We start from the raw sequence: 129,909 nt of genomic DNA, 5'->3' as shown, positions 1-129,909 counted from the left end.
TGCAATATATATGTTTTAAATCGCATCCAAAGGAAAGGCATTATAGCCCAAGAATTCAACGAATTTTAACAGGTGTTTTAGACCATTAGAAATTTTGGGCAAAGTATTTACATGCTATTGAAATAAGAAATGGAAGGTTGGTTGGTCGTATCGTCCTACAGTGCATTGTGCACATGCTACAAAAAAGAACGTAGTCAAAAAAATATTTTAGTTCCTATGAGATGCAAATAATCTGAAATCAGATATCTTAATAAACATTAAAGTCCACAACGTTTTAAGTAGTCTAAAAATATGGCCATAAAACCCCAAAATAGTATTTAAAAAAAGTCTCAAATATTTTAGAAGGCTAAATTTTTAATAGTGTATCGAATATATTCAAGAAATATTACATTTAATATGAATTATCAAAATTAATAATTTATATTAAATTTAAACAATGTATGGAATTTTTGTAAGAATATTAACAAAGAGCTTGACAAAAATAATGGTTTTAAATAATCGCCAGACTTGAAGAAAGATTGCGCAAGAAAAATGTTACGAGTGCGCGCCGTAAGTGTTACGGCAGTTGCCGTGGCTACAGCGCACTCGGTTATGATTGGTTGTTAGGGCGATCACGTAACTTGACAAACAAGCTTCAAATGCTAGTTGTAGTAACAAGTCAAAAATATTTATTTTAATAAAAAATTTTACTTTATTATTCGCCATAGACTTATAATAATTGTATATCAGAGCTTTTAGTACTTGAATTCTGTTTAAATATTAAAATTTTAGAAATTATTAGAGATATTCGAAAACTTCAAAGGTGTAACGAATATATAATTTAATTTTAAAAGTTTTTTTAATATCGAGTATCAAGAAAAATCGTATTTTTGGAACTTGCTTGAGTCATAAGTCATTGCAAAATTCTTTAAAAAATTCAAGCTTGACGATAGATACTATTTAGATTTCTATAAAAATAGAATAATCTATCTATAGTTATATAAAGCTCAATGTGTGTGTGTGTTGGCGCTCTACAGGAAAGACCGTTTGACCTACAGCTACCAAATTTGGTACATGCATACCTTGGAGGTCGGGAATGTGCACCTGGGGTCCCTTTTTTTTTGAATTTTTAATTAGAATTTTAATTATTAATTAAAAACTAACTTTCCGACCAAAAAAATCTTTTCATTTTTTTCCACAGCCAAATGAGTAAGGCTTCAGTTTTTTCCCCATGCTAATGAGGCTAGGCTTAACATTTTTCGGTCGATTATTTCAAACGATTTGTTAATTTTCTTAGTGTTTGATGCATTTAAAATTAAACATTGTTAATTAATCAATCTTTCAGATTCATTCTGAAGTACTTTTGAATAAAAATAAAAGCAGAATAAAAGAAATTAAAAATTTCTAATCCGCATAGCGTTACCCCAACTGGCGTAAAAAAAAATTCACGCATTTGCGTTACCGTAACTGGTGTTGAAAATTCACGCATGCACATTGCGTACTGATTGTTGACAACTATTATCAACGGATGTGGTCTTGATTTAAATTATTTTTTATGTTAGTTGTATGCTTTAATTAAATTGTATTTATGTTAGTCATATTTTTTGTATAGGCTTACAGTTTTAAGTACATCGTTTTTTAAGTAGTTTTTTTTAAACCTGTTTTCAATCGATTATTTTAAACGATTCGTTTTATTTTCTTAGTGTTTGATGGATTTAAAATTAAACATTGTTAGTTAATCGATCTGCTCATGATGAATGTAGGAAAATTTTGTTGACAAATTCTTGAGATATTACATAAATTAAGAAAGATATTCTTTAGTGCCAATAAAGTTTAAACGCTCAGCGATTCTGTTTTCAGTAATCATATAAAAAATGCTTTTATTCAGTAAAAAATATTATATTTATTGCAGATTAATCCTTTCCATTTTAATTTAAAGCATGAATTCTACGGGAGCCAACAGAAAATTAGAGATACATATTACGTTATGACTGAAGGCCTTTATAATATTAGGAGTAAATTATATGACAATCAAAATTTGAAGTTTAAAAATATTTTGATGAAGAAGCTATTAAAGTAGGAATTGCATGAAATATTCAATTATTAAAATTTTAACGAACATTCAGATTGGCGAACCGGCTGGTCGCCAAAGGCGGCTAGTACTTATATAAAGCTCAATGTGTGTGTGTGTGTTGGCGCTCTACAGGCCAGATAGATCGACCACCTACAGTTACCAAATTTGGTACATGCATACCTTGGAGGTCTAGAATGTGCATCTAGGGTCCTTTTTTTTTAAATTTTATATTAGAATTTTATATTAGAATTTTTTTTGAATTTTTAATTAGAATTTTAATCATTAATTAAAAACTAACTTTCCCGCTAAAAAAATCTTTTCATTTTTCCCAACGCCAAATGAGTAAGGCTTCAGTTTTTTTTTTCTCCCAACAGTAATGAGGCTAGGGTTAATATTTTTCGGCGGATTATTACAAACGATTCTGTTTATTTTCTTAATGTTTGATGCATTTAAAATTAAACATTGTTAATTAATCGATCCTTCAGATTCATTCTGAAGTACTTTTGAATTAAAATAAAACAGAATAAAGGAAATTAAAAATTTCTAATCTGTGTAGCGTTACCATAACTGGCGTTGAAAATTCACGCATGCGCATTGTGTTCTTATTGCTGACATCTGTATTTTCAACGGATACGGGCTATCTACTCTATTTTCACGACCGATTATTTCAAACGATTATGTTTATTTTCTTAGTGCATTTAAAACCAAACATTGCCAATTAATTGATCTATTCATGATGAATCTGAGAAAATTTTATAGAAAACTTCGAGATATTACATAAATTAAGAAAGATATTCTAAGATATATAATAAGGTTTAAATACTCTGCGACTCTGTTTTCAGTACTCGTATTTAAAAAAAAAATGCTTCGTTTCAGTTAAAAAAATGTTTTTATATTAATTGCAATTTAACCATTCCCTCTTTAATTTAAAGCATAAATCCTACGGGAGCTAACAGAAAATTAGAGAGATACATATTACGCTATGGCTGAAAGCCTTTATAATATTATGAATAAATTATATGACTATCAAAATTTGAAGTTTTAAACTATTTTGATGAAGAAGCTATTACAATAGGAGTTGCGTAAAATATTTAATTATTAAAATTTTAACGAGCATTAAGATTGGCGAACCGGCTGGTCTCCAAAGGCGGCAAGTAAAAAATATAGCAAGGCGGCATGAAATATTATTAGTTATTAAGATTAAAAGATCTCTTTTTTTAAACAAAGCTATTTTTTTATTTAACAACATTTCTTTACATTTATGTATAAAATGTATGTATTATGTATAAAATTTATGTATAAAAAATTTCAATTAAAAATATTTTTTTAATCGTCATCTTTATTATTACTAGTTCATTCGTCGTTGTCTCTTGTATCCTCTTCGCTGGTAAAGGTGCTATAATCTTTCTGTTCAAATGTTCTGTTCCCCGAAATAGAAAAAAAAATTAACATGATTGTATGTCAATAACGCTCACTATAATGCTACATGTATTTTCTTCGTATCGTTTCTAAAGTTCCAAATCTTCTACCGTTTCCGAAACATATTGTGGAATGCAACCCCTATCAAACCAGCGACCATTTCGAGTTTCATCCATTTCTACCTGGTATTTAGTCACTTGGAAACTTAAGATTTGCATTCCTCAATATACATGTAATGTGTTGAGATCTTAAAAGCATTTAGTAGGATCCATTCTGCATTCACATTGTGCTAATTATAAAACCATAAGTTTCGTAAATATACTTTCAAGTACCGCAAACGTTTCGCATCTTACGCCTGTGACATGGACAATTCCAAAATTAGTTAATCTTCTTGATAATCCAATTTTAATATTTCAAAATCATCGCCATTTTGGAAAAAAAAGATATTTTAGTCGTATTCGCGTTGGCATGGTAAACTGATAAACTTGGGAAAAAATGGATCATCGGCCTTATTCCGTTTGTAGTTGGTTAACATATTAATCTTTTATTTTTGAGAAAAACTGGAAAATATTAGTATTGTGGCGTGGCTTTCCAAATGATACATATTACCGAGAATAATAATTAAAACATCTGAATAACTTTATTTAATCTGTAAATTTGAAGTAGATTCATTTTTTTTTTAATTTGCTACAAATGATGAACTATGCTTGGGAGTATTTATTTGAGAGTAATTCCTATTCTAAAGTGAGAGTTCTGATCATTTTTTTTTAAATGTAATGAAATTTAATAGTTGCATTATAGTTCCTATTAAGTTTAATAAACTTACGTGACATGCGTATATAATCGCAGAAAACTACAGCGAAAATCTCATTCAAAAATAGATCAGACGCATGAGCAAACGATGCGAGTCAATACATTTGCCTTTTAATATCTCTGCAAATTTCACAGATAGAAGCATGAAAATTCGCTTTCTTGTCGATGTATGGAGGAAAAATATTTTACTCATTGACACTTTTCCGCCGTGAGGAATCGGTAAAAAATTTAATTTTTTGTAAACACTTTTTTTTTCTGCAGAAGAAATATTTAAAGCCATTTGAGAAACTTATTTCACGAAACTGAAAGTATACATATTTAATGGCATTATTTAAGTAAATACTTGCTTTTTTTTTACTTTTTTGAAATGCACTGTATACGGTAAAAATAGAAAAAAGTTATTTTAAAGTAAAAGTTGGGCCTTTTTCAGTTGTAATAAGTTATTATCCAATGAAAAAATTAATCACTAAAGAAATACAAATTTCTATATTAGAGTTTACAAAATATGTAATTCTTTTTCAATTAAACACCAAATTCCAATTTCTTTTGTTTCCCACATTTCTTCACTACCTAATTCTTGTATGTTCATATGTCCATTTGAAAATTAGGAAAAAGTGTTTAAATTCCTACTCATATAAAGTGAAATCGAAATGTTATTTTCATTTTTTTACTTGCAGTGTCGATAAATTAGATTAATTTTAACTGCCCATGGAAATTCTAATGACTAATTGTACTTGCAATAAATATGTACATTTATATCAACATAATTCCCTTAGATAATAACTTTTAGCCCCCAACGAAATTCCTGTGCCTGAGTATTGATATTTATTTGATAGTTAAGAATGGTAACAATTATCATATTTCAATTGTTATCAAACAAAAAAATACTTCAACAGTCACTTCTGTTGATGTTGTCAACAGCACTGTAACTGTTTCAATTGAATTAGCACCTACTGAAATTCAGAAAGCTGATGATCCAATAGTGAAATCATATATGGTTTATAAAATCTGCTGTAGTTTGAACTTGCCGGCCCGATTTGCTCCCATCGGTGTCCCAGTTGTGGAGTCTCATGAAATCTATCCGTTTTGCTTGGCTCTGGATTTGCCGGTGGAATACCGACAGCGGTAAGAAGCAGTTTAACATCGAAACTGTCGACATCCCTCCGAATACTGTTTATGACTGATCCAAAGATTGTCTACTGCCAAATGTTCAAAGGCTGCTCCTGATGCTGGTTCAAAAACTGTCAGGTGCTTCTGGAATCTGCTTAATATTATTTTTCAACATCAAAAACTGTCGTCGCTGTCATATAAAGTTATGAAACAAGCCTGTTGTCAACATCTCAATGCTGTTATTAAAAATAAAAACTGTGTGGCTGCAGCGATGAAGGGAGGGTTGGCGGGTGGGGAACGAGAGTAGCCCACCTCCACGTGGTGTTCCCCGGGCAACGTTGCTGTTCACTGGAACTGCAACGGCTATGAGGCTACTCAAACGTGAAATGCAAATAAAGATCTTTTATTTCGTCTATTAAAAAACTGCATAGATATCTTTTTAAAATTTTTTCATTATCTTGAATTTATTTTTGATAGGAAACCAATAATTAATACTTGAACATTAGTTTAGCATTTAGCATTTTTAGCATGTTAATGTTTATGTATACGTTCTACATATTATTCGATCGATATGTATTATTAAACATTATTCAAAACTTCACTATAGGACGAATATTTCAGCTCAGTTTAGCAAATTCAGAAGAAGTCGCTTCTGGGGCTGTGGGCTTACATATACCAGATTACTCGAAATACCACACAACATAAAAAGCAGAGGCAGTGATCTCCGTAAAACTTACTCACGCGTTCTCTAATAAAGCTGATATTTCTCTAACCCTGCATAACTATGTGCACTTTGGGTAGGACCACAAATAACTTGCATGTCATTGGCGAATTTTAATAAGGAAATACATAGCTTCAAATCCATCACTTCGGAAACTCACTTTTCACCTTCACTCACATTTTCTCTAATAAAGCTGTTATCACTCTCACTCTGCACAATAAGGTGAACCTTGAGTAAGATCACAATTGACTTGCATGGCATTAGCGTATATTAATAATGAAATAAAGATCTTAAGCGTGAATCTAACCGTTTTGCTCATTCTATAATGGGAAATGTATTTTAGACGCCATTTTTTTTGACCGGTAGCAACCAAAATTTGATATAGAATTACAATTGTATTCAATAGATCTCATACAGAATATCCTTTAATTTATTGCATTTATGAATTATTGTTTTTACATGCATGCACAATCGCAGAGATAGACAATCAACCCTTTGACAGATTTGGTTCCAGATCCGATTAAATTTTACATGCTAAATCTGTTATGTAAATTTCTACATAGAGTTCTTTATGTTTTAAAGTTATCGAACTCGTTTGTGCTCGAGACAGCTGGAATGGCAAATTTCCTCTGAATAAATTACATTCAAAATTTTATATGAAAAAAAAAAGACTGCAAATATAAAGTCAAGTCATTATACTAAATTCCATTAATATATGGAAAGATTTGTCAACATACTACTTAAGGCATTTGTTATTGTGTTCTGAGGCAGACAGACATAACGACAGGCAAACATAATACCAACAATGTGTTTTTCGGTGGAGATATGTCAAAGTCGAGTTCGAATTTCTTGACGATTACAATATTTTCTCTTTGTACATATAAAAGAAAGCACAAATGCTTTTATCTTATTCAATCTATGCTCTGGTGAATCAAGAATTTTATATTTTTATACAGATCCTTGATCTTACGATTCCTAATTAGTAAAATGATTTCGAGACTAAGATTTTTAGATAAAAAGAAAGGCCCATTCTATTGCAACTAAAAATGAGGGAGTTATGAAAATTTGAATATTACTATCTTATAATATTGCGAGATCTTTGACTAACCTTGAGCGTCTTAAAGATGTTACGATAATGAACACCCGGAACTTTTTAATCGGATGAGCTATAATTTAACAAAACTAATATCGGTTTCGGAATATCGATTATTGAATTGGAATCAATCATTGGAATTTGTTTTACTAAAAAGACCTTTTGAAGCATTTCTGATATTGGATAAAGAGAAAATGTTTCAGACATACTATCGCATTATAAAGTATAATTCAGGTTAAAATTTCAGGTTCCAAGGCTTAAAAAGGCTATTGCGGGATAAATCTTGTTTTGATGGAAAGAAAATATCTGGATATTTTGAGAGGGCTGTGGTAGCTCAATCGCACTTAAAATCCCCAATGCTGGGGCGGGAGAGTTTAAGGCTTAAATTTAGTCTTAATATCCATCGATATCTATATACAGTGCGTATTCAGTAGAATCGGTTCGCGAACATGCAATCAGAATCCGAATAAGAAAGTCTGCCTTCAGACTATCATAGCCCCAGTGATACTGTGGGGATTTAATATTAAATCAAACTAATATACAGTAAAATTTATTAAATGGAAAATCCTAAAAACCAAAAAATGCAGGATGCAACTTTCAATGATTTATTTGAATTACAATGATTTCTAATCATAAAGCATAAACAAATCGCAATAAATCAATCATTCACGAATTCTATGGTATAATATCAGACAAGAAATGAGCAATACATGAGTTAGATATACGGCCTTGAATTAAACAGTATTCCAAATTTAATTTAGAAAATTGAGAAGGTAATACTAGCCTGGAGGTAAGGTCTTGACTTCGGGGCAGGAAAATTTCATTGGAGACCCGATTCCACCGATGAACTGGTGTGTAAGGGGGTCTAGTACGCTAATTCGTCAGGGCCGGATTTTCACCTGCAGATGTGGAAGTTTGAAGCGGAGAAAGTCAGTTCAGGGGTCATCTGACAGCAGTTCAGAATAACTACGCCCCTGCAAAAGAGGACGCTAAACTAAAATAAAATTAAACTAGAAAAATTTCAATTCCACTCTTTTTCTTTGTATGATAAACACGGCTGGAATGTGACAAAGTGTAAATAATTAAAACAGACAAAACAAATCGTAGTCATTATGTTTGAATGCTGCTGTATACAAGTACAAAATGAAATGCAAACTAGATGACTAGCAAATAATGAACACAAAATACTAAAAATAAAACAGAACTTTGAATTTTATTTTTCTGTCAGTGATTCAATTCTGTATCAAACAATAGTTTCTATGCCTAAACGTTTAGTTTTTTTGTTATTTCGGAAGGAATTTGTTGCCATTCTTTTACAATTTGTTTCGATTCTTTATTAAAAATGGTTCTTTGGTTCATTTTAGATGTACCTTAAATTTTCAGCGGGGTTTAGATCTGGTGACTGTGGAGGATGGTCAAGAGTCTTCACAACACGATTGTGTAACCATTCTTTCACAATCGTTGATGTGCGTTTGGGATTTTTTTATCTTGTTGGAAGATCCAGTTTCGTGACAATCCCAAATTCGTATCACCAAGGGCAACATTATCTTAAAATATTTAGATAGTCCATTTTGTTATTAGGGAATTCGACAAATACTAAATTACTCCTGAAGCCTCCATATACCCTCAGATCATAACAGTAGCCCCCCCCCCATGTTTGTCTTAAATGAATACTTATTACTGGAATCTTCATTCTTTGGACTGCGCATTTTTGTGAGCCAAACAACTCAATTTTTTCATCACTAAATAAAATATTATTCCAAAAGTCTAGATCCTTATTAAGGAACTTTTTTGCAAATAGCAGACGCTTTTTCTGGTTCGATTTCGTGGTGAATGGTTTCTTATATGGAATCCTGCCATGTAACTCATTCCCACGGGGAGTCTTCTTTACAGTACTGTCTTAGCTAATCCTTGCAAGATGCTTTAATATATTTTAAAATCATTTGCAGCTGTATTAGCTTTGATGTCTCGTAATGCTTCTCTCACTTCTGTATCAGTAAGTCGTCAAGATCAGAAAATCTTTAATCTATATCTATACTTGGAATATTTGCGAGAAATTATTATTGTGCAGTGGTTTCTTTCAACAATTTTCTATCAAGTTAGCAAAATTTTTTTTTTTCGTTTCTATTGCTGTTTTTCCACCTTAAGACCTATCAGAATTTTAGAAATTTACATAAATTCAGGCAGAATACAAGACTAATTTATATCAAGATCTTCTAAAGAAAAATTGCGATATGTATAATATTAAAACATTTGTAGGAGAAAGATTTGCGAGTGTTTACTCTTTTTTGACGCATGAAATTGGATGATTAATCAACTAAGTTCAAGTTGATTATTTCTTCGTATTTTATTTTAAATAAATATTTATAAAACTTTTGATTCTGCCAAGATAATTTAATAATTACATGTATATACTTTATATTATAAGTCAATAATATATTTTAAATAACACATTCTAAATCAATCATAAGTATTTACTTTCTTTTGATTCTCACTGTACGTAAACACCTCAACTTAGCTATGATAAATGAATTTTATATCAAGATCTTGATAATTTTTTAATTTAATGAGAGCGATAACATCACAATCAAGGAAATTGAACCCTATGATGAAGTTCCCGAAAACTCAGAGGCCCCGAAGTCTATGATAATTGCAGTTTTACTGCGACAACTTGACTGAAATATTTTCGGTAAAATTTTGTCCAATAAAAACTTATTCTTTTTTTTCTTCTCTCTTAAGTAATATCTTATTTTTCTTTTTAAATGCTTTAGATCAGAACCACTTGCTCAGTTTCATTGCCATGTCACTACCTCATTTATTTGCTATGTTCGGAGGTTAAGAATTTCGTTTTCTCATACTCGTGACTCATTTCTCCAATTGGAAAATACATGCTCATTACGTTCAAAATCGCATCCGGTCCGGCCAGATATTCTTTATATCCATTAAAACGGAGAAATAAAAATAGATCAGATGTTGGCGAAATTTAAAAAAAAAAAAAAAAAAAAAAAAAAAAAAATCAAAGCAAACGCAATAGATGACAACAGCATGAATTTACTTGTGCGGTTCTAAAAAAAATTTTGTAAAACAAATTTAATAGAAAGTTGCAGTTTAAAGAATTGGTTAATTCTTTGAATTCAAAAAATTTCGACTTTAAATACTTGATTGATAAGACGTTGTTCCAATGTTCCCATTTCTCGCCTCAGACACAGAAGAGTTGCATCAAAATTATCGTTTCAGATGGAAGGCAGCGTGTCATCCTAGGCGATTTAGAAAGCATAGTATAGACTTTAAAGTTTATCTAAATATCTTTTTATTAAAGATTCAATAAGAATAAAAATAAAATTTATTTTTACGTAAACAATTTACCTTCTAGACTTAAACTCTCTCGAAATAATTTTAAATAATTTTAAGTGTAATAGCAGTTGACAATTTATAATAGCTTTCATCTGAACAACAATTGAATAAGTTATCCACGTACTTCTTTTCCGATTTATTACAAAAGAAACTGATAATCCAATAAACTAAATATTTCTATCCAGAGAGGAATAATCGAAACCAGCATTCTGATAGCCAATGAAAGGGGGAAACGACAGAGTAAAGGCGATTTTTGGATGAAAGAAAAAAGAAAAAAAATAGCCTCTCTCCAAGCCGAGTCTGGTCCGATTGCATTTCTGGCATTTCCGAAAGGGATGCTTTCGTCTCTAAACTATCCGTTATGTGCTCAGTAAGCTCTCATGAATTACTCGCATACCAGCTCCGACCTGCGTTTGTCTTGGCCAATGATCCACTTCCTGCTTTATTTTTCCATGTTTTTATCGCAGTTTTTCCTATTTCCTTAATCTTTGTGCTCTCAGTGAAAAATTAAACAAAAAACGCGAACTCAGTGAAAAAACAAATAATTAAAATACAGTTAAAAAAATTTTCTAGCAATGCAGCAGGTCTCATGGACAAGAGCCGCCTTTGCACCGGATATTTACCACAGATTCAAGTTCTCTTCATTTTTTAAAAAAAATGAAAATCCATATGCATGTCACCATAGGCGACTTGACGCCCCCCCCCCCACGAGGCAAAAATCATACCAAGCCGTATTGTAGTTTCTACATTAACCCGAATTACAAGAATAAGGTAAAAACTGAATCACAGTCGTTACTTTACAACGACTCAACGAACGAAATACAGTATACTTCCTAGTATCTGGTTCCCTATTATCCGGCTTCCGTACTATCCGGCCTAGTTTTCTTTGATCGTAATTAAATGAGAGAGGCAAGTCGTCTATTATCTATTAATAATTATGCATTGATTACTTTTCCTAGTGCAAAGGGTTAAATGGGGCTGATTTTCATTACACAATAATTTCAAAATAACTTTCATTTTAGTGCAGATTGAGTATTGATTTGATTAAGATTCTTGGAACACTGGGCTACCAATATTTGGGACAAAGATGCATCGTACTTTTTTTTACGCATTAAGCTCCAAAGAAATTTGGTGCTCGAAAGATGCAATTCAAATCTTGATCGTCTCCCAGAAAAAGAAAAGCATTTGCGCATTTTTTTTGTTGAAGAAAATAACTCCAGAGAGAAGAAATGAAAATAAAATAGGATCAAGGAAGAATAACACTATAATCTACCAACATTATCTTCGCCGTGCATAAATGGCACATCTTCCTCAAGGACAACCAGTGAATACGTCCAAAATCTTCTAGATGATATTCAAGGATGTCATAACTCGCCTATTCATAGTCGCAGCAAGTTTGTCACAGTTACATAAGTTGAAATTAAATGCATCAAATCATTTGATAAAATTTTGGCAAAAGAAAGATTAAAAATAAATCGAAACTGGGCGATTAAGATTTTCCCGAACTGAGTTAATCCTTTAATACGGCATAATTTCGGGACATTGACAATTAAAAATTTTTAGGGTTTTATCACGATAAACTGATAATGTAAATACTAGAACATCAAAAGTTGGTTGATTTGCCCTCTAATTTATGAAATAAGGAGTGGTAAATACGCTTACCAGAGATCGTTCAGGGGAACTGAAAATGGTAAGCATATTTACCACTGAGCGTTAAGGGTAAAAAATATCTCCGAACGTTCAATGGTAAATATACTTGCCATTCTATTGTAGGCAATTTAAAACAACGTTATACAGTTTGTTTTTTTTAAAGTTAGAAATCGTGGAATTCAAATTCAGTTATTCATATTGCATTAAAGTTTGAAGCTCATTTTGCATTTGTTAGGCTAGCTGGGCGGATTGCAATATTGCATAAAAATAAAACTGTTCCAATCTGATGCGATTTTATTAATAACATCTTAGCCACGTTTTGTGTTAAGAAATAAACTAAAATGTCATAAATTATAGTATTCAAATAAATGTATCAAAAATGAAGGCAAAATATGCATAAAATCAGTAACAGGAAGATTCCGAATGTTAAGAACAGTTTTTGCATTTTTTAAAAATGAACATTGAATTTAATTAAATAAATTCAATTACAAATAATGATTAAATATTAGAAAATCTTAGATATAAGGAACACAACACAGTAGTGATGCATTTTTGAAGACTTTTACAATAGTAAAAATTTAATGACAAATGTTGTAACTTAATGTCTCTACGAAAACCCTTACATTGTGAATGGGCAGTGGTAAGCATATTTACCACTTTTGAATACGAATGATATTTAACTATAGAATTAATGTATTCTGAGCTATTAAGGTAGCTCAAACGAATTTTCAGCATCTGATTATCCTATTTGTTATTTTATAGGACTTTGAGCACTCAAAAACTTTTGCAGGTGGGTAAGAATATATACCAGAGAACTATAAAAGGTTAACTCACTTTAAAATTAATGGTCTTACAAATTTCTTTTTGATCCTCAGATGCAAGCTTCTTTTATCAGAAGAGTGGTGACTATATCAAAGGGAATTCGAAAAGAAAAATTAAATCACGGTACAGCATTACTTTATGGGCGTTCATTTTATTTTCCTTCGACTTCGGCACCCCCGAGTTCTGTCGCTACAGAGCTAGATTCAACAAGCAAGGTGCTTAATTGCGGTAGATGAAGTTGAATTAAAATTGTGTAGAGACTAAAAGTGCAGTTGAACTATACCAAGTTCATCCACCTTCATGGCATCGGTCAAAACCACGACTTGAAAAATCCACAATACAGAATAGTACAAGCCTTTCTCAAAGACAGCATAGGTTGAAGATTCATTCTCAATGATATAAAGGAAGCATTTCAAATAGTACTTTCTACCAATCAGTGAACTAAAGCAATTTTTAAATCAATTTCCTTATGGATAATTCCAAACACGAACGGCACGAAATAATGAAGTAGAGAAAAAAGAGAAACCAATGACAGAAAATTTTGCACGCTCTTTTATACTTGATGACTGCTTAGATCATTGGTGGGCAGATTTCTCCAGGGTACCGGCAACTTTCAATTTTTTCGAAGGTATTGCAGTCCACCCAGTGGGATAGATGTAGTGAATTAGAAGAAGTCCTACTATCTTTATTACAGTTTAATAATAAATACGGAATATGTACTTAGCTGTAATGTAGCTAATTAGCTGTTGGCCGGAATATGCAATAGCCACAAATATAATATCGAATGATGTATTTAATATTGAATAATTCAAAATGCATTAAAAAATCATTTTCATTGAAAGTTACTTTTCGTAATTATAGTTAGTCGAAGACTTCATCAACATACTGTCCGCCAATCTTGAATAAATTCGGTATGTGACTACCAACTGCTAATCTTGCACTGGATTCTAAGTGGTCGTCTGTGAGAAGAGAAACGATATGTTATATTAATTATATTCCCGTTGAAAATGTAGATTCGGACAGATAGGTAGAGACAAAGACCAATGTTAAATGATATGCAATTTTTTTTTTTAAATTAAGATACTTTATTTCATCATTTTATTCATAAAATTATTCTTGGATTCTAAAAAACGTTATTAAAATTATGTCATTTTTAAGGAAAAAACTTTATTTTCTCCTCAAGAGATAAAGAAAATATGTAATTTATATTTCCAGTTATTTCTTCCACGTCAAAAGTGCCAAATGGGCAACACATTAAATTAACAATTGAACTCATTTAGTATGCGCGTCTTTGATCTTAATAAAGACGGTCACTCCAAAATGTCTTGGTGATCCACCATGCAATCGTGATCGACTTAATATCCAACCCTGACCTAGACAATCAAATTATATATAAGAAATGTATAATATATATTAGAAGAAAGCAAGTCATTTTGTGAAGATACAAATGAAATAAAGGTGAAAATTGAGAACGGAAATAGCTGTTCTGACGATTAAAATCAACTGTTTGAAACTTTCAAAGCAATTAAGTATTCAGAATTTAACGTTTTAAATTCGATGTAAAAAGGTTACCTAAAGGAGAAAACTTAGATACTCTATTACGCTTATCTCTATTATTTTATGCTTTTTGAGAATATAGCGGCACATCTTGAGTGAACCACATAAAATTTTATTTCGCCATAACTCTCCGATTAAGTAAAGATGGTTATGAAATAGATGAGAACACGAGTATCTCTAACGGTATAGAATTGAACTAATGAACCAGGGTAAGAATGGATATCCTGTGTATTTATAAATATATGTTGAATAACAATTCAATATCAGTGTCTTTCCTCTTGCTTTTATCAATTTATTTTACAGTTAATTTTTTTTTTATTTGTGCATTTTTGTATAATTGGATAAGTTTTTGCTTATAATAACTCGAGAAGGGAAAGAACCTTTTATAATTAAAGAAATGGATGATTTTTAATTTCTTCCTTAGTCGATACCTACTAACTGCTAATCTTTGCTGTAAAAGCTATGCTCTTACTCTTGAATACCGGCAAAATAGTCATTACCAGATATCCTGATTTAAGGGGTACTTTTAAGTACTATCGAGATATAAAATGTTAACCCTCCAGCTCGCATCCCGCGATTTTGCATTTAGTCTATTTTCGGTTGTATCACGTTTTTCGCAGTTTAGAATGTTTAGAATTTTTATTATATTATTATCGTGTAACATAGTATCAGTTCACTTTCTTTGAAAAATATTTGAACTTATTTGTAAACTTCGCATCTAAATAGTGATTTTAAAGAATTATTCAGCCAGAGGGTTAAGGCTAGACTGTTAGAAGGAAAAAAAACATGACAATTATTTTCTTGAACTGCAACAGCCGAAATCCAAGTTAACAAAACATTTACTTAAAGGTTTATAAAATGTAATGACGGATAATAGAAATGTTAAAAAAGCATAGCCAACTGCGATTTAAAAAAAAAAAAAAAACGCACTTTCCGATATTTCTATACAATTTGTTTCCATTTAGAACTTATCTTCTATTTCGCAGTACGAAATCGTTCTTTTGATTTTCAAACGTAAAATTAATGAACATCAATTAAGTTCTTCAAAAAATTACCCCAGATTCGTAACGAGTTACTCCAGATGCCAGCATATGATCCGGTTGTACCCAGCTTTAGGAAAAGGCATAGGGCTGCAATTACAACTTCTACATAAATTTCCTGTCAGTAAAAAGACTGAATTCACTAACTCTGTTACCAATCTGGTGGATTAAAATCTCAAAATTATTCCTGTTTCGGCCTTAGCTCCAAGGAACTACACGCTAACTGGATTTTTTCAAAAATAACCAAACTAATTCAGTCCCCATAGTAAAAGGCAAATGATTCCATTCAAGTTCTATTTCCCCCCTAAATATTCTAAATACTTTAAAACTTATGATATAATTATTAATATAATCTAAACAATTAAGCCAAATTTCAAAACAATGAGCATTATGCGCTCGTCTAAGTTAGTTCAATTAATTTTAATCTTTCCCTAAACTTACAAATTATAATTGTAATTCCAAATTATGATGCGGAGGTATTCGTGACCAATTTGTCACTCCTCGGAACTCCGAAACATCACGACGTTGCCATTGCCGACTTTTGAAAATGTACTCCCCCCTCTTTTTTTCACATTCCTAGTAGCACATGCATTGTGTAATATTCATAATACTGTATAATATATCGCACAATTTTGTGAAGCAGGCTGTGCTACCTAGGGTATATAAAATTCTCTTTAAAAAAATATTAACAAGGAAGTATTCGAACCTTTGCTGGAACTTGGATAAGAATCGCTGCATTTGGTTACATTGTTTAAATTCAGGAGAAGAGAATATATGATAAATTTAAACTTAAATATCAGTTCAAGTCCTGAAAATCTTAAGATGGAATATTTTCCCGGAATATACAAAAAAAATTGTTCTACCCCTTCACATATAACGACTAGTTTCATTGGCATATCGAATTACTGAACTTGATTTTAAATCTGCAAGCTGAAGTATCAAGTAATTTAAAGTGCAAAAATTGCTTAAAACGCATCATTTGAAATACCCTTACAGGAATTAAAATAATTGCCCCAAATAGGATTTGCCGTCTAATTCGCATGATAAGTAATTTTATAAAGTTATCAATTTTTAAAACGTCTCCGATGCAGAGCTCACATTTTATATTTGTGAGCTTTTTATTTCGGACAGTTTCAAGAAGCACAGAGGTTTTCGGAAACATTACAGAGACATCAGAGGAAGTACGAATTTCATATATCCGTAACAACTGATAAAGCAGCCTTTCAATATAAAAAGTTAAGTATTTGCAAGCAAACAGATTTGTGGTTTAATGCAAGAATGATTTGCGTTGATTGAATTTTGCTGAATAGTGCACTTCTCAGAAACTGAGAAGCAAGAGAATCAGTTTCTATATCAAGTATCGCATGTTCAAAGTTCTGTAAAGCAACAGTTGGCCTCGTGTGAACGCTGCTAAAAGGAAAAAGCCACATTCGTATAGTACATTCTTCTGCAGCGATTTTATTTATTGACACTTCTAAAATACCTGCCTCAGACACAAATTTTCATCATTCTTCCATCAAATAGACCAAAAAAGTCATCACAGGCAACAAATAGTCGGGAACATGTTTTCGAAAGAAAGTATCTGATAGTGAGAAATCCAAGTCAAAAACGTAGAACTTTATTTTTCGCTTACGAATTAAATTGAAATATTAGAGTGCAGATAATTAGATAATTGCATTCCTTTTTATTTTTGTAGATTTAATCTTTTGCCAAGCATGCAATGATCTTATGTTGCATATTTAGACAAAAATTTTAGTTTGCCTTCTTTCAATTCGGTGCCCTAGCAGCAATCCTATTAGCAATTTAGTACGCGGTATTCGAGTTACATGAATGCATTGAAGGGGGGGGGGGGAAATGCCAACTACAAATACTTTACAGTTTAAATATTGGGAACATGAAAAAATAAGTTTCCACATAAATCTTTTTATCTCGTCTTTATTGAAAAAAGTGGAGTGAAACTTTTTCCTTGAGACAGAACAATGGTATACATTCGGCGATTTACTATACATTCACTCAAAAAGGTATGGGGACACTTGGAATGAATAAATACAAGGCTATTTATAAATAACTATTTATCGCATTAAAATAAAACAAGATGAATCAAGAAATATTTTAACATTTGGTGTACAGTTGTAAGGAAAATTTTAATTGGAATTTAAAATTAATTAAATCTAACTTTTCAAAGGTGAATGGGAGTAAAAAAAGTATTGGACACTTTTGAAATGAGAAATTCAAATATTATAGCACATCAATAGAATTTATTGCCACTTTTTAGACTAATTTTAAACATAAAAGTTTCGACAGACAAGATTACCTATAGAAAAAGTGCCGAGAAACAAAGATGTATCCGTTGATGCGAGAAATCTTGCAAGAAGTCATTTAAAAAAGAAGGGAAGATCAGTTCTATGTATAGGATATATTTTAAAATTGAATAAGCGTGCGGTTTTTAACCTTATTCACAGATTCAAGAAAGCAAATAGTGTTTAAAACGAGCAAAGATCAGGGTGTATAAGGACATTTAATGAATGTGAAAAGAGATGGATTGCGAAACAAGTTCATTTTAATCTAAAAACTATTGCAGTAAAATTGACTGCAATGTAAAAATTCTGAAAATCGCAAATCCCGACACTGTCAGCAATGTTTTAAGAAGACAAAAATTTTGTCAGTATCTCAAATAAAACCCTACATCAGCAATGCAAATCGAAAAGTTAGACTAGAATTTGCTAAAATGTATGTAAAGCAGCTAAAATAATCGAGAGAGTAATTTTTGTTGATGAAAGCAAATGCAACACTCTCTGATCCGTTGGCAAGCAAAACGCTTGGCTGAAGCCAAATACAGCATTGCATATCAAAATTTTATGGCCTGTTGTCAAATATGGAGGTGGCAATCAAATAATCTTGTATGGCAAGCTTACAATTTATTGAGGGTACAAAGAATAAATGTTTATCTTGAGGGTCTTGCACGAAATTTAAAGCAAAGTGCGAACAAGCAGGGAATTGCAAGACATCTTAAATTGTACCAAGATAATAACCCGAAACAAACTGCTATATTTGCAAGTTATGGGTCCTCTATCACTGTCCCTAGTGCTATTAAGATTCCTGCATAAAGTCCATTATTAAATCCCATTAAGACCATTGCAAAATCCCTTATCAAATTAATTCGATTGAACATGCGTGGGGTTATTCGCAGCAAAAGGTGTATGACAAAGTTCTAACAAATAGGATTTAAGAAAACATTTTGTTGAAGAGGGAACCAAAATCGATCATTTGCAAAAAATTCATCCAATCCATGCCAAATAGACTGAGAGGTCATAAAAAGCACGGGGAACCCAACAGGATATTAGCTTTTAAGTTTGCATTGTTTTTCCTAACTTATCGAGACACTTCCCAATACCTTTTTTGAGCACGCTTCTTTACTTTATTTCTTTGTTTTCAATTATAAAAATAAATTGCATAAATGACAATTGTTTGAATTGATTTCATTTGTATATGTAAATAAAATATGATCAAAATCTGAGCTTGTAGTGTGTCCCAATACTTTTTGGACAGACAATATATCCTCAGCTACTACCAGAAGGACATAATTAAATTTTCCTTAAAAGTTTTTATAATGCGCTTTAACAAGTTGAGTGCCACGACACCAATACTCAGATGATAGCAATAGTTCTCATTCAGTATAGAATTTGATCGAAGTAGGATATGCCTATATATAATTTATCTTCCTTGTTTTTTCCCCGTTGATCATCGTGTGAATCACCCGTTACTCGCACTTCATTTCTAATCAGATATTCTCTACCATAACTAAGAGATTGTAAAGCAAAGCATCTTATTAGATAGTTCGAATCACAGGCACGATTCGTGGCACTGAACGTGTTAAACAATAAAATCAGTCAACTGATACATACCTTTCGATGCAGATGATACAAGCAATACCCCTATTTAGATTGAGGGGGAAACTTGATGGGGTCGCCGGAGCACGAAGGAACAAATCACATTTGACAACACTGTATACTTGCAAATAAAGAACCCTCTAAAGAAACTTACATTGGTACAGGAAAGAATTAGAAAAGACATTACATTTTACATTACACATTAAATTGTAAAACTTTAAAAATCCATAAAAGGCATTAAATGTACGTTAACTTTTTACATTAGGAATGAACTAAAGATACGAGTTTTGACAAAATGTCCCCAATGGAAGATTTAACGACTGGGATTTTTTTTCTCGACATCAAGAACATCAAATTTCGAGGCCAACCGAGTCTGCATTCTCGTTAAAGTGTATAGACTTTGATCACGTGATTTATGCATCCTTCTTCGGTGCCACACTGACGAGTCGAACTTTGGTCAAAGAAACGACCCTGACGCACAGAAAATACACCATGGCCAGTGTATACCTGGTTAATATACAAATCACCCTCAGTTCGGTTAACAGAAACGTTTTTAAAATGTTGATAGGTTTTTCTCTCCTTTATGGAATTATTCCATCTCTCCTGCCGATCCGTCGTTATTAGTTTATTTAGGTGACGACAGATGTAATTTTCGCGACTGTTATTATCGACGTGCTCATTTCTTTTTGTGGTAATAAGAGTCGTCACTCGGTTGCGTGTACAGTAGTCTATAATAAATTTGAAGTTTTCATGACCAAATATTGGAAATGGATTTTTGAAAAATATGCGATTTAGGAAGTTAATTTCAAAAGCATTGTTAATATATCACAAATGAAGATTGCACGATTACATCAATTCAAAGATAAAAATCGATATATTCTATAGTCGTGATAAATTAATTGGGCTGACTAGCAAACTGAACGATTAATGTAAATTATATAAGAAGATTATGTACACACACGCACACATATACTCGAAATTCAGTAATCTTTAAAATTAGAAAAGCCACTTTTGTTCAAACCATAGCAGCAGACAAATATTGTATGACATTGACCAATATTTGCAATATTGTTTAGTATCATAACATCTCACAATATTGCATAATATTGCGTAACAGGCTATGCTAAAAAGGCAATGATTAACTGGTAGATATCACGGTGTCTCAAAAACTGCATTAATTCTATTAAAGTTACAGGATTTAATTCACCAAGTTCAATCAGTTTATGAAAACAATGCGTATACAATATTCCCTTAAATGTTGGGTTCTCTCCCAGCAGAGTTTGGGGTTTTTTCATGGGATGAAAGTTGCAGATTACACGACTCGTATACAAAAAGCAAATGTCAACATGGAAATATACAAAACGATTAAAATACCATTAAGCTTTTAGAAAAGAAATCCTTTAATTCTGTTAAACAAATAAATCAAAACACTTACTTTTGCTAGTGCGTTCTGCACTCAACAACTTTCATAAACCAGAAGAGCCCCCCTTTAAATCTATTTACAGCCTTTTTAAATTTATTGACAGTTACAGTGACACGTAAAGAAATTTGAAGAAAAATTACCTTGCACTCTTAGCATAGACAATCACGATTTCGAATCCGTTCACAGACTACGATGTAAAAGTATATGTATAACATTTTCATAAGACGATTCGCAAGTAGCAAATACCGCTAATCTAAAATGGATATTACTTCCATTATAAACCTTTCGCTACGGTAAAGTAATAGAATACGATATATCATTATTGTATGCATCCTAATCCAAATGATTATTTCTCCGACCTTCCTTCGTAAATTTGATATCTTCACTAGTCTTTCGTGAGTCATACGCAAACAGGGAAAAGATATTTATCACAATGATATTGGAAACATGCGAATCGCAGACTGAATCCTTAAAAAAGAGTTAAAGACATGATATCTAAATAATAACATATTATGAAATTTCATCATAAATGTAACTATAAATAAGTCTAAACTTCAAATCTTTCTTCAAATGCTGAATTCTTTGACATCTATTGAAAGTAATTTTCTGGATTTAGGCGATGGCATTCATTGTTGTTAACAATCCTATGAAAACAAGAAGCTTCAATAAATAAATGTCAAAGATGCGTAGTCATTTTTTTGGAAAATAAAATTTATAAATAATATATTCACATAAAAAAAATATGGTAAACAGATCTTTAAATTTACGTGACAATTATATGACTGTTAATGACAACCAGAAATCATTCGCTCAATAATTCTGGCTGTCTGTTTTCTCTATTCAATCCATCCTTCGCCATCGAATATAATCTGACAGGGCTCACACTTTAATCAGAAATAATTGACTAATTATGTTGAAGAAACACGAGAGCTATTTTGAATGAAAAATAATGTGAAAATCGTGATCAAATGTGTGTCCTCCAACTACAGTTGCTTCCCATTTCTAATCATTTCCATTCTACACCAAAATTTGATTCTCAGTGGCATTATTTAACATGCATTTTGAACAAATGTCGGATTATTATTGTGGGACAAGATCTAGAACCTAACCTTCCTGTTTCAAAGCCTATACCTTACCACTAGGCCACACGTCTATTAGGAAATAAATTCTTTGTATTGTATAAATGGCATTGGCGAAAATCTTGGAATCAATCAAAACCTCACGACAGAGTATTTTTTTAGCAAAAGGTTTAAATTTATCTCCTGTTCAGTGTCTTAAATTACATTATAGATGACATTCCATAAAATATTAACTACCTATGGCGTTTAGTTGGTTCGCTGGAAATCATTGTTTCTAAAAAATTCAATTATACACTCTTTTTAATATGGTCTTAATTGTTTTCTCAGTAAAAATATTTTAAACTTCATATTTTGATAATTATATAACTCATATTATTTTAGAAGAAGATTTTCACTACTGCGTTCATTATGTTAAGCACTTCCTTAATTATCTGTCTATGTCTTTATATATCCAATTAGATTACAGGAAATAGCATCCATGTTTGAAAATGGGGGCACTTTAAAAAATGTCCACCCTTTCTTGATTTTGAAACTAAATATTTATTCCAAGTACAACAGAATTTCAGATTTCATTAAAGCTGCGTTTTATATTAAAACTTACTCAATTTTTTAAAAAAATTCTTATATTGATCACCAATAACCAAAAGTAGAATGAAATCATTATAGAAGCAATGAAACGATTTGAAATTCAATTTAATAATGGAGCATATTGTTGTAAAATAATTTTTAATGTGATAATTTTTTTCTAAACTATTTACACATTCGATTTTTCCTTTTTTCTGTCCCCTTTTTGCACCTAGTATATGTTGCCTTGTATCTTTTTTTTTTTTTTTTTTTTTTTTTTTTGCCGACAAAATATTAACTTTTATGTAAGGTAAATATTAATGTGCTCCTTGCCAGTGTAACGCCGTTTTTGTCACACAACTTACATTCATCATTCTTACACATGCCATTTTAACCGGTAAGCCAATCTTCTGAATAACAAAAATATTGATAAAGAAAAAGGAAAGCCATGCTTTAAACACCAGAAATCAATGATGGATGTAAATGATTTTACGCAAAATGTATTCCTTCATGTAATCATTACATGATTCATGTAGAATTCATGTAGATTACATGATTCATGTAGAACATGAATCATGATCATGATTACATGATTCATGTTCATGTAATCATTTGAAAACAAACTCATCCTTCACAATGGTGGAGAAGCAATAATATAAATTCTGTTTAATATGTCATTGTAGATTTTGATAAAATTTGAAGGAAAATATCCCGTGGAATTACTTTTCTATATATGTGTAATGATCACTGAGCTAAAGAAAAGAAATGAATCAAATTTTCTAAAAATTCTAAATACAAATTTAGTACCATATTTACTATTTTATTAAATAAATTGCAACATAATAATCTCGATGCCTTCATTTAAATTTAAAATACAATTTTCAACTACTTTTTTACTACTACTTTATTATTATTATTATTAGAGACAAAATGTTTCCATCAGAAAGCTTGATTTCGATTTTTTTTTCTTCTTAGCAAATGTTTGTATTGTGAGTTTAATAAATGATTCCTATGGATTTAATGGGAATAATTCAATAAATAAACTGAAAATTAAGTACTAAATCCATAGAGTATATTTCGTTTGACAAACAAAGTACTAAAAAAGAAACTGAAAATATAATCACATTTTTAAAACCACATTTTTGAATAAAAAAGAATTCAAAACCAAAAAATAATTTAAATCCTATATAAGAAATAACTAATTAAAATTTGATAAAAAATTAATTTGATTTGTATTTTTTTAATTTAATATGTAGATAAAATTAAAGTTAATTTTCGAATCTGTTAAAAAAATTATTCAACTATTTGTTTCCGACAAATATGTATTTAAATATTCAGACGATTGCATTAAACAAATTTTTTCTATATAAAAATTTTTTCTCAAAAAGTGCCGTGATATTAGATTATTATTTTAAGAATGGATCTTTAAAATTAATTATAAATTATACATTAAATCATTGTTTAGTAATTGAATTATGTATGTTAAACTTAATCAATGATAAAACAATGTGTTTTTTATTTAATAATATGAATGATTTCATTATTTGACATTGAATATAATATTACGTTTCGGTCATACCTGATCCATAAAAAAATTTAGAAAATAAAAATAATTAATTTACACCGCAAGAGTCAAATTATGTATATTAAGAATACATTATTTTTTTAGAGAAATGATTAAAGTTCGTAATGTTATATTTATAAACCTTAGATTCCTTTACTTATATTTTCATTTTTTATCATAATAATTATAGCCATTTAATTAACCATTAATAAAGGGTTATTTTTTAACGCTTCCCTTTCAATTATATCAGCCAAACAACGGACTTTCATCGCATTTCAGTATTTAAAATCAAATTAATCATCATTTTTACTTTAATAACTCATTGAATGTAATATTTATTTACTCAACAATTATAATCAAAGTTTTGCTAGGAAAAGACCTTTCTTTAATTGAATAATATGCTATTGGGTAATAATATAAATATTTATATATGTGAATTACAGAAATAAATTTCATAAACTGACTTTAAAGTATCTTAATTACCAATCAAGATTAATTAATGTAATCAATAGATATTTAAAATAAAAGAATAGAACAATTTAAAAACATTATTTTTAGTAAAAACATTATAAATCAAAATATGTAAAATTAACCCTAAAATGCATTACTTATTATTTTTTTTTTACAAAAAAAAAAAAAAAAGTACGTTTTGAATAATTGCATATAATTTAAGAAATATATTTACAAAGTTTTAAAATTATTTTTTTAATAAAATTTTTTAAAAAATTAAAATTTGTCAAAAGGCTACATTATGAAATAATATCTTATTGACACAAATCACATTATATCAATTCTGCAATGAAAATAAAAGTCCCTTTTTACCAGTATTTTTTTTTGCAATGCAAAGAAAAAATATTTAAATAGTATTTTTAATGATAGAACTATTCATGAAACTGCCATTTTGGTAGTTTCTCAAACTTCTAAATTAAATATTATTCTATTATCGCGATTGCCATATATCGATCTTTTCTACAAATATTTATCAAAAAGAATTTAAAAAAGGATTTCCAAACACTCATTTTTGCCCTTTGAAACAGCCATTTTATAAATGGAAATAGAAACTTGAAGCCAAATGGCTGCTCGGTGCATTTTAGGGTTAATTTAAAATGTTATAACTGAGAAATCGGAATTTAGAACTTGATGTGCCCAATTCTTACAGAGGAGCCCTAAGAATTTCAGAGTAAAGGGCCCCCAAGATGCTCAATTTACTATTATAATACTATATTTATTAATACAAATAGTAGTATTATAGTAGTAAATTAAAATTATATTAATAATTTATTACTATAAATAATAGTATTTATAATTATTTTTATTAATACTATTTATTTAACTGGTTATGTTATATTCCACTAACCAAGTCCAGTAAAATATAAATTTTTAATTAATAAATATTAACTTATTATCCCTTTATAATCTATTAAAATATTTAACTATTTTTATTACAAAGAGAAGAAATTATTAACTAATATTAATACTTAATTCTTTAAATTTTATTACTTTAATTCCTGTTTCCCAAGATGTGCATACTAAAAAATAAAATTGCATAAATCACTAACACTGATTTTGAAATATGGAACTAAATCTAAGAGGACACTACCTAGGGATACAAAACGCCAACTCACGAATGGCTCTAAAAGTCAATGAAATTTTTGTAAAATCTAGAGTCACTTGCATTGCCTATTTATTAGTTCGAAACGTAAATATTGGCAATACAATAACATCTAAGGTATAAAGAGAAGAAATCTCAACTTCTGGGAATAAGCAATAACTGTACCCTACAAATAATTTTCACTCAAAAATCGCAAAAGCCGGAAAATAAACATTAAAATCTTTCTCCTTTTTTTTATTTCTTTTAGCTTTTCAGTTTGTTATGTCTCTTATGCATCAATAATCTGCCTAGAATAATTCTTTAACGAACAATTATGACATTAATAATTAAAAAAGTAAATAAAAACAAAGTAGTGGGATTTTATTGCATAAAATCATCTTGAAAGGAGAGAAAAAAAAAAAACGATAATAAAAATAACAAACTTTTCTAAAAAACTTTATTAGATTTCATACACATGAATACATATTTATATATTCTTGAAAATAATGTTAACATTTTTTTTTTCATGCTCCAACTGTTTTCCTATAATGCAAATCACTGGCAAAACTTTTTCTCAGAAAGGAAACAACTTCCTTCCATTGAAAAAAGTTATTCACATATCATTATGATGTATATATTTAAGAAAAACTAGCAATGAAACATAAGAAATAAAATGCTGCTAATACAAAAATTCATAGATCCTATTTTTTTTTAAATTAGTGTTTTATAAGTTAAAAATGAAAAGCAAAAAATGGACAAAAAAAAATTGTGTTTCTATAAGAATAATTTTTGTTTAAACTTTCAGATGGGAAAATAAATCAAACACAACAAATCTTTAACATAAATAAAACAATATCACAAATGACTTTTGTATCACAATATATGATAAATATACATAGTAACATAAGGTAGTTTATTTTCTATATACATGATATACATAAAAAACGTTATAACCAACCTGATAGAAAATTAGCACTGAAATTCAATAAAAAGTACATTCCAAATCATAATAATGTAAGTATAAAGATATTTACTCATAAGAAAAACTTATATATTTTTAAAGAATAATTTAATTTTAAAGAATAATAATAAGCAAGTACCATTTTTTAACTATTCAACTTTTCTTTTTTGAATTGCATCATTACTTTAAACACAGCTTTCTGCAAGAAGTGTAATCTTCAGATCTTTAAATACATAATCTTGCAACATAAATAAATCAAATGCATAATAAGAATGATATAAAGAAATTTTTATTCATTCAGAATAATATTCCTTTCTTTTTGCTGGTTTTAATGAAAATAAATACACAAAAATAATAATATATTTATATTTCAAAGCAGCCTATACAATATTAAGAGCATCCTCCCCCCCCCACTAACTATTTATTTAGGGTTTTCTATTTCGTTTACAGCTAGAGATTTCTATTTCAATTCAAACTGAATAAATAAATGAAAGAAAGTATGTATGCATAAGCTCAACAAATACAGGAAGGAAATAAATAAAAGCATTTAACAGAAATATGAAATATCCATGGTAAATACTCAATATAATTTTTATCATTTACAATGAAATTTGATCTGAAATAATGGTAAATACTGAGAAAATGCCAAAAAGCAACTGTTCAATGGATGTAAGATTTTCTCTGAGTTCGTTTATAGCCAATACGTTCTCCTTCTCATTATTTCTTTTTCAGAATAAACAAGAATATACATTTGTATGATTCTACCCTTAATCCTATAATATAGTCAGTGAAAAATCAAGGAGACAGTACTGGGAATACTGCATGATGCATTATTAATTAACACAGTAAATATTTCTGAGTATAATGTATCTAAAAATACTTTGTTTCAGAAAATCATGTCTTTTACTTCTGAATGATTTTATTTCTCATTCGAGTGATATGCAAGAGTGTTTCTTAAATATCGAAAGTAAATGTCAAAATATAGAAAAAATTATTGGTAATATTTTTTTGAAATTTTTCTAATTTACAGCATTCCATAAATGAAAATTACATGCTTCTATAAATTGCTTAGCAAAAATTAAACATATCCTCTTCTATCTATCAGCTTATACCTGTGCGGGTGAAATTAAAATTGATTGACACAACCACAAAATTGAGAATTATTTCCAATTTTGGAAATGGATAGTTAACTATAATATTTGAACAGAAATAATTTTTGAACACTAATATTGATATTGTGTACAATAAAAATTTAAAAACATTGCAGTTTATTATTGCCAAGTTTTTTTTCAACATTTCTAAGACATGAGTGAACACATTATCCAAATAAAAGAGAAAAAATATCACTTTTTATTTTACTAGCTTATTTAACTACCCATACATTTTTACTCATTGTATCAGAATTTCAAATTTATACCTTTAATATTTCAGAAGTTAAATTTTTATTTGTGATGACAAATTAAATACATTCACAATTAATTTTAAGTGGCATTTTATTCCATGATAGATTTTTCTTCATTTTCCATGTTTCAAAAATGTAAGCTTTTTCCTTTTCCTCTGCTTTAAATAGAACTGGGATTTTTTTTTTATATATGCTTATTATGAGAAAAAATTGTGTATACATTATGCATTCAGTTGTTTCATTATATAACCAGAGATAAAATGAGATACGAATAAATTTACTGTTTCACTAAATATTACAGTAAACAATTTTCGTTACATTTACTATCAGAAACATCTTAAAATTCATGTACAATTTTGTGTAAAACATTTCAAAGAATCTACAAATAAAATTTCAAGGAAAAATATTCATATTTGAAATGTAGTAGGAAATTCAATAAATTTCTAAATATTGAATTTTTACCAAAAATGGAAGGTTAAAATAATTTTTTCCCTTTTAAGGCGATTTTATTTAAATGGTAAGTTACAATATTGAAGGAATACTGCAAAGATATTGTGTTTCCTGTGTCCAAAATTGGTGATACAATCATTTATGGCTTTCTATACACTGTCAACTTAATTTCTCACAAACTATAGGAATTTTTACAATTTCCAAAGATTGATATTACACTAATACAGCAGAGTCTCTATTATCCAAATCACTCTTACTAAAATAGTTTTTATAACAAATATTTTTAAAAAATCAAAACAAGCTAAAAATCTATAAAGAGGGAAAAAAGAAAGGAGGAACCAGAATAGAATTTAAGCCTCGCTTACTTAAAGAAATTCGGGTAATTTATACAATATACAAAACAGAATACCAATTTTTTTTTTTAAAAAAAAATCTACAAATAAATTCCCTTTATATGCTATTTTGGTTATTATTTTTAATCAAGAATTTTAAAATGTTTTCAAAAATTGTTTCCATTTGGAACTGTTACTGGCCATACAGTTAAGATAATCAGAGCTCTACTGTAGTTCCTTTACGAGAATGCACCAGCATATGACATCAACACATAACTCATTAAAAGAAAAAAACTTTTGTTTCAATCATCATAGTGATATATTTTTTATAGAAATACTTACGTAAACTCCTCACAACATCAATACAAAATAAATGGTAAAGTCTTTTGCATCTCTTGATATTCTGTTCTAATAATGAGTAAAAAATTATCTTTAAGGGAAGTTTTCATGAAGTAACTTTTCAATAATTTTATTAAATACATTTGACTTTTCACAAGACTTTCATAAGAAAAGATATGTAGTATAGTAAATTTTCAATATAATTAAAAGAAACTCTACTAATGGAAGAAAAACACCCTGCTAGGGGAAAAGCTATTGTATTTTATAAAGTACGATGGTAAAATCCTTAAAAAGTTTGTGCAAGTGACTGAAATTGGATTGTGAGAGTATCTTTTTCCACAAATGAAAATAAAATCAAGCACCTGAAGATATATCTATTTCAAAAGCAGACTTACAGAACCATTCACACACTCAACTTAACACTGAAATTTTCTTAAAAATAATAAGAAACATTAAAATATTATACACGTTTCCAAAATGTATGTAATAAATGGACATTGTCTTAAGACTAACATGCACCAATAATTTATTTTCTAAATTCTTATATTAATAATATCTATACCCAAGACTTATTTCTAGAATAAAGTAAACAGCAATAAAGGTCACAAAGTTGAAAACTATAATAGTTTAATGTACACCTGCATTTAATGTTCGAACTGAGAAACAGACATTTAACAAAAAGTACAAATGCACTAATATGGCTTTCTAAAACCTTTGAAATGCGAAGGCATGCAGATTCAATTAGTAATAACCTTACATCAATTCTAAGAGGCAGAAAGTTAAAGGGAAAAAAAAAAGGTACCCCAAAAATATTTATAAAATTGGAAATTTAAAAACAAACAAACAAGCAAACATAAATCTGTTCATGTTTATAAAGTGCTAAAAGTGTAATACATTTTTATTTTTGTAAGTACAGGGTGTTTGAAAATCAATTGCTTAATACAGAAAAAAAAAAAAAAAAAGGCAACTCAAAAATGATTTTAAAAATATTTACACGAAACAAGAAAAAAAGGAAGATTTCTAAATCTCATGTAAAATATCTAATGGAAACTTTCAATATGAATTCCATTTATATCTTTACTGATTTCAAATCTATGCTTAACATTTGAGAAATATATTTTAAAGTATATCATTGATTATCTTCTGAACAACTAACTGAAAATCTTATTTGTGTTTAATCATACTTTTGATATTTGATACATATTTTTATTTTCAAAAATCCTGTTATAATAAAATAAAGTTCAAAACATTTTTAAGATATTTAAAAAAAAAAATAAGATTAAAAGCAACAGATTATATTTTTTAAGCATCCAATTTTACAAAAATAGATCTATACTTTTGAGATATCTTTTAAATATAGAATCAAAATAGCTATGAGTTTCTTAAATAATGAGTCAAATTTCTAAATAGAGCAATGAAAAAAATGTCAAGGTCATAATAGCTTTAATAGAAAATGTAGTTTTCAGAATGTGTAAGTAAACATTATCTTTTTAAAAAAGCAAAAGCTTATAATCAAAAGGATTCATAAAAAAATACTGTCATTAAAGTTAATAAATCACATGAAATTTATTTTTCTTTTATAAATAATTCATTTAACATCATATTTATCTGCTTACTTGAATGAACTTTAATTTAAACAATATTTTAATATATAATTTATATAGTGTTTTACATCTTAAAAAGGGTTTGTAAAAAGAAATTTTCAAAAAGATCTTCCAACAGATTATTTATAATGAACTGCAAGTTAACAAAATGACTAAAATTACATTACCAAATTATTAAAAAAAATGTAAATGTAACTTCCCAAGACTTAAATAGATGAAAATACTGTAAAGCATTCCTAATAATTATCTGAATTAATTAAAGCACTAATGAAGAGATACATTATTGATTCTTTTTTTTACTCAAAGTTCCATAGAGGAGGTAAAAAGATATCCATTTACAATAAAATTTTATATCACTTTATATATTGTTGGTTCAACAACTTTAAAACTAATTTTTTTTCTAAATAATTTAGTTGCAAATGTTTGTAATTAAACAAAAATATAATGAAATTTGAATCAATAATCCATTTATTATCAGACTGTTCCATACAAATTAGTGGTATTAGTGGAAGAGATATTACCATTGCATGATTTCTCATAAAAATGGAATATTTACTTTAAAAAAAACCAAGGAAACATTTTGGAATTCTTAAAATAAATCACTAGCAAAAAAAATAAAAAAAAATAGATGAATGCAACAAAAGAGCATAACTTTTAATCATGAAATAAGGCCTAGGTACAGAAGAGCACATATAAGTTTTTTTTTCTTCTTTTTTTGCATACAAAAAATTATGGCACCGGATAAAATTGTACCCAAAATGAAGATCAAACAGGATCTACTTTTATTAGAAGGCTATGAAGAATGATGGACCCTTCTTCCTTTGTATACCACTCTAAGTCGTTATTGCTGAAATGTACATCTATAGGTTCTCGAACACCTAATTGCTGGGGGCCTACTGTGTAGGATCCAGGTCGAACACAAACTTGAAAAGCAACTTTAGCATGATACAATTTCTTATTCTCTAAATCCGCAAACCTATAAATAAAATAATAAATTGCACATAATAGAAAATTGTAGATTAAATATATAATCCCTATCTCTATTAATAATAAAGATGAATGTGTGTATTGCCATTCTACATAACAAATCATTTGACCTAGAGCTACCAAATTTGGAACATACAGTGACGACCAAAATTGTGGACACTTTTGAAAGTTGTTATGTTTTTTAACTTTGTATGCTTATAAAAAATATTACATTTCACAAAATGCAAATTATTACATATCATTTTAAAGAGAATTTAATGCTGATTTCAATAAAAAAAGTAAAATTCGAATATTTTCAATTAAAAAAAAACGTTATTCTTACTTTAATCTGAATCACAAACACAGTGATGAAGTGGATTATAATTTCTAACAAGTCACTGTTTTTGTTCTGAGAAACAGTCAAATGTTAATAACTGCTAGCCGAAGCTGACATCATGTTTAAAGTTGGAACGAGTCATTATTGTGCTTTTTCTATAGAAGGAAGACTGTTTTATATGTAATCAAATTGCAAGTTAGAAATTTTGTTAAACTTTTTAATAGATAGTACACATTTTTGTAAATATTTATAATATTTAGTCAAGAATCAATGACATCAAATAAATGAATAGGTTGAACATCTAGAAAGAGAACTAAGATTATTGTGTTATATGAATATGGTCTTATGCTGAAATTGCAAGACAGGTGGGTGTTTCAGTGACTACATCTGGAGTCCGAAAGTTTTGTTTACGATATCGGAGACAAATTCAATAAAAAATAAAGTAGGAAATGGCTGAAAAGGGTGCGCCACATCAGTTTATAACAGAAGTATAAAAAGACTATGTCTCCAAGATAGAAGAAAGTCATCAGAGGCCATCAGAAGTCAATTGAATGATGTTGGCGTTTCTATCAGTTCCAGAATGATCAGGAGAATGTTATTAAATGTGGAACTAAAAGGTAGAATTCCTCGAAAAAAGCGTTATTTTAATTTACAGCAGAGCAAAAAAGATTACAGTGGGCAAAGGAACACATTAATTGGACAAATGATCAGTGGTCACATGTTATATGGAGTGATGAAACAAAGATATTTTTATTCGGTAGTGATGGGTGAAAATATGCAAAATGTAGAATAGGTGAAGAGCTATATCCTGACTGCATTCAGGCGACTGTGAAGAACTCAGTTAGCTTTATGATTTGGTCATGTATGTCAGCAGACGGTATTGGTCTCCTTCATCTTATCAATGGGATATTAAATGCTAGAAAATACATTGACATTATTCTAGAACCAAAATTTACACCTTCCATCAGTGATCTCTTTCCTATCTTTCAGTAGGATTCTTCTCCTTGCCACACAGCAAAAATATCGAATGAGTGGTTTAGTACAAAGAGCATTAAATTGTTATCATGGCCAAGAAACAGTCCTGGCCTCAAAATTATAGAGAGCTTATGACACCATTTGAAAATTCTTGTGTATATGAAGTGTTCATCAAAAGAGAATAAATTGGGGCTATAATTGTTTCCTGGCATCATGCAATAACGAAAGAAAAACTTAAAACTCTCTTTAGCTCATTGAAACATCAGTGTGAAGCTGTAATAAAAAATAAAGGCTACCCTACTAAGTGCTGATAATTCACTGCAGTCATCAGCATCTAAGGTATCTCGATAATTATTGCCGCTCAACTTTTCTTGTATTGCAAATATCTGAATTTTACTTTTTGCATCGAAATCAGCATTACATTCTCTTTAAAATGATATGTGAAAGCTTGCATTTTGTGAAACACATTTTCTATAAGCATACAAAGTTAGAAAACGTAACGATTTTCAAAAGTGTCCACAATTTTGGCCACCACTGTATATACTTTGGAAGTAATAATGTTCATTCACTTCCTTTTCATTAAATTTTTTATAAAATCTATCTGAAGATAATTTTTGGTATTTTTCCATGATAATTTCCATAAGTATATTTGCACAAAAAAGAATTTTACACCATTCACCATTTTAAAAATTAAAAGAAAATGTCTTAATAAGATTATTAAAATTATACCAATTCAATAAACTTGTAAATGTTTCTTAAATTCTGGCAATTTTTTAAGAATTTATATATTTGCCTAATTTCTGACAATAAATGATGTTGGTCTGAAATTCAAACCATTTTTATTGTTTAAGCAATTATTTAATCATCTGATTTTCAACCATTGTTAAAAGCTAAAAAAAAAAAAAAAAGGATTCTGCTTAAATCTGTGTAATCTACAAGAAAAATAAGAAAAGTAGAGTTACAATATCACAAAATTCAGAAAACAGATGAACCATACATTTAAGTTTTTAATAGCACCATGATGTCATGGAACTCCCGTGGGCAGGCCCATTTGCAAAATGAAATGAACACACAAAACACAATTAAAATAACACGGATTTAATATCTGACAATTTGAGGGAATCATGGACATGAAGTTACACCTAAACAATTTAACTGAAATTTAACTATCCACAAAGAACCAAATGGTTGCTAAAAGTAACTAACTACTTAACAGTAAAAAGAAATGTGTTTGTAGCACTCCATATTGCAGAATATTGAATTAAAGTTACCAAATTTGGCACAGATATACTTTTAAAGGACTAAATGCATATTTAATCCCTTTATATAGAAATTTCTCAATGATATGAAGTAATATATACAAAATATTAGAAGGTAACAAATGGTCATTCTTCAAAGTACATTTCAATCTAATTAAAATTTGGTTGGATGTGCTTAAGTGAATACAATATGCTGAACTGTTTCAAAGCTTATACCAACAGGGCATTTTACATGAGTAATAATAATAATAAAAAATTATGATATCTGGCAATGTTAAATGATAAGGCACACTTGCAAACAAATGCAGTGTCATATGACTTGATTTCATTAAAGAGGTTATACACAGAACACATATAAGATTACTAAAATAATAAGCTTAAATGTTTATTACTTTGTTGGGAAATCCATGAATATCAAATTATGCATTGGAGATTTAGATGAATACAATTTCATGACCCACTCACTTACTCAAAAAAAAGTAAGGCTAGACTTCAACACAATTGAATAAATTCAGATTGCACTTTAATGACTCAAATGAACATTAATATTCCCATTAATATATTGCATAAAGTATATTTACATGTTTAAAAGTGTGCATATAGAGATCAAATGAATACATAGCAATTAGAGGCACATTTAACAATAAGTATATAAAATCAAAGCACTTTTTTTAAAAGAAATTAATAAAATTTATAATAGGTTATATTTATAGGAATTTATCAGTTAAATTTATCACATATATGATGATGTAAAGTTTTGAGAGGGTAAAACATTACAGCAATTCTGAAAACAAATGAATAAATTAATAATTCAATATCTTTTTAATGTAAATTATTTTGATATAATGGAAATAAAAATATGACAAAAATCTATTTCAAAAAATTACTTATATTACCATTATTTTTTTTCTTTTATATCTTTTGTCATTGTAATTAGAATTGTAGGTACATTTCTTTCTAAAAATTTTGTAAAAAATAATTAGAATTTTCATTGCAATTTTTAAATTGAAAATATTTCTTTTTTTTTTTTTTTTTATCAGTCTTATAAATGAAATATTTTACCAACACTCATGGGTATGATAATTTCTGCTAAAAATCTAAGAAATACTGGCATAATTTGCTTTATACTTCGTATTACAGTCATTGTTATTCTATCACATTTATAACACGTTATACTTAAATAAAATTCAATACTTACTCTTCTTTTGGAGAAAATTTTGAAGAACCTGCATAAAGCATTGTGGGCGATATTAAAACATGACTGCTATCAGTGTCCTTTGATTTTCCACCTTTGTCTGCAAGTTTCTTTTGAATTTTAAAACCTAACATAGCTGAAATGGAAATAAAATTAAATTATGAGTACAGGTTAATTCAGACATTACACCATTCAGTGCATTATAATGACCATCTGCCTTTAATAATAATAAGATTATTAAGGTCAGTTATAAATAGCCATCATAGGTCTAAGCACAAACTCTCTTATAGGAGGTATGAGCTGTCATTGGACTAGGGCCAAGATGGTCGTATGTTCTTTTCTCCAGGAAGTGAGAACCTACTTAATATTTAGCAGTTTTTATGCATGCATGATGCCCTCCCCCTCCCTAAAAAGTGACCACAATCATAGGTTAGATTATATTGTCTGGGTGAACATTAAAAAAAAAAAAAAATGAAGAGCATACATTTCACAAAAAAAGTTACTCAATGTAAATAAATATTTATATTTTAAATTAGTATATAAAACATTTTTGAGCAACAATTATTTCAGGAGTCATACACTGACTGATCTCCATTAGAAAGGTCTATGTACACTGTGTACAGAGCATATGAAATAAACACTTTTTAATATCTGATAATTTGAGGGAATCATAAACAGGAAATTACATCTAATGATTTAACAGAAATTAAACATAACAAATATTGCCAGTGAACTATTTGGTCATTATCACAGAGTGCTGGCCATTTGGGTGGTAGAGCACATTGCAATGCACTGGGCCCCCGTGACTGAGGGGGTTCCAACATGATGAACTAAAATAATGTTCTGAATAATAATAACGACATGAAAAAATTTAACTGAAACAATCAACGGGTTTGGAAATATATGAAGTTTACATATACATTACAGTGCAGTGAAAGTATGTAACCTATTATAAATACGAACTAAATGGATTTATGATCATTTACCTCAACTTCTATGTTAGATTCCATATAGTATTTTGATAATTCATTCTATAAACTGTTTAATATTGTTAGATTTAATCCTGTCCATGCTAAGGAAATATCCTTCTGGGTGTCAATAAAGAAAGTTAGCAGAAAAGTAGAATTTAAAGAAGTCATTAGATCTATTTTCTTGTATGTGAAGTAATTCTGGCAATGATATTGCTTTAACTTCAGATGTTACAATTCAAGCTCCAATTGGAGAAGCAATTTCCACTCAAATTGCATAATCTTGCAATCAAAATGTAGAAACACCCTTAAATGCACTAGCTATACTAAGAATCGAAAAAAATTGCAAGAAATTGTAATTTTCGAGGTAATTAATAGAAAAACAAAAACAAAATCACATAATAAATAAACACACATTAATAATATTTTGTCTGTAATTTTTTTTATTAAACCAAAAAATTTAGGGCCCCAAATGATCTTTTGCACCTAAGCCCCTTTATAGAGAAACCCGGCTCTGAGTATATCTTTCTTATTGGTAAGAAAAGAATCCAGTAACATTACATAAATTTTAAATCATCCTTACAAGGATGATTTAAAAATCAAGGAAAAATTAAATAATATATCTTATTATATTTAAATCTATATTTTTGGAAAGATAAATATTTGCACTTTAAGATGGCATATCAAACACTTTTTTGTAAAAATTATATTAGAAGGTGCAAGATGAAGTAAAGTTAAACTCGAACAAAAATATTAAAGTTCAAAATATATTTTGATTATTTAATTATTAATGTAAAAGAATTTTGTTGAGGGAATCATTAAGATGTAGTTTCACAAAATATTTAATTTTTAGCAGCTATTAATCCCAGCGTACCAACTAGTCACCAAAAGTGGCTAGTTGTTATAACAGAATAGACAGACAAATTATGATACCATAATTTATGTTTCGATTTTAGAAAATAAAAAGATAATTCTAAAAGATTAAAAATCAAACTTCCCTACTTAATAAAGCATTGGGGAAAAAAAAAAAGAAGATTTCCCTTCTTTTTTTCTTATAATTTTTAGATAGCCAAATCATAATTTCATGTCTCTCTAAGAGAAAGAAAGGAATTACCTGGAGGTAGCAGTTTGCCATGTTCTAAAATACGGCATACAGATCCAAAACCTGTACCATAAAAAGCCACATGCCATTTATCAGTAACGCCACTTTTTTCTGCTTTACTTGACGATCTAGAAAATGGATGAATTTAAACTTTTAGATATTTTAAGAAAGAGAAAAATGTTGTATTTCTTCAGCATTGATACAGATATTACACATAATTGCTTAGATTTTAATCATATAACACATTTTATGAAAAAAATCAAAGAAATTTGGAAGCTTATTTATTTACTGTTAAGTAGGAAATTACTTCTTCAACAATGATTTTACTTTATTATAAGGGTTATATAAAATAAAAAATAACAATAATAACAAAATAAATAAATAAATATAGAAGAACATAATTTTTCAGCCGGCTATTTTTTTTTAACGTTTACAGATTACAAGATCCTTATCTTCCTATTAAAGGGGGGGGGGAAGAGGCGTTAAACATATGAGGCAGTAATTGACATTTTGGCTTAATTTTCAAATTGTCCTCATGCTAGTGTATGAAAAGACAGTCCAAAACTCAATATTCCAAAATCAACAGTGAAAAGATTATTTCAAAATAATTTATACAGAATTATGGAATGGATTCCATACATGGCATCCATTGGCAACTATAAAAATGACATGGATAATTACATGATCAACATCTAGAATTTTACAATTGGCCTCTACCTTAGATAAAACCAAATCCTTTTTTTCTGAAAATAGAATTTGGACAAATGAATGTCGTTTTATTTGAGACAGAAATTTTAATCTTCAAAACTGTCAGCTTTAACACAGAAAAAATTCATTCTTCATACATCTTCAGTAACAATTTTCTATAAATGCATTATGTGTTATTTTCTGAAATTCTTGTTGGTTCTGTTTTGGCTGTAATATGCTGAATGGCAACTATTATATTCAATTAATTTTGATTGCCATTATGTCTGAACTAAAGGATCAGTTATCTTTCATAGCATATGCTCTAGATATTTACCAATGAATTCAAAAAGCCTACCTTTAAGCCACAAATGATGAACTCAAATGCATATGCAGAAGTATTGTTAAACAAATGCAACTTTGTATAGTTATCAAAAATATTCATTTTAAATAAGTTTTTAAGTATTTCAATTAATATATTGTCTAATTATTTTTTTGAAAATTTAATGAAAGTTAATAATTAATGCCTTTTCTCCCTGAATCTGCCCTTTAAATAATCTTTCATGATATGTATATTATCCCAGAAATGTATAAGGACAGCTTCACTCAAACACTGATTACAAATACAGATAAGCAGTCTAAGTCTTCAAATATGCTATTTAAAATCTCAAAACATTTTACAGATTGAAGCATGAAATTTTGTATACTAATTAATGAGTGTTAAAAAAATATATCATCAATACTTTTTCAGTATGGAGGCTGTGTAAAAATTTAATTTTTGTAATTCTTTATTACTCTCCCCTACAGAAGTCAGAATATTTTTATACATTTGGGAATCTTATTTCATGAAATTTTGCAATTGAAAGTACACGTCTAATTGCAATAACTAAGAAAATACAAACTTCCACTTTTTTGGAAGTGTGTATATGTATTTTAACTGTATACATATATAACATAATGTTTATTAAATTGCAGCATTGAGAACACACACACAATCTATAAAATTCCACAGCTTATTAAATCTAATTCAAGTTTAGAAATTTAAGCTTAATACTACAACACTTAATAAATTAATTTGTTTTCAGACCATTTAAAATGAGATAAAATGCAAGTAACATTTTTGAAAAATTCCCAAATAAGGCATATTTATTAATCATATTATAAATATCAAAACTAGAAAAATTATTAAAGAATTTTATTACCTAAGTGGAAAACGACACCAACCAAAAGGTTGAGCATAGTCTCTAGGTGGGTCACCTTTTCTGAAATAAGGCTCTTCTCCTCTAGATTTATGACACATGTCACAAAAGCAAACTATGCTATCTGGTAAAAAATATATGTCTGAAAGAAAGAGTACAAATATTTGCCGTTATTCGAATTTACTTAATGAAAAATACACTGCTTATTTTAAAGAATTAACTATCAAAAAAAAAAAAAGTAAGAATTTCCAACAAATAAATGATATATATTACATTGAAATTTATATTCTGTTCAACAAAAAATCTCAGTCATCCATAAGATTTTAATACTAAAAAGCAACGAAAAAAACTTTAAAAAATTTTTATGGAAGAAAATAAAAATTGCTACTCCAATTCTCATAATTTATTACAAAATATACTGCTATACATAACAAAGATATGCATTGACAAAAAATAAATTCTGTGGATGTAGATACTATAGTTATTCACAGTTAATTAAAGTAATTTTTATATGGCAGAAATGTTTTAATAACAATTTTTTTAAAAAATAAGACATATGCATTAAGTAAAACTTGAACAATATATATATATATAACTTTTGTTGATGAAGAGTCAAATATACCAGAGGAACATATTGATTATCATAAATCAAGCATTTAAAATTTGTTAAAAATATTATAAATTGTTATACCTAATAAACCTAAAGATGTTTTGATGATTGAGCATATTCTTTGATGATCACAATTTGTGGTTGAAAGTTGACTAGAACACATAGGTTTAATGATTTTCTCACCTAAAAAGGAAAACAGTCAAGTATAATGCATACAAATTATTATATATTGATACTTCTTTTCATTGAGAGTTTTAACTAATTAAATTCAATCATAAATGGGAGATAGTATTTTCCTCTATATCTTCTAATTAAAAAAAAAAAAAAACTTAACTAGATAAATTAATAATTCTTATCAAAATATTCAACCAAATAACTTTAGTTTCAGTCACATATCAATTATTAATATACAGCCAAAAGAATATTGAGAGTAATAAGCAAAATATGTATCTTATTAGAAAAAATAAAAGCTAAAAAAATAATGATTTTTCATGGCACATGTATTTTGTTAACCTCATTATACAAATAAATATAGAGTAAAACCTCTCTCTCCATACTTAAATCAGATCCTTTTTTTTTTTTGCTTGTTTATTTTCCTCTGTAATGATTTGGAGTTTGTAAAGTTAATTAAACTCATGCCATGAAAAAAAAATTAATTAAAAATTTCTAAAACATCAGAAATATAAAAAAGTGGAAAAATATACCATCATATTCAACATTAGCCTTTTCTTTATCATCCTTTTCACTTTCTTCATCAGATGAATATGGGTCTGTCGTGAATGTAACCTAAAAAAAGAAGAAACACAAAGGGAAATTCTTATAACTAAACAGTGAAGACAAACATACATAATAGTGATCATAACAGGATAACATAATAAAAGCATAACAGGATAAAAGTTTATAATAAAAATAATCTGATACACTTAAAAAAATCAATAAATATTTTCTGATAAATATGATCAAGTTATATGCAAAATTACATCACCATCCAAAAAAATTAAGAATCAACAAAATTATTGTTACATTACCTGCTTACATTTTCCGTAAACATCAACAATTGCATATACAGGTTGGGATATGTCTTCAGCAGCAATACCCTGATCTATATTATTTATAAACAGATGAAGATTTCGCTCAGCATCAATTTTGATTCCAATTTTATGTCGACTTTTAAGATTGTTTAAACTGGAACAATACTTGGACTTTATCTATAAAAATATTAAATTATTTTTTATAAAAAGTATAGTATTGCACCTCAATAATGAAAAAAAATTATAATTACGATAATAAACATAGATGTAATATATTAATATACATTATATATATGGTAATTTCCCTCCATGATAGGGCACTCTGTATTCTTTCAATGATTGTTAGCAGCCAGAGTACAATGAGAAGTCAACTCAGAAGGATTGAGCCGAAGTTCAAAATGTTATAATTCTTTGAAAGAACCGCAATGGGAATTCTTGCATAAAAGGATGCCTCAACAAATATCTAATGTACTGTGCATAGGTGGAAAAGACCATTTTGAATATCATCACATGTCTTTCTTCATGTAATATAAATTCCTTCTTCATTATTGAATTCTCATTTACAAAAATCATCATAACCATCTTTGTTAATCAAGAAATAAAATGATTAAGCTACCCAAGTATACTGTTGCATTAAAACCTATTACACTCATATATACACTGGTGTGCAAAACTTAAGCAGCAGGTGCTTTTTTTTGGCCATAACTCTACAAGAAATCATCTGAGAGACATGAAATTCAGAAATGAGAGACAGCATTTTGTATTTAAACGATGACAAAAGCATAGTTGTGCAAAAATGAATACAATGCATATAGTATGGAATCAAACAAAAAAATGGCTTTATTGAACTCATAGTATCTCTACATATGATTGATTGTCCAAGAGGAAGAAAAACAAGATGTTCCTCAGTATGAGATATGCCCTCTCCTTACTGCAATGGTTGTTTCCAACAGTTCTTGAGATTCAACAGTTCCTGAGGTAAGAGTGCCAATTCCTCAATCAGATCTGTTTCAGTTGTTGGGTGTCCCCAGAGGATGTAATCATGCTGCAAGGCGTCTCCCCAAATCATCCCATTCGAGTGATATCTTCCCTTTCCAGTAGCTGCTGAATATCAGTAGTCTGGTGTGTGCACTGTCATCCATAAAAACGAAGTCTGGTCCAATAGCACCTAGGAACAAATGCACATGGGGAAGGATCACCTCCTTACAATAGCGATCTTCGGTTACAGAACCTCTGTCGAAAACGCGGAGCTCAGTCCGCCCGTTCAGCATAATGCATGCCCGAAGACAACTCCAGGATCACCAAAGTGGTCTCTTTCCGTGGTGTTACTGCGATGAAACCGTGCCTCGACCTCTCTCTAAATCAACTGGCGTTGAGAATCACTTACGGCAATGAAATGACTGTCATCTATAAAGAGAGTGAATGGACTCACTCCATTGATGAGATGTCCAATTTTTGAGCTCCTTACATCACTCTGCGCGGTGCCACCGATGACCAAATTTCGAACGGATGCAGCGTTCAGCACGGTTGACGAATAGGCCACCTGTATGAAGGCGTATGGCCACAATAAACAACGACGCTTGCCTCCCTATTGTTATACACAGTTGCTGAGAAGTGGCGCTTGTTGACTGGTACTGGGCTCTTTTCACCTGCAGGACGATATATCGGTCATTCACTGCAATTGTTTTCGAAGGACGGCCCCCACCAACATTTCTAACAGCTGTATCTATGGTTTGGAAGGCTTTCCAAGATCGTGAAACAACACTTTTTGTTGATTCCGAACTCTTCAGCTACACTGGTCAACTGCACCCCTCCTGAGGGTTTCCGATCATTCTTCCACGTGTGAAGTCATCCAGGTTATTTCTTCTAGCCGTATTTCATGAAGCAGCGCACTTGCAACGAATGTCTTTCATTGCGCCTCCCTTCTTCCTTTCCTTGTAGTCTTGAGCTGCGAGCGCCGACCGCACGCGTTTTCCCTAGACTCACGTCGCCTATGATGTTTTGTTCCTGACACTTGCATACGCATTACCTTTCTACTGAATTGCTGGTTTATTGTACTGATCGTAATAACCCCTTTTCTGCAATTTCATGGCTACTTTCTTAAAATTTACATTGCTGCTTAAGTTTTCAAACAAGTGCGTGCGTGTGTGTGTGTAATGATATTTTAAACTCTGACTTCAATTTAATTAATTTCCAAGATTTTACCTTAATTTAGCCCATAGCAAGTTCATTCTCTTATTTCTTGATCCAATTCCACTTTCTCTACTTAATTAATTCAAGAGAAGCTATGTAAAATTGCTGAATCGGCTAAAAGCCTAACTTTCCCACACTCCGCGTGAAAAGACAAAATACCGCTGATGAGGCAAATTCTTTTTTAAAATCGCCCTGTATTTCCACTACCTTGTCCGCGCGTGTAACGAAAATCCCTATCGAAATCTCATGATATATTATCACTATGAAGAAATATTTTCCCTATCAATTTCTCTGGTTATATAAGACCAGGGATAAAATGCCCAAGAGCTTTTTCCTCATATTCTTTTCAGCGTTCTGTGTGTGTTGCTCGTCGCTCATCGCTTGTACATATACCTGTTTCTTCAAAATGAAATAAAACGACGTCACGTAATCAAAAGTATCTTCACTGTCTTCAAACTGCATTCTGCTTCACATAAAAATTGCTTATATATATATATATATATATATATATATATATATATATATATATATATATATATATATATATATATATATATATATATATATATATATATATATATATATATATATATATATATATATATATATACCGGGTGCGGCATAAATTCGTGCAAACTTCTAAAAATTATAATAAAAAAAGTAATGCTCGAAAAAAAATTGCGATTTGCGGGAATATGTTCAGCCTTTGGATTTTGTTATTTCCCTTAAAAAAATGTATTTAAAAATGACCGATAGATGGTGCTCACACGTCATACCAAGACTGTTTATGCAAATCAGTATAGATATAAAACACAAGGCTAGAAATGGATCTGTCATTCGACACCAGTAGCATGCTGTCGCTACCGGATCGAGCATTAGTGGTTAAACTGTTCTATAAGAACGGTGAATCCGCGACTAAAGCATTGCGACAGTTACGGACGGTGAAAGGAATTCAGGCGAAGAAAAACCCAATTTCATTGAATGGGATATTGAATTTAGTTCGCCGTTTTGAGGAAACGGGAAGATTAGAGGATCGTCCACGAAGTGGCAGACCATCCGTCAGAGCAGACCGCGTCCCTGTTGTCCAAAGGGTCATGAGAAATGTGGCAGCCGAGACTTCAACGGGGAGTTCCAGTGCACGTCAAGCAGGTAAAATAACAGGAATTCCGGAAAGGTCGATCCGACGCATTCTGCGCGAAATCTTGAAACTGCCTCCGTACAAGATAGAGGCATTTCACCAGTTGTTGCCAACTGACTGCGAGAAAAGACAAGCCTTTGCAACATGGGTGCTCGCACAAATGGAACGTGACCCACAATGGTTACTGAACATCATGTGTACAGATGAATCCCACTTTTCATTGCATGGTGACGTCAATAATCAAAACAGTTGTATCTGGACGTCATCAAACCCTCGTGTGTACACGACCAAACCACTACAATCTCCACATGCGATTGTTTGGTGCGGTTTCACCTTCATTCTAGGCCTTTTCTTTTTTGAAGAGCGTTGTCCTGTATCCGGTTGGAAAACCTGTTCCGTCACTGCAGAACGCTATCTTAGGCTTTTGCAAGACCACGTTGTGCCTGCTTTGCAGCAAAGACGTGTGTTATCTTCCGTCACCTTCATGCAGGATGGTGCTCCGTCCCACGTCGCTAGTTCCGTTAAGACTTTCTCCTAGAAACATTCACTGATGACAGAGTGATAAGCAGAGGATGTAAGAATGAGTGTCCCTCACGATCGCCAGATCTTTCTCCAGCGGACTTTTGGTTGTGGGGATACCTGATGTCTCGTGTCTACCGGAACTTTCCTGCCACTATGATGGAATTGAAAGATGCCATTCAATTGGCCGTTAGTGGCATCGATGCCGACATGTTACATTCAGCTGTAATAGGCGTAGTTACGCGCCTCACTTGCTTAATACCTTGTGGTGGCGGTCATGTTGAGCATTTTTTGCTTTAAAATAAAATGTACTACAATGTTACTGTGCTCTGTTTTCCTGATTTGCATAAACCGTCTCGGTATGACCGTGTGAGCGCCATCTATCGGTAATTTTTAAATACATTTTTTATTAATACATTTTTTTATTAAATACATTTTTTTAAATACAAATAACGAAATTCAAAGGCTCTCTGAACATATTTCCGCAAACCGCAATTTTTTTCGAGCATTACTTTTTTTATTATGATTTTTTGAAGTTTGCACGAATTTATGCCGCACCGGTATATATAGAGTAGTGATAGATTTTATATATGAAAAAATTGCTTTTTGTTTAGTTTCAAATTTGACAAATAATTAATTTTCATAAAAAAATATATTTAAAATTAAATAGAAAAGAAAATCAAAACATTTTTCTATACTTTTGATACAAAGAATTTTCGACATAAATGCAGAAGTTACAAAATGCTTGAAACACTTACTTTGACACCATTATAGAAGACACTATCACCACTCACAACCCATGTATTTTCCTTTAACAATAAAGCAGACGAAGGTAAACAAATCTGGTCAGGATTTTGACATGTTACACCAATTTGAAGAGAACCAGACCAATCAGAATGAAGATTGTCAAGCTGAACCTAATACAAAAGAATGTATTAGTTTATACAATTGAAAAAAAAATGCTAAACCATTTTGAACGATATCAAGATTTTAGAAATTTAACTGGCTAATATATCCTGAATAAATCAAGAGAAGTTCTACTGAAACCAGCATTCTTTGTATTTTCAAAGAGATTGTCTCCATTTCATTTGATCTTTGTAATAACTACCAAAACAAATTTTAAGACAAATTTTCAGCAATGTCAGAATTACCTTCAGAGAACAATTACATGAAGCATTTTCAACATTCAATAAAAAACAAAATTTGAAAGTAAATATAGACATTTATTTAAAGAGTACTCAGAGGTAGATACACAAAAATGTAATTTATTTGCAAGTTCTAGTCAAATAAAATAATTTCATTTAAACCAAAACAATCTGAATTTTAAAATATCTTTAATTATTTTTTCAACATTTCCTATTTGCCAAATAAACATTGGATCAATGTAGCATTCTCAAATTAGACACAGTCAGTTTTAATATTTTGTTGACTAGATATCAAGTTGGGGAAAAAGAAATCCATTATTTTTATATTAACTTCAAGACTTTGTTTCGGATCACCAATTTTGGTCAAATGAGCACCGTTTTGTTCAATAATTTGTTGCCATTTCAAAGGTAGCTTCACATCTTTCATAGAAGTCTTGGTCCCTATTGGCGAAAAACTCTGGTAATTGATTTTCACAATCTTCTATTGATGTCAATTTCTTATCACTTAGGAAGTTTTGCAATGCAAGAAAAACATGGTAATAGCTTGGTGCCAGGTATGGACTATACAGTGGATACATCAAAACATCCCAACCAAGTTCCCGGAGTTTCTGGTAAATCAATATAGACTTGTTCGTCCTGATGGTGTTGTCCTAATGGAAGACAGCATCTTAACTATTGGCCAGTTCTAGTCAATCGTTAGCTTTAAATGATCCAGTTGTTGACAGTAGAGATCCGAATTTAGTGTTGGCCATAAAGAAAGCAACTCCTGGTTTGGCCACTGTTTGTGCTCATTAACCACACTTTGACCATGATCGTTTTCGCACAATGTTGTCGTATGTAACCCATTTCTTATCCCCAGTCACCATCCGTTTAAGAAAGGGGTCGTTTTCATTCCGTTCGGCCAAGGCTTCGCAAATGGAAATTCGATAAATCATGTTTTTTTTTATGTGTATGTGTTAATTGGTGTGGCGCTCAAACATCAAGCTTCTTGTTGCAACTTTGTGCAAATGGTTTAAAACTGTTTTATGGTCGATCTTTAGCTCCTGGACTATGCTACAACTGCTAACATGCAGGTCAGCTTCTTTAATTTCTGTGATTTTTTCGACGATGGTCCTAACTGTGCGAGGTGAAACTTTAAAATCAAAAATACCTGAAAGGAATCGGCGAAAGCAAAATAGCATGTAATTGACTAAACTGTAAACTGTACCGAATTTTCTCTTTGTTGACTTCCATTTTTAACACACTGTAACTCACAACTGCATGGACCAAAAAAAAAACATCAAAAGAATTTTTTTTTAGTGCGAAATGTCGGCTTTCCAACGAGCATAAATCTAAAATTGTTTGATCGATAATTGAAGAGATGTCGATCACTACATGCATCCACCGAAAAAATAATGGATTTCTTTTCAGCAACCCAATATCTTTTAAAAATTTGTTTATAAATTGAATCAAATTTTTTAATATTTTATAGCTTACTTGAAATATGTCTTCACACAGAAGAGCTTTGCTAGATATCACAATTCCATGATTGTAACCAGCAGTTCTACAAGCCGTTAAATTTTCATTTGATAAAAGAATATTTTTTCCTCTATTTTCATGGAAAGACATTGGAGAAGATGGAGAATAAATAACCGGAGCATTCTAAATATTGAAAAATAACAACAATAGATTAATTTTTTTCTCTAAGATATTATTAATCATTTTATCAAAATATATAGTAAAAAAAGGGCACCAAATACTTTACTATATTGCTTTACCAATAACATATAAGCACTTCATCATGAATTCATGAAATATTCCTTAATAGATAGTTTTAAACAGATCAAAAATGGATTAATAAAAAAATTTATTAAACGAGAAGATAATATCCTTTACTTTTTTTATTAAATTTGTTTAAATATGACAGTAAATGGATCAACCACTTTGCATGCAAAAGGGCTAAGACAAAACTTTAAATATTGATTTTCAATCCAAATATCCTTATTTTATAGCAAAAGTTTGAGAATTTAAAATTAATTGCAACAGCTTTAGAATGGGATCCTTCTGAAGTGTAACAAATGACAAATATTCTTCTTGCAACACAAGATAATAAGATACTTAGAATATATCATAAAATCTACGAAAATCTTGCATCATATTCAGTTACACAAAGATGTTATAGACTTTCTACTCATTCACTGTCTCTTTTGAGTTAAAATTATTGAACAAGATAGTGAAGCTTACAGAAACTCATGCCAATGTACAACTGTACCATTTGATTAATCATACTGGCATTCCATTTTGAAACCATATGAAGGTTTAAAAATAAACTTATGACTCTAGACAAAATTCAAACAATAAACAACAATATGTGAGGAATTCATTTTCAAAATTTTCAATTTACATAATTGTAAAAGCATTTGTGATTCCACAGGTCAAATTTAACTTTAACTTAACATTCTATTACGACTTGCAGGCACAGTGAAATTAAGATCCTAATTTGCAATCCTTTAAATACAGAGCAAAAGATCATACTCTATTGCACAATTTATGATTTAAAAGAGACTTGTCAGGAATTGAAATGCTTTGGAAAATAGAAAAAATTTTTTAAACCATTGAAAGTAAATACATCAGCATATATCTTGCTATGAAAGGCAAATTCTAAAATTTTTCTTGTCTTTTCTAATTGTCCTTCTTTATGTTGTTAACATTACTTTCATACAACTAAATTTAGCAAAAATAAAAAACATAATGTTTAATCATATATTTGCTCAAAAGTATGATCAATTAAAATCTGATCATATTACTTTAATTCCTTCAGATTCACATTAAACAACAAAATGTATGCAGACTCATTAATCATTTGACAAAATAATAATATTAATAAATACTACATGAAAGCATATACTGCCACACTAATATTTGAATATATCGTGAATATGCATTAAATAAGAAAGTTTCAATATCAATATTTACAAGTTTTTCATATAATAAACAAATACATACAAAAGGTTAAACAAGGTGTGTAGACTAATTTTATCTTAAAAACAAGGACTTTATAAGTACTTTTTAGGAACCTTTAGAGGAAGAAAAAAAATCAATGTTAACCTAATATTTTTTAATATATACCTATAAATTTGAATGAGATAAATTAAGTTGCATATTAAATAAGTAAATGTCCACTTTTATAAAATTATAAACATAAAATAGAAGCAGGAATTATTGAATACTTTTCACCAACATTGAAATTAAGTTATTTAAAATGCTTTTTTAAAGGCAAATTTCGTTTGAAAAACTTATTAAGAGATTTTTGTTGCATATCTTAAATTATTTAATTACACTGTAGTTAATAGTATAAGGGGGGGGGAGGTAATATTGCAACTCCATTAACATTCCTCAAGCAAGGTTAAGAATATAAGTAAACGAATCTAGAATATAAAAATCATGTTAATGAAAGAGGAATAATCTTTTATTTATATATTTAATAAAATTATATTAAATATGTAAATAAAAGATTATTCCTCTTTCAATATTTTTCCAAATACTTTCAATTCGCTCAATTTTTTCATTAACTTTTCCCAACCAATTAATTTCATTAGTAATGAAAAAATTCTGGCTCATCAAAAAAGTAAGTGCAATAGTTTTATGTTTCAGTAATTTCTTTTTTCAAGAAAAATTTTGTTTTCCATAAAAAAAAATCAATAAATCAGAGTCTAACTTTCTTTTTGTCATGGACACCTATTCCTTTCGGAATTTGTTTCCCCAAAAGTAGGCAATATTTTGAATCTGCTGATACTGTTAACTATTACAATATTTTAACAATGTTTACCAACTGGATTCTATTAGACTACTTCATGAGGATATAGAATACATGTTGTGAAACATGATATTTTTCATTCAAATTTTCCACTTCAATATTCTAATCCAAGTCCTCTTTCAATAAATGCCTGTTCACGAGAGAATATTTTGGCAAATTTCAAAGCTCTCCACAGTTATAAGAACAATAATGAATTAAAAACCTCATCCAATCTCATTTTCCTGGCAGGAAAATTATCGAAATCGAGTAAAGGTGACTTCACTAGAAAACCAACAAACTACATGAATACATCTTCATACAATCTTTTATCATTTCTAAAGAAAGTACAATGTAGAACATGATATATTCTTTACTCTTACTTGTTATTTACCAAAACAACATTTCTTACTGATGCATTAGCAGTTTACTGAAGGAATAATTACAACTGAGAAATTTTCTTTTAAAACCACATTTGTTGTTTTACTAACTTACATAAATCATATACAAAAAAAGGCAAAAGGTGGGTCATTGCTGATATATTTAAAGAAATGGCTTAATGCGCCTGCCATAAATACATATGAAACCAGCTGAGAATGTCTCATCAATGCATCATTACATGCTTCCTAATGAAGATTATAAACCCTCAAACTGCCATACAAAATCGAGACCTTAAGCATGATAGAGAATCAGGGTGCATGGTGACAAACTGCCACAAAAATTAAGTACCTTTAAGCACCTTAGCCTCAAAAGTTAAGCCCCTTTGTATAATTATGCATACATTAGCTGCATATTTTCTTAGCATAGTATTTTTTTTTTCTGTTTCATAATAAGACATAGTTTTTTTTATTGAAAAAATTCTTAAGAATTAATTTTAGATGCTTATTTTTTAAATTTTAATATTTATTTCTGTATTTGCACAGCATTTTCTATTGTAAAATTATGCTCTGTTGGATTTCACAAAAGCATAGAAATAATTATAAAAATGAAAAAAAGTATAAATACAAAAAAAATTAAGTCAACCTTTATAAGATCTGAGAGATTTTTCAACATTTCTTAAAATTAAAATATTAGATAGATACAACATTTTTGAAAATGTTGATAGTGATGTAAAAGCTCAGCATGACCACAAATTTTGTATTTAATTTTTATATAAGCAACAACAATAAGGATCCAACATGGCTGGGATAGAAAGAGTAAATTTCTCCCTGCACTGATGCATTCTATTAAGTAATTTTATTTGAGATCTTATAAAGCTAAGAATTAGAGCATTCCTATGTCTATCATGATACGACTGGCAAAATGGCTATGAAATTGATGATAGAACAATGCCATGTTCTAAATAAGTTTTTAAAATCATTTTCTAATAGAAAGTCATAGCAGCGTTGACAAATTATCAGACTAAAAAGAAATTGTCTCATCGTCTCTCATTTCTTTTTTGTACGTTAAACGTTCCTAAAATTTAATGAAAACCTGCTTTCTAACTTATAAGAATAAATTCTTACTTAAAAAAAAATTCCAGAAGAAACATTATATATATATTATGAAGAAATGAAAATGCTTTAACAAGTCCTGGAAAAACAAATAACGGAAACAAATTCATGAAGTCATAAACAAGTCAACTCTGTAGTTAGAACCAAAACCAAAATAAGTCGGCGAGAGCGTTTCTCCTAAAATTTTCTCACATTCTGATAGAAAATGCCTAGCATGGCATTGGCTTAAAATAGTTACAAAATATTAACCTTAGGAGTGAATAAACATAATTCTATCGTTCTTACTGATTCTATGGTGTGATCGTTGGCAAGTGTTTTGGGATTAATCTCTGGCATGCTGTTGAAAGTATCCGAAAAGTGAATTTGGGCTCCAGGCGCATTCTTCCCAATTGATTAAAACAAAAATTTAACTCAAAACTACACACATAGTCACAAAATTATATACCAAATTTGATATATTTAGGTCATTGCATTTTTGAGTTATCGCGTTTACGTTTTTGAAAGTACAGACCAACATAAGGTGACCCTCTTTGGATTTGGCTCAAAATTTGACAGATGTTTATACTATAGATATTAAATCTGTGTACCAAATTTTACCTATCTAGCTCTCTTCGTTTTGTAGTTATTATGCTAACTTATATTCGAACAGTCGGATAGACATATTTCCTCTAAACAGATGTTGCTGAAGATTTGATCGAAATCTACAAGTCCAGTGTGAAGACGTATACCAAATTTCATCCATCCAGCTCAGAGTGTTTTTGTGTTATATTTGTCCTAGACAGACGTTTTTCGAAAATGTATTTTCGAATTCAATGAGGTATGAAACGTGGAGATTCATTAAAATCTCGAGTTCAAATTTTTGGGCGATTGCAGTACTTTCTTTAAATTTTGTATACGAGAAAATAAAAATGCCAATTGAAGTATTTTTTTTAAAAACTCTTTCTTGAAGCCAGCGCGAGACAATATATCGCATTATTTCAAAATTTAACAAATGAAGAATTTTATTCATTGCACATGCTTTAAAATTTAAGGTTAATTAAAAGTAAAGAAAGCTTTTTTTTTTCTTTTACTTCAATTTTAACAGCTACAGAATAATGTGATTCACGATTCGGAGAACAAAACATTTTGAATTTTATTACCATCAAAATCTTTGTTAAAAACTGTGTCCAAAATTAATTTCTAAGAAATTATTTAAAAAAATTACATTCAATCAAACAAAATTTTTATTATTCAAAAGCTATTCTTTTTTAACCTTTAAAACGGTGTTAAAATAATTTTTATGCGATAATGTGCTTTGATGTTACGATGAAAACACATTAAAATTCTATTTTTTAGTTAAACTTCGAATTAAAAGTTTGAGAAATGAGTTCTTAGTGTGCGTTTAATGTCCCAAAAATAACTTCTCAAATTTCATGCTCCTAACTTTAATGGCTTTATGCTAGACTTTGCTCAGGAGAAGACTATACATAAAGAGAGATTTTTTAATTTTTTTTATTATTTTTTAAAAATATTTAAGTACCAGATACAGAAGTTTCTTCTTTTTTCTTAATCAAAACAAATTTGGCAAGATTAATCCAACAAATAAAAATATTCAAATGGACGGAGACATTAAAAAAGCGGCTTCAAGTTAAAATTTCATTATACTAGATTTTAAGCGACTAACTAACGTAATTACATACCGCAATTAATTAAAATTCAATATAGCATACAGTAGAATACCTGTAGTAGGTCGTTCAAGCGATTGCTCAAAAAAGACATATTAATGAAAATGACGATCGAATATGTTAGTGTTTTTAAAGCAGTTTTTCCCATGTTCGATATATCGTTTTGGTGCATCAAATTCATCCTGCTATTTTTATATTTTCTGTTGATCGGACCATATCGCATATTCTTCTTTAACAACACATAAAAGTTTAAATATATACTTAGCAGGCATAACTTAAATAAATTCTTCAACATCTAAAACATAAAAAATTGAAAAGTTTTTCGATTCGCAAAAACTATGGCATAGTACGCATTTCGTTCTGTCACTTCCAGAAAACTATTCCAGTATTTTATTAAACGGCAATGTACATTGATTCAAAAAGGGTGGAAAAAAAAGTCGGGGGGGGGGGAGGAATTAGGAAGCGTTATCTTAATATGCGCTAGAACGCCTGGAATTTTTTTGTCTTTTTCTTCGAATTTTTTCCTTTTTTTGGTTTTATTTTTCCATACATCCGGTAAACAAGACTTTAGGACCATGATTTCGAATTATCATATTCAACTAGTGCCAACTTGAAATAAAACAAAACGAAAAGCTTTCTTCGTCTTCATGAGAAAATTAAGCACTTTTTAGGGACCTTTACTGAAAATTAAGCACTTTTTATGACACTAAAGCACCCTGTGAATGCCATGATTACACAGATTCTTATTTTGTGAGTCTCAGTATAGAACGAAATAAATAAATAAATAAATAAAAAAGAATACCGATTATGATCTGATTTTTTCCCCGTCCAGTTAAATGCAAAATTTATGACAAAGCTACAATTTTAGAAACAAGATAACTTAACAAATTTCTTTTATCTAAGTTGTATTTTTTGTTACTTTGTTCAGTGTTTACATGTATATGAACATACAGATCTACAGATAGTCAATTCATTGACGGATTGGGTTCAGAATTTTGATATTGATCTATACTTCAGAAGCTAAAACTGTGTGCCACATTTTACCACGATTTTGTTGTTTGAAGCTATCCTGTTTACTTGTACTCAAACAAACAAAAAACAATAGGAATGGATTTTATTCAAAATTTGGTTGAAATATGTAAATTCCGTATTAAGAAATTCCAGCTCAAAGCGTTTTTTCAAATATAATGTTCACAGATAGACATAATACCAAAAATGTGTTATTTGGAGATTTTAATCATGGAGATAGGGCAAAATACTGCATTCAAATTTTTTTGGCTATTACAATTCTTTCTCTTTGAATAGTTCATACACAAAAAAGTAAAAAGGGAATTTTAATAGCATTAATTTATTTATGATATCTTTTTACAAGAGTAATAAATGACTTACAAGTAACTTTTGTGCATCATGAACATTTTGCTTTATCTTTTATTTTTGGAAGCCTTGAATCATTTAGTGTATTCACTTTAATAAGTCCATAATGAATCAAATGCACTTTTTACAACATATCGTTCAGAAATGCTAAATTTTTGCATAAGAATGAAATGAAATAAAAACGTTTAAATAATTCACTAATGGAAAGTCATTAAATGAAATATAACTAACAAATGTTCGACAAACAAGTATTCACATGCAGAACTGCAAGGATGAGATGAAGTTATTCTTCAAAACAGCTTAAATACATACAATTATTTCTAAAAAGAAGGAATTTTCCCCTTATCTAAAAAACCAAAAAGTGGTAAAAGAAGAGTCAAGTAAATCGAAAGGTTAAATTTTCCTCATTCTATTAGTATATCCCTAAACTGAGGTAAAACCTTTTTTCACTGACATCCGGATTCATTAAACATTGAAAGATTCTTCACCACAAAGAAAATAGAACCTATAATCAGAGAGGCCTCAATTGCTGAAATGATTTTTTTTTTTCCATCAGAAGAAAAACATACATACCTAAATAAAAAAGAGCACTTTTAAGGCCCTTATATCATAAATAAACAGTTTTTAAGGACTTTTAATGATGTTACACACCCTGTTTAAAGTTAATAATTATAATAATGAGGAAAAGAAAATATCTCTTAAAATATGACACTGCTTACCACATTAGACTTTTTCTCTAAATTTCGAGAATCGGCATTTGTAGAAAATCCAGCATTTTGAACCATGATGCTTTCTACAGACCCATATACATCAGCAACCATTCTTAATTTCTATATAAAATAATTAATTCACAGATAATAATGTTTTTTAATAATTCTCTGAGGAAAAACGCCTGCAAGTTTAGTGAAAAGTAAGTGAGAATTTTATATACAGAAATATAATTTAATATCACAATAACATGAAATCACAGTTAAAATTCAGAATAATATAAAAATAATGAGTTGATAATTATTTTAAAAGAAATGTTTTTTTCTGCATGTAGTCGATTGTTTGAAAAGGAAAATCACAATAAATATATTACAAATAAATGCAAGAATCTTGTAAATTATAGTAATGCAATAAAAAAAGTTAGTGTTAGTTTTCAAAACACAATTTCATGTGTACAAATGCATCAAATATCTTTTATAATACAAATTAAAAATAAAAGTTCACAAAATTTTATGAAAATCAGTTTGATTGATGTTAGATTGATGATTCACATGTAATTATACATCGATTTCATTCCATTGCTTAAAGCTCTCAGAAATAAATCAACAATTAAATTTATAAATTTGGCGAAGGCAAAATGCCATTCAATGACTCCTTATATAGAATTTCTCTTAGAATATGGAAATTTGCAATTGCTTTCTTTTTAAAAACATTTTAATATCAGTTGATTTCAACTTTCCCTCATTAAAACAAAAAAGAGATTAGTTTCTTAAATTATACATACATTAAATAATAATGAAATGATTACAATTTATACATAATAGATTATTTGAGAATGCTAGAATAATATTCTTGGGATTTCAAGAATTTAACTAAAAAAATTATTTTAAGTTAATAATGCAGAATAAAATGATTAAAAATGAAAATGAAAAATTTCTGCTAAACAATCATAATACAATAGTTTTATTCAAGACAATTTATGTCATTTTGTTTTTAATTATTACTTGTTTATATTACCTTAGGCATATTAAAGGCAGCCACTCCTAAATCTACTCCATTGATGAAAAAATGTAGACTGTTATCATTACAAATTTTCACACCAACACTATCTCCAGCCTGTAAATAAAACACAATTCTTTAATTTGTTTCAAATATTTATCTTATACAATTAATGAAAATAAAAAAAACTTTAAATGTAATGACAGTCATGACAAACAAATTAGTAAACCACTAAGATAGATTGAAAATATTTAAGAAAGGAAAGCAAAAAGTAATTCATTTTTAGGTGATTTTCAATTGAAAAAACAAACATGTCTTAGAAATATAAACTCATGGATACTAAACTAATAATTCAATCACTTGAAAGACAAAATCTGAAAGCATTTTGAGTCAAATGTAAAGATTTTCACGAAAGCTCATAAGCATTTGGTTCAATGATTTACTTTACTAATTTTTGCAAAATGTGTTTTAAAATAAAATTCAACTTCCAACCAGGATAATTTAAAAACAGGTCATTTGGTCTAAAAAGGATTCTACAAAGCATTCAGATTTTTTTTCTTCTCTGAATACAGTATTTGATTTTCTTCAGTTAGATTAATGTCACATTTCAAAGTAATATAAAGCCTTTGCAGGCAGAGGCGTTATAAATTTGAACTGTGAACAGATGACATTTGAACTAGCACACAACTTTCTAAATCTCTGCACCAAAGTTGCAGGAGGTCAAAAGTTTAACAGATTTAATATGCACCAGGCTTGTGTGTATAATGGATGTGTATATGGATAATAGGTGCACTTATAGGAGAATACTTGACCTAAACCTGTGACCTTCAATCCTTAAGTCCAAATTCAAACATTTGTCCAATTTTAAATACTGGAAAAATTCTTTATAGTTGAAAAACACCCATGAGTTTGCAAGAAATTCACATCTTTCATGACTAGCGAACACCTATAGAAGAATTGCTTGAGTAAATTAAGGAAACTGCAGAAAAAAATTTGACAAAACACTACAAAATCCTTTATTTCATCCATATTCTTTATGCAAATAAAGACAACCACTCTTAATATTTCTTGTTTAGAGGTTCAACTTGTAATACAAAAGCCAGAGCCTTGAATGTCTCTCCTTTTAATTTATTAATTTACTTAAACATTTTATAAATTATAAAAAATGTCAAACATCAGGATAATTATTTCTGTAAAATTGAAAGTTTAAATAATTACTTATGTGTTCCGAGTGATTAATGCTACTAACATCTCATTAATTATCATTCATTGTCATACAATTAAAAAAAATTCTTAATTATAAGGTAAATATAACAAATTAAAATAATTAAAATTTTTTGAAGCATTGTGATGATACAAATTAATTATACATCATTACACAACTTATTTTCAGACACTACATTATTATCCAAATTAAATAGCGTCAATCAATTGTTCAAAATCACATTGCTTTTGCTCCTCATAAAAATGCAGAATTTAATTTCTGTAAATAAAGCTAATAACACATATTTTCTAACTTATAAAGATGACATCTTTAAGGTAAAGGAAATAGAAAAATGATATTCATAACAATTTAAATTCCAAAACCATAAAGAAGAAAAAAATGAAACCAATATATTATATGAAATTTAAAGAGTAACATATGTAAAATGATGATATTACAGCAACTTTTGCTTCTTTGAAAATTTCTTTATCTTTCACTAAAAAAACTGAAAAGTACATAATACAAATATTACAATTTTTTTTCTGTATAAAACTAATTAATTATAACAAGATTGACCCACCATGACATGTGGAAGATATAGAGCATAGTTCCTCTTAATCACTTCACTATTTTTGTACAAATGAGAATCCAGAATTAACCATGTATCACAATCATTAAGCCCTAAGGCACATGATGGTAAGTCAGACTGATCTTCAGGCTCATAGGTAGTTACACCATATCTCAAAGTACCACCCCAAACAGTATTAGCAGTATATATGTGAACCTAAAATAATATTGTTTCATTTATAAAACTACATCCATAAAAAAATAATTAATAAATCAGATATAGCTTACTAACACAGACTAAAAAAATAATACTAATTAAAGACATAATAAATAAATCAGAAAATAAAAGATTCTACATAAACTATTCCCTAATTATTAATTACATGAAAATAAATAAAAATTTTCAGCATATTCTTATTTAAAAGCAATAAAATTTAACACATACTAACTATACATTTGATAAATTAATTATACAACTTTTATTACTAATAATAATGATCCTTAATTTTTATAAAATTAAGAATCCTTACCACATCTAAGTGGAAAAGTTATATATTTACATACAAAAATACATATACATACATAAAACAAAAAATTCAGCTATAGAGACTTATTTAAAAAAAATTGCAGTCATGATAAAAACCCATAAATCAGTTTAATGTTGCCTTGAGACATTATTGAAAACAGAAGAATTAATTGTTTCAAAAAAGTACAATATGGATTTGAGACATAAACATCTTTAAAAAGACTTAGCATGTTTGATATTAAACAGAAATGATAAAGAAAAGCAGTTAACATGTTCAAAGCTTATATCACAATTCAGGAAAGGTGTTTCCTTCACTTCAAAAATGAAAGTGAAGAATTGCACATCTGTCATTTGGGAGCCTAATATTGAATAGTAAAGAAGATAAATCTATGATAATTAAAATTAATAGATTTTGAATAAAATAGACAGCTGAATTTAACACTTATGGATATAAGGTGTTTCAAAATGCAGTATACAGATTGTTAGGGAAAGTAGGAAGTACAAACATAAGCTAAACTTTCATAGGAGAGTATAACTTGAGATACTAAATTAATAAGTTTAACAGAATTAAATTTCAATTTTAGCTCTAAAAATTTAAATTTTCAATTGCACACACACACGTCACAGTTTAAGAAGAAAGAGATGGTAGACATGTACTTTTTGAATGCAGTGACAAAAGCGGATGAGCAGCTGGAAATATTTTAGAAAGGGTTTGCTAATCTACATACCAATGCTGTAAAGAATGTATAACTGTGAATGGTAAGTAACTTTATATACTTTTAAAGTATAAAATATTCACTAATATTGAATTTACATTCATAACTGGTTTGCCATTTTTGTATTTTCATATATCTTTTAACTCAGTTAGGTTCAGTTGGCTAATATATGTGCATCCAATCTCCATTAATAGCTTGCACATTGAATTTTAAATCAACTTGTGAACATGAAGAAATCTTAAATAACACAAAAAAAACATGGTAATATACATAAATCATATAAGCGATAAACTGTAAAAAAAGCGAACAAATCAGTGCTTACTTCATATAAATATTCTTTTTCTAAGTGTTTAGAACTAAAAACCAATGCATGATCATAATCCTGATTTCGAGTGGCCAGAACACCAAAATAGTCGAGCGAAATATTGATCCCAGTTATAGAATGGAAGGAAAAAGGTGGTTCAACTGCACATAAAGATATTGTCGATGAAAAAAGATAAAATAGATAGAACAATATTAAAGCATACTATATTGTTAAAAAACATTCCAATTGAAAGCAAGAATAATTACTCCAATATAAACTAAATAAATAAGATCAAAATTATATTGCTTACAATTAATTAGATTAAGAATTACTATAATTTACCTATGTCATCATTGGAGTGTTCTTCTAAACTATCATCCGCATCATCAAAATATAGTAAATGAGGATCATAGACAGTTGTACCACGTGGTCTTGAAATTTCATTGTGATCTGTCTCTGCCTTTATGGCTTGGGAATTTTTTCTTTCTCCCACAGAAGATGGCTGACTATGAAAATAAAAAAAAAATTTAAATGATATTCAGCAAAAGAGAGTAACAGATATTAATTCTAATATAATGCAGAAATGGTAGAACTTTATAGTAATATCTAATAAATAGTTCAAATGAGAAAATTTTAAAAAGTTTTATACATAACAATTAATGTGAAATATATATCACAATGAAAAGAAATTTAAAAAAATACTAAAATGTTTTTAGATTTAAATCTAAAAAATTACAAACTAATTAAAATATATGGTAAAATGAATATTAATATGAAATAAAAATACACTATTATACAATAGATTTAATGCTGGTAAATTAATGTTAACATTTTAAGCCAAAAAAAATAAAATAAAGGAACATAATAAAGCAGTAATTTAACTGAATACTGTTAAAAAAACAAAAAGATTGATTTTTAAAACAGAGTAACTTGATTATGACCTTAATTAATAACTTCTTTAGTCATAACTGAGTTAGCTCCATTTTGATAATCAGTTCACTTTTGCCATACTTTAAACAGCATAGAAATGATAGCAATATATCGAAAGCAATGAATAAAGATGTGTAGGAAAGATACTATAACTAGGACAATTGAAATAAGACAATTTGCAAAGTTGAACAGAAACAAGCACTGGAGATCTACAGTAACAAATGGATTCAACAGAGAAAGGACAGACATTTTCAAGAATGCTTTCATAAATTTTATTATATTAATGCATCGTGGAAAGAAATGCAACCATGAATATACTAGATGTTATTCAAGCTATAGTAAAACAATTTGTTGGATTGAAATGAGCAAACTATTTTTCTGCATTATCTTTAATTACGTTTCCAACAAAGCATTTTCCATCTACAAGCTCTTGTTGAAAGGATAGGATATGTCATTATTTATCTTTGCTCTCTATACATATATATATATAATAAATGTGCTTTCTAAAAAATCATACTCAAGATTTTGTTGAAAAAAAAACACACATACAATCCTTTAAATGTACCTTTCCTTTAATTTACAAAATGCAAAACTACATAACTGCAAAAAAAAAAAAAATGAACAAATTCTCTGCATTTTATATTGTATTAATATTAATGCAGAGCCAATGAAAAATGTTCATTTAATAAAATAAGAATGTTTCAAATACAGAAATTTTTAAATTCATGTAAAATATACTTTAAATTAGGTACAAAAAATGCAATATAATATTGCTGAATGCTTGATTAAAATTAAAACTGACACAGCTTTTAATACAGATAATGTTACATATGTTGTTGATAATATAAAGAATTATATATAGAAGGATTACCTCCTCAAAAAGAAATATGCCCAAAGGAATTCAAAAACCAAGGAATAATAATAATAATAATAAATTGGTATTATAGTAATATTGAAATTACAGTAATAACTTTTGATCTTTTGAAACACTTGCCTATTAATTTGCATTTATCATTAGAAATTGCAGAACTATATACTAGGTTAAGAGAAGCCTGAAAATCAGGTAAGTGTTACAACACTCATAAATAATTAAAATTGTAGTGTTATATGGGGCATAAAGACAAAAAGCATAGTAAAAAGATTTTTTATGATTCAAAATTAAGTAACAATATCTGGAAAACCACACTAGGCTCGGCATTTTTATTTATTTATTTACTTGCTTTTTTTTTTTGTAAAATCTCCTTTTTATAGAAAAAAATATTTAGATACGAGTCACATACTGATTACATATGAATATTTTTCAATATTACCTAAATAGGAACTGATCATTTAAATAAAAAATTCATGAATGTACTTAATTTAATATGTTATTCAAAACAATCTGCTATATTACAATATTCGTTTTACAGTTTATCTGCTATTACTTATATTTTTGAACGAATGCTTGATATGGTTTGGCGCTACATGACATTGTCATTATGAGAGCAGACAGGAAAAAGCTCTAACAGTTGGTTATAAAAAGAATAAATAAATAAAGCTTTTTTTGTATGTGTAAAATTGAATTTTTTTCAGGAAAGAAACCTATACAGATACTTAAAAAGTAAAAATACTAAATATAAATATATGTATGTAAAAAAATAAAGCAAAAAGTCTGATTAGAATTGAGAACTCGTGTTGTTCTGATACTGCACTTGAAGCAAAATTCCAATAGTTAGAAATAACATTTTTTTGTGTAAAATCGTATTTTTTCAAGAAAGATACTTACATATAAAAACAAAACCTTACCTAAATATATTTTGATCCAAACCGTTAGAGCCGTTTCTGAGATACACGATTATATATATATATATATATTATTTCATAAATATAAGATAAAAATGACGTCTTATATTTATGAAGTGCAGTTCAGTTTTAAAATACAAATATCAGATTTATCAAATTGAGCCCTTTCAAATAATACATTTAATAATTTCAATAACAAAAGTTATACCTGTTATATCACATCATAAAAATATAGAAAAAGATAAATAGCATAAGTGCAGCATTTTAATTAAAAGAATTATTATCAAAGAAAAAGAGAAAAAAGATTAAAATTTAAAAATGTAAACTGATAAATATTAATAATTAATATAATTTACCTCATCTGTAAGTCTTCCAAATAATTTGAAACAGAAGGAGAATTTGTATCCTCGTAAAATACTGGTGATTCTAAAGAAAAACAGTATCAACATTAGTAGCACAAGGCATTTTTAATATTCATTATAAACAATTTTTAAAAAATTTGTTAAATTCAAAATATAAATTTTACAGACCTGATGAACCCACTATTGAGGCTTTAATTGCTTGTCCATATAGATCAATGACACCATAAACATTACTAGGGATGTTTGAAGCTGCCAACCCTTGATCAATACCATTCACAAAAAAATGAAGACTGCCATCTTCATAAACAATTAAGCCAATTTTGTCTCCTGCCTAAAGAATAATAAGTTATAGAGAAAAAAAAATATTTAAATGATTAAAAGTTGGGTAATAAATGTATTACCAGAGAGCCATTTTCAACCATTTTACTATAAACATTTTGAAATTCCGAAATATGATAGCATACACATACAATGCAAATGGAATTTTCGAAAAATGAAACAAGCAGCAATAAATTTAGATGTATAAATAAAAATACCCCCACAAAATTGTACCGAATGAATTTTAAAAGTACTCATAGCATTTAGAATTTTCAGTTATTTTTAAAATTGATTTGCAATTATATATATTTCTTCATGAAAGTATGAAAAAGTTTATTATTAATTATAATCTAATGAGTTTCACAAAACATAATGTTTGCTTATTTTTATGGTATATTTTCTCTTATTAAATCTTTTTCAATCAATATTATTGAATCCCTGGAATAAAATAATTATGCTTACTATATGGAAATATTTTTCCTTTACTCTAGTAATAAAAATACTTTATTACTAGAGTCAGATTTTATATTATTTTCATTATTATTAAAGTATGCTGACAAAAATGACATAAGAATAATATCTAAATAAAAAATTTAAAAAAAATTAACATTTATTAGATGTGAAGAATACAATAAAAAAATACTAACTTTTAATTTATCAAGATCATAACCATAATCATCTGTTATTGTTGTACCATTGTACATAACACCATTCCTATTCATCATCCATGTGCCAGAGCGGACAACTGTCATGGTTGATGGGAATTTAAGTTCTTCAGCAGAATGAATGGTGACTCCAATTTCAATAGAACCAGCCCATTTCAACACTACTTGTTCAAGAAGCACTTCAAATATTTCACCAGGTTTCAAAGGTCGGTTTGTTATTACTACAGCATTATTAAAATCATCCAAAGAACTGCATCAAACAAAGGAAATACATAAATTAATTTAAGTACCTGAATATACAAGGTTATTTATAGAAGAAGATTCAAAATTAAAGAATTAATTGGATGTAGTGCTCTGTTTCGATAATCTTTATTTTGATTCATTTTATCTCTTGTACAAATTAACAGCAAAAATAAACTTACATGGCTACATTCTCTAAATAATTCTTGCATATGAAATGATTTTAAAAGTTGTAACATAAGTAGATGATGTTTTCAACATCAATGCAATGAAAAGTGATTGTTTTATAACTCATGTTTTTCTACACTAACTGTACAAAAACTCTTAGTTCTACACTTAATTAATCTTTTGTGATCATTTTAAATTTATTAAGATTGGGTGAGAAATTTTCCAAAAATGGTAAGAGAAGGCTAATATATAATATAAGTAGAGTTTTTTTTTTTTTTCAAGTTTGCCACAAGAACAATTTTATATTTTAATTTCCATTAAGAAGCTAAATATATTCATCTAACTAAAACATTTTCACATTCATTATTTATATTACTAGAAAGCTATTTATAAGGGACTTTATAATGTGTTGTTACAACTGGAAATTAGAGAAAACAAGTATTACCTTCCTGAATTAATTAATTGAATATTTTTTTTAGGAAAATGCAACTTACTTTGGTCTATAAGCTGTTCGTCCACCATTAGTTACACGTACATGAAGTCCGCAATTATAATGAAATAATAAATCATCATATCGCAAGCCTATTCTCTGATCTAAAAAAAATTTTTTAAAAAAATTACTTGACGAGAATTTAGACTAAAAATTTCCCATGAGAGAAAAATAAATTTTGCTGCTAATCATTAAAAGGCGAACAAGGTACCATATAACATTTTATCTACATTTAACAGATTTTTGAATTTAACAATAAAAGTAGCATAGAATTTATAGTACAGAACAAAAATACATGGATGAAGTTATTATTATTGAATTATAACCAGAAAGCAGGATGTAAAAGCAATCAACAATTTTAATAACCTTGCAGCTTTTAAAGTTAGTAATTTTAATATCTGGAGATGTGAAAAATTGTTTCTTCTTTCATATATGATAATCACAATATCATTTTTTATGAGGCATAATGTTGTTAAATTCACACATATATACATATGCACGCAAAGGTTGAAGTCCTTTTAGCTCTTTAAATTCAAAATGGCATAATTTTGTAGAGTTAGGAAAATATGTTTTTATTATATAAACATATATGTAAAGTAACTATGCTGGATTTACTAATATAGTTACAGCACCCCTTGCGACAAAATAAGGAAGTTATAAAAAATGATTCAAATAATGATGATTGACTTAAAAGTCAAATTAACAAAATGTATTCTATACAATAAAAAAAACAGGAACAGTTTTACCAATCTCCTTTATTTTTTCTGTAAATAAAAATAAGGGGTGCTGTAATTTCTACTATAAATATGTTTTAGGTTATAAGAAAATTCAAATTTTCCTCACAAATATTGAGCAAAGTTGTGTATATCAGCTAGCACATAATATATGCATCTTGGGTGGAAGGTAATAATTATAAATAACACAAACATAAATAATATGAATAACAAGCATTATAACTAGTAATGAATTAACATACATGAAATTAATTCACATATTATACAAATAATGAAGTTAACTCTTACATTGAGGCTGGTTACGTAATGCTATTGCAGATGCACTATTTTCTTGGTCAGGCTTATTCAAAGTTGGCTTATAATTGTCTGTGATGCTAACTTTGACAGTCATTCCATATAGATCCACAACTCCATATAAAACATCAGGCACATTTTCAGCAGCAATGCCTTGATTAAATCCATTTATATAGTAATAAAGACTTTTATTTGATTTTCTGACTAGCCCAATTCTATCACCTTCCTACAATACAAGAAAAAAAAAATATTTATTTGGAAAACTGAAATTTATTTAAATGCATTTACAAGGTTTCCAAAAACGGCAAAACATTGCAATAATTTTTAAAGCCTGGTTTGAATAGCTATAAATGATTTGTGATTACATTATTATAAGATTTGAAATTAAATATTCATTATCTTAACAGTAAATTTAAATGTAGTTTTAAATTATAAATTAAAAAATAACAATAATGATGTAGTTATCAATTTTATTCCTTGCACTTTATAATAAAGATTTTGTAAAATAAAACTAAAAGTTAAAACATAAGTAATAAAAAAAAACCTGCAATTTATTTTTAAAATACCATCAGCTTTAAAAAGTAGTATTTACATTATAAAGTACTGAACATCATGTTGACAAAAATTTACTTACATGCAGTTCATCTAAATTATATTCCCCATATTCTCTTCTGCTACCTTTTCCATTTGTTAATATTCCACATCCACTCATCATAATGGTACCTATAATTTCATTAATTCTCTTTTATCATTATAATGAAAACAGCTTTACAATAAAACAGATACGAAAGTAAAATAAATAATTTAATAATGAAATGTATAATCAAGAAAACCATAAACCTTATTAAAAGAGTGAAAAATCTAAAAGTTATTGTTTTAAAAATGATCAGTTTTAATATAAACTTAAAAAACAAATCTCTCGAAGTGTATACACAAAACTTTTCTTCTTTTATTTAAAAATATATATTATAGAAAACATTTAATAAATGTTATCTACAAACCTGATCGCATATTTGTCATGGTAGCAGGAAAATCAAGAGTGTCAGGGTTATGTGTGGTTACACCCATTTCTATAGAACCAGACCATTTATTTACAAGTTCGTCAATTCTTATCTAAATAAAGAAATATTGAAATAATTTATGAAAAATATATCTATTTAAAATGATAAAAATATAAAAAAAATATTCATAATATTGGAATATAAAATCACGGAGCACATCATATGTCAAATGTATGAAAACTGCCTAATTAAATTAACATGAATAACAAAAAAATATATACAATAGTTTAAAGACTCAAAATACAACAGTCTCTAATACAAAAAGAAAAGAAAATTGAGATGAAATGCAACTTTGAAATGAAAGACATGTCTACTTTTATAGCAGGGAAGGAAAATGCAATAAAAAATTTTCACTATAAATTTTTATTTTGCCGTCTACATGATTATAGAAAACATTGAGATAACTTCAGTCCTGCTAATTTTAGAATTATTTTTTAATAACAATGTTTTTAATATATTCATATTCTTGCACAACACAAAAATAATATTTGAAGCTTTCAATTTACTATTCATCCCTTTGAGGGGGGTTAGATTGAAATTAGTTTTTTACCTTTAAAAAAAATGCATGGTTGAAGTTCCATTCCCTAACAATAAAATATTTCCCAACTACTGAACTTTGACCAGCCTTTAGTTTTCACAAAGGAGTGAGATGATGTATGTCCCACTACTCCTCAAGGGATATGAGTTTTCCCAAGAACCTCCCCTCCCCTCCCCTCCCTATACATTCACACATGACTAATGCCATTGTTAGTTACTTCTTGTTTACATTGTGTTACAGCTTCACGCCGATAGATGGCGTATCTGTCGAGTACAAAGTTTTTGTTAATTCTTTCATTGTATCAGAACGTAGAGTATGTAGAACAAATCTAGTACCTAGACGTGGCACCCGATTGTGAGAGGTGTCCTAATCTGTAATAGTCTACATGTAGTGGCACAAAAAATGTGTCCGAAAATAAAATGGTGTTCACCAGAAAGAAATGAGTAATTATTTGTAGAGAATTACATTAAGTGGTCCGTCGACAACGCAGTATTGAACCATCGATAGTTTTGAGAAGTCGGCAAGTGTTTCTGTTTTGCCGCGTGTGTTTACTTCATATTGTTCTCAGTGATTTCTGAATCATTTGGATCTCCAATGGATATAAAGTGTAAATTCCTATGATTGGATTATCCGAGGATCGGATTAGTATGTCCGTTTTGGTTTCAGGGTAACTGTGAGTACACTTTTGTTTTCCAAATTTCTGTATTAGTTTCGTTTTTATGAGTTGCATATATTCAGAGTTCTCTTTTCAAAATGCTTTCAAAACTTAAAAAGAGTGAATTAATTGAAGTTGCCGAGGAACTAGAAATTGATATTCCTTCGGGTGCCAAAGTAGTTACTATTAAAGATTTAATTGAAAAGAGCGATATCTATAAAGATAATTATGAATTCGTAAGATAATTATGAATTCGTAAAAACTGTAGTTGAGTCAATAATTGATAGGAAAAAAGATTACGAGAAAAATGAAGCACAGAAAGTAGAATTGGAAAAACTTAAACTCGCGCAATTAGAAAAACAACCTGAGCTTGCGAATTTACAAAAAGATGTAACACAAAAGGTTAATGTAACAAATAGCGATTCTGATTCTAATTTTAGCTTAGAAAGCTTGATAAAAAGTGTCAAAACTTTAACTATTCCTGTTCCTACACGAGCAGAGTCGTATAATTTATTTTTCCAATCGCTTGAAAGAGCTTTCAAAACCAAAAATGTCCCAGAACAATTCAAATCAGAGATCCTATTAAATATTTTAGGCGAAAAAGTTACCAATTTAATGATATATTTATATGAAGATGAATTGTGTATGTATGACAAATTAAAAGAATTAGTGTTAAAAGAATTTCAGTCCACCCCACAAGAAGTTTTAAATAATTTCCGTAAAGCGAAAAAACGTCCAAACGAAAGCTATATCCAGTTTGCATCGCGACTTAGTGCAGCCTTTGATTATTATTGTCAATTAAGAAAGGTTAATGATTTTAAGGGAGTTTGTGAACTCATGGTTTCGGAAAAAATATTTGATTCATTAGATCGTGAACTACAAATTCATATTGGCGTGAAACAAGGAGAATCTTGGTATGTGCCACCAGATTTGGCCAGGCATTGCGATATTTATGTATCGTCAAAATTCAAAAACGATAGTAATGTGTTTTCACGACCGAAAGTTGTAAACCATTCTCAAAAATATCGTAAAGAATACAGTCCACAAAAAGCATTCGTAGCGGAAGTTAAAACTCCGAAATGTGTAATTTGTAAATCTATTGAAAATCATTCCCTGAATGTATGTCCTGTGTTCAAAAATATGCTTGTTAATGAGAGAATTGAGGTCGTTAAAAATAAGCAATTATGTTTTAATTGTTTAAATCACCATAAAATTGCTAACTGTTATTCAAAATCCAGTTGCTCCATTTGCAAAAAACGACATAATACTCTTTTGCACTTGGGAAATACTCAAAGCGAAACTGAAACTCGTTCGCAAAATGCTAACGCTGGATTAAATCCAAGGTCAAATGTATTCGTTCCGCGAATTGAAAATCCCAGTCATAATTCTTTGCAACTGATGAATGAGTCACCTGCGAACAGTACGCATTCATTCACTGCTACCAACTTAAATGTAAACAAATTGGTTTTATTAAGTACTGCAAATGTGATGATTCAAAATAATGTAGGAATGTTTATGAGTGCACGTGCGTTGCTGGATGTTGGTAGTATGAGTCATTTCATTTCAAAACGGTTAGCCGATAAACTGAATTTGAAAAAAGAAAGACGAAACATTTTGGTTTCTGGACTAAATCAATCATCATCTGTTATTAACTCGATCGTAAAAACGAAAATTTCGAACGTAAGCAGAAGCTTTGAAAAGGGAATTGAACTATTGGTAGTGCCGCATATAACAGATAGTATCCCCTCCAAACAATTTGACATTGATACGCTAGAATTAGATAGTTTCAATTTAGCGGATGTGAGTTTCAATGAACCTGGAGAGGTAGATATTTTATTAGGTGCCCAAATATTCTATGAACTTTTAAGATCGGCTCAAATTAGGTTTCCGGGAACAGACATTGTTTTTCAAAATACTGTATTTGGGTTTGTTGCTACCGGAAGTGTTCCAACTGAAAACGAAACTACTGTTCATTGTGGGTTGGTAATAGAAGATTTGGATGCAAATTTAAGGAAATTTTGGGAAATGGAAGATGCTGAGGGGGATAAATTACAAAATGATGAGAGTTTAATATGTGAAGATCATTTCATGAAAACACATTTCAGAAATGACGATGGAAGCTATGTTGTTAAAATGCCGTTTAAAATAGACCCCCCATGTTTAGGCGAATCAAAACACATTGCTACTAAAAGATTTAATTCACTGTGGCAACGTTTGAAGAGAGAACCAGAGTATAGGCAACTATACAACGAATTTTTAACTGAGTATGAGAATTTGGGACATATGCAGGCAACTTGCGAAACTCCAAGGTATATTATGCCTCATCATGGCGTTTTTAGGCCAGAAAGTAGTACTACAAAATTACGCGTTGTTTTTAACGCATCAGAGGCAACGTCATCTGGACAATCGCTTAATGATAATTTGTATTCAGGATCAGTTGTCCAAGATGATTTGTTCACTATTTTGTTGAGGTTTCGAAAACATTCTATAGTTTTCACCGCTGATATAAAAAAGATGTATCGTCAAATTTGGATACATCCAGATCAGTGTTATTTACAATGTATTTTATGGAAGGATTTAGAGGAAGAGAAATTACGTGTATTTAAGTTGCTCGCTGTTACCTACGGAACCAAATGCGCTCCTTACTTGGCGACCAGAGTACTAAAACAAATATGCTGTGATGAGCAGAACAACTATTCTTTAGCCGCTGCTGCTGGCAAAGATTTTTATGTCGACGATATACTCAGTGGTACCGAGGATTTATCTTCTGCCATTGAACTACAAGACCAGTTAATACATTTGTTAAAATCAGCTGGTATGGAGCTCAAATAATCCTGTTTTGTTACAAAATGTTCCAACGTCGGACCGAGAATACAACTTCGATAACCCCAACTCAGCAACTTTGGGATTACAATTCAATCCTGAAAAGGATACATTTGGTTTTAGTGTTCAAACATTTGTGAGTCCTGCAACAAAAAGAACAATGCTATCGGACATATCCAGATTGTTTGATCCTTTAGGTCTCTTAGGACCTTTGATAATCACAGCGAAGATGTTCCTGCAAAAGCTGTGGATTTTGAGAATTGATTGATTGATTACACTTAAATAGAGAATGGGCAAAATTTAGTTCTGAACTGAGTCAATTGAAAAATTTAAACATAGATCGTCATGTGTTATGTTCTGAAGCTCTGAAAGTAGACCTGATAGGCTTCAGAGATGCTTCGAAAAATGCGCACGGTTGTGCCGTCTTCGCCAGGTCTTTGTCAAGGTCTGGTGAGATAAAGGTGTCACTCTTATGCAGCAAATCTCGAGTGGCTCCCATAAAAGAAATTAGTATCCCACGTTTGGAGCAGTGTGCAGCGGATCTGCTTTCCAAGCTTACTGTTAAGGTTCTGTCATCCTTGCAACTAGACATTCATGGAGTACATTTGTACTCGGACTCCACTGTGGTGCTTGCTTGGATCAAAACTCCACCTACATCGATGAAAACTTTTGTTGCTAATCGAGTCACTAGGATTCAAGAGTATACTAAGAACTTCCAATGGCATTATATAAATACTGCTGAGAATCCTGCGTACTTGATATCACGAGGAGTATTTCCTTCAAAGATCCAACAGTTGGACATTTGGTGGAATGGACCGTCTTTTCTTTCATCTAGTAGCTGGCCAAACTTCAATGACGATCCTGGTGTCTCAGATGATGAATATCTTCTTGATGTGAAAAGAACTGCAAATAACTCTGAACTGAATAATGATCCTATGATTAATCTTTCCATTTGTAATAATCAGGGGTGTTTGTGGGACCCCAAAAAATCCCCTGAAACTTTTACGGACTTACTACCAACATTTTGGAGTTTCGAGAAGGGGGGGGGGAGGAGAAATGAAAAATTACAATTATGAAGTATTGAATGACCTAATTATAAAAGTTCAATGAATTGCTTTTTTTGCAAAATTAATAACCATAAATTTTCAAACATATAAACTACTACATTTTATGTAAATATTTTAAATTACCTGAATTAATTCTTTAAAAAGAATTATCTAATTTCTGCTGCTTTTTTTTTATTTTCTGATGTTTGTGGGCTTGTCTTTCTTTTGTGGTGAACTTCATAATTGCAGGAAGGTTGACTTTTATTTTCCTCATTTACAGTTGAAGAAATTTCCTCGAGAACTGCACATGCAGAGGTAGAAGCAGTTTGCTTTTCTGCTAATGTAGAAGGTTTTTCAGAGACTTTTATAGGTGACTCATCTGAAATACATGTTTTTAAGTCCTCTTGATATGTTTTCCAACTTCTGTTCATATTCAGTAAGAGATCTTTGTGAATTGGATCAGTCATTGGATTTTTTGAGCCATATTTTTCACATGAGGTTTCTTTAGAAGCCATTAAATCATATTTAATAGTCTGCACTGCATCTAGGGAATCAATCTTAAGAGAGGTTCTATAGTCAGTGACAAGTGTATCCATTAAGTTGAATGCACTTTCCACTAATGGGCTATGGAAGCAGCTAAGGCAGGCTTTGACCAATTTAGCCAATGTAGGATACTTATAATCATTTGTGAAATCATCTTTTAAATTAAAAACTTTAGACCAATATTTATCAATTGTACACTTGACTTGATTTCCACTTTCATCAGATGTGTAGAGCATTTCTTTGGTGATATCAATTTTTTTTTCCACGCATGGTGTTACATGAGTCCAGTAATACACTAATTAAGTTTGCCCATGGAATATTATTATCTTCAATAGTATTAACAACTGCTTTAAAAACAGCTTCTGAATTGCAAGATTCCATCTTTAGAGATGCAAAATGATGAACTACAACTTCATTTTGATTGTTGTCATAAAACTGCACCAATATTACCAGTATACTTTCTTGAGCATTGCTAGTACTTTCATCCAAATTTAGAGAAAATGGAGTCTCCTTTAAAGTTTTAATGATATTTTCCTTAATAGTTTTTGCGAGCCCATATTTCATCTTATAACATGCAGTAGTCCTGGACATTTCCAACTAGTTCAGTGCCGTCTGATCGCGGCTCAACTGTTTGCAGAGTTCAATTAAATTGGGAGCTGCATTGAAAGAAAGAGAATTCTCGGCGATAAACGAAGTTATTAATACCTCTTGGCGTGCTTTTCTTGTCACTATATCCAATGGCCGAGCATCAGTCTCCAGTAAGTCATCAGTATTTTTTGAATTAGCATAATTACTTAAAGTCATTGAATGTCTAATGCACTTTGAATATTTTATGTGCGTCACAATTTTAGAATGATTTGTGAAAGCCTTGAATCCTTCCCCACCATACTTCAGCAGTGAGTTACAAAAAACACAATATGCTTGTCCAGCAACATTTATTTTCTTGCACCATGTGCCGATGGTATCCCCATTACCATCTCTCCGTTCAATCCAATTCCACCTAAATGCCTTCAGGACACCTTCTTCTAATTGTATAATATCACTATTTATATCGAGAAATTTCATAATGAAATTCTCTTGCGTACATAAATAAAAAAATATTTCAATGAACGAAACGAAAAATTTACACGTGCATCAATAAATGAAACGAAAATTTTACACAGCGGAGAAAAAAAAGTTGCGAAGCGATCAATGACAAATAGCTAATACGGCGAAACATCCCCCTTCTCAACTTATTGGCGCCACACCAGGAGAGTTAAGACCTTTGAACCCAGAGTCACGTGATCGCACATCTGGTCGAACGAAGTCTCTCCCTTTTTTGTTCTGCCGCGCCTACTTGCCGAAAAGAATCCAGAAGAGAATGTCCGAGAACCGGGAGAATGAGTCATAACTCGCAATAAGGAAAGAACAAAAAAGAAGTTTTCCCCCCCTTTTCACGCATTATCACTGCCTTTGGAGAAAGAAAGGAAAAATTTTCACCACACACACTGATCTTGCGTTTTCTGCTTTCAAAGCAAACAAAATTACCCAGATCAAAATAAATAATTCATTATTATTCCTACTTCCTTTTGAACGACGATCCCCGGAATTTCCGGGTATCGAAGTTCAAAATCCCCGGAATTCCGGGGTTTCCCCGGAGCACAAACACCCCTGAATAATCCTAGTTTTTTACAGTGTATATTAGATATAAGTAATAATTATAGTAAAATTGTTCGTGTTTTAAGTTATGTTTTCAGCTTTGTCAAGAACCTAAAAGGAGCAGTGAAGAAGACAACAGGTCCACTGAATGCTGAGGAGTTGAACTATGCAGAGACATTTTTAATTAAAAATGTCCAAATACAAGAGTTTTCTAAAGACATCAGTAATCTCCAAAAACACCACTGTGTGCCACCTGGTAGTAAATTAAAAACTTTGAATCCTTTCTTGGATTCTAAAGGATTGTTAAAAGTCGGAGGACGGTTAGGTAATAGTAATTTTAATTTTAATAAAAAGCATCAAATAATTTTGCCAAAAGGCCATAGATTAACTCTAATTATAACAGAACATTTTCATAATAAATATTTACATGTTGGTGCTTCTTCTTTGCTATATCTTGTTAAGAGAAAAATTTTGGCCTCTAAATGGACGTAATAGCTGCAAAAAAAAAAAATCGTTCATCAATGTATCATTTGTTTCAAAGCCCAACCAATTGCACCTACTCAAATCATGGGCAATTTGCCCAAGGAAAGAGTGATTTTGCTTTTAATTGTGCTGGTGCCGATTTCTGTGGGCCGTTTTATATTAAGAATAAGGCTCAGCGTAAAGGTGCTTTACAGAAAATTTATATTTATAATTTTGTATGTTTTTGTTTTAAAGCTGTTCATATAGAAATTGTTTCAGATTTGACTTCGGATTCCTTTATAGCGACTTTAATAAGATTCATGGCTCGAAGAGGTAAATGTGCGAAATTGTTGTCAGATAATGCTAAGAATTTTGTAGGAGCTAATAAAGAAATTAAAAAACTTCATGAAATGGTTAGAAAACCAGATGAAAAGCTGGCAGGTTATTTAGCTGCAGAAGGCATTGTGTGGAAATTTATTCCACCAAGATCCCCACACTTTGGCGGTCTTTGGGAGGCAGCTATAAAGTCATTTAAATACCATCTAAAACGAGTTGTTAAGGGAATAAACTTAACTTATGAAAAGTTCTTAACGGTAATTGTGCAAATTGAGAGAATTTTGAATTCTCGACCACTTTGTCCCTTGTCAGCTAACGTGGACGATTTTGAGGTTCTTACTCCTGCACATTTCTAAGTAAATAGGCCTTTAACCTCTTTGAATGAGTCTGATTTGACAAATTTAAAAGAAAGTCATCTCAAGAGATGGCAAAAGGTAACTAGACTTGTACAATATATGTGGAAATTTTGGCATCGTAATTATTTAAGTCAATTACAACAGAGATCTAAATGGATGTTTGACAAAAATAATGTAAAATTAGGAGATTTAGTGTTATTAATCGAACACAATTTGCCTTGTTATAAATGGGCTATGGATAGGATAATTAAAATTTATTATGGTGATGATAAGAAAATTCGTGTTGTTAAGATTAAAACGCAGTCTAGTACTTGTAAAAGAGCCATTTCTAAAATTTGTGTATTGCCTATGGAACATAATTAATTTGTAATATTTAATGTTGAAATTTGTAAGTTTTGATTGTTATTTCTTAAAGATGTTGATTATTATGTATATTGTGTGTTTTTTACTAGCTTTGTGTAAAAGTTGTAATATTGTTTATGTTATTGAGCATTGTAATCTCTTGAAACCCTGGGGTTTCAAGGTGGGAAGTATGTTACAGTTTCACGCCGATAGATGGCGTATCTGTCGAGTACAAAGTTTTTGTTAATTCTTTCTTTGTATCAGAACGTAGAGTGTGTAGAACAATTCTAGTACCTAGACATGGCACCCGATTGTGAGAGGTGTCCTAATCTGTAATAGTCTACATGTAGTGGCACAAAAAATGCGTCCGAAAATAAAATGGTGTTCACCAGAAAGAAATGAGTAATTATTTGTAGAGAATTACACATTGGATGTATAAAATTGGATATTAACTCATTTTCTTCAAATGCCCCAAAAGTGTAAGTATTGGTGATTGTGACAGAATATTTCCTACAACTAGAACTCAAAGCTGACAGTCTTCTATAGCATTTTGTCTTTTTTAAAAATTTTAGAACAAAACTGTCCACCCATTTTTTTTATCACAAAAAATTTTATTCTCCTTCTGGGATCTTTAGAAAGGCAAACACATGAATTCTTTGTCAGAAAAAGCTTTTGGAATTAATCAGTTATGACAAAAAAATTCGCATAAACCACTTTTAGTAAAATGTATTGCTAAAAAAAGCATCCAGTAGCAAATTATCCTACAAGGAAAAGTTATATAAACCTCCTTGAATATATTCAGTAACCTATTATACAAATAAAGGAATATGCAATGAGAAATATATGGGAAGTTCAAAGGCAGATATTGCCACAAAGAAAGTTAAAAGTATTATAATTCTGCACATTTTGTTTTATTTCTCGTATTTTGAAAGAAATGTAACTGGTTGATATGCAATTTATGTGAATGGCAAAATCTTGCAAACAGTAATAAAACAAAACAGAAAACTATCTTGATTCTAAATTTATATCCTTAATAACCCTTTTACTATTCACATGGTCCAACTGGTCAAGCAAATTCCATCCTGACAAGCCCATTTCTGTTTCAAATAAGGGGTGCAAGATATAAAGTGATTACATCCTTGGCGATACCATACACCCTACACCACTTGTTTGAAATAGAAATTGGTTCACCATGATAGAATTTGCATGGTTGGTTTGGCTGAGCCAATATTGAAAGGTTAAAACTCAGCATTGATAAATATAAAAGTAACTAACAAATTAATATAAATTAACAAAAAAAGTTTTTAAACACACTTTCATCAATGTAATAAAAAATATAAATTCTTTTTCATTTAACTATTTTCTACTTTTTAATCTGTAATATATATACAGGAGGTTATCAAAACAATAGAAACTCCTTGAATATTAGTGACATTTAAAAATGCACTTTATAAGCAATAAAATATAATCTTAGCTACCAGCTTTTCTATATATAAAAAATTTATATCATGACAGTATGGGGTAGCTTTGAGGAAATTGTATATGACTTGGATTTTTGTCAAAAGTATAAAATGTCAAACCTCACTGACTTTTAAAGAGGCCAGATTGAAGTAGCCTGACTAGCTGGTGCAACTGTGACCAAAACATTGCAGCTTTTAGACATTTCTAGAAGTACAGCACCTAAAGTCATGACAGCATACACACAAAAAAGCAATACAAACTCGAGAAAACAAAAATAGTGAATGGTAAGAGAAACTGAGAGAAAGAGACTGAAGGGAATCAAGGTGCATAGTGAGAAACTGCAGCAAAAATTAAGTACTTTTAAGCACTTTTTAAGAAACTTAGCCAAAAAAATTAAGCCCCTTTATATAAGTATGCATACGTAAACTGTGTATTTTCTAAACGTAAGATTTTATTCCCCTGTTTTATAGTAATGCTTAGTTTTTATTTAATTTTTTTATTTTAAATGCTTATTCTTCAAATTTTTATATTTCTGCATTTGCACAATGTCTTCTATTGTAAAATTATGCCTTTTTAAATTTGACAAAAACATAGAAATGATGATAAAAATGAAAAAAATTAATTAAAAAACCCTATTAATACCATGAAATTAAGTCAACTTTTATAAGATTAACAATAGAGATCTGTGTTCTTTTAAAACATTTATTTAAATTAGTAAGTTACCGATTCATTTAGATAGATACAAAATTTTATACAAGCAACAATAAATAAGATTCAATATGACTGATTCCATTGCATGATCCTTGCTAACTGTTTTGGCGATTAATCCCTGGTATGCAGTTGAAAGTATTCGAAAAGCGAATTTGGGTTTCAGCCACATTTTCCCCACTTGATTAAAACAAAAATTTGACACAAAATTGCAAGTGTAGTCAAATTCCATACAAAATACACAAAATTCCCATACAAATTTGATACATTAAGTCAATGCATTTTTGAGTTATTGTGTTTACTTGTTTCTGAAAGAACAGACCAATAGATGGTGAACCCCTTCTTGGAGTTGGCTCAAAAATTGAGATGTCTGCACAATAGATCTTAAATCTGTGTACCAAATATTATCTATTTAGCTCTCTTTATTTTGTAATTAGCCTGCTAATTTATATTCCAAAGCGTAAGATTCAGCAGGACGGACAAATAGATTCCCATTAAATGGATGTTGCTTAAAATTTGATAGAAATCTATATATATAGTGTAAAGACCCTATACCAAATTTCATCCGTGTATCCCAAAATACTTCATGTTATCTTTGTTGCAGACATTTTTGGAAAATGTGTTTTTTGAATTCAAGGAAATTTGAAACGTGGAGATTCGTCAAAAACTGGAATTTGAATTACTCGACGATTGCAATACTTTCTCTATATTTTTTATACGAAGAAGTAAAAATGTCACTTGAAGAATTTTTTGAAGTCAGCCCGATTCAATATATCACAGTGCTTACTTCACATTCAATACATCAATTTTTTAAAGTTTAAATATAAGTAAAGAAAGCTTTTTTTTTTGTTTCCTTTTATTGGCAAATGACTGAATTATTTGGCAATTAAGCCCTATCATGCTTTAATAGTATCTAAAAAATGAATTTGCGTTCACCATCAATTTTGATACAAAACTGCACTTGAAGTCACAAAATCCCATACCAAATTTGATACATTTAAGTCATTTTGTTTTGGAATTATCACTTTAACTTATTTTTGAAAGTGCAGCTGACAGGCAATCAACTCGAAGTTCAATTTGGCTCAAAATTTGACAGATGTCTACACTAAGGATGTAAAATCTGTATACAGAATTTTATATTCTAGCTCTTTTTATTTTGCAATTAACTTGTTAAATCCTATTCGATTAGCTAGAACAGACGAACTTCCTATGATCAGATTTTACTCAAAATTTGATAGAAATCTGCAAATTTGGTGAGAAGATCGTATACTGATTTCAACTGTCTAGCTGAAAGTGTTTTTCAGTTATCTTTGACACAGACAGACAGACAGACATTTTTTAAAAATGTGTTTCTCGAAATCAGGGAGGTCTAAAACGTGGAAATTCATCAAATCTCGAGTTTGAATTTTTTTATTACTATATTTCTCTATACTACGTATACAAGAAAGTAAAAATACATTCATTCAAACAAAATCTTTATCATTGATGAGATTTTTTTAACCTTTAAAATGGTTCTAAAATAATCTTTTTGCGATAATATACTTTGATGTCATGATGAAAACATGCTAAAATTCCATTTTCATTTTTTAATTAAACTTCAAATTAAAAGTTTGAGAATTCCATTCTTAGTGTGCCTCTAATGCCCAAAAAATAACTTTCCAAATTTCATGCACCTAACTTCAATGGCTTATAGAGGGCATTGTTCAAGACAAACCTTTATATATTTGGAGAGATTTCATTAAGAAAAAACTCCTGTCCTTCATTAAGAAGTTATAAAAAATCATTATAAAATCATAGAATCTAAATCCTAAGGAATAAAAGTTTTGAAAAACTTTTTTATTTCATCAAAAAAATTTTAGTACCAGACTTAGCAGGATTCTTTACCCTCTTTAGTAAAAACTAAAATTTGGCGAGTTTGGTCCCACCAATGAAAAATTTTCAAATGGATGGAGACATTCAAAAAACATCATGAAAGATATAATGATAATTGAAAATTTAAGGTTTCAAGTTCAAATTTCATCGTACTAGATTTTATGCGATTGACAAAAGAAATTATATACCATAATTAATTACTATTCAATATAGTACAGTTGAATTCCTGTAATAGGTCGTTCAAGCTATTGCTCGAAAACGACTTATTAATGAAAATGATTGAATATGTGAGTGTTTTTAGAGCAGAAAATCCTGCGATCGATATATCTTTTTGACGCACAAAATTCATCCTGCTGTTTTCTTATTTTCAGTTGATCGGAGCAATCTGCATATTCCTCTTATCAACATATAAAAGTTTAAATATATATTTAAATAAATTCTTCAACATCTTAAACATTAAAAATTAAAGTTCAAACGTTTTGCAAATTGCAACAAGTATTGCACAGTACATATTTCGTAATGCCCCTTCCGAATAACTATTCCAATATTTTAATAATTGGTAATACATATTGCTGATAAAAATAAGAGCAAAAAAAAAAAAAAGAATCATTAAGCATTATCTTAATTAAATGGTACCCTGGATTCCTTCCTTCCTCCGAATTCTTTCCTTTTGTTGGTTTTTCTTGTTTTATAATCTGGTGAACAAGCTTTATCACCATGATTTTGAATTATCATATTCAACTTGTGGGGGAAACAAAGCAAAATGAAATTTTTTTTTCATTCTTCAGGAGAAAATTGAGCACTTTTTAAGGATCTTTTCTCAAAACTAAGCACTTTTAAGGTGCTTAAAAATGATTTTCAAATATAAGCATTTTTCATGGTGCTACGCACTCAGGGGAATGAAATAGATTATAACATTTCAATAAGCATCTGGATTATCCAGTGTCAAGGAGAAGGTTAGGAGGCACTTTCATAAACAGAACATTTATGGCAGAGCAGCAATTCCCAAGCCACTTATCACATATATTAAGGCTGAACATTGTTACAGTGATGCCATAACCATACAAGATGGTCGATTAATAACAGGAAGACAGTTGTATAGGCAGATGAATCATCTTTCACAAGTTTTTGCACTCAAAAGGATAGACAGTTCAAAGACAACTGTAGAAGCATATGATTGAGACTAGAGAGAAGTATAACTAGAGAGAAGTATAGAGAAGTTTTAGTTGACCAGATCCATCCTATGATGCTAACTTTGTTTCCTGCAGAAGTTGAAATTTTCCAGGATGATAATGCTGTGCTTTATGCAGTAGAATTTATTCAATCAAATGGTTTGATGAACATAAGGATGAAGGGAAAAATCGACCTTGGATCGCACAGTCCCTGGCCTCAAAATAGTCCAACTGTTATGGTCTATTTTAATTAATTTGGAATCAATATCTTCCACTGGCATCTTTCTCAGAACTTTCCCAATACATTTATGAAAAATGATACAATATTCCTCTAAATACTATTCAACACTTGCATGATTCAATCCCTAGATGTATCCAAGCTGTATTATATGCCAAAGATGGCCATACACCATATTAATAAATATTCATGTATTGTTTCCATTATTGTGAAAACCACTTGCAATTTCTTATTGTAAATATTATGGAATTTATACATGAATTTTTCTCAAATTTCCATACCGGAAGCCCCATTTTTAGAAATAAAATTATTTAACTGAATTAATGGATTTACTAATTAAAGTTCTGAAATTATTAAAATAGTATACTTTCATAACAAAAATACTCACATGAATAAAATTTGAAAAAAATTAAATAAAGTTGTATAGAAAATATAGCAAAATCTACATTAAAACATAGATGAAAAAATTTTGAGCTTCCATAATCTATTTTGATTATTCAAATTGAGAATTCGAACAAAATTGCATATAATTGCACTGTACCATATTATATAAGTAGCATATACAAAATACAAACTTTTATTCATAATACACATTGCATCTATTAGCTATGTTTTTCATGCCTATTATAGACATTTATTTTAAAATATTATTATGTCTGCACTAAAAAGAATATGAGGAGGGGAAACTTTTTCTTACTTCAAACAATTCATCATCTAAGAGAGCTCTATGTGTCATTACAACTCCATTATTGAATTCATCGACAGGTTTCTTTCTTTCAGCTGTACGATTATTGTTGCTGAGTTTTACCATGTTGCCACAATGCTCATGAAAATGAAGCTTGTCAACCACACGTATGAAACTAGAAGCTGAAATCAATATAAAAATTCATAGAATACCTTTCTAAAATAAAATATTTAAAAATAAGTCAAAAAAATACACCATTACTTCAAAAATAAATATATTGATAGTCAATAATTGATGTTTTCAGGATATAAATCTAACTATTATTTTAAAAATAGAGATTCCATTCCTTATAGAAATCTTTTCATTGAATTTAAAACATTTGTATTTACAATTTTTTTTCTTTCTAATTTATTCATGTTATACTAAGTCTACAGAATCTGTAGAATTAAATGCAGATATAAATTAGATAAAATACAAAACTTTTAAGATTTCAAAACTGATTTGACTTACAATATATATATATAGGAAAAATTTGTAACAGCAAAAAATTCTAGACAGTTTCAGTCTTTAATCAGGCTGACAAAAGAATGAAATGTTTTATTAAAACATTTTCCTATCCTGTTATAACAAAATTTAGAATTTTGTGAATAAACAATACAGGATAAAAACTTAGAAAACCATAATTCAGGTTGCAGGATAAATTGCAATATGATTCATTATTTTCTAACTTGCTAATATATATATATATATATATATATATATATATATATATATATATATATATATATATATATATATATATATAAAAGACTAACACATTAAATGAATTTAAGCTTTAAATTGCAGCATAGAAAGATTTAAAAAATCTGTTTTCAAGAAGTGGATTTCAGTAGAGAAATGAGGATGTGTTCTCCATTCTCTCTTTTTCAAGTCATAAGATGAAATGACATACAGTCTCTTTAGATAGTCACCAAAATTACCTAATCTTGCCTTTCCTCGTTAACAGTAAAAAAGTATAATATATAAGCATATAAGTATAATGAACTAAATTTTCCTGCATTTTCAAATTTAATTCATTTTTCATCAAACTGAAAGACAAATCCACTTTTTCCATAATTTTCATGTCACATGGATTTTAGGAATTCCCAAATGTGGAAATTCTAAAATCCTTGGCCAGTCTAGTCCATCAAAATCTAATCATTTTCCTATGACATCAATCTGAACATGTAAAAAATAACATGAGCTAGAATAAAATTGCACTATAAATAACAACAGAATAGAACTGTAGTATTAGCAGTTTTCAGTAATTCAAATGAGAGGAACTTCCCATTTTGAATGTATAAAATCTTAACACTTCATTATCAGCCATTTTTATTTTCTTTAACCTTTTCACAGAGAGCAATTATCTTTGGTTATCAATCATGGTTCATATAACTTCAAAATCATCTCAAAATAAAATTTTTTTAAACCAAACTCCTAACAATATGATATGCAATTCAACTGAAAACTCTCTTCCTTATTTACTATTAGTTGCCTTAGGAGATCAACTGGTTTGACAAGAATATTGGTTATATTTTATTTCTGATAAATTGTTTAGATATGATTTCAAGTCCATGATTTTGCCAAATTGTCTGTCATTAACATCGTGTTATTTTAATTGCTTTATTTCAGTTTTATTTATTATATGCATGAACCTTTCAAATGAATACAGTACCATAACTTTATAGTGCTATAATCTTCTAAATTTCATAAATGTAACTTCGCTTTTTAATTAGTCTTGTAAATTATGCAGATATTAAACAGAATCCTACTTTCCTAGCTTTCAAAAATGTGGAAAAATTATATGATTAAATATCTGATGAAACAATGAAAACACTTTAAAGTGTTAGGTAACATTGTAGTCTATTGTATTAAATTATGCAAATAAATAAATAAAAATGCCAAAATTTAGGAAAAATTTGTATGATTATTAAAATTAGTATCATTTTAAAATGAATTTTTGAAATATAAATTTTTTTTTTTTTTGTGCAATGATATTTTTGTAAGTTATCACAGAAAAATGACAAAATTCAGCTCAATTTTTAATTAAAATTTTTAAAAATCATTTTGTAGAGCACATTTACATCCTCTAATGCATATATATGCTAAATTCAGTAGCTGTAGGTCAAACAGTTTGGCTTATAGAGCGTCAACACACATACACTTTCTCATTCATCTTTATTATTAATATTAATCACCTCAAGCAACCAACTAGTTCACCAGAGTATTGTTTACATTTGATTTCATTAAATTATCTGACATAAAGCTATATTATTTAAACTGTCTAAGTTAAATTACATTTATCACTTACATGATCCTTTTCAAATGCAGACACAAGATCACAGCATTTTAAAAATGTAAATATCTGGTTCATCTATCTTATAAATTTTTTGATACCATAATCTTACTTGCTTAACTTGTAAACTATATAAATGTTAAAAAAGAATTCTTCTTCTTTAGTTTTAACAAAGGAAGAAAATCATGTAATTAAGTATTTGATGAAACAATGAAAGTGGTTTGAATATCAGGGTACAAATGTCATTTATTGTTGAAAATTTTGGATTTTTTTTTTTTTTTTAAATTTGCCAAAATTTAGTAAGACTATTAAATTGGTACCATTCAAAATATAATTTTTCTTAATATTAAGATAATATAAAATTAATTTCCTGCAGTAATATTTTTGGAAGTTATCGGGTGAGAATGCCAAAATTTTGCTTAATTAAAATTTTTTTTAAAAAATTGCTCTGAGGTGCAAATTTCCATCCTCCAAACTACATATGTACCAAATTTGAAAACTGTAGATCAAACAGGCTGGTCTGTAGGATGCCAACATGCATATACATCCTTTTTTATCATTGTTAGTAGTAGTTTTTATATATATATAAATATTGGTACTGTGAAAAGCATATATAGATATAATTTGTACTGCACATCTGTATTGTTAATACGAAAAAGGTAAATGTATAAACTATTTTTTCCTTATAAAATTTTTTATAAAAAATATATAGTAATAAGGCAAAATTATAAGCTTTCAAATGACTATAATAAAAAATAATAATTTTCATAAGTTCTTAAAATGATAGAGATAAAGAAAAATAAAATTAAAAAATGAAACTAATAGTTACTTTCATAATCATGTTCAACTATAGTGACCTGAGCACATTTCCCATATAAGTCAATTACAGCATAAATTGTTCCAGTAACATGATGAGCAGATATTCCTTGATCAACACCATTCACAAAAAAATGAAGTTCACCATTTGAGGATCTCATTACTCCAACAGTATCACCCTCAGAGAGTTCATCTAAATCATGTCCATAATCTTCAAGATATGACTTTCCATCTTCTAATATAGATGTTCCTGACATAACCCAGGATCCTTCTCGTAAGTTGGTTGCACTAGAAGGAAAGTCTAAATAAGATGGGTCCAAATTTGTTACTCCAATTTCAATGGATCCACTCCATGTTGGAACCTGTAACAATTATTGTGCATATCAATTGAAAACTAAAATATATTCTCTTAGTCTGAAAATAGGATATACAATCCAAAATAATTTTTGAATGAATTTCATCCAATACATTCACAAGCAAATGCACTTTTAGTTAGTAATAAGTAGCCAGTTTACTGTTGATATACATAAATGTAATTTAAAATACTTTATTCGCAGGGATATTTGACCTGTTCAGAATTTCTTTAGAACATATTAAATTCAATGAGAAACATCCTTAATGTTAAGATTTTGAACTATTAATATGATGAAACAATACAGACATTTCAATCAATTGCTTCATTTTTTTCAGTTTTTCTTCACAACACAACACTATTTTAATCAAATTATCAATTTCATAAATCCAGCTGCAACTTTTTATAAAATATTTTTTCTTCCCCAAAACTTTTAATTTAATAAAATCCAAATTTTTCTTCACTGCTGGCAACAACAATACACAAGCCACATACTTCAATATTATGTTGCAGTTTCTTCCCAACTATGAGCATTAAATTAGGAGTAAACAATACACTTGCACATTTGGTGAGAGCCATACTAATAGAAAAATGACATTAAAATGCTGCTTTGTCAGCAGAAGTTTTATTTATTTATTGATAATTTCTAATAATAAAACACATGAAGAAATTTAGATTATGCACCAGAGAAATGAAAATCAGCTTCTGCATTTTAGTTTACTTTTTTCTCTAACAATTTCTACATGTTTCATCTCGTTCTTTTTATTTCAAACGTATGCTCTATCTCGATAATTGTATTGCATAACAACTATGTCAGCAACGTTTGGCAACTTTTTGTAAGACTATGTTTGAAAATCAAATCTAATTCAGTGATTTATTTACAATCTGGTACATGACTGCACTAGTACACATTATCTCCATTCATATAGATACTATAAATACATGTGGAAATTGTGTAAGTAAACATAAATAATGCTAAAAAAAAAAGTGCTATATATCAAAAGTTAGGTTAAACTTAGAAAATTTTCAATTTTACAATGTATAATTTATAAAAAATATTTATTATTAATAAATGTTGTTGTTGTTGTTAATGACACTTATCATAGATAACCCCACTGATTTTAGAAATCAGTGATTTTAAGCCAAGGGATTGTCTCCTGTTTTTCAGTAGCGCCATCTAGGGCTAAGAGTATGGTTTAGCTACACACATGTCACAACCCTTTTGACAGGGCAGACTTCATTCATGCATTTCATTCACTCATCCATTGATCGTAATTTAGATCTGAAGCAGAGAATGATCACCTCTGATCCATTACCTTCAGTGGTATTAATCTTGACATGGAAGACTTTGTGACCACGACAGATTTATACATGCGCCAGCCACCACACACACGAGAAGTCTTCGGCCGGCAAGGTTCGAACTCGCAACCCAAGGGACGCGAATCCAATGCCCTACCAACCAGGCTATCCCAGCCCGAATTAATAAATACAAGAGTAATATACTGTTTTCATTTTTGTTGAAGAGGTATTCTGTAATATACTATAATCCTTTTTGATGATATTTCACATGAAACCGTTTAAAAGCAAATACATACAATAAAGAGAAAATAAAACTCACTTTTGAAATAAATGAATTTGAAGATTAAAGCCAGAAGTGAACTCAAAACTAGCAATGGACAAAAATGAAAATATACCTAATGCAACTTTGAAAACTTTTGCATTTATATATATATAGCAATTTTCTGGTAGAATTTTGGGTTAAAAATATGAGTATACACTATGTGCAATAATATTTAATAAATGCACTTTTTTTAATTTATTAAAAATTTCTATTTCTACTGCCATCAAAATTTTTTTCATTTTGTTTTTAACATGGCTTGACTTCTGACAGCAGATACTGTTTCTCCCCCTCCATACTTCTAACAAACAAGTTTCTGATAAGTGCACTAATTAATAAAACAATGTTCAATTATTATTTATTTTTTTCATACTGAAAGAATACTTATCGAATGTGAAGATATTTTAGCAAATGCAAATCACGACTTTTTGTTCCTCCACTTCTAAAACACAGAATTCATATTTCTGGATATTTTTCTATTTTCAGCATATAATTTAAGCACTGCTGAATTAAAATAATATTGATTGGGAAATAACATCACAGTCATACAAAATCAAATATATCCTGGAATCATTAAAACAGATTTACCAATAAAACATATGTTTATACATATGACTGTTTCAAATTAAAATCTTGCACTTATAATATTTAATATATATGACAAAAAATATACTAGACAAATGTCAGAAAGAATTTTCCCCAGTTTTATAAGCAAAATAATAAAGTTAGAGACACTTAAAAAAGTAATAAATGGAATTACAACAAAAATAATACAATTACATATTTTGGTATCAACAGAATATAATTAATAAATAAATTTATTTATTTGAGTGTTTCCTTAAATTCTATAATAATTCTTCAATTATCTTTCAACAAAATTTTTTACTATAATCAAATGCATTACATAATTATTGATTGTATGCTTTGTCAATTATGATATATACTCACTAAGATTATTATATTTTCTGCAAAGAATTTAAAAATAAAATATTCAAATCAGAAATATAATTTGCATGAGATATATCAAAGTGACATATATTGACCTTCTATTATCAGAATGAATGAATTATCAAATTAGATGAGATTTAAATATTAAATTTTTAAAAAATACAAAAGAAATTTGATATTGAAAATTTTCAATATTTCATCTTTCAGTTTATTGTTTCTATATTATGCATACTTTTCCGATGATTAGGCCAATAAAACAGTAATAACGATAGCAATTAATATTAAAGAACTATACTGAAAAATATTTTGCATTGTTTGAAAAAAAAATTTTTTAGTTCAAAAGTTTATTTTTAATACTTTTCCAATACTGTGTAATTAATAAGATTTAAATTTTCACACTGATATTAGCAGACGCACATCTTAATAAATACATGAAGTTCATCGTTAATGAACATATTCTATATATAACAATATCTATTACAGAAAGGAGAAAAATGATTGCATTTACAGCAATGCCTATTGCCTTACCTTTTTATCGATGCGCACTTCAAAAATTTGATCATCTTTCAGTGGTTCACAACTCATAACCAGACCATGATTGAATTCTTGATGAGGATTATTTCGGCATGCAGTTTTATTTGAATTACTTAATGTTACCAGGGCCCCGGTTTTAGTATGAAAAGACATGCTGAAGCTGAGAAGAAATGTAGCAAGAAACAGAATTGGTATTTCGAATATTAAAATTATTTATAAATTTCCTTTAATTTCAGAGTCATTCTACATACATAATGAAGGGTACTATAATACCCGTAATGAAGAAATATCATTAAAGTTTGGAACTTTAACATTACGAAAAGTCGGAACAGAATACATCAATTTCAAAACCATAAACAACAACGAGTTTAGATACAGTTATGAAGGATTGTTTGCAGCATTAATTTTATGGTGGAAAGCGATTATCAGCGCATCACTAAACATAATTATGATGTAAAATATTTTTATAATTTAATCCACAACACGAAGCATATAAATTATTGTATCAAAGGAAATATATATATATATATTTTTAAATAAGAAAAGAATTTTAGCAGACGAATTTTTAACTTCACTGTCACGAAAAAAGAAACCGTCAACTTTGTTTATGTATCCGCCGCCGGCTTGTTTTGATAATACTTTTCTATGGGTGGGGCTTTCTCAATAAAATAATTTTTTAGTTATTAAAATATCTAACATTTAAGTGCGGAATCAGAAAAGCATTTACCTCTTTTTATTGTGTACATGCAAACTTTAAAGATTCTAAGATTTAATTTGAAGTGAAGATAATAAATATATTTATATATATCCCCATATAAATTTATATCTAAAATTTCCGAGATTTTTATTATAAAATGATATTCTATTTCGCTCTGGCCGCAATTTGTGTTACTGTAGTTTTATTTTATAGGAAGAAAAGAACCTTCAACCTGAAAAATGATCATTTCGTGGTAATTTTAAATAGATAGATTTTTTAATATTTTGGGAATTTTTTCATTTCAATGCTGTTTAAATATTTTTTACATAATTTATTTGCATTTAAAAGAATTATTATTATTTAGTAATTGTAAAGGCGAAGCGTAATTTTTAAAAAATATTTTGATGTTAATAAAAAATGAATTTTAGCTTGAAGAAAAATCGAAATATTCTTGTAAATATCTGTAAATTCATGAAATTTCTTTTACATTTCCCATTAAAGCTAAGTGAAATAAACTGAAGATCAAATCAAGAAAATACTAAATAGATTGCCTTTTAAAATATTTTTAGAGTTTTACTTGTTTTATAACCTATTTTCAAAATCTCAATATATTTCAGTAATTTTTAACTCTTTTGTGAATTTTATTAATATTTTTACATTTTCCAAAACATAATTTAAAAAATGTAAAAAAAACTGAATATAAAAATTGTAAGCTAAATTTTTTTCCAAAAACTTGTTAAAATTATGAAATTTATAAGTAGTTTCATCACAGCAATCAATCTTACTTAAATGTATTTTATTTTCTTGTTTTTAATCAAAAGCATTTTTTATACGTACCGAAGAAAAAGGTTAGGTTATTTTTTTTTGCAGTTTTATTCAGAGAAAAGATGTTAATGAATTGTAATTATGTATGATGTAAAGTATTGCAATGACGTATTTTGTAAAGTACTTCTAAAGATTTAAAAAATAATTTTTAAAAAAGGCCTGTTAAGTAATTATAATCTATGAACATTATCTTTTTTTCATTATTTTCAATTTCTCAGATTCAAATTTAATTTTGTTTGATGCCTAAGGGTTTATGGATTGTAATCATTATCATGAATTATAAAGAATATGAGCTTTCTTTAGTATTGAAATTGTGGTGGTAACTTCATAAGTCAGATAACAACTTCCGGACATGAGTGTACACTTTTGTCTAGTGGCTATGTTACTCGACTATGAACCCTAACGTTGCGATTTCGAACCTCAAGCTTGCACATTGGTGACCCTGGTTCTGAACAACCGCATCCTTCGTTCAGCTGTCGTGGCTCCATCTCCCGGCAGCAACCACTCACACTCTCGCCGTCGCCTGCCATAATGCTTGGCGCGATAACAACGTTTGTCGCTCGCCATAACGCCTTGCGCGATAATCACGTTCGTTGCTCCCCATACTGCCGCGACAAACTCCACCGACTCACTGGTGGGGGAGTATTGTGGTGGTAACTTCATAAGTCAGATAACAACTTCCAGACATGAGTGTACACTTTTGTCTAGTGGCTATGTTACTCGACTATGAACCCGAATGTTGCATGTTTGAACCTCAAACTTGCACAAAATATTGATATACAATTAATGTTTTATATAAAATATGATTACTATTATTATTTTCTTATTGTTTCATTTATTAAAATAAAATTCTGTCACTTTAACAATTTTATTTTACCTACAATCTAAAAGAATTTAAATTATACTTTTAAAGGTTACTGGTGGCTCAAGTGGCATTGGTTTAGCAATAGCCATCCAAGCTGCAAAGATGGGGGCCAACATCACAATAGTTGCCAGATCACAAGTATAGCATTATTTGATACAATAACCTTATTGAATAATGTGGAAAATTAGTATTTATTCGCTTCTGTCTCTAATTCTGTTTCTAGATATTTTGCTTCTTTCTTTGAAATAGATATTATTTTTTAAATTTGGTAAATTGATTTGCACCAAAAGAAATCCGCATACATAACATAAGCAAATATTTGTACAATAATAATAATATTTTTGCTATTTGGAAAACTGATGAAGCTTAATGATTTAAAATGCATTTTATGAATAACATTATTTGTATATATTTTTTGTATTGTTAATATCTTAACCACATATCTCTTGGCTGCTTTATCCTGGTGTATTTTTGTTTTGGAACCAAATTTCTCTGAGAACCTACTATGATTACAAACCTTGGTATATGTTAGATCTCTCAAGATCAAGGACCCTTACTTATTACATACAATAAGAATTTGATAAAGACATGCTGACTTAGGTTTTGAATAGTGTCATCATCTAAGTATCATTCAAAATAATGAAGTGAATTTCAAAAATTTTTTCTCTGCAGTTTAAAACAAGATGTTTATCTAACTAAAAGAATATATGATATAAATTAATCATCTAACTGCATCAATAATTTATATATATATATATATATATACATATACAGTGGCTCAAAAAATTGAGAGTACACCTTACTTTTACTTGATAAATCCAATTTTCAATATAAATAACACATTACCAGGAAGTTCAAACATGTTTTTATTTTTACACATAACAAATGGTTTAATTTAGAATAAAAATAAAGAAAAATCAACAAAACACTTCTAAATTGAAAAGTTTCAGAAACATTTTAAATAAACATAAGCAGAATTTTGAATTTTGCCTCAAAAAATTGAGAATACACCAATGAAATTTTGCAATATCATGTATAGAAACTAAGTGTCATGATTAAGTTGCATGTCTTTTGACTCTTATAATGGCCTCTAAACGTCATGGTACCAATTCGACCAATTTTTGAGGGTATCTGAAGATATTTTACCCCATTCTTCTTGCAACACTTGTTTTAAACGGATTTTGTTTTTAATTTTGTGTTTTTGAGCCACTTTTTTTAATATGGCCCACAAATATTCAATGGCATTAACGTCAGGGTACTCTGGTGGTGTGTGTGTAACTGCTATTTACAATGAAAAAGACACCATGTTTTGATGTTACGTTCATTCTGTTTGGGGTCATTGTCCTACTGGAAAATGGAATTTCCATCTAAACCCAAATTTTTAACACTTTCCTTTAGATTGCTGTGACCATATAGTTCATACAACTTGTTCCAGAAACTTTTCAAATCATAAGCAGAAGTGAAAGTGCTGAAACTGTGGGAAATGCCATTAGACAAGCTGGATATAAAAGTCGCATTGTTAGAGAGAATCCATTCATCAGCTTGCAAATTCAGAAAAAGCATTTGAAGTTTGCAAAAACTCATCAATTGAAAACCAATAACCTTTGGAAGAAAGTTATACTTAGTAATAAAAGAAAATTCAACATTTTTGGCAGTGACAGCCATCATGCTGTACAGAGAAAGCCTAATACTGCTTTGGATCCAAAAAATTTACTTCCTACAGTTAAACATGATAGTGACTCCATCATGATTTGAGGTTGCACGGCTTCCTCCGGGTTAGGAAATTTAATTTTTATAGATGGCATTATAAATGATATGGTTTACTTAGATATACTTCACAACAATCTAAGGGAAAGTGCTAAAAATTTGGGTTTAGATGGAAATTTCATTTTCAGTAGGACAATAACCCCAAACAAAATGCACATAATGTGAAAACATGGTGTCTTTTTCTTTGTAAACAGCAGTTACACACACCATCACAGTACCCCAACATCAATACCATTGAATATCTGTTGGCAACACTCAAAGCAGTGGTCCAAAAAATTCAAAATTAGAAACAAAACCCATTTAAAACAATTGATGCGAGAAGAATGGGGTAAAATATCTTCAGATACCACCAAAAATTGGCCGAATCGGAATAACAACATTTAGAGGCCATTATAAAAGCCAAAAGACATGCAACTAAATACTGACACCTTCTTTCTATGCAAGATATTACAAGAATTTCATTGCTGTATTCTAAGTTTTTTTAGGCAAAATTCTGCGTATGTTTAAATTGCTTCTGAAACTTTTCAATTTAGAAGGTTTTCGTTGATTTTTCTTTATTTTTACTCTAAATTAAAACATTTGTTATGTGTAAAAATAAAAACATGTTTACACTTCCTGTAATGTGTTATTTAAATTGAAAGTCAGATTTATCAAGTAAAAGTAAGGTGTACTCTCAATTGTTTGAGCCACTGTATATATACACTGTTTACACCACTTAAATTCTGTATTTAATTATTTTTCATTTTTGACTCACATTATTAATATTTAATAAAATATATATTAATAATTTATTTTCTAACATTGTTATAATTTTATAAAAATATAAAGAAATTTATTTTATTCTTATATGTTTTTTTCAAGGAACGATTGGATGCTGCCAAAGATAAAATTTATTCTGAAATAAAAAATTCTGAACAGGTAATATCTTTATTGTAAATGATGAAATGAATTATTAACTGTAAATAATTTTAGAATTTAAATCAAAAACAACTGCTCTTTATTATTATTATATATTTTTTATTTTAAAAGAACTTTTTTTTCAAAGATTTTATATTATGAAAGGAAAATTGGCTTCTTCTTATGTATCATATGATCTTCTTTTAGAATATTGCATCAGAAATTGTAATCTCTTTCCCATATTAAGTTATATATGTGAAAAATGATTTTTAAGCTAATGCCTTAGTAATATTTGTGTTCCCAATGTTATTATTAATTGATGCTTTAATTATTTTTGTGAAGATAAATTCATTTCATATTTTAAAAATTAACAATATAAATGATATATTTGTTATAGAAAAGGCTGTATTCCAAAATTAGCCCTAAATTAGAGTTTGATCCTTTCTATCATCTTTTATCTAGTTTTTAATGTTGTCTAAGAAGCCCTTAATCTTTCATACATATTTTCAATAAATATTATTGTATTTGTATAGTTACTGTTTTTCATCCAGATTAATTCTGGAGTGCAGATGTATGCCTATGTAATAAAAGTCAAGAAGCATCTCTGTATCTCCATTGCATTACATACTCATGCATATGATATTTAAACAAAATGTAAGGCCCTTTTGGAAACTTCAATTACAATTATTCTGTTTTAGATTAATTTCTTATTTTTGATAATTTACAGTTCATTGTATTTTGGATTTTTTTTTATTTGTTTGTTAATATTATATGCTTTTCAAAAATATTCTCTTTAAGCTACTTTTCAGGATATAACTAGTATAATTTTATTCTTTCTTTTCATAGAGAATCTTAACATTTTCTGCAGACATATCCATTGATAATAATTTAAAAGACTTAGTAATAGAGGTAAGCACTTTTAATCTAAATGTCCAATTGATCTATTAACTTTGTGATAAATTAGTTAATGTGATCTATTCTTTGTTTTGATAAATTAGTTTTTAAAGAGATTAAACTAAATTGTTTTTAATGATTAATTGAATGATTAAAGTTTTCAAAATATTTTACTCATGAAATTATATTATATGGATAAATTATTTTATTCATAAAATATACATGAGTATAAATAAAATATACATACCACTTTTGAGCAAAATTTGAAAAATGGAAAAAGGCAGTGGCTTAAAGCTGTAAGCAACTATTTTAACTTCTCTAATAGATGAAACTTTCATGGCCTCTTTAAAATTTTATTTAAAGATGAATATTATGATTTTTCTAAATGTCATTTTATCTTTACTTATTATTGAAATCAGTATAATGTAATAAAGTCATTCATAGATGTTATGATCCTACATAAATAACTTTTATTACGTGAAATTCTCAAGTTTTTTTTATGTATTCATATTTGAAAAAATGCAGCCACACATTTCCAAAATAGGGGGTATTATCTTATTAGATATCATGGAAAAATACAATTAATTATTAATAAATAATAAATATAATAATATTAGTAGAAATATGTTAAATATTAATCTTTAAGTGACTGAACTAGCTTTTTTTGTGTTCAGTTCAAAAGCAATCATTTCATATTTTTTGTGCATATTTTTTACTACTACATGTTATGATTCAAATACTTAACAAAAATACATTTTATTCATTTAAGATGGGTAGGTCTAATGGCAAATGGTCTCTAAACAGAAAAATACTAATTGAATATAAATGACTACTGTGAAATTTAAAATAATACATACATATATATATATATATATATATATATATATATATATACACATTGGTTTTTTTGTGTGTGTAATATTGTATCATATTTTAGGTTTAATAACTTAATATTTTTAAAAAATGAGATAATATGTTTAAATTAAAATTGACTGTTAAAATATCAAATGATTCTTGTAAGTCAGATGTTTGCGCTAAGAAAATAAATTTTTATTAATTTTTTAAATAAATAGTAGACAAACTGGCATTGCTTTAAGAATAATATTTAACTCCTATTCAGATTCACTTTGGTTATAAATGTCTACTGTGAAATTTAGAATATTAAATTTATATAATGTTCTGAGTTTATAGATTAAAAAATTCACAGCTTTTTTATCTTTATTTCTTTATTAGTATTTTTAAGCAAGATTGTGTCATTAGTATACTAATTTTCTTAAGAAAAAAAGTTTTTAAAAACCATTAAACATATTTTAAAAAAACTTGTAAAATCTGTTTTCCGCAGGGCTTAATGAATTGATTTTTGAAACTTAATTATTGACTTGTAGTTTTCTTCTTTCTTTCTTTCTTGTTTACACCGTATGATATCTTATAATACAAAAATATCTAATAATATTACGTTGTTGTTTTTTTTGTCAGATATTACTTGAGTTCTTAATTTTTTTTTCAGCACAATTTTTGCCAAATATTTAGCAGTATAGTAATTTGATTCATTGCAAATCAATTCAAGAATTCTATCCTTAAAAAAAAAAAAAAAAAAAAAAAAAAAAAATGCAAAATATTTTTATTATTTGGAAAAAATTTTAATCCGGAATTCCCAAGAAATATGAAACATTGAAAAGCTGGATTTTGTAAACTTTTGATTGGCACTATTTATGCTTTCTAAACCCTAATCACTTTAGATTTGAAAAGATAATTCAAAATTAAAAAAGAAAAATAGAAAATTTAGTTTCGAAATGTTTAAGTAATATTCAGTCTAATTTAAATCATATTTTTAAAAAAAATCAGAATCATAAAACTGCATGGAAACCATGATAATAAATAATCAGGTAAAAAAGATGCCTAACTGCTATCTTGAATTCTTACATAAAAGGAGCTGCACAGTACTAAACTTTCAATTGTTAGCTCTATAATCAGGGTCAGCTGGATTGATATGAATCACATGTCCTAGTTGAATGTAGGAGCAGCCTAGAAGAAATTGATTCTTTAGTGACCAATCATTTTGATTTAATAGCCTTAAGATCTTGAAATTTATTTTTTAAAATGAATGAACTGAACTTTTTGTATCCAATAAAATCTCTAAAATCTTAAAAGATTTTATTTCTATAGTTTTAAGAAAATATTCCTATAAACATGAATAATCTATTTTTGACAAAATTATAAAAGGAAGAAGAAAACAAATTCATCTGCATAGAAGGTTAAAGACAAAAATACATTTATTTATTATCATTTTTTAACAATCATTGTTATATTATAAGAATAAAAATTATGTTATTATGGATTCAAGTATCATAATATTAAAATATTTTTAAAAAATAAAAATATGCAAAAGTTGATCCAAAATATATTTAATTCCATTATTTAATGAATGTTAAAACTATAATTTAATGATTCACAAGTGATTAACTAAACCATCATAAATTTATTGTGTTATTGTAAGAAGGTTGACAATCTACACTAACAAATGAAATAAGTAGCTAATATATTTAAGTAATAAAATGTTTCGTTCTTAATTTTTAAATAATCAAATGATTTTATGGTTTATAATAATTTTTTCATAGCCTAAAAAAGTATGATATTGTCACATTTTTTTTTAAACTGATTTTTTTTTAAATCCTATGACATGTATTAATCATAGGCAGAAAAAAAGGCTGGACCAATTACTGTGCTTATAAATTGTGCCGGAGCATCAGTTTGTAGTTGTTTTGAAGATACTTCTATGGAAGACTTTAAAGTAAGTATTTAGTACTACATTTTATTCCTTATTTGATATCAGAGCTTGAATATTTAACTACTTTCAGTGAAAATGGAATTCCCATGTTTTGTGAATTTATACCATAATTCACAAAACAATAATTAAAACCTAATTATTTCACTGGGTGTTTTTCTGCAATAAATTTTCAAGAAAGTATAATTTCTTTTTCAGTTTTTTTACAGCTATCAGGAATTTTGCATAAAATTTAGAACACGATCAGTATAAGAATATATTTTAGTTATAGATCATGTATGAAATATTGCAATTTTTTTTTTATATTTAAAATGAGGATTGAAGTTAATAATGAACAAAAAAGAAATTCTCTACTGCAAGTTTGAAATTCTCAGCTTCTTTCAAACATTATTTAATATCGATATACTGTCAAACCTCTTTATGTATTTAATTTGAAGATTCCTGGGAAAAAATATGATGCATAGAAATTTCTTATATAAATGTTTAACTACATAGAACTACATAGTGAAAATTTTGTATCATTTTTTGACTAAAAGTCACTCGGCAGTTTTGTAAAATCAAAGAAGATATGAACAAAAAAAAAAAAAAAAAAAAAAAAAAAAAACATCAAAGAAGTTTGTTATATGTATATTTTTTAAAGTAATGTTTATTCAAGATTTTCATTAGAGCTGAATTCACTTTAAGAAACCTAAAACTAGACTGAATTTAAAGTAAAAAGCTTGCTATAAATTAGAAATGGAAAGGTACAGAAACTAAGAATAACATGAGTCATTGGTAAGTTTGTATTACTTTTTAAATAATACTTTTCACTTTCATAGAATTTCTATTGCCATATGAATGGGTGAAAGGTTTGGGTGAAAGGCTGCAAATCTTGGATTAATAATTGCATTATGCTCATTATTTTTGTGAAATTAAATTGCTAGATGACATGGAAATGCCACCAGAAGAAAGAATGTGATTATGTAAGAACAGTTAGCTTTTTTAATAACAGTAGTGAGTTATTAGTTTATTTGCTTCCAAAATAGGATATCCAAAATAGACTTTATAACCTAAACCCTACACAATTTTATATATATTTATATAAATAGCTAAATAGATTATCTATGAAAAAATTACATCATGTTGGAACTGAACTGTACAACCTCTCATAATGACTTACTTTTTATTGTGTTTAAGACATTTCTTGACTTTTAATTGTATCTTATTGCTCTTGTTCTTTAGAAAATTGGATCAATGTTTACCATCATGAGACAAAAACTAATCTACTAGATCCCATTATAATGCTTCCTTTTTAAGTAGCCTTGTATATACCTAATGACTGAATATTTAATTTTTCAGTTAAAACATTAAAAACTTATCCATCCTCATTACTTATTATGAATTGGGAAATATATTTAGTTGGCTTATATGATTCATATTTTATCTAATTTAGTGTATAGTTTTATCTTATAATTAAAATACTTCTGATTATAATTTCAAAGTAGATTCTTTGCCTCTGTAAAATTTTTTGATAATTATCTTTCACTCTATTAAAATATTCAAATCTATCATTACTATATCTATTCTATCTATCGTTATCATTTCAAAATATTAAAAACAAATTGTATTAGAAATATTGTGCATATTATCCCCCCCCCACACACACAAAAATTGATGATGAAAATGGTTTTCATAAATTTATATTGCATTTATGTTTCTTATAATTCATTATGTTGAATGAAGCATTTCTTTTTGTCTTTAAATTGAATATATGAAAAAAAATGTGAATCTGATTATGTCTAATATTGTTTTTTCATTCAGAAAATGCTAAATGTAAACTTTTTGGGGAGTATAAATATGACACAGGCTGTTGTACCACTCATGAAAAAGCGAAAGCATGGTCATATTGCTTTTGTATCATCTCTTGCTGGATTAATAGGAATTTATGGATATTCTGCTTATTCAGGATCAAAATTTGCTGTTCTTGGAGCAGCACAAGCTTTGCAAATGGAAGTTAGTATCAAACGTAATACATACATTTTAATTGATACCAATATAGTATATGCATAATCTTATTTTATATTGTTTTCATGTTTGTATCATTAACAAATTTACACTTTTGTTTGATTTCCCTGAGGAAGCACATGTGCTCAAATAATGAAATACATTCATATTTAGTTCTCTTTATTTTATGAATAATTAACTAGCGATATTTGTACAAATAATTTTGCTATTTTTTTAGTCAATTTTTGTCAGGTAAAAAAATAATAATAATAACCTAGTATTATGCTATTGATTTTTAATATTTCAGACCTTTATTTTTAAAACATTTTGTTTAGTGAAAATTTTTGTATTAGAATTTATATTGTTAAAAATAAACAATGTTACTTGGAATGTCAGTTTAGTTTATGCCCAAAGAGAAGGACAACAGAAATCAGAGGTGTATTCACATAAAATGCTGACCATGGCAAATATCAAAACAGCACCCCCTTCTTCCTTTCTTTTAAACAGCAATTCTTATATTCTTCCCACTCCTAAAAGGTGTTACATCAGAAAAAAGAGAATTGAAATTAAGCCTAAATAAAACATTTTTGAGATAATAAAGCTTAGCATCCTATCAATATATCGTAATTGTTCTGTTATATAACTCAGTTAAAATTAATTAACAGTTTGATTAATCAAACTGTTTAAAAATTTAAATAATATAACAATTATTAACAAAAATATAATTAAATGTGTGAAAGTATTTCAAAAAAATGCTAAAATGTAATTACTGGCAAATCCAAATTTATATTATTTGTGATCATGTCAGAGAACAACAAAAAACATCAGCACCAGAGGTACACAACAAACTCATTCCACTCCTAACCAGATCAATGGAAGGCAAATTTGTTTATATGCTTATAATATATCAAAATCTTCACAGAATTAGCTAATCAGAATTCTCATTTAAGGTTTTTTTTTTTTTTTTTAATGATTTAAACTGCAAATATATTATGCATTTCATGAGCAATTTTAGCAAATTTTTTATTAAAGACTTTCACAATGACATACATTTTTTTTTTATGATATATCATTATAATGCCTCTAATAAAGGCCCATATTTAATTCCATTATTCAGTTTTTTTTTTTTTTTTTTTTTTTTTGATATTGAGTGGAAGATTCAACTAAGGTAAGCTTTGAGACTTACTGTTATTTAAGAAAATATACCATGAATTAAGAAATGTTGATAATAATATTTGTACTTTGTGATAAATAATGGAAAAAAATTAAATCAATTTTTAAAAAAAATAGAGAAATATTTTGAAATTAAATAAAGATTACAATATTAGAATCCTGCATTTTTTAAATATAAAACATTGGAACTAAACTTCAAAACATATATTTTTTTAATTTTTCATTAAATTTATATTTGTTCTGGAATTTAGTAAGATTATATAACTATAGAAAGGTTGTTTGATTAATTAATCACTTAAAAAACACTATATAGAAATTGGTTAAAAAACTCAAACTGAACAAATTTGGCAAAAGTTGTAAGTCCAGCGAATAATTTGTCTTTAAGTCCAAGCTGATATTATAAATAAAAATTAAAACGCTATGCTTAACAATTTCATTATTAATGAAATTTTTTTCTCATTTTTGTTTTTCTTGTTTATTTTAATTGATAGTTCTTCTAAACAAACTTTTTAGCTATCTGAAAATTACAGGTTTTTTTTTTTTTTTTCTTTCCCCTAAATGAAAAGAATGTTTAGTAACCAAAAATATGACTTTCTGAATTTATTTACATGAAGTCTGATTTTACATTGTCTAATTTTATTAAATACTACTACTGGCATATACATGATTCGTTTATATTATGGCGATATAATTGTTTTTGCATACTATTAAAAAAAATATTTTGAAATGTTTATGACTCAAATGTCAATGCCTGACACGATGTGGAGATATAGAACTTTAATAGTGATTTGAATTTGGGAATCTTTAAGATTTAATATCAGAAAATTTCAATTTAATATCCAGATGAATTGAGAGAAAAAAAATCTGCATTTTTATCTTTAAACATTTTATTTTAGATATGAGGAATTAGAATTGTAGAACACTACATTTTTCTATAAACTAACAAATTTATTCTTTAATTTTGGTAATGGCACCCAAGGCACTGGCCTTTCCCACCCTAGATATACCACTGCATTTAATTCCTGGGCATAAGTTAAAGTTTGATTGCCATTGTGAAGTATTTCATTCTAAAGAAAATGCAGCACCTACTAGTATGAATATATTTATAATAAAATTCTTTCTAATTATCTAATTTATTATTTTCATTCCGTTAGTGCTAAGACCACACAACACAAATCAACTGAGGAGAAAAAAAATTTAAAAGATGTTTAACTTCAAAGAATTCTTTTACATTTAGAAGAGAAAAAACATAATATATTTCCAATACAAATTTAATCCATGCATTTATTGACAATATAACTGCAACTAATAATGCAATTTCATTGTTATTTTGTTAGTAGAGTTGTTTGATATTAAAGCAAACAAAAGGCACAAGATGAGAAAACTTATAGGAAGAAGAGAAACCAAAATGAATAGCTCTTGAAATGAATAAAAGCAAATATCAACCTCTGATGATTTTTCATCAGCTACTGCTGATAAATTACAGCTCTTACAAAATTTGTAATTATTATGAAACATTTAAATTCAGTGAAATTATATTGTTATGTAAATGCTACTGCTCACCTTGTGTTGTTAAATATATTTTTCTTGTAGGTCAAAACATACAATATAAGCATAACTGTATCATTCCCACCTGATACAGATACTCCTGGTTTTGCTGAGGAAATGAAAAACAAGGTTTGTTTTCTATAACTTTTTTAAAATTATACCTTGTAGTAAACAAGTATTTCCTTGTTAAATTGTAAATCCAGGATGTTTCTATGTATATAAAAAAAAAAGTAAGTAAGTTATACTTTATTTTATACAATTATAAGTTGGTATGTGTGTTTCATCACATGTCAAAAGAAGTGTTTCAAAATGTTGGCATGTCGCATATATTCCAAAAGAAATATTATGGAATAACGCCGTTTAAAGAATATTTCATAACCTTTACCAACAAATGTTTCATGAATCAAAATAATTTTTTCTCATTTCCATTCATAAGCTTAAGTTTTAATAGTTTAATTATCTGCTTGTACTTGCAGTTCTTTAATATGCAAACCCCACTTTGAAAAATTTATGAAGTATTAAATTTTTGTTGAATTTAGATGAAGCTATAACAGGGTGCATAGTGAAAAACTGATACAAAAATTAAGTAATTTTAAGAACTTTTTAAGCACTTTAGGTCCAAAAATTGAGCATCTTTGTATAAGTATGCACACATAAACTGCATATTTTCTATGTATTATATTTTTTCCCTATTTTATAATAATGCATAATTGTTATTGAAAAAAAATCTTAAAAATTAATTTTATATATTTATTTTTTTAAATTTTAATATTTATTTCTGTATTTGCACAACATTTTCTATTGTAAAATTATGCCTTTTTAAATTTGACAAAAGCATAGAAATGATCATAAAAATGAGGGAAAAAAAACTATTAATACCAAAAAAAATTAAGTCAACTTTTAAAAAATTAACAATAAATATCTTTTTCAACTTTTCTTAAAATTAAAATATCAGATAGATACAAAATTTCTGAAAATGTTAATAGTAATGTAGGAGCTCAGCATGACTAAATATTTTGTATTTGTTTTCAGCTTGACCCAAGATTTTTATGTAAGCAACAACTATTAAGATCCAACATTGCTGGGATGGAAAGAGTAAATTTCTCCCTGCATTAACTTATTCTATTAAATAATTTCAATTGCAATCTTATAAGGCTAAGAACTAAAGCATTCATATGGCTAACATCATATAACTGGCAAGAGTGCCATGAAATTGATGATAGAACAAAGTCATGTCCTAAATAAATATTTTAAATTATTTTTAATCGAAAATAATAGCAGCGTTTACAAATGATCAGACTAAAAAGAAATTGTCTTATCACCTCTTATTTTTAAAAGTGCAGTAAAAGTCCTTTTTGAATGTTTAATGTTCCTAAAATTTAATGAAAACCTGCTTTTTAATCTATAAACAGAAATTCTTACTTAAAAAAAATTGCAGAATATATATAAATTACAAAGAAATGAAAATGCTTTGACAAGTCCTAATTTTCATAAATAACAAAAACAAGTAAAAAAAAAAAAATCAGCTCTGTAGTTAAAAGTTAAATGGAAATAAACCAGCCAGAGTGTCTCCCCAAAATTTTCTCGCATATTGCAGAGAAATGCCTTGTGTGACATTGGCATATGTTATGGAATATTAACACTAGGCGTGAATTAAATATTTTTACTTTTTCTATCTATAGTGTGATGTTTGGCAAGTGTTTTAGGATTAATTTCTGGCATGCGGTTGAAAGTATCCGTAAAGCAAATTTGAGTTTTAGACGAATTCTTCCCATATAATGAAAACAAAGATTAGATTCAAAATTACACTTATTGTCACAAAATTACATACCAGATTTGCTATATTTTTTAGTTGTCGCATTTACATATTTCTGAAAGTATAGGCGGACATGTGGCGAAACTCTTGTTGGATTTGGCTCAAAATTTGACAGATGTTTATTCAATAGATACTAAATCTCTGTACTAAATTTTAAGTATATGGCTCTCTTCGTTTTGTAGTTATCATGCTAACTTATATTCGAACAGTCAAACACACAAACAGATTTCCTCTAAACAGATGTTGCTGAAAATTTGATTGAAAACTACAAATTTAGTGTGAGGGCCGCATATCAAATTTCATCCATCTAGCTCAAAGTGTTTCTTTGTATATAACAAAGAAAGATAGATAAAGATATTTTCTGAAAATGTGTTTTCGAATTCAAGGAGGTATGAAATGTAAAGATACATTAAAATCTTGAGTTCGAGATTTTTAACGATTGCAAAATTTTATATACGGAAAAGTAAAAATGCCAATTGAAGCTTTTTTTTAAGAAAGTCTTTCTTGAAGCCAGCCCAAGCCAATATATTGCATTGTCCAAAACTCATTTCCCAGAATAAAAAAAATAATTACAAATTACATTCAACCAAAAAAATTTTTATTCAAAAGCTATTCTTTTTTAACCTTTAAAATGGTGTTAAAATAATTTTATGCCATAATATGCTTTGATGTTATGAAAACAGATTAAAATTCTATTTTTTAATTAAACTTCAAATTAAAAGTTTGTGAAATCTGTTCTTAGTGTGCCTCTAAAGCCCCCCAAAAAATAGCTTCCCAAACTTCATGCTCCTAACTTCAATGCTTAATGCTGGGCATTGCTCAGGACAAGACTTTATATATAAAAGGAGATTTTATTGGGAAAAAATTTCTATAAAAGTTATAAAAAGAAAGAAAAATCATTACAAAATAATAAAACCTAAATCCTGAAAAAAAATTCAAAAAAACAAAAAAAAAAACTTTTTTTTTTTTTTTTTTGTATAAATATTTAAGTACCAGATACATCAATTCCTCTTTTTTCTTAGTAAAAAAAAAAAAAAAATTTCAAGATTAGTCCAACAAATAAAAATGTTCAAATGGATGGGGTCATTAAAAAAATACCACAAAAGATATCACGATTATTAAAAATTAAAGGCATTAAGTTAAAATTTCATTATACTAGATTTTAAGCGATTGATTAACGTAATTACGAACCGCAATTAATAACAATTCAATATAGTACAGTTGAATACCTGTAGTAGGTCGCTCAAGCGAAGTATGGTATAGTACACATTTCGCACTGCCTCTTCCAGATAACTATTCCAGTATTTTAATAAGTAGCATTGCACATTGCTGAAGAAAAAGGGAGGGGGAAAAAAGAATCATCAAGCGATATCTTAATATGTGCTGGAACCCTTGAAATAATTCTTAAAAATCTTCCCTTTTGTTGGTTTTCTTTTTTGATACATCCTGTAAACAAGCCTTTATGACCATGATTTCGAATTGTAATATTCAATTTATGGAGAAATAAAACAAAACGCTTTCTTCACTTCACGAAAAAATTAAATATTTTTTAAGGACCTTTTCTGAAATTAAGCACTTTTCATGATGCTATGTACCCTATATACGCAATAATATAAGAATGTTTTCAGTACTAACAAGTTATTTTTTTATTTCTATTACTAGTTATGCTGGAATATGTGGTTTCATATAATGTTGTAACAGTAGAGTCAATGGAAAAAATTTCAAAAATAGTTTTTGCAGGGTTATGAAGGGAACAAAAAGTAGTGTTGGAATGGGAATTAAAAAAGAAAAGACCCCTCGTTGTTGGATATTGATGGTAATTTATATCAACAGATTCATAATGCCAGTAAAAAATTTTGTTTGCCTTTTGATTTTTAGCTTGAAAACTTAATGAGAGATATTTTTAATGATACAAAATGACTAATTGAGATATGTTCCATATTAAATTTGAAGTATGTTTTTCCAATAAATGTAATTTTCCATTGTTGGCTATAGTGTTATGATGCTGCTAAGAGTCTTTTACACATAATTAAGGCTCTGACCATTTTTAATTACGCATTCATCAGTGACAGTGAAAAAACTGTTTTCCTACAATCTGTGATCTATTTATTATCATAGAAATTTTGATTCAGGATACAGCACAAATGAAAGAAATACTGAAGAAGTTATCAAAAAGTATGATTATAATATGGAAAGAGAACAAAATACAGGATAATCCAGAAGTTGTTTAGTGAATGTTATTCATATTCTCCGATTTTATCTTGCAGCTTTACATTCAATCTAAGCAGATGTTTATTCATAAGCTGTTTGAAAACACATATAGATGGGTGATAAAATAATATGAAATCTGAAAAAGACATGACCCATTTCAAAGCAGAATGTGTAATTTTATATTCAAATCTACCACCTAATGGTAATGAAAGATAATATATCAGCCGCTCAACATAAGTTATAAGTGTTGCATGTGTCTATCGTAATCTCTGAAAAACTCCATAATGACTGACCTGTCCGACATGAAGATATAATTGCTGGAATGTGATGTGCTGGTTACTCAGTGATGGGAACAGCCAATTATTTGAGGTGTGCAAGAACTACTGTACCAGTTGTTATGACAGCATACACAAAATGTGGCATTGCAAAGCACAACAGTGGATGGGGAAAAAAAAAAAAGAGTGGTCTGAAATCGCAAGCAATTTTTATTCCAGACAATATCCGAGATAAATAGTCATCTCTGGAACTCGATTTGAATAAAAATTGTCCAAAGGAAACTTTGTGCTTCAAATTTTAATAGAAGAGTTGCAATTTGCAAAGCATTTGTAAAATCATGTCATGTTTTCAGCTACCCAACAATCTAAAACACATAGAAACTGGACTCCAAAGTAATGGTACTCTGTATGGGAATGTTACAATTGCTTGCTATGTTTTTATCAAGATTTATCAAGGTGGCAACACTCCTGTAAATATTGTTAAAATAGTTTGAAGAGGAAGCAGGACATCCTTTTGCCCTCTCAGTCACTTGATTTGAATTTTTATGGAGATATTTAGAGTCAAAACTCTGCGCTCGATTTTCTCCACCATCTATTCACTCAGAATTAGAGAGTGCTCTCCAGGAAAAATGGCTTCAAATTCCATTGGGCGCAATTAATTTGTGAGATGAAGTCACATTAATTGAGTACTCATATATACTCAAATGTAAGTGAAAAGTTCTGTTTAATATGGTTTTTTTAACATACATTCAAAAATTGCATTAATTGAGTACATTAATCTCTTAGATGAATTGCGCCCGATCGTGTTAGGATTTGCATTGCGCCCAACGGAAGGTTAAATATAGTTTTTGACCTTTATACATCCATTCCACAAAGTCTACAATCTGTAATTAAGTCAAAGGGCAGTCCCGCTTATTTCTTCACTCATCTGTATTTTTATTTTGATTTATGAAGCAGAAATTGCTGCTGGTTAGAAGCGCAAAAGAGTTTTTAAGCATTGATAAAATGAATGGTGGAAATCATATAGATTTGAGTAAAATGTTTATCTGCTGAAATTTATATTTTTTAAATGATCCTATTGATTTTTATAAAGGAAGAATTTCTTTATAAAGTTTTTTTTTAAAAAAAAAGCCCATGTAAAGTCTATTGATTATTTCCAAAAGAAATTATCACTGTCAAGTCCTTTACTGAAGTGAATCTACTCGATTGACCCAGCTGCTAAAGGAAAAGAGGTTGCACCTAAGACGCTACAGAAGCATACCATATTTTTATAACAAATATTTTAACTAGTACTGAAAATAAAGAGATTTATGCACTGCGAATTCACTAATATCCAGTTGCTTTAAAACTGCCTAAAACTTGATTAATAAATACACTAATATCAGTAAAATAGTAAAAGATATAAGTAGTTGCTTTCATAGACCTCGAATTGAAGGCACATTCAACATAATCAAACTTAATAGTTAAACGATAAAGAAGAATGAATACTGAAATATATTCTTCAATTCAGAGAGAAAAATACAAAATGATAAGTAAAAATAGTCTATTAAATATTTTAGAAGGAAAAAAAAATTATTTAAGCTTTAAAAATTCTTGGTAGTTACAACAATGAACAAAAGAAATAAAGAATAACTTCTTCCCTCTTCATAAAAAAAAAAGTTGAGTTTAAATTTTTTTTAAAAAATTAAGCTCAGGGAAACATCAATCTGAAATATCAAATAAAACTTGAACTTTCGACTCAATAAAATAAATTAATAAACAAACAAAATGACTAAAAATAATGCATTAACAAATAATGCTTTTGCACGACCATATTTTCTTACTGAGATGTATATTTTATTTAGTTCTTTATGTTTTTGTTGTTAGTTTTTTTTTGGCAATTTTTATTTTAACAAAACTTAAAAAACTGGAATTTTTTTAAAGCAGTTTTCATCTATTAATTTCTTTAAATAATATTTTTATTATTTCTATACTTTTTGTATAAATTTCTTTTATTGATCAATTAATCAAACTTACGCCAAATATGAACTCAAAGAAGTAAAATTATTTATTATTTATGAACTTCGGCCTATTTTTGTTTCAAAATTGTATTATATTTGTTTTGCTTGAAACAATAAATTAAATACAAATAAAGCTAATATAATTATTTGCATTTTGCATATAAATATTAATGAAACTTTCAGTTCTTAGGTTGTATCAGTACAATAATTTATAATATTCTTTCCATCTGAGTACATCCTAAAATAAATAATTATATAGGATATTTTGCATATGTAATTATTTAAGATATGAAAACACTGCATCTTATTTATGATAGTTATTTTTATTTTATTTATTTTTGCAGCCTATTGAAACAATACGCATAAGTGAATCTGCTGGATTATACTCTGCTGAAGATGTTGCCAAACAAACATTAAATGATATTTTGGTAAATTTTATATATTTTTATTTTTCCCATTTAATTTTTTTTTCTCCCTTATTAATCTACTTCTAATCTGATATATAAAATCTTTTATCTGATAGAACAAAAAGTTTATGTCCACAATAGGATTTGATGGTTTGATGCTATGTACTGCATGTAGTGCTACAATGCCAACAAATTCTTATTTTGAATTACTTGTTCAGGTAAAGATTTTGAGAAATGTTTATGTTTAAAAATTAATAATATCTGTGTAAAACATCATAGAATTTTAATCAATATTAATAAATTTTGACAATGTTTTATATTTAATAGATTTTTAATATTTATTTTTTAATGAAAATACGAATCACACTAGGGTAGTTTATTATTATTTTAAAAAATAAGTATATTGCACATAAATATAAAAAGTCTTTATAAATTAATTTTTCATAGAATATCTACATTTCTTTTTCTCCCACTCCAGATTTTTACAATGGGTATTCTCCGTCTTGCCTCATTTGTGTACTTGAAGCAATGTGATCATACTATTAAAAAATGTGCCCGAGACAAAGAGATGGAGAGTAAGAAGACTTTACAAAATGAATAATTTGTTTATCATTTTAATTGTGACATTCCAATATGAGCTTATATGTGGAGAGGTTTATCACAAAGTCATCTGGCTTCTCTTCTTCACTATTTTGAATAAAATATTAGAATAAGTGTGCTTTATTTTATTGGTTTGGACATTCATCTAATTATTTTCTGTATACTCGAACATTAAACTTAGAAAAATTCTTTTCAATTTAGCTTTTCAAATTACTATATGTATTTATGCTAATGTATTGTTACATGTTTTAAAACTTTTCTGCTCATATATGTGTTACAGTCAATGTGAATAATGACCAGTTTGCTTATTATTAATAATAAACAATTGTTCACATTGACCGTAACATATACAAAGAAAAATTATAATTTCAATTGCCACTTTCAAGTTGAAATCTTTTGAATAAGCCTTTCAGGAGCAAACATGTTTAGTAACAACTGAAAAGAAAAAAAAAAGAACATGTTAATTTCTATGTGACATATATTTATACTAACTAAAAATATTACATTTTTCTGATAATCCAGATATTCTTGATATTTTTCAAAGACTAAGTCAAATAAAAAGTCTGTGAAATTGATGAGCCAAAAATGCATCAACTAAGATGGATAAAATTTGGACAAAATCCCAGGATGCATAGTGTCATGAAAAGTGCTTAAATTTAAAAACCATTATTTGAAAGTGCTTACTTTTGAAAAAAGATTCTTATAAAGGGCTTCATTTTCTCAAGAATGCATACGTTGAATACCATAATTTGAAAGCATATTCACAAATGCTTGTTTACCTTATTACCTAGAAAGTAAATCAACAAAGGAAAGAATTCAGAGAAGGAATTCAAGGGCGAAATAGGTCCAGAGATTCCATCACAATATAACACTTAAAAGGCTTTTTTTTTTTCTCTCCACTCCTCCCTTCTGTGCATTACCATTTATGAAATACAGGAATAGTTATCCAGAAACTGCAGAATAAAATGCGTACTGTGCCATACTTATTGTGATTCAAAAAACATTCTAACTTCAATTTTTAGTGTTTCGGATGTTGAAGAATTTTTTTAGCTGATGATTGATGAGTATATGTTTAATCATTTTATATATTGTTAAAGATAACACATATTGGTCCATTCAATGGAAAATAAGAATACCACAGAAGGAATTTGGTATGTGATAAATATAAACATGATAGAAGCTGCTGTAAAAACATTTGCAGTGAAGTCTCTTTAGTATGTTATACATTTGATCATCATTCTCTTTAATATGCTGTTTTGGAGCAATCCTTTGAATGACTAATTAGATTGATTTTCCAGTACTATACTGAAATGTAATTATGTTAGTTAATTGCGTAAATTCTAATATGAGGAGATTTTAACTTGACACCATCAATGATCATAATTTCTTTCATGGTGCACTTTTTAAGTGATTTGAAAATTATCATTTGTTGGACCAATCTCGTCATATTTCAGTTTTTACTCGTCTCGTCATATTTACTTAAAATTTTTAACAAAATAAGAAGGTTTTTCAAAATTTTTATTCTTTCAGAGTTTAGATACTATAACTTTATAACGATTTTTCCTTTTTCTTTTTATAACTCTTATAAAATTTTCCTCCTAATGAAATCTCCCTTTATATATATAAAGGTTTCACCTGTTTCAAAGAGTAATGCCATCAATGCAAAAACAAATCATTGAAGTTATGAACATGAAATTTGAAAAGTTACTTCTTGGCTATTAGAGGCCAACTAAGAACAAATATTTCAAAATTTTAGAAGTTTAATTAAAAAAATAAAAACAATTTTAATGCTTAGTCATTGTAACATCAAAGCATCACCACAGAAAAATTATGTTTACGTCATTTTAAAAGTTTTTTATATTATACCAATTTTGTTTGAATAAATGCATTTTTTTCTCCTTCAATTTTAGTACTTTTTGAATAATTAGTTTTGGGCATAATTTATAACAATGATTTTTTAATAATGAAATTCAAAACAATATCTTCGATTCATTGATAATATTTATTTTACCACTATTAAAACCGTGATAAAAGAAAAAAGAATGTTTTTGTTTAAGCTTAATTTAAATTTTCAAGCAGTTCATTAAATAATTTTATGTAATTTTCTATTCAAAAATTTTATTTTTCAAGATCCGGATTCTATTATTTTATAATAATTATTGCCTTTTCTTTCTTTCTTTTTTATAACTTATAGAAATTTTGTTCCTAATATAATCTCTCTTTACGCATAATAATTTGTCCTGATTGACAGAGTAATGTGCAGCTTAAACCATTGAAGTTAGGAATATGAAATGTGGAATATTAATGGCTGACTAAATTCGGATTTTTCAAACTTTTAATTCGAAATTTTATTAAAAATAAAAACAGGTTTTTAATGTATTTTCACCATAACATCAAAGCATATAATTACACAAAAATTATTTTAACACTGTTTTAAAAGTTTAAAAAAATAGCTTTTAATTGATAAAAACATTCTATGACTGAATGCTTTTTTTTTTTTTTAGTAATTTTTGAAAAATTAGTTTTTGACACAACTTATAATAATGATTTTTATTATGATGAAATTCAAAATATTGCCATTGCTTCTTCTAATCACCATGTCTTGCTATTTTGTCACTGTTGAGGTCATGAAAAAAAAAAAAAAATGCTTTTACTAAAACTTAAAAAATTTTTCAGCAGTTCATTGAATAAGATTCTTTGAGTTTTGTTACATTTTGAAGCAATGTGATAAATTGTCACATGCTAGCTTCAGATAATACTTTTAAAAAATGCTTCAACTAACATTTTTTTTTTATGTCCTTTTTGCTTCCAATTACAGAACTGGCACTTTTTTAATTTTACAAATTTGTTTTCCTTATTTATGGGAACTAGAAGTTGTTAAACATTTTCATTTCTTCGCAAAATATATAATCACATTTTAGTGCAATCTTTTCAAGCTAAAGTAAGAATTTTTTTACAATATATATCAGCTAAAAAGTCAGTTTTTATTAAATTTTTGAAATGCAAAAAAGGTTTGAAAAAAGATCTTCATGCAAGTAAGAAGTGCTGAGACAATTTTTTTATAGTCTGACCATTTCCGAATGCTGCTATTCTTTTCTATTAAAAAAAATTATTTAAGAAATTCATTTAGAACATGGCATTGTACATCATCAATTTTATGGCAGTTTTTCCAATCTTATGATGGTAGGGATTTTAGAATGCTTAGTTCTTAGCATTATAAAACTGCAATTAAAACTTCTAAATCTAGCAAGTTAGAAGAGGAGGAAATTGACACTTTCCATCCCAACTATGTCGAATCTTGTTACATATATAAAAATCAAATACACATTTTTTGGTCAAGCTATGCTTCTACATCAATGCTGACATTTTCAGAAATGATGTATCCATCTAAATAAACTAATAATCTGTTAATTTTTAAAATATTGAAAAGAAATCTGATTTTTATTGTTAATTTCATAAAAGTTGACTTACTTTTTTTGGTATTGATAGTTTTTTATTTTTATAATCTTCTTCCTTTTTTTTTTTTTTTTTTTGTCAAAAATCAAAGACATAATTTGTTTTACAATAGAAGTTGTTGGGCAAATACGGCAAAAATACAGAAATATTAAAATTTAAATAATACATATTTAAAATTTAGTTTTTTAAAATTTCAATATAAACTATGCATTTTTATAAAACATAAAATATCATATGCTTAGAAAAAAAGCAGGTTTACATAAGTGTACATGTACAAAGGTGCTAAATGTTTTTGGCTAAGTTGCTTAAAAGAACATGGTTTTTGTAGGAGTTTCTCACTACACACCCTGAATCCATTTGCAAGAAATCTGTTAGTCCAAGTGCATGTGAACATGATTAATAAAAGATTGATAAAATTTCATATTTAGTTTTATTATAAGAATAGTAATCTAAATCAAACTTTGAGACTAATATGTCCAAGAACCAATTGTTTATTCATGTATGTGTGAATGCAACAACTTAGATAAATGATATTTGATATGTAGTCTTGTAACGAAAATTATAGATATGTAAATGAAATTTTGATGATTCTTCTGCAAATGAGATTTTGATTTTGTCTGAATGAAAAAATAAGTGTCCGACATGCATACTTGGTTTTCATCTTTAGGGGAAAACATGCCCTTGTGGATCACTATATTTGGAAAGAAGAGAGGAATCCCCATTAGTAGACTTTGATTTTTAAAAAAATAAAAGAAAAGTGATGCAAACATTCCAAATTTTATTCATCTACATTTGATGCCTTTTGGTTTATCTTTTTCATGGATATAATTCTGATGAATTTTGCAGGAGTTGTGAAGATATATCAAAACCTTGAGATTGAAATGTTCAACGATTATATTCTTTCTTTCTACATTGCCTCAACTTTGATTTCAAGCACATTAAAAATCTGAGCACTCATGGCCAAGGTCCATAATTTTCATGCAGGTAGATGACAGAGAGTAAGGTCACCCCCCCCCCTCTTTAAGAGTATCTATTTGAACTTAATAGGGCATTGTTAGCCGGCTTGGATTTGACTAATTACTTTCCATTGGATTATATACCAGAATTATATTTATTCTCAATGGGAGCAGGCAAGCCATATATCTTTATAGAGGGTGCAAAAATGTGTTTAGTAATTTTAGATCTACTTTCTTGCTTATAAAGTATACAAAAGTAAAGAAGCAGCTAAAAATTTGACCAAGACTGAAGAAATCAATTTTCAAATTATGTTAGTCTATCTGTCAGTGAACATAATAAATGAAATGCAGGAGTTAGATGGATGAAATTTGGTTTGTGATCATAACACTAAAATAGTAGATTTCAGTTAAAGTTTAGATAAAATTACAAAAGATCAAATTATGCATATAGTTTTACAATGAGAACTGTATATTTGTATCATAACTTCAATCAAATCATCAATAGATTGACTGTCTGTAAAAGTGATTTGAGAGAAACAGATAATTAAGATATTTACCCTAGTTCTTGTAGGTGGGCCATAAGGTGTGAAGAGCCATTGCCACTGAGGTATACCTAAATGAGCTAAAGCAAGTCGGTAATAAGATACAAAATCTGAAGTTAAGTAATGAAAATCCAAGGCTCGATCCAGGAACCAGATGGATGGTTGCTGTGAACCTCCATCACTTGTGGAATCTAATTTTTTAAAAAGTTTCAACTTTAAAGGTAATATTCATAAAAATTATCCATTTAAATAAAATAATTTACCAATCTTTCACAAAAGTATCTGATTTTATAATAATGGATATTTTTAATGAAAATAATTATATCTTTATAATTTAAATTTAATCTGAGATGACACTTAATAGATGTTATTTAGCCAATTAGAAAAATAGAAGACTAGAAATGTTCTTGTTAAATTTATTAAAAATATTTTTGATATACAATTTGAAAGACAGAAAGCTTAAAATGACAGAAAGCTTAGCTTTTGAAATTGGAATTACAAAAAGATTTCTGTTGAACAAAATTTTGCATAGTTATATATGTTGGAACAAAAGAATTATCTAAAAATGTTAAAAATCAAAAATTTCCCACAAAATCTGCATACAACTTTCAATAACAGATATTAAAATACATATATACTATCAATATTTGACTAAGATTAAAAGTAACTGTGAAACAGCATATGATCAGAAATTACTTCAGCATTTACTGCATAATGATCTAATGGAGAGGCAAGCAAAAGTTACTTGTAATTTAGGAAGGTCTTGATAATAAAATAATCTAAAAATGTCTCTTTGTTGAGATTGGACATATATTTTATTTAAATCTATTGCACCAGTGACATACAAAATGTCTCTCATTTGAACTATAAAAGTATGAAGATGATTTTCATTTAATGTCTATTTTTAAAAATTAAATAGTGTAATGAATCAAAATATCTACATTGATGTAGTTAATTTTATAGAACATAACAAATGTAAGAAAATTTTATTCTTTTCTATACATTTCTAATAAAAGTTTTACTAATTAAGCTTAAGACATTAAAGAAATCTTAATCTCAAAGACCGAATATACATTTATTAGACATGAAGATAACTTTTAAAAACAAATTACATATACATAAATGTAAACAAAGACATATTAATTAGAATGAATAATAATAAAAAAATTATATCAATAAAAACTGTAAATCAAATAAACCTTTAGATTATTAAACAGAAACTCAAAACCCTCTCATTATCGAGACCTTGATGAAGAAACAAGAAAGTCCTTTCTTTTCTCTTCAAATAATAAATTTTTTTCAATATAGGTAAAAGACTATTTGAAAAACAAAAATTATTTTTGACAGTAAAAATATTATATTAAAATTCAAAACTGATTAAATTATAAGAATTTATTATTTAAAAAAAAAAGAGATTAAACTCGATTTAAAAGAAAAAAAATGGAAAATAAAAATTAAATACTTTTAGAATATATATATATATATATATATATTTGAAGTTAGAAAGAAATATGGTACCTTTTCGCTTTGGATAAACTAAACATACTTTTCCCGCTCCTTGACAATGATCTAACACAAATATCTTGCATCCATCTTTAAATTTAGGTTTTAAGTGTCCATCACATACATCTGAAATATATGTATATGCATATATGAGGCTACATACAAATAATCTAAGACATTTCACTGGAAAAATACTATGATATTGTTTCCCCTATCATAGTATTTTCTATTTATTGCTATTTGTATATAAAACAAACAATTAAATTGCCATAAAAATAGTAAGCTGATTTGTTTAATAATTGATACAAAGAAGTGTGTGTTTTTTTTTTCCTTTAAAAAAAGAAAAGAAAAAAGATTATATATATATTTTTTATTGAAATGGAAGAAAATTAATCAGTTTACTCTTAGAAATTCACTACAAAATTCAATTTACTAATTATCCTGTTTTAAAAAAATCCACCAAATTGCTTAATGTATTTTTCAATATATAATTTTTTGATATATATTGCCAAATACTATAATACTAATGTAGTATGATTTTATAAACATTTATATTTATGAAATTGCTATTTTATATTTATTCTTTATTACATCACAGAAACTATAAACTATATAAGGTTTAGTCTTAAAAAAGTGCATTGTAAATATATTAGAACTAATACTGGTGCATACAAGAGAAAGATTAAATAAGAAAATAAAACTATTTGTACCATTTGGCAGAGGTAACAATGAAGCCTTATCAAGGTAGGCAAAATGCTTGATATATATTAAAGCATTTGATATAAAAGGATTCCGAGAAAGTGGTTTGGTAGTTAATAAGTAATAATGATTAAGATATTTTGGTTCATAGATTTAAGAAAAATATCTTCTTTATATAATAATAATTAATCTTCTTAATTTAACATTGGAAAATATGATTCAGAACAAATAAAAAACAAAGTTAAAAATCAAGAAAGAGAAAAAAACTATCACATAAAAAATTAATGACTAACAAAAATATAAAACTTAAGTTTTCATATAAAAGTGTGAATACTTAAATGCAAACAATTACCTTCTGAATCACTCTCTATATCTAAAAGACTTGGAAGTTCAGAATTAACACTTTGTCTTTTGGGTCCTATACTTTTTAAATGACTAAGCCGAGCTATTTCAATCACTCCACAGGGAACAGTTTCACCTACAAAAAAATATACATATATTCAAAGTTTTAATTTATTCGATAATTTATTATTAATAATGTTTTTCTAAAAATATTTAGAAAATTTTTGTTAAATACCTAGGATTGAAATTATATGATGCAAACATACAACATACTTGATTTTGATTATGATAAAAAATATAATACTACATTGTTTACCTCTTTGTTTCCAATACCATTTTATTTGCAAACCATCAGTTGCAAGATAAAAATTCTTTAAATCTTGAGGTAAAAGGCAAGAATTTTTCTGCAAAACAAATGTCTTCCTTCAATTTCTATCACATAAGAAATACTTTTACCATGTATAATACAGATAATTTTTTAAATAGATCAAAATAAAAAGAAAAGACAATATTATTTTAAGTTATCAGATATATACTGTAGTATGAATCAAATTTTGAAAATAATGTATTATATATTCTGCTGTTAAATTTTAAAAAAAGTATTGCATTTTAAATACTCAAACAATTTTATTTAAATCAATCAACACACATCAATTTAATAAAATATTCTTAATTTTAACTGTATCTGACAGAAACCACTAAAAAAATGATTGATACATAATAAGAACATTCTTTGGATTTAAATATTATTTTATAAATAATATTTATAGGTATAATATATTAACTGGTAACTATTTTGCAAATAAAATAGTCACCAGTTTAATCAAATATTTGACAAAAGAAAGAGTTTATATACATCAAATAGTACTTTCTAATACTTCATTCAAATTTTTAACAGCTGATTTATCATATTCATAATTTCTTCCACAGTTTTTGATACATATATATAGGTTAAATATTTGAAAAGTCAAATATGAATATCAAGCAATGATTGCTACAATATTTTCAACAATATCTAGAATGGCATTTAATTATTAAATGTTTTAGACACAAAAAAGACCAAATATAATTTCAAAATAAAGTTTTGCATCTTTCTAATTAGCAATCAATTTATAAAAATCATGATTAATTTTGTAAATCTAAGAGATATTCTAATTTGAAACATCACAATGACTGATTAGAATTTTCTTGCATACTTCATAGCATTATTTCATTAAAAATTTGACATTTTTTAAAAAATCGTTTACTTTGATAGCTTTGGCAAAAAATAATCAAAATTTCACAGGATCAAGTACAGTACTGCATTAATTTTACCTTAACATCATTTCTAAAGCCTACAAAATGAACAACCAGATATTTTATATATTTGTAATAAATCCAATTGATCAGAGATTTAGAACTTAATAATACTTTAAATTTAATTATTCTAATTCTAATAGCATATATATTTCATATTATATAAGAAAATTAAAAGAAAGCATATCTGATAGATATATGGAATTTTATCATTTATTGTTAAATTACTTTCTGCTTTAAAGTCAACTTACTTGCTCCCAGGCAGTAAGAGCAGTTTCCTGAACATGAGTTTTTTCGGAGATAACCGTTGATTTTACACATGGCAATTTCTCTATAAAAAAAATGATAATGATTTGTAGTTATTAATTTTTTTCTTCTAATTAAATGTTTGTAAATATAAATCATTAAACGACGAAAATTTATGTGGTGAAGGCTTAAAATACCGCTTATACTAATGAAAATTCTTATTGAAGCAACCATTAATTAAAAATATAATAAACTAATTTACATGGAATTTAAATTTTAACACAGGTATATGGCAAACAACGTACCAATATATTTTGCAATTCCTAAAGTAAGATTTTCAATAAAAGGGCTACGGTCCATTGATAATATGTTGTATCTTATTTTAATTCTTGCATTATAATACTATAGAAAATTAGTATATTTAACGTCCGTTTCTTGATGTTTCAATTGCTTATTGACATTTGGATAAATCAACAAAGCAACTGTTTCTATCATACCAACAACTAAAATCTTGATTGATTGATTGAATCAAGAAAGGAAGTCGATATTTCTCATGTTATGTTTGTCTTTTACTAGGTGCAAATTTTCTAAAAATATCTTCTTCTTGCTTTAGTTTCTTTCTGGTTGGTTATTTTATGAAAACTTTGAGACATGAAAATAACGAAAGGAGCAAATACTTCAAAATTTTAAAAAATATCTTGCTTTTATATTCTTTTTGTTTTGATTGGTTATTTTGGGCAAACTTTGAAGCAGAGAAATAGTGATTAGATAGTAAGAGAATATCCATTGTCTTTAATCTTAACTTGTAGAGGAAGTAACAAAATTATAATATTTTTTGCAGTTATTTATTTCTTTTTTTAAATCAAAATGTCAAAGAAGTAAGAATGAGAACAAAAAATATGCAACTATATACTAGGCACCACATTTCCTCAACATGTTACTTTTGGAGGTGTGTAGTTTTTCTTTATTTTTTCTCCTTTCACTAAAAATTATTTTTTAAGCTAAATATTTCTGCTCATTTTACTGAAATGTAATGTTTCTCATATATACATTCATGTTCATAAATGAAGGATAATTCAGAGTCACGCGGAAATCGAACTCTGCGATACATATATCACCCTTAAAATGACTACACACATCTTCAAAAATAACATGCAAATTGCAGGAAGCCATCAGATGACAACGATAATAGACGAGAGTGTAAGAGAGTGATATATAAGGAATAAAGGCAAAGAAGTAAAATTGTTCGCAAGTGCTTTATAAGCCTTTCAGTGCAATAACCAGTTCAGTTATGACACAAAGAACGCATTTGGATGATTTTTTTAGGTGGTAAAATTATCGGCCTTCTCGAATGTAGACGTACCCAGTTGGAAATATCCGAGGAACTTTGAATCGCCCAGAGTGTCTTCTCCAGTAGGGATGACGAATATTTTACGAGCGGTTATTACGTAACCAATATCAAAAAGTCACAAATACCAGTGATCAATACTTTTAAAAGAGGGATGGGATTCAAATCCTTGACACGATCTTTCTGGTGATATTTCGGTTACAGGTTTTGGATCACGATAGAAAGTAACAATCGATACGATCTGTCCAATGGAAGCTCTCGAACATAACAGAAACGAGAAATCTGTGAACGGATTGAAAAGTGAACGGACCGGTTATTGGAATCATCGTATCACTGAATTGCATAGCACTGAAATTTATCGTAGCGGTGACTTCACTGGAAAGTGTGAAGTCGCCGCTCCACTTCATGAGAGTAGCCGGTCTTACTGGTATTCGTATGTGTTGATGCACTGTTCCATACAAATCGTTCTTAATTGCTTGTGATTTGACTTTGCATATATTTTATTTACTGCTGGCGCCATCTATTGGTAGAATATAGAACTAAAGTAAACAATTTAAAGAAATGACATTTATATTTAATTCAAATTTTTCAGAAAATGGTTTACTCCAATACAGAAATTAAATAAATAGTTTTGAAAAAAAATCAAATTTAAGAAGTAAGCTGAAATAGATAAATTAATTCAATCACACGTTACTTAAATTAGTAAATTAAGTATTAATTACAATTAATAAATTTTATATTTAATATTAAATAATAATTTTAAATTAATAATATGATTGAAATAACAGATATTTGGAACAAATATTTAAAAATAACAATAGCAAAATTATTTGTTATTCAAAAATCGTGGATTATGCATCTCTATTCTCCAGGCTTTGGCAACGATTCCAAGATGGTGGTAATGTGAATAGATGTTACAGCACAAGACCCCTCCCCCCAGTTACAACGCCGAATGAGGACCGTATTTGTCAGTTACTGCCAAAAGAAACAGACGGAGAACAACATCAGACCTGTCTCGTCAGCTCTTTTCAGCCACTGGTGCGACAGTTTCAAGGCAGATTGGTCTATATGCTCGTAGGTCAGTCAGATGTGTTCCATTTACTGCAACTCACTGTCGCCTGAGGTTAGCCTGGAGTAGAGACCGTGCATTGTCGACACCTCAACAGTGGGCTTGTGTGATGTTTTCCGATGAGTCCAGGTTTAGCTTGCAGTCTGATTCTCGCCGAACTTTCATGTGGAGAGCGCCAGGTACCCGTTACCACCAAGAGAACATAATTGAACGACGCCGTTACGGTGGTGCAGGATTGCTGGTTTCGGGAGGAATTATTCTGGGTTCGATAACTGACCTGCATGTTCAAATTGGAAACACGACAGGCCAAATATATCCGGACGTTCATTCTAGAACAACATGTACGTTTGTTTCGGGGCTCCGTGGGAGCAGAATTCGTGTTTATGGGTGACAACGCCCGTCCTCACCGTGCAAACATCGTAAACAAATGCCTTCGATCGGAGGATATCATCCGTATAGACTGGCCATCATTCTCAACGGACTTGAATCCAGTAGAGCATCGTGTGGGACATGTTTGGTCGACAAGTTGCAACCCATCAACCACCTCCTACATGTCTAACGGAACTTCGGAGAGCATTGCTTGATGATATTCCCCAAGATCATATCGATAATTTGATACCCAGCATGCCTAGCTTTGTACGGACTGTATTGCATCGTTTGGGAGACATGCTATGTATTAACCATCATACCAACCATGCAATATTGGTTTTTGTAAATAGTGTTTTTTTTTTTTTTTTTTTTGTAATTTGCTCCAGGGAGCAAAAAAATTGCAATTTTTATTAATGACATCAAACATATAGCATCTTTTTTGCTCTTTACTTTTTGCTTAATAAATAGGCTTTACAAATAAGTCCCATTTGTTTTTCTTCTGATTCTTTCTTTTCCTGAACTTGCTTATCCTTAATTTATGGACATGAATGTGTTTTATTTCACTAGTAAACAAAAAAAAAGTAGAATTTTTATAATACATAAGAACTTTTTAAATAAATTAACGAACACAAAATAAATTCGACATGTGATATAATCTAATTAGCGTGAGAATATTTTTTAAAAGTGGGATAGATTTGAATTATACATGGAAAATTTCACACAAGCAAAAGAATATCTTTACAGTTATCTTTCTCTTTTTCTGTTTTTTAAACACTTATTTAACCTTTTAAAATGCCATTTTTTTCTAGTCAGCATATTTTTAGGGCGATTGGCTTAAGAAAAATGATTAATATATTTTATTAGATAAATTTAATTTGATTTAGTTAATAAATAATTAATTAATAAATCCAGACACACCATTTTGTTTGAGATAAGAAACTGAAGCATCTATTTCCCCCCCCCTATTGAAAAATTTGTCAGAAGCATCCCAACCTACATAATTATAGAAAGAAAATTTCCCACAGCACTAGAAAGGGTTAAAAGAACATAATATGTCCATTATAAAACATATGATTCATACATTAAAGATAGAAATTAATTTAATGATCATGGTCCATGGTCAAATTATGGAGCTTTTGTTAGTGCGGATTATTTTCGAAATTCTAATTTTCTTTTTATGTTGTTACGTGCTCAGTTTTGTACTGTTTGTATTTGCATACAGTTGTAGACTTTAATGATTATATTTGATGAACATTTTATGTGTAAACATGAGTTCTGTATTTAAACCCCGGAGATTCAAAGTTATAGTAAATGTTATCTACGTAATAGTATTTTAATTAGATAACACATACTATTTGAGACATTTATTGTTACTTGAATCACTATCAAAATATAAAATCAAATACATACAGATTTAGTCAGATATAAAATAATCCAATCACTATCGATGTTTTGTAAATACGGATGATGCCAGGGGAAAATGGTATTATTTTTTTCATCTCTTAGTGATTTCTTTTTTAAAATGATAACACACTGTTTTGTTCTGATGGTGCCTCATAAGACTAGCACCCGGACTATCAGATCTCCCTTACTGCCAATTCACTACATTATTGTTTAAATATTTACAGTCAAGGGATCTTTTTCTTTTAAATTCTTATCTTGACTTAATTACAGATATATATTTATTTATTAAAAATTCAGTATTTTAACACGTAAGATCAGATTCGCCATTGAATGCTTAAGGATTTGAATCAAGATGAATGAAATCAAGCAATTTATCATTGGTTACCGACTGAATAAAATTGAATATATATATATTATTGTGGACAAAGATTTCTGGTTACAAGTAAATTAGTGGAGTACCTAGACAACCAAGTGGAGCCCTACCAACCAAGCTATCTCGGGCGTAAAAAATTTTAGTCTTAATCGCTTTCTCAACAAAATTTTGATAGATATACCCAAGTAGCACAGAATGTTGCGCAATATTGTACAATATTGTCATATATTATATTATTAAATATTCAACAATATTATACAATTTTGCAAATATTGTTTAATATCGTATAATATTATACAACGTACGTGTGCTACTGGGATATAATTCCTTTTATTTTAGAAGTTTTATACCGTTCTATTCATTGTACTACGCATTTCCCTAATATTCTGTTTATATTATTAAATAGCCAATTATATCATAGAAAAGAGTAGCAATGTTTAAAATTGTAATGCATTATTAAAATTTCATAATTACTTAGTTATGAAGCCTTCATTATAAGAACAAGGAAATTTCAAAAATGTTACTAAAGACTTGCATAATATTGAAACCTACTCAACTTGGCGAAATAATCCTTTCATCCATATCTTATCAACAATAAGTTAAAAAAAATATTATGATGAATAGCAATAATGAAAACGAGTTGAATCGCACTTCAACAATGAAATATATTCTAGTAAACTAAATGTTAAGGTATTTTTAAAAATTAATTACCAATAGACAGAAATTTGTACAGCAAATAAAGCAGAATAATTGAAAGGATAATTTTTTGAATTCTAAAATAGTATAAAAACTGTTTTAGTGTTCTGATATTTACAGAAGTTATTACTGAAAAGTGCCAGAATTTTGCTTAATTTTTAATTAATTAAAATTTCCCATAAAAATAATTTTTTTAAGTGCACATTCCCATCTTCCAAAGTATATATGTGCAAAATTTTATAGCTCGATATCAAACGACTCGATCCTGTAAAGCATAAACACACTTATAAACACGTACACTAGGGTGAAACAAAAATGGACTTAATTTTTTTTTTTAGATATTAGTTTGATAACAGTGCGAAAAAACTGCTTTTTGGGTTCAAAAACAATTTTTAAAAATTTTGTTGTAATATTACATTACTTTGAAATGCCACAAAAAGATTAAAATTTGCAAAAAAAAAAAAAAAAAAAAAAAAAAAAAAAAAAAAAAAAATCGCAAAATTTTTTTTAATGGGCTTTAAAAAAATGTTTTCTTAAATTTTAATTTGATAATAATGTGAAAAAGCTGCCTTTTGGATTCAAAAACAATTTTTAAAAATTTTGTTGCAATATTATATTATCTAGAGGTGCTGCAAAGAACTTGAAATTAATAATAATAAAAAAAAGTGTTTTTTTTTAATGGACCTTTAAAGTTATCTTTTAGGTTAAAAAAGAATAAAAAAATTTGGTTGCAATACAAACATATCTCAAGGTGCCGCAAAGAGCTTAAAGTTTGTAAGAATATTGAAAAATTATAAACTTTGATAAAACATTTTTATGAATTTTTCGTTCATATAATGTTACAAAAGATGGTTTTAAATACATATATAAGCATTACAACTAGAAAAAAATTATTAATTACAAAGTATAATAATAATAATAACATATTTTTTATGTTAAATTTTGTGTTTCTTGCTTCTGTATCCTTAATGATTACAAATGTTACAGCTGCAAAATGTTTGTTTCTATTTCATTGCCACATTAAACTGTTTTTTTTTTAAATTAAATTTTGGCATATTCACTCGTAAGTCAATTTTTGCTCTTATGTATCCATCTCTTACAATTGAACCACAGACATTTTGAGACGATTCGGTCACCAGTTTCACAGCTCTTTCCGCTGCTTGCTTGTATGTCGGAGAAAGTCGATAACCGAGTCTCCTATACTATTTGGTTCAGTTTCAGATGCCTTCCGTATAAAGTTTTTCTGAAAGTCACTGGAAACATGTTTTAGTAGGGGAGGAGGCGGTTCAGTTACATTATTTTCAAGCCATGAGATCATGTCGATGTAATCCTTTGCACCGACGTTTATCTTTGGAACATTAAACTTCCTGACTCTGTCTTTACTTTCTGTTCTTGCTTTTAAAACACGTCGTAAACGAAGTTCTCTTTGAATTTTACGTTCACCACTTAACAAGGACAAAGGGATATTTTCTGAAGCAGCAAAGTATCCATTTCTTTCTGGTCTATAACGTTCTTGAGATTGTTAGAGAGATAGCGTAAATATGAGATAAATTAAAAAAGATGTTTAGAACCATAAATACATGGATGATTTTAACAATTTTAAACCACACAGGCACCTGGTAGTTTTATACCTTCTTGTCTATTTGATAGATTTGGTTGATATTATATAAAGAACACTGTTGTTCTTCAGCTTTGCCATTGTCGCCAGTTATCGTTTCTGATAGTTCACTGAAGTGCCTTACTCTTTCTTGCTTCTTTTAAAGCGCTTGTGGTAGCAGTATTAATATTTTCTGTAACCATTTTCCTGTTAAAGCGTTGATCGTTTAGAAACTTTTGTTCCATAATTGGCACTTTTTTATCTTTTATACAAGTCAGCAATATCAAATAAATGTTTAGCTTCTCTAAATTCTAAGAGGGTGGAATCAAATTTATTTGAACATTTTCTGCTTTTATACTTAAATAAATTCCCGTGTTTATCATGATAAGGTTTTATCATTTGTGAAAATCTTTTGCTAGAAGCAACGGGATAGAAGCTCTTGACTATATTTGTACCATTATGGGAACTAAAGTGTCGCATATTTCACTTACAGAAAGATCCTTCGCTGAAGTAATTTGGAGGTTATGTCTAATATAACATTAGAACTTCATAACAGATTCGTATGTAGGGAGTTCAAGTAAATCACTAAATTTCCTAAAAGTATAACGCTCCGACATTTACCTTGTCTTCACTAATTTAGACTGAGCCATTTTTACTCACAGCAAAGCGTACAAGCGCGCAAACTAACAAGTCAGTTGCTTTAATCAGTTACACAATAGACGGAACGGAGACGCAAACTCAACTGAACTCGGTAAAGCTATTGATTTGAAGTCAGACTTGACCTTTGTCGCCGGACGCAGACAAATCACCGCCTTACCTCAATAATAACCGCTCAGGCGACACCCCAGTGCAAAAAGTAAAACTGTTTTTATATTTCTATTCATATGACAACGCATATTTAAAGCTTTTTATTTCAAAATCGATCCACATCAAATTCCTCAAAAAGTTGCAAAAAGTGTGTTTTCATAAAACTTTAACGTCCTTGAGGCACCTCAAGATGTACTCCAATGCATTTTTTTTATTTATCTTATCTATATCAAAGGATAACTTTTAAGCGCTGTTACAAATTAAAAACCAAAAGTTGATTGTTTCGTAAAAAAACTTAAAAATGTGTCAAAAATTTCCGTTTTTATAAACTTTAACGTTCATGCGGCACCTCAAGACCTACTCCAATATTTTTCATATTTATGATTTGTTTTTATCTAAATCAAAAGGCAACTTTTCTGCACTATTACAAATTAAAACTCAAAAATTGATTTTTTTGTTTCACCCTAATGTACACATTCATCCTTATAATTAGTTCTAACCACCCTTTTGATCAGCTGATTCGCCGGATGTAATGATTGTTAAGATCTTCAGTTAAATATTTTTTGTAGCTTGTTCCTGAGAATTTTTCACCAAATAATTTTTATACTTCAAATTTGATAAAAATATTTACTATTTTAAAATAAAATAAATATTCCACCAATTAAGCAAATTCAAACTTTTTCCACTATTAAAATTTAAAATAAATATTCCATTCGATATGTAACTGCATTATCAAGCTAAGATCATAGATAACAGTATCAGTAAATGAATTGTATTTGACTTTTATATTTGCAGCAACAAATAAGACACGACATAGTCGGAATGGAAAGTATAAATTTTATCAACTCTAATTCACCATATTTAACAATTTGGAACACTGAATTCGTGACTTTAAAAAGATAACAATAAAATAGATGACGATCATCATAAAATTTGGCAAACTATTGATGCCAAAACATTGTTACGGTATTCTAATTATTTATCATTTTATTTTTAAATCGAAACTTTTAAAAGAAAAGAAGAGTAGCGTTTAGTAATGACAAGATTATGAAAAATTATCTTATACTTTTTTTATTTTTGAAGTTTAAAAATTAAATACTTTTTCTAACTTTTAACAACACCAAAATTGAATAAAAACAAGCTTTTTAATACAAATGCGAAAACAAATAAAATTTTCGCATTTTTGCTCTTTAGAAAATTACGTAAAAAAGCAATTAAATATTTTACAAAGATATGGAAATGATTTAACGTCTGGTTTAATTAATAACGGAAACAAGTTCACGAAGTTAGAAAGAGACCGGCTCTATTGTAGGTGCAAAATGGAAAAAAAAAAAAAAAAAAAAAAAAATGCCAATTGCCATGCTTTATAAGTTTTTTTTTTCTTTTTAAAAGTTTGCATGAGATAATATACCGCATTGTCCAAAATTTAACAACCATTCATTAAATAAAAAATGTTATTCAATGAATCACTTTTTTCTGCGTCTTTCAATATGGGCAATCAAAAGAAATATTTGCAATTTGTTATGTTTCATTGTTTTAAAAACAGTAGACGTGGTTTTACGACGGCCCACATTAGGTTTCAGACATTTAGAATTGATACATTTGACTTGAAAGATGAAGATCGCAGCGAAGACGAATATGCTTCAATCTTTTAAAAAAAGCTTCAACATTTAAAAAAAAAATTAGTTATTTAAAGAAATTTATATAGCAAAGAGCTAATAATCATAGAATTAATAAAAAATATCATACAATTATTGCTTAAATGACGTTCGATTCAAAATAAAACATACTAATTTAAATTAATAAACTATTTTTATTCAAAACAAAGATATGTATGAAACACATTAAAAAATAGATTCTTTGGAGAATGACTAGAAAAATCAGAATGAATCAGAGCAACAATCGGAAGGAACAAAAACTAATTTGTAATGAATCTTATTCTAAATAAAAAAAACGTATATAAATCATGGGAAATGTAGAAAAATTTTATAAAAAATACAGACAAAAGATATATATCTTCAAAAATTCTTAGATTAAAAATATAACAATAATAATAAAAAATAAAATGATAGAAAACTGATATTAGTAATCATATTCGAAAGTTGATAAGTTGACGTTGTTATGATATATGGGAATAAGCAAGGCACATTCAATAAAAGCAAAACATCAAAAAATATTAAAAGTAACAATAAAAAATGAGAATTAAATTTAGAATAAGAAATAATATGGATTTAAATATAGAACAAAAGATTCAGTTGATTGAATAGGAAAAAAAAAAAAAAAAAAACCCATATTTAATTTGTTGATAAGATTTTTATATTCCTATTCCTTCCTGAAATGACATTGTAAGCTACCATACTATATAATTACAAAATTTTGACTTTTAACACAGGCTGATTATGTTTGACAATGCCATATAATAACTAATAATGAATCTTTATTTCAGAGCAGAAAGTCAAAGGAATATTACATTGAAATAAACATTAAATATAATTTCAGAATAATAATATGATACATATTTATGTACAGAAACACTACTTATATTCAAACAATTCCATTTTCAAAACAAAAAAAGCATACATTTATCAAAATGAATGAATAAATAAATAATAATTTAAAAATTCAGTTTCAAAATTAAAATGATCCATTTAACATAAAAAAGTGTTAAAATGATAAAGTTACTTAACTGTGTGGTTTCACAATGATGAAGTTTAGACAACTTTATATCAAGATGATAATGTAAACGATAGACTGGCATACTCTCTATACATTACATGATGTAAAAATCGCTCCTTAAATGAAAAGCGGGAATGCTTACTCCAAAACTTTCTCTCATGTTCTCTAATACGGATGTTATCTCAGTGAACACCTTGCAATGACATTGGCGTACAACAGTTACGAAATATTAACCTTTAGCATTTTTATTTAATCTATCGCGTGATCGTCGGCGACTAAGCCTTGGGATAATGTTACTATTATCCGAAAGTAGAATTTGGGTTTCAGATGTATTCTTCCTAACCGATTGAAACAAAACATTTGACATAAAACTGCACTTTAAAGTCACACAATTTCGTACCCCATTTGAAACATTTAAGTCATTGCGTTTCTCAGTTACCCCATTGACATATTTATGAAATGAAAGACCGATAGGCGATCAACCCTTTGCTGGAATTCTTTCAAAATTTGACAGATATCTACTCTATAGATTGTTGAAACTATGTACTGAATTTTATCCATCTAACTTTCTTCGTTTTGTAGTTATTGTACAAACTAGTATTCGAACATCCTGACAGATGGACCCCCCCCCCAAGAGAATTGAATCAAAATTGGGGGGAAAAAAGCTGCAAATTTGGTTTAAAGACGGCATACCAAATTTCACCAGTCTAGCTCAAATCGTTTTGATTTATCTTTGTCACAGACAGACAAACGGACATTTTCCAAAAATATGTTTTTTGAATTCAGAGAGGTTTAAAACGTGGAGATTCGTCAAAATCTCAAGTTCAAATATTTTCTGAAGATTATTCTCTATATTTCGCATATGAGGAAGTAAAGAAGCAGTATAAGAGTAAAAAGTAGTATTATATATATATATATATATAAGAATTGCCACAGAACTAAAATCGACAAAAAAAAAAAAAAAAAAAAAAAAAAAACCCGATAACTTTTGTCGAGACGTGGTGTGAACGGTTGGATAGTCTTAAGAAGATCTTAAGATAGTCTTAAGAATATCCAGTATTTCACATCATTTAGAATGGCCGCTGGCGGATCGGTTGATGTAGGTAGATCAAGGCGGAGCAGTAGAGCAAGGATTTTGATTATGAAAGTTCAACCAGGGGATTGGAGAAAAGCACGTTCGAAGAGATTTTAATGTTCATATTCAATCAATGTGCGCACGCATAAAAGCATATACACACAGTGGGATGGCTCGGAGTTGAGTGGCATATCGCCTTTAGAGGGGTGCGGAGTGAGCGCGAAGGATTGTCTCAAAATTGACACGACATCACCCCATCCTTAGAGTCCTTGCTATAATTTTGGGATAGAGAGAGACAGACGGATAGGCATTTTTGTCTCGAATTTTTGTGATGCGGGGCATACTGAATGCAGCAGCCGGTGCAATTACACCAGATGATTCAAGCTCAAACCGTTACCGTGCTACAAGTTTTGGACTAGATGCACGAATTCGTTTTTAACAGTTTCGCAACAACCAGGTGCGGAGTGATGTGAATTGTTGCGTTTATAGTTTCCTTCGCTAGATTAAGGTTATAAAAATACTTTTATTCTCCTCAGGTCACATCTGTATTTAAGTAAAAATCTCTTATCAAAGTTTTTCTCAACCGTCATAATAGAGAAGCCCGAGTTTTACTTTTTAACAATGTGGCATTTAATCATCGAATTTCTAAAGGTTTGCTCTAATGATAAATTTGAGCTTTCATTTTATAAAATACAAAAGTTTCGATGATTT

General features: G+C 28.5%; 3 protein-coding genes across 6 annotated transcripts; 1 reads left to right on the top strand and 2 right to left on the bottom strand.

Moving 5' to 3' along the window:
• Window positions 1-31,237: 31,237 nt before the first annotated feature.
• LOC129988886 (neuralized-like protein 4) lies at window positions 31,238-88,364 on the bottom strand. Its single transcript, XM_056097168.1, has 24 exons — window positions 87,996-88,364; window positions 84,563-84,911; window positions 81,411-81,580; window positions 66,464-66,575; window positions 66,097-66,185; window positions 65,457-65,688; window positions 64,439-64,538; window positions 63,519-63,786; window positions 62,722-62,884; window positions 62,548-62,617; window positions 59,822-59,985; window positions 59,498-59,640; window positions 57,947-58,150; window positions 56,181-56,279; window positions 55,175-55,285; window positions 47,629-47,793; window positions 45,766-45,924; window positions 41,155-41,334; window positions 40,831-40,912; window positions 40,208-40,309; window positions 39,520-39,658; window positions 37,646-37,761; window positions 35,567-35,699; window positions 31,238-31,807 (listed from the first exon to the last, which is right to left on the bottom strand). Exons 1-24 carry the CDS (start codon window positions 88,152-88,154, stop codon window positions 31,597-31,599), a joined length of 3,720 nt encoding a protein of 1,239 aa, XP_055953143.1. The 5' UTR covers window positions 88,155-88,364; the 3' UTR covers window positions 31,238-31,596.
• A 229-nt stretch (window positions 88,365-88,593) lies between these two features.
• Window positions 88,594-108,858, top strand: LOC129988092 (3-ketodihydrosphingosine reductase-like). 3 transcript variants are annotated; one of them, XM_056096217.1, is made up of 11 exons: window positions 88,620-88,780; window positions 88,912-88,951; window positions 90,437-90,526; window positions 93,017-93,073; window positions 93,899-93,961; window positions 96,642-96,737; window positions 98,532-98,723; window positions 101,481-101,564; window positions 108,082-108,165; window positions 108,261-108,362; window positions 108,623-108,858. In XM_056096217.1, exons 1-11 carry the CDS (start codon window positions 88,746-88,748, stop codon window positions 108,743-108,745), a joined length of 966 nt encoding a protein of 321 aa, XP_055952192.1. In that variant the 5' UTR covers window positions 88,620-88,745; the 3' UTR covers window positions 108,746-108,858. The 3 variants fall into 3 exon arrangements, with proteins under 3 accessions (XP_055952193.1, XP_055952192.1, XP_055952191.1); XM_056096218.1 differs by lacking the exon at window positions 88,912-88,951 and having other exon boundaries at window positions 88,594-88,650; XM_056096216.1 differs by having other exon boundaries at window positions 88,640-88,951.
• LOC129988093 (tubulin polyglutamylase complex subunit 2-like) lies at window positions 99,015-118,288 on the bottom strand. Of its 2 annotated transcripts, none has more exons than XM_056096219.1 (7): window positions 118,090-118,288; window positions 117,790-117,869; window positions 116,559-116,646; window positions 116,253-116,378; window positions 115,217-115,327; window positions 113,714-113,889; window positions 99,015-99,244 (listed from the first exon to the last, which is right to left on the bottom strand). In XM_056096219.1, the coding sequence occupies exons 1-7, from the start codon at window positions 118,142-118,144 to the stop codon at window positions 99,185-99,187; spliced, it is 696 nt and encodes a 231-aa protein (XP_055952194.1). In that variant the 5' UTR covers window positions 118,145-118,288; the 3' UTR covers window positions 99,015-99,184. The 2 variants fall into 2 exon arrangements, with proteins under 2 accessions (XP_055952194.1, XP_055952195.1); XM_056096220.1 differs by lacking the exon at window positions 99,015-99,244 and adding an exon at window positions 108,743-109,179 and having other exon boundaries at window positions 118,090-118,285.
• Window positions 118,289-129,909: the final 11,621 nt, after the last annotated feature.

Source organism: Argiope bruennichi, chromosome 10 (genome assembly GCF_947563725.1).
Source record: "Argiope bruennichi chromosome 10, qqArgBrue1.1, whole genome shotgun sequence".
In the NCBI taxonomy this organism is placed as follows: Eukaryota; Metazoa; Arthropoda; class Arachnida; order Araneae; family Araneidae; genus Argiope; species Argiope bruennichi.
Note: the sequence above shows the minus strand (reverse complement) of the source record. Positions and strands in the feature narration are given on the sequence as shown.

Bases quoted from the DNA above. Each gene is read 5' to 3' on its own strand.
- LOC129988886 (XM_056097168.1), bottom strand. From the start codon at position 88,154: ATGTCTTTTCATACTAAAACCGGGGCCCTGGTAACATTAAGTAATTCA. The intron at 66,576-81,410 runs GTAAGAAAAAGT...TTCTTTATTTAG, and splicing joins TAGATGATGAATTGTTTGAA to ATAAGAATTGACGAACTTGT. The intron at 66,186-66,463 runs GTTTGTAGATAA...ATGAAATTATAG, and splicing joins CATGACAAATATGCGATCAG to GTACCATTATGATGAGTGGA.
- LOC129988092 (XM_056096216.1), top strand. From the start codon at position 88,856: ATGATATTCTATTTCGCTCTGGCCGCAATTTGTGTTACTGTAGTTTTA. The intron at 93,962-96,641 runs GTAAGCACTTTT...TATTAATCATAG, and splicing joins TAAAAGACTTAGTAATAGAG to GCAGAAAAAAAGGCTGGACC. The intron at 101,565-108,081 runs GTTTGTTTTCTA...TTATTTTTGCAG, and splicing joins CTGAGGAAATGAAAAACAAG to CCTATTGAAACAATACGCAT.
- LOC129988093 (XM_056096219.1), bottom strand. From the start codon at position 118,144: ATGGACCGTAGCCCTTTTATTGAAAATCTTACTTTAGGAATTGCAAAA. The intron at 117,870-118,089 runs GTACGTTGTTTG...TTTTTTTTATAG, and splicing joins AGGAATTGCAAAATATATTG to AGAAATTGCCATGTGTAAAA. The intron at 113,890-115,216 runs GTACCATATTTC...TTAAAAAATTAG, and splicing joins AGTTTATCCAAAGCGAAAAG to ATTCCACAAGTGATGGAGGT.